The sequence below is a fragment of the Labrus mixtus genome, chromosome 1, assembly GCF_963584025.1.
Source record: "Labrus mixtus chromosome 1, fLabMix1.1, whole genome shotgun sequence".
Lineage (NCBI taxonomy): Eukaryota > Metazoa > Chordata > Actinopteri > Labriformes > Labridae > Labrus > Labrus mixtus.
In genome coordinates, this window is record NC_083612.1 from 7,673,271 (window position 1) to 7,793,270 (window position 120,000).

Sequence of the window (120,000 nt, forward strand, 5' to 3'; positions counted from 1 at the left end):
TTTGTTAATCAGCTGACTGATGTCCTGAAGTGACTCCGTATTAATCAGAGAGGAAGCCGGACCTCCATCATCACCATGTTTGAACCCCGCGGAGACTTCAGGATGGAGCGCAGAGTTCTGTCCTCATGCAGCACCGTTAATGCTGCAGCTGTGCAGGGGGGGGGGGGGGGGGGGTTTTCTTGTGATTTCTGATGAAATACCTGTGTGCAAAGACTTTGCAGAACTAGTATGTTTTTCAAGACGGCATGTAAAGTCCCACTTGGAACAACTCCTCTTTAAAGCCTCTACTGCAACTAGAGTGAGGCGCTGACTAGCTAAAGTGAGGCGTTCTGTGTTATCAGCAAACCTCTGTTCAGCCAGCTTTATGACGGACAACAGAGGTCCCATGCAAAGGAAAAATCAGACTATTTCTAAGAGGATTGAATGCAAGTTTTTTTTCTCCAAGAAAGTGAAGTGTGTAAGCCTCGTCTGTGGTACCACTCATATTTGCCAAGAGAAACAGTAACTTTGAATAGGACTTCCCTTTAGGCAACACAATATGAATACTAAAATAATAACAGACTTGATTTGGCATGGACATCACAGATACATGAACCAGATGCATTGTTTCAGTGTTTTAGCAAGCATGCTAGTTCTCAACACCTGGTCCACAGGAGGCTTTTGAAAGGAAAACAATTAAGATAGGAAGAAAAGTGATAAAACAGAGAAAAACAATAAGCCTAGCTGCTCTCCTCCAGCGGCACACCTCCAACCCCCCAAAGGAGTTTAGTACCAGCGGCGGACAAATGATTCCTTGGCTCGAGCTGCAATTGCCCAGTCGGCATCATGCCGTGACCGTCTGGACAATTAAACAGGCATGGGTTAAGGGTCACAATGTTACCCAACACTGACCAAAACTAAAGTAAAAGCAGAATTAGAGTCAACTTTCTTCTCATTCAGCTGATTCACAACTAAGTTACACAGACATGAAACCTGTCTTCATATCATTCTTGGTGATTTGCTGAAGAAGACATTGTCTCTGTTGTCTATCTGGAGACATCAAGCATAAGGGTGGATGTGGATATCAAAGTTACTCACACGTTCATGAATCAGGAGAGAGCTGAGCCTCACCTGGACTAAGCTCCCTTGATTGGTGGCTGAAAAAGCAGCTTTGGCTCCCTCTGGTGGAGGACTGGTTCACTGCTCTTATATGTGGCGAAAACTGGAAACATGTCAGTTAAACATAAAGAATCATGAGCAGCACAGAAATATTAGACATGCAGTGGACAAATATGAGAACATATGTACTGACACACATTTGAACAAATGGATGAATGTCTTCTTGTGTGAGGGGCGGCTGTGGCTCAGTGGTAGAGTCAGTCACCTGTCAACCGGAATGTCAGGGGTTTGATCCCCAGCTCCTGCAGCCACATGTCCGATGTGTCCTTGGGAAAGACACTTAACCCCAAGTTGCTCCCGCTGTACACAGCCAATAAATTCAACAGAGAAGAGGAATGTGACACAGTAAACAAATATCAATGATTCCTAGGAAGGTCTGCATCTTTGAGGTCGTCCATGGGGCGGAGATACACACTGACAAAAGTCAACAAGTCGCAAAAAAAATAAAATAAATAAAAAAACAGCCTTGAAATGACTCCAAATCCACAGGATATTTAAACATGATGCATTTTGGTGTTTTTCCTTTATTGCCACTGTTGCACAGGACGTGACCATTCTTTCGACCAATCAACGGACTGCGGTGAGTCTAGCTCCAACAACCTTTAGGGTCTGATCTGCTAGGCACTCGGTATGCAGGGTATCAAAAACGTAGGACGATACGGATTAGTTATTTTGGTACCATTTCCAACAGTACCAAGTGGAAAAGCCGATAAATGTGTATTTAAACCGCTCATTGGAAACACGGCTATGGCAACCTCTACCATCAATGTGTGAATGTGAAGGTGTGAGCCGTGGTGTAAGAGCACTTTGAGTAGTCAGAAGAGTAGAAAAAGGCTACACAAGCTGAAGTCTATTTACCATTAACTGATCAATGTGGAGGCATCATTAATGCTGAAGCATACATACCGGGCTTTGGAGCAACATGTGCTGCCTATTGGACGACTTCTCTTTCAGGGACTTGTTTACTTCAGCGAGGCGACGCCAAACCACATTCAGCGTGCACATTACAACAGCATGGCTCTGCAGTAAAAGCGTCTGGGTGATAAAGTGGCCTGCACGCAGTCCCAAATTATCACCCATTGAAAATATTTGGAGCATTATGAAGACCCTGAACTGTTGAGCAGCTGAAATCCTACATTGAGCAAGAACGGAGAATCATTAAATTTACAGGAACTCAAGCGACTCTAATCAGTTTCCAAAATGCTTACAGACGGTTGTTAGAGGACGAGTGCTGCAGCAGAGTAAACATGACCCTGTTCCAACACTTTTTTAAACTTGTTGCCGGTATCAAATTCAAAAAGGGCATTTTGTGGAGGTAGTCTGTTTTTGATGCTTGTCCGCCTGAAAGCCCGAGCAGCACGGCCGTCCATTATCGCTCATGGCTTTGTCTCTTCAGAGATTTCTTCAGATTCTGTGGCTATTTTATGATATAATGAACTTTAAATGATGAATTTATCAGATTCTTTGCAATTATGTTTTCTTGAATTGTTGCACCATTTTCAGCCCAGTTTTTCATGGAGGGACTTCAGAAAGACTCCGCCCAATCTGGGACGATCATTTTTATACCCAATCATGTCTCTAACCCGCTGACAGTTCACCTTATTGACTGAGATGTTCAAGAAGATTTTTTTTTTCTTCTCCAGTCTTTTGTTGCCACTGTCCCAACTACATGTTGTTGGCATTGAATTCAAAATGTGCATCCAACTTTCCATAAACAACGACATTTCTCAGTTTTGACACAACTCAGGCTCAGTGAGCTGGACAAAGAGGGAGACCACACAGTTTGAAATTAATTTAACGATAATTTATTGAAAACATCATAAGAGAGGAATATGCAGTCTGTAAATCAGTGGTGATTGCAAATGAGGATGTGTCAGAAGTTGTGGAGGCAAAAGAAAGAGCACATACCAAAGTTAGTGTTGACAAGAGAGAGAGCGAGAGAAGCCAGTTTAAATAGCATGTCCAGGTGCATGAATTCAAATTAACTGGCTCCGCCCCTTTTAACCCAAGGTCAACCTGAATGAGACACAAGGCAACAGGAGGAATTTTTTTTTTTTTTTTCCTGGGATGTGAACACGTACATTTGGCTTCTTTTCTCGAGATCTCCACTTCCTCATCTCGTTATCTTGTGATAACAACGCTGGACTTTTTCATGATAACGAGGTAATTTTTGAGTTCTTGAGAAATCAATTCAGTTCTTGAGAAATCAATTCATTATGACGGGAAATTACCTCGAGATAGACACATAAATAAGTTGAGATCTCGAGACAACAAACGTAAATAACTCGTAATAATAGATTGAATTCATAGCGCATTTTAATGGACTGAAGGACTTAAGGATGTTTTGTCCCCTTAGCTACAAAACACGTAGACATTGTTTGCCTTTTGATTTTTTTTATCGCCGTTTTAAGAGGAGAAACAGAATTTTCCTGCCTTGCACTTGAGGCCTGCAGCACGATCAATACACTGATGTAAAGGTAACACAAGAGCTCTCTGTCGTACTGAGACATGGCATTGATTATTATCATGTCTTTTATTATTTCTATTTTTAATTTTCTTCTTCTTCTTGTTATTATTCTTCCATCAACCATTAACCACATAAAACACAAGAGAGAGAGAGAAACAGTTGAATAAACTGCAATCCCTCCAATTAGACAAAAAGCTTACAGTTTGATAAAAACCTGATGTTGTAAATCAAACCTCCGAACCAATCCGCTCTCAGATCAGACATGTGATAAACATCAGCTCATCCTATTTCATGCAGCCAGAAATCAGCTGTTTCTCTTTCTGTTCCAGATGTTTTCACCGACGGCAGCAGATCCCAGGTCAGATTACAGCAGGAGAATTGCCCATGATGAACGGGGGGTGGGTGGGTGGGATCCTTTACACATGTCCAACCAATCACATCTTACTCCAGGCAGATATGGACCAATGAGAATACGGCTCTGTTTAAAAAATTAATAAGAAGTCAGCAAAACACCCCACATCTGGAAATCATCTGCATCCTTTTTTCTCTCTTTCTGTCGTTGACATGACGACAGAATTTAAAGCATTGGCACAATAGAGTGTGTGTGTGTGTGTGTGTGTGTGTGTGTGAGTGTGTGAGAGAGAGAGAGAGAGAGAGTGAGTGAAACCAGTGGAGTTTCTACAGTATGTGGAGTGATCTGGACTGGATACCCTCTTCACACGTTGAATCCAAATCCAGGTTCAGCGCGTCTCTGCCGCCCCCTGCTGGTATGAAAAAAACAACCACAACCTCAAAACAAACCTGAAACATGAACGCTCAGTGGCCTGAGGATTATTGAATTACACCTGCATTTAATTTGTTATACTGTTGATAGAAAGGAAATTGAGGTTGTAAACTCTTACAAATACTCTTAATGTCCCTTCATTTCAAACCACATGTACTGTGTCTGGTGAAAAAAGCTTTTTAGAAACAAGTTGTGTTTTTCTGTTAATGTAAAAAAAAGTGTCTTGTCGCTGTCTTAGACTTAGACTTTTTCTACATGCACGCCTCTGCTCAGTCTCCATATGGTGGACACATCCTACCATGCATCCTTGAGGTTTTATTACAAACTGTGAAGATCATGTGACTCATTTTGAGTTGTACTCTCGGGTAGGATGGCGTGCTCTGTCAACCCGTAGGCACACACTCTGTTTCACCTTTATATACTGAATTAGATCATTCTTAAAATTCTGCATCCAACTCTACCTCTGTGTTTTTATCATGCAGAAATGTACCCGAGTGTATTCTTTGCGTTCTCAGGACCTTTTTATAACAGAAAGTTGGAAAAGGGCTTTTTGGGTATCCTGCACCCTCAGCCTGGAATCTGTCGCAGAACGACTTGAAACTCAAGGAGCTGGCGTCCTTCAAGGTTTTTTAAATCTCAAATGAAATACCTGGAAGAAGACTCCACAGGATGTCAATGTTTTTAGCTCGACTGCTTGAACTTCTGACCCCCAGATTTGACTCATATTTGAGTGTTTTGTACATTGCACTTTGTCTCCCTTTGTGTCTCTGTCTGTGACGGCTCGGCCAGGTCTCTCTTGAAAAAGAGGTTCTTAATGTCATTGGGACCAACCTTGTTAAATAAATGTAAAAAAAAAAGACAAAAAAAAATGTAATTCCTCAATAGGTGATGTCTACGGTTCAGCCAAGTTCAGTCACAACTGCAACAACTAAAAACCAGAACCTAAAATTTTTTATATTTACACCCAATCAGCTCGTTAATAAATCTAAACGTTTAAAATCTGCAGCAGTGACGGTTCACACAAAGACAGCAGACATTACGAGTTCTTCAGAGATTTATTCAGGTCTTTTTTTTTTAACAGAAACATGAAGAACAATAAACAGACGTTTGGTTACAGCAAAGATATCAAATAAAAGAAGTGAGTCAAAGTCAGAAGGTATGAATCAAAGAGATCGAACATTCACAGGTAACCTCGTCACCTTCAGTTTTATTCTTCAGTTCATAAACAGAGAAAGATCTGATCTGATCGTTTTATTTCTTCTTCTGTGATCCACATGAATGAAACCCACACACACTGATTATTAGTATTGCACTTATTATTAGTGCTTCATGTTCTTTTCATGGCTTCTTCTTCCAACGTGCGGCAGCGCGGCCTGCAGGCGAACAACGGGGACGGAAACGCCACGACACTCCGCCTCAAAATAAAAACTAAATCAAATAAAAAAAGTCCTCCAGCTGCCATGTTTTAACAAATACATCAGCTGATGTTCAACAGGGTGTCATGATCCTTTAAGAAAACGTAAAAAAATATTTTAAAAAGGGACAAAACTTAAAAGGAGAAGCGACAAGACGGCGTGCAGTCCGCTTCTCCAACTGAGCAGGTTCAGACGAGGAGACTGTATACAAATAAAACAACATGGCCGCTCTCTGAAAGTAAAGCCAAATCATTTGGAGCGCCCCCTACTGACCGGGGGCAAAATACATCATAAGCTCCGCCTCCTCAATGTGCAATATGTCAGCAGCTTGTTGCTGGGGGGATATTTAGGATACATTTTTATCAGGAGGAGGAGAAGATGCGTCGTCCATCTTTATAAACAGTCAAAGGGAGAAACAGAAAGTTGAACTTATCCACTGCTGAGTTTAGTGTGTTTGTCTCTTTCTTTCTTTTTCAGGGTTAAAGGAAGAATGTGCGACTTTAAACTCCAGCATGAAACCAAAACAAACTGCTGTTTGGCCACGCCTCTGCTCTCCTACAGCGACACACCGCTAACCCCTCTCAACTCGTAGCGCAAGCGGTGGACAAAATTTTCCTTGAGCTCGATCACCTGTGTCCTGCATTGTTGTGTTAGCATGCTAATGTTAGAGTATGAGTATGTTCTTCTTCTTCTCTCTAGTCCTTGACTAAAACAGCTTTTATACACCTTCCTGTCCATGTAAACACGGCTCTGACAACAACACAGCCAGCGGGACTCAAGCTTCTCACTCATTGTAGACAGTCATGACTCAGAGAGACATTTACACAGGAGAGACTGGATTTATGATATATTTATGTGGAACATGTCGCACATTCTTCCTTTAAGAAAATGTAAAAAACAAAACTGTTTGAACGTCTGCGTTCTACTGACCTGATCTTACTTCATCATGCCATGTATCCAATCAAAATGAGGCGTCACTTGGCATTCAGGAAGTAAAAAAATCTCAAGTTGTGGTCTGGATGGAGACATTTCTGTTTCCAAAACCTCATCATACCCTCAGATTTAAATATCAGATTGTGTCTGTTAAATGATGAGTCAGCCGTTTGGTCAAAAAGTGAAGAAGTGGTCAATTAAAAAAATAATAATGAAAGAACAGTAATGAGAACAGAGGAAAACAAGGAAAAAGTGACAAAACATAAAGAAAAGTGCAAACAAAGAAATAAAAAAAAAAAGTGCCACTTCCTTTTCACAACATAACCATGGAGACAGCCAGCAGTGTAAACATAGTTATGGCAGCAGCTGTCTGATTAATACATGTGTTTACATTGTTATTATTATTTTCTTTTATAAAGGTGCGGTGTGAGATGATTATAAATCAGCAGTCAGACAGGGAGCGACCTCAGTGCTTGCTGTTCGGCTTCAGGAAGCGTTGCGACTTCTGTCTCGCCATGCGGTGCTGCTGCTGCGCCACCTGAGCCTCCGATATGGTCGCCTGCAGCTTCTGTTGGTAGTCATGGTAACAGAGGAGAGGGAGGGTGAAAAAAAACCAACAAAAAAAAACATGGCAACAGGAAATGTAAAGACACAAACATCCAGACAGAAACATGTGTGTACCTGAGCAGTGATTGTGTCTTTGAGCTGGATGTTCCTCACGGGCTCCTGATTGTCTTTCTTTGGTAACTTTAACTTCTGCTGCTCCTGAAACACAGACAGAATCTCTTTTCACTCAACACCTCTGTTACTACTTCTGAAGATGATACAGAGGGGAATCACTTCGTCCCCCACCCCATTACCAAACATCACCTCTTACAGCTTTAGACTCAAACACATCCTGACATGAGAGGAGGGGGAGGGGCTTATTAAAAGCTGCTCGTAGATTTAGCTTCTTTCTTTTTGGTACCTTGCAGTAGATCTTCAGCTCAGTCCCCATCACAGCTGGAGGACGGTAGAAGTTCTCAAACAGACACTCCCACTCTTTGTTGAAATGACCCACAAAGTTGATCTCCTTCACACACATTACCCTCCTGCACAACAATGACAACAACAACAACAACAACACATGAAAACAATTCAATGAACATACTTAATGATGAATAAATAACACAGTCAAACATAAAAATAACAAAGACCATAATAAAAAATAACTACAAACAGAAGAGAGTAGGAGGGAACTCTTGCAGGTTTTGGTTAACGGTTTTTACCTGTTTGTGACGATGATGTTTGTATTTTTGTTTCCGGGGTACAGACAGTGATCTCTGAACACTTCACCATCCAGCTGTTTGATCTCTGAGCGCTGAAAGCAAAAACACAACATGTTCAAACACACACACGCACTCACACATGGGACATCAAGGAGCTGTGGCTCAGAACAAACCAGATCTGTGACCATGTCTAAAAATCTATTTTTAGATACTATAAGTTTGGGGACTTAAACACATCTATGTATCTAACCACAGTGAAATAGTATGTGCATACACATGTCTGTGCATGCAAATTAGGTGCAATAAGACCAGTACTTCATAAACACGTGCAATACTCCGACACTTTCCCTCCTGTAGCAGTAACTGTTAACCTTTGAACTCTGAAGGTCACTTTATCCCGGTTTGTTCTGAAAAACATGGCACAGCCACTTTTAATGCTTGTATATTTTGATTGCCTGATTGTATTTTATTATTGTGTGGACTAACTAGACACTCTTCATAAAATGGACAATAGAAAAGAAAATGAGATCCATTCTCATCTTCTCCTGAATCACATTGTTCACTCAGCCTGTGCTCCTCCGGGATGTTTTCAAATCTGCTGGCTTCAAGAGCGAGAAGGAAGGATTCCTGTTCTCACCCGAGCGACCAAACACCTCTTAGGAGGTAGGATTCAGCGATTTGAATATATGTCCGTCATTTTGGTTGCAACAAGATATCACTGAACCATTTCTCTTTATAACCAGCAAGTCAATTCTTTCTGATTGTGTTCAAACTGCACGTTGGATTATTTCTATAGATGTAATTCAGCCTCCTCAAAGACAGCGTGAAGCTCTGCTGCCCATGAAGAACTTGACTTGACTTGTCACTACCAAAGAGAAACCTTCTTCTTACTGGTCCTGCCATCTGACATAAATGAAGCGATTCCAGAGTCTGATCATTCCTTCTTATTGATCCAGGAGAACATATCACCCTGAGCACCACATGTTTGCACTAAGCGGTCCAGTTAAGTTCGGTTCGGCTCGGTACCCATTTGTTGGCGTTTCCACCTTCAAAAGTTGGGAATGGAACCAAGATATGGGATCTGTCCCGTCCTACTTTTTCGGTACCCTTCTGTTGGGATGCCATGGGTACCGATCTGACCCTAAAGGGTCCGTTTTGTTTACTTTGTCCCTGTTCTTCTTCTTCTTCTTCGTTGATAATTAATAGCGGGCTACACTGTGATGTCACACTATTACATAGCTGACGCGGCTAAATGTGAATATGTGTGAACCACCAACCTGTCAAGGCACTACATTTCTACATGATCCTGTATTTGATCATGATTATAAACCCCTCTCTTTCAGCCCTGCTCAGAACAGACTGTTTCTGTGTCTGTACCTTTAAATATGTAAATGAGCTGTATCTGACCACGCCCCATCTCTGGAAGGGCTTGGGTGTCTCAGGCTTTCTCGATCCATGTTCTATTGTTTACGGTGAGAAGGCAGACTCAGAGGGCAGAACAAACACCTAGCTGTGGGAGTGTCACCCACCTGGGGGAGGGGCTACTGCCCTTTGTGATGTCACAAAGGGAAAATCTCCAAACGGCCTGTTAGAGCACACTTTTTCTGAAAAGTGGAGCAGGCAAAAGACGGAGAGGATGGACTTTTCTCATCATTGGGGGGTTTGTAGACGGACTAGGGACACATGTTAGGGTTAGAGAAACATGGTGAAGTGTGTTTTACAGAATATGTCCCCTTTAAAAGAGACGAGGCAGGAAATGTAAAGTAAGAGGCAGAAAGTTACAAGACGTCTCTGCTCTGTGTCAGGATCCTGCTCATCACATTACACTTTGGAAGAAAGACGTCTGATGTATAGAAAAGTAGAAAAATGTTTGCAGGGTAAAGAAAGAGAGAGTGAGAATAAGGAGTGTAGTTTTATTAAAGATGTCACACTCGGTTACAGAGCTGCGGGAAACACACACAATGTTACAATTCACTTGGCAGCCGCTTTTATCGAAAGCGACGTACATCAGAGAGTAAGTACAACACTAATCCATTCATACACCGCCACAGAAGCAGCGGGAGCAATGCAGGGTTAAGTGTCTTGCCCAAGGACACATCGGACATGTTGCTCAGCTGGCGACGACTTTACCAACTGAGCCACAGCCACCCACACACACAGTGACACACACGGTTACACACAGCACAACAGTGTGAGAGGTCATGCTGCATCACTGAAGATTATAATCAGTTCACACTTAAATATACAAAGATATCACCACAGAGACAGAATCATTATATCATGTACACGCTGGGAATGAAAAGGAGCGCTACGATCCGTTACAAAAATAGTGCTAAGCTCTATGAGAGAAGATTTACAACGCCTCGTTCATCAAATTATAAATGCTTATAAATAAAAACTAGAATACAAACTATCGTTAAGAAATGGTTAGAAACAGAAATGAATCAGTCAGTTCGGTAAATCAGAAACAAAAAGCTGATTTCTGTGTTTAAAAAAATGTCATCAAACGGAGCTGAGTGTAAAAAATGTTTGAGGTATGAGAGGAAGATATTCGCTTGGCATGCACAGAAATTAAAAGAGGACAGTATTTATAGGTGTATATACAACGATAGTCATTGATTAAGGTAGACTGACAATGTTTATACAATACTGTAGAAATTACAAGTCATTATACATATATATATTTATTCTGTATTATTACACTTCAGATTTGTCTTATAAAGGATAAATATAATTTATGGTCCTTAAAGCACTTGAAGGGTTAAGTTGAGCGAAGCAAACCCTCTTTATTCCTCATCCAGCTGCATGTAAAACAAGAAGAAGAGGAAGTGGAAGAGGAAGAGGAAGTGGAAGAAGAAGTGGAAGAAGGAGAAGAAAGTGGTTAGAGGCAGACATAAGCAGAGTCGAAAAAGGACACCAAAACTGGTTATTATAACACATTGTTGTTCAAAGGAAACATGCTGAAGATGCACTGATACCCGCACTCTTCCTGCCAATTTGTAACCCAATGTAAACTGTACCCCGACTGCTCTACCCTGTGGGCTGTACCTAGCTCAGTCACTCCTTGCTAAGTGCTAATGTTGGCTCTTTAACTCAGTAGAATGCCAAATGGAGCAGCAAGAAATTCAGCCAGTCTCTCAGATGACTGGAGGAGATCCTGAAGTATGTACATATTCAAAATAGACTTTGAATCATGAATCCAGAATCGTTTTGAATGGAAAATAGATTCTGAATCGAATCATGACCCCAAGAATCGAAATCGAATCGTGAGACACCCAAAGATTCCTCGCCCTATCGGGGACGCTTCTGACTCGAGGCTGCTCCAAACCGATTATCTGCCCAGATAATCTTGTAGTGTGAGTCGTATAAAGATCCAATCTTGAAGCCCCCAATCAGCTCGTCGATCGTCGGGGACGCCCCCGATTTAAATAAAAAATGTTAGATATTTAGGATTTAAAATATTGACAATTACGTCATGAAAGAGTAGTGTGTGACTACAATCATCGAGAGAGACGAGGGAGGGCAGTAATAAGTGTAGTAGTCGCGACCGGCGGCAGGAGGCAACCCGCACATGTGAGCTGGTTAACTGTAATGCTCGAAGTTACAATCTGACCTCCAGCTCTTCATGAAGAATAAACCATCCATGTTGTCCACGTCTCTCAGACATTTCTTCACCCTAACTCGTTTTTTTCTCTCTCTGCACAAAGCATTAAAAAACAAAATTAAATCGCCGGCTCCATTGTTTACGTGAGGTCAGGTGGGGTGGTGCGTTCTTATGTCGGGCACGATTATATTAGTCATATCCTGTAGTAAGTGATGTGCTATGATTCTCATATCTTGTAGAGTGAGCATGTTTGAGATTAGGAGAAGATGACCTGTTAAGATTATCCTAAAGTGTGTGATGCTGCATGATTTTAAAACTCCTGCAGTGTGAGCCAGGCTTTAAGTCATTTGATTGTTGTAAAATAGAGCGTCATGGTGATCTTACATGGAAGAGGTCAAAACCCTGCGACTCTGTCAGGTCATACGGTCGGATGATCCCGTCCTCCCTGATCAGACGAACCGGCCTCAGTTTGGTCACTTCCTCTGTCGACTCCGCCACTCTGACATCACAGGAAAAAAAACACACATGAACTTATTTACTTACCTAAGAAGAACCATGGAGAAGGCAATCAGAAAAATGTTTTGTATATTTCTCTAAAATGAACACAGGGGGAGTTCCTCAGGGCTCTGTATGTGTTCTTCTTTACTTTATATCAGTATGTTTCTGATAATCACTAACCCCCTGTTAGGCTGTTTAAAGAGAGCAGTTTAATGTCGAGTGCACACGATGCGGTGAGGTGCTTCACGCTGCTCAATATCTCACCTTTCTTGGCCTCTACAGTGACAGCATGAAACAGTAATTTAAAACAGGTTATCAGGAACTGACTGATGTGTAACATGACAGATGGATGCCCCAAACAAAGGGAAGGGGAAGGGGAGGGGGAGGGGGGGTGATGAAGATCACTGAGGCATTGAGGAAATGTTTCAGGAACAGAAGCAGGTCGTCGCGGAGTTCGGATTTGTGTTTTTTTTTGTTCAGTTTGGGCAGCTCATTAAATAGTCATCAGTACCTTTACCAAAACCTGACATAATGACGACAAATAACAGGTTTAGATTCTAATATGTTTACACATTCACTGTTTCAGGTACTCCCAAAACATACCCGTACTTATACAAACTTAGACGTCTGTGTAGGCTCGATCATATCAACTTATTATTTTTAACATTTGTCACTACAGACACAACTACGGAGCCCCTCAAGTCCCAAAAAGTGACACTTTCTTATTTTACACATTTATTGATCTAATACTCACAAGATAATTATGTTGTCTTTTTAGGTATTGTTTTTGTTAAAATCAAAGGACAAACAGTGATTTAAAATGTGTTTAAAAAGTGTGTGTGTGTGTGTGTGAGGAGGCAGGTACAGCGTGAACACAATGTGTGCCTTACCACTAGTGTACATTTTATTTTTTTAAGATTTATTTTTTTGGGCTTTTTGTACCTTTAATGTAGAGATAGGACAGTGGATAGAGTTGGATATCAGGGAGAGAGAGAGAGTGGGGAATGACATGTGGGAAAGGAGCCACAGGTGGGATTCGAACCTGGGCCCCCGCTTGGAGGACTACAGCCTCTATACATGGGGCGCGCGCCACCAGCGTCCCAAATGATTAACATTTTTAATCAACATTAATCATGTTCATGTTTGAAATTCTATTATTTCACATTAAGAATAAAACTTGTCAGGCTTTTATTTTGAATTGTTGTACTGTCTTGAGCTGAGACTACTTAACTTGCTTTGTGCTTTTATTTTGAAATAAAGTAAGAAGTAGAATTCACCAATTCCACCCAAATGTTAACGGGTTTTACATCACAGAAAGTTTCCGCTAACCGGTCTCATCAGGTGACAGTGGAATCCTTTTTCCACAAAGAGTCATGTAAAGGTTCAACTTTGAACAACCTGTAGAAGCTCAGTGGGGTGTCTCCGTCAGTCAGGAGTTGGATTGATGCCACAACTTGCAGAGTCAAAGTTTTACCAAACACACTGCTGTCCTTAAAAAGCTGTGGTTCACATTCAGCGTAGTGTGTCCGCATGCTGTTTCCATTAGGGTTTGATTTTATTAAATAAATAACGTTTTGTTTGTTTTTGCCATTCATTTAGAGTCAGAGTGGACATATCCCTAAGGGGCGTGGCCTGTACAACTCAAGATGCCGCAGCAAGCTGAGGGGGCGGGGCTACGAGCATTGTTACAATGACGGATGTTGTGAGAATGAGGCGTGAAGATTTTATTTGTGACACGATGCAGCAACTTACCGTCGGGCTGCTGCCAGACATCAATAACATGCAAAGTCACACAAGAGCTGCCGCTGAAGCTCGTCTCCTTCATCTCACTCGTCAGTCTGAGTCGAGTCGACGGGTTAGGGTTAATCATTGCAACAAAAAAAAATTGCCCCTGAGAAGTAACTTGTTTCTGAACCTGATCAGCAGACTTTGAGCAGTGCGATGAAGAAGCCGAGCTTTAACGATCTCAATGAGTGATACTCACACACCAAAATCACAAGGAATAGAAAAAAACAAAACTCCAGGAAACAACAAGACGAGACAGAAAACAAAAGCAGAACATGTGAAAAATTAGTGGGCAGACAAGAAGAGAGACAGAGAAGCACACAGACAACACAGGAAGAATCTCACTGTGCCAAACACTGAAAACGATTTGTACTCTAAACACTGAAGCTATCAGAGAAAATAAATACACACACAGCTTTAACTATTTAAAACAGGAAACACACACATATTGGGAAGGTTTTCATGAAGTGCAGCGTACCTTTGGATGCCCTGGAAGGTGCTGCTGGCCATGTCGATGATGCCGCCCGTGGGCCGCGCGACCACGCCCACCAAGCCTTTCCCAATGCCCTTAAAGAAACCAGCTGCTCCCTCCTTCTTTGCGCCTGCACAAATACACAAATCATCATCAGTTTAATGGTCACACTTTACGCATAGCACACGTCACCATGTTGGTTTTCTCACACTAATATGTGTCCGTATTCTGTCTACAAAGCCCCAATGATGAGAAAAGTCTTTTCAGAAAATGTGTGCTCAAACAGGCCGTTTGGAGATTTTCCCTTCATGACATCACAAAGGGCAGTAACCCCTCCCCCAGGTGGGTGACACTCCCACAGCTAGGTGTTTGTTCTGCCCTCTGAGTCTGCCTTCTCACCGTAAACAATAGGACATGGACCGAGAAAGCACCGAGCACACCCAAGCCCTTCCAGAGAGGGGCGTGGTCAGACACAGCTCATTTACATATTTAAAGGTACAGACACAAAAACAGCCTGTTCTGAGCAGGGCTGAAATAGAGGGGTTTATAGGCAGGATCAAATACAGGATCAGAGTGGAATTAGAACAAGAAACTTCACACACATGTTTTGGGAAGCTCTGAGACTTATTTAAAACTGGTTCAAGAGGAGGAGAATATGTGACCTTTAACACCAGAGTAAGAAGGAACATGACCAAAACAAGCCAAATTTACAGACTTGTATCCCCAACAATTGCTGGTAATTTTTTTCTTTGCATCTTTGTTGTTGTTTTTAAAAGGATGTAAATGATCGTATGAAAACATTTCTTGTCAGTGATGTTGACAGAATTATACTACACTCACCCTCAACAGGTTTGGTGACGATGCCTGTAACTCCGCCCACGACGCCCTGTGGAAACACCAGAGTGTTACAGACCTGCTGACCTCAGATCAGCTGATGACCTGATTTCAGAGTCGCTCTCCGTACCTTCAGCAGTCCTTTCCCTCCTTTAGCCAGACTGCCTCCAAAGTCTTTGGGCGTTCGGTTCATCTCCTCTCGTCGTTTCTGCTGGTACTCTTTGTCCATGGTGATGGCTGCAAGACCTTTACCCACCGACCCCGTGATCCTGGAGACCATACCTGCAGCGCCACCTGCAGGACACGGGTGAGACAACATATCCAGCTGACATCACTGACTCATCCGTCATTCAGACTACCATTCACAACATCATAGTATACAGTATAACAGGAGTTCTGTACTCAGATAAAAGCAGAGAGGTAGCAGAGAGAACTCCCATGATTCCCCGCCAGCCTCAAGGTCATATTTTTGTTACTGTTTTGATTGAGAGCCCCCTGGCAGCTGATTTACAGGTACATACTGTGCGTTTAATTACTCCCACACATGAACAGAAAGTTGATAATAGGTGGATTTCACCTCAAAAGTATAAAGTTTATACAACTCAAAGACGTGTTTTCAAACGGCAATAGATAAGAATATGCTGCTGGTCTTGTTTAGACGCAGTTTCTTACCGACAGTGTGACCCAGCAGGCTGCGGACTCCGATCACAAAACCTTCTGCAAACTCCTCTGGGCCCTGAACAGCTCCCTGATGGACACACAGCAGTCAGTTTAACGTCAGATAAACACTAGTATCAATATGAAAAGGACCTCGATGTATCTGAAGAGGATTTCATGGATGACGTAGTTACTCAATGCTAGGCTAACTGTTAGCTAAGAAGGCCCATCAGCTTCTCTTCACTCTACATTTTGAGATAATAATGGAGGAGTGAGGAGAAGTATGAATCTCAAACTATAGAAGCCTGTGATCTTGATCATGTGTGTTCAAGGACTGTTGTTACTGACAGCACATCAAAACAAAAAACAAAGGTCACACAGGAATGGTTTTCACTTAAAGCTAGGAATATGAGGTGTAAGACATGATGTGTAAACTCTGCTCAGGACAGGTATGATGATATTAAACAGCTAAAGAAAAGAAAAATGCTACAACTGGAAGGTGATTAAACTTGGATATCTGGGCAGAATGCTCAGCAGTGAATCTGGTTGTGACGGACATTAAAGACAATATGTTGGACCCTGCTCTCTAAATCGGCCCTCCTGATCCCCCGAATGTTAGTCACTCTAGTCTGATTAGATTCCAATGTTTAAGGCAGAAGGAGCTCTTTGCTGCTGATATAAGCTGACCTTATTTTTGTACATGTAGTGTTAGCAGTATTTTGTGTTTGTGTGTGTGCATGTCTTATTACCTGAAACGGTTCATAGAAGAAGGCCTCTACTCCCTCAGACAGACCTCGGATCAGTCCAAACGGGTTTCCCAGGACATCCAGACCCAAAACCAGGACGTACATCTGCTTCAGGAACTGCAACCACAAACAACAAACTCTGGTCTTCAATCAGGAATGAACTTATTTAAACTGAAGACACACAGAGATGTAACCCAGTTTGAATGTTGAATTAGGAGACGACAGCTGTGCCAAATTTAATAAGAACAATGTGACTTAAAAAGTATTTTATTTCTCCATGTAAGATTTTATAAATCTCATCCAGTGTGGCTGGAATCGAAGGATTCTCAAAACAGGAAGTACAAAAGGAAAGGCATATTTTTTTAGAAAAGGTGGACGCCAAGAATGGTTTAATCCTTGTTCTCTAGTCCCTCTAAAAAAAAAATTAACAGTGTCTCCAACCCAGAAACATTTTTAATTGTTGGGGTTGGATGCCTTAAGACCTTTAAAGGCACGACTAGATAAAAGGAGAAGACAAATGGAATCTAAAAAAGATGCAAAACGTTACAGAGCTGCAAACATCATCCAGCTCTACACTCCCTCACGCCCACTACGCTCCACCAATGAAAGGCTTCTGATCCAACCTTCACAACAGGGTCCTAAGTCTCTAACTAGACTCTTCTCCTCTGTCGCCCCCTGGTGGTGGAACGAACCACCAAACTTAATTCTCTCCAGTCACTTTGTATCTTTAAGAAAAAGCTAAAGACCCAACTCTTCATTGAACACCGACAACCTTCATGATGATGATGATGATGATGCTGATGATGATATTTAGGATGGCTTTGATGCTGATTAGATCTCTCCAGAGACGCTGTCAATGTTGTTGTTGATGACAATATATTAACTATAAAAAAAGTGCTTCGCCTCTGGTTACTTCCTCTCAGCACCTGCGTGTCTGAGCAGACTTAAGCTGTTTGTTTGCACTTCCTGTTGTTGTTTCCTCCTCTCTAGGTCCTCGCTTGTGTTGTACCTACTCTCTGATTTTTGTCACTTTTGATCAAAAGCATCCGATAAATGAATTGTAGAAACAAGAAACCCACTGAGCCAGAGCCTGGTCCTCCTTAAATTTTCAGAGGCAGGTGGGCATATACACACTCCTTAACTCGAACATGATCAAACACAGGTGGGTCCTGATGTGCGGACAAATAGAAATCTGTAATACCTGCTCGCTGTAGTGTCGGACCACCGCCCACATCAGCTTGTCTCTGCGGTAGAACTGGTACTTCACCTCAAAGAAGGCCAGCCTGACAGAGACGGGCAGACGTCAGAGATTCAGTGTTTTATTTGGGATGTTTCCTTAAACTGACAGCCCAGAATGCATCTCTCCACACAAAAAAACCCCCAAAAAACACTCTGAGCAGCAGGAAGAGTCTCACTTGAAGATGAGGTCGTCAACATCGGTCAGCGTAGCTCCGATACTTTTCAGCAGCAGGTTAAAGGACTTGATGGCTGCCACCTCCTCGGTCGAGTCGTCGTCGCCGCTCGAGCCGAGAGACAGACTGAGGTGGAGCTGAAGTATCAGATATAGAAGAGGCATGCAAAAGCAGAGTTCAGGTCATGATGGATAATTCAGGAGATACTGAGTTAGTATATTCAGTTCAGCTCTGATTAAGTTTAAAGGTGAACTAAAAAGAAGTTAAACCCTGTGTCCGTCTCCTCACCTTGATGGGTGAGATGTGGAAATGTTCAAAGAAGCTGAGTCCCGACGTGTCGTTGAGCGACGCCTCCGTCAGCTCGGCCTGCAGCCCCTGCAGATCTGTCTCTATCAGCTGCGTCTGGAAACCACAACAAACACATTAACCCTCTGTGTGCTGATGATGTGTCGGCGAGTTGAATCTCCAACATTAACTCCGCCTCTACCTTCTGTCTGTCCGTCAGGGGGTCAGCAGCCGGCGTAAACAGAGACAAGATGGCTCCCAGGAAGCCCTGATCGATCTTCACCGCCATCTCCTGCACCAGAGCCATGAAGTACCTGACGTGCACACAAACACAAGTGTCAATAATCCGTTAAACCATTTCATTTGTAGGTGCCAGGATGTTGATACTCATATTTGAATGAGGCTGCGGTCAAAATTAAGAAAGTGTACCTCCTGAGCCTACGTTTCTTAATGGAAACCTGTGTGGTGAAAATGCTGCTTCACAGGACTTTTGGCGCTTACTCACTTGAACTGCATGACGTTGCTGTGCTTATTGAATCTGGTGATGATGGACACGTCGATGAAAGGCTTCGGCTCTGCAGCGGCAGAAAGATGAAGAAACATAAACGGCTTCATCAAACATTCACTGTTAACTCTGCATGTTCTGTCTCTAACAGCTAGATAGCAAGCGTGTTAATGTGACCTCCGCAGGAAGAGAAAGTTCATCATGGAGTGTCTATGTAAGATTTGTATATCTTACATATATGTAATGGTTTCTTTAACATCATTTTACACAAGAAGCATCCAGAAAAGGAGGACTAATGAGCATTCTCACTGAAGTAGAGCTCCGTATGCTCAGTTTGGTTTGTGAGAAAACAGGATTAAAAGATAGAGACTCCACAAGATGGAAAAGCAGGTAACTAAAAAGATCACCTGAGTCCAGGGCGATGGATTTTGGAGGAGGAACTGGATGGAAGACAATGGGGAAGATGGCCCCAGGAAGCTGGTTATCAACCTGCAAATAGAAACATGTCCGTTTATTATTTGTTAGTAAATAGTTCTGAGCATTTTGGGGGTGTAGAATACAATAGAAAATAAGAAATAAGACCTTTGTCGTGACTGTATGATGTACATGAATTATTTAAGAAATGCTTCTCCTTAAGTACAACATTCAGGTGTCACAGCAATGAAGCTGAGTTTATTGCACTAGTAGAGATTTGATTATTACACAGTTATAGTCGAGGGGGATAGGAGGATAATGCACTGAATAAGGGGTGTGTGTGTGTGTGTGTGTGTGTGTCTGCATGTGTGTGTGTTTACCTGCAGCCAGTGCAGCTGGGCCCTCAGGCTGCGCTGGTGAAGTGACTGTTTGAACTCCACCTGGATCCCAGACAGGAAGTTCCTCCTAATCTGGCAGGATATTGGCAGTCGCATCATCATGTTGGCTGCGTTAAAGTTCACCTGTCGACCAGTGACATCACACACTGTCACTCACCTCATTTGGAGAAACAACTGAAATATGATTGAAGGTCAAGAAGGAATGCCGCAGAGTTTAGATGCACCTTTGTTTGTATAATACGGCAGCGTGTCAAAGCTGAAACTAAGAAAACATATCTATAGAAACAAGCCAACAGACTTGCAGGTTGTTGCATGCCCTAACTGAAGTGCCAAGCAAACAGTGTCTCTGTTACAGTGCTGTTTGCATGACTGAAACAAGAGCACAAGCAGACATTTGGTGCAAAATCGGCCTCTTTCTATGCAAATGAGCGTCATTGCAAAATCAGTCCAATTCACAATTGCCAAAGAATCTGAAGAGCAGTAATTATAAGGTGTTTCACTGGAGATGCATTGACTTGACGATATCGGTCCTGTGTGCAGACATCAGTAAATAATGTGGCATGCAGCAATGTCAGGAATCATTATATACTGTATCTGTTGTGTCGCTTCATTTTAAAGCTTGCATGGGAGTATACTTAACTGCTGATTCAGAAAGGAGATTTTTTGTTTTCATGGTCAAACCTGATGGAAACTGTTGGCAGTGTGAGAGTCTCGCACCCTCTCCGGGAAAAATCAGTGACATGCAGTTTGTACACGTATGTTCCGGTGACATTTCAAGAGGAAGGACTACTAGCAACAAGTGAAATATATCAACTCACATTGAATTTGGTCTTGAAAAACGTGGACGAAAAGAATTAGGAAGTAGCCCTGATTTTCTGATTCGATGCATCGCTAGGTTTAACATCCAGAATGTCTATTGCTTAAAGAGACAAATGTCCCCTTTCTGTGTATCCTTAATAGTTAATACAGGTTGTAAGTGAGGTTCGACAGTTCGATTTAAATCAGTGCAAGCTCAGCTACATCAGCAGGGAGTGGAAGAGCTGACAGTCAGACACATAACATATGGAATATCTTCAGCACCATTTCCAGTTGGACCTTAAGACGAGGCAGATAGCTGTTGCAAGTGAAGCTCAATATATTATGTGTTAAGTGTTTAGTTTCCCTCTCATATATGTGAGAATGAGGTTGTCACATGTAGTGATCAGTGTGTTAATGTGCGTCGATCTCTGACCTCCAGGTTGGGCTCCAGTTTGACCCAGCCTCCTTCGGTCTTCCCGTCCAGCTGACTCTGGTACCTTTTCTCCAGCAGGTTGATGTTTTTCTGACTGAAAGGCTTCCAGCGATTCTTTGGCTTCATCTCCCAAACCACACCGGAGCTGTAACGCACAAACACATTGTTCAGAGCCTGTCTACCTGCTGGTGTGTTGACCTGCTGATGTGACGGTGTTTACCTGGTGATGCCGATGTAAGCGATCTCCTGTCGGCTCGTGTTATTGATCAGCGACAGTCCGAGGTTTTGCAGCGACACCTTCACTTCCTGTTGGAACTGTTCGAGCTCCTCTGCCTGTCGAGCCTTTGACACCACGGCGACGTCCTCGGTAAACAGCAGCACCCGCTGGCGTCCATCCAGGAAGGACACCCAGTGGACCTGAGAGAGGCTGTCATAGGCGAACTGACCAACATCGTCCTGAACCAGAGACCAGAAATCGACAGAATGTCAGAGGAAGACTATGTTTGTTTTTGAATCTTTTCACTAAAGGTCCTTTCGGCTCTCATTAAAGAAAACAAAGACAGATATACTGCTTTAGTGTGTGACTATGAGATGCTTTAAAAAAAAGTTTAAACTGGGAGAGAAATGTGTGTTAGTTACATATTTTAAAAGCTGTGCTGGTGGTTAGTAAAACTAGCTTAAAAAAATACAGCATTAGAAATAAAAAAACCTTAAATCAAAAGCTTTCTTGCAAGCTTGTTTCCCTCATTGGATACAGTTTTTAAATTTGGCCAAAGAGGTAAAAATTTTATATTTTGGTCTAAAATTTCCTCCAACCTTCACTTGTTGCCTGTTTTAAAATAATATAGTGACAGAAAAATATTGCTGTATCAGCGGGATTTTTTTATTACTTGATTAATCACTTGTGGAATCCCTCAGGGTACTACACTTGGTCCTTTACATTTTACATTTGGTTGAAACTGCCCAAATTAATTTCATTTGCCACTTTAGGGGTATCAGAACGAGCTAAAAAAAACCTACTTCTCAGTGTGAAAGATATTCCTAAATCAGTAAGAATACTTATATTTTTTTACAGGAAATAAGAGAGGCTCAGAAAAACTGAAAGTATAAGAAAACACAATATTGGAGCTCATTTTCACATATTTATAAAGGACATTTTTAGGTAGTTTTCAATCCAACATTTCTTTGTTATCATGTCTTTTGAAATAAAAGCAACCCCTCAATGTCCGACCTTCAGCAGGTTCAGCTCTCCAGAATGCTCCATGCAGTTCCAGCTGAGGGTTCGGACGCCGGCTGGGTCGTCCCAAACAAACCGCCGAGCCTCGCCAGGTTTCAGCTGGTGAGCCACCGATGAGCCGCTGGAGAAGAAGAAATGAGGAGTGTGTTAGGTGTCATTTATAATGTCAAAAAGGTCAGAAGAAATTTTGCAGAAAGACATTTGACACCAGCGTTACTTATGACTTCAGCAGCATATTTAGTGTTGCATACACCTTGGATGGTCTTGCTTTCCTAAAGTTTCTATTAATGTCAGACATATGTTTGATATTTCTGGCTTTTTTCCCCCCGAAATTAAGTGAAAATGTGATGTTTCTTCTTCACTCCATGTGAGCACAGCACTTAAATGATAGGTTATATTCAGTCTGAGCAGCAAAAATTACAGAGAGAAACATTACTTAATAAATGGGAATTCTTTGAAAACTGAGAGAGTTGCTAAAAATGTGTGTGTGTGTGTTAACATCTGACCTTTGCTTGTAGCTGAGGGTGACCCAGGGTGTGTGGTTGAGCAGCAGGGCCGGAGCAGCGCCTTCATAGTAGTCATTGAAACTTATGAGGGTGGACAGATCAGACATGTTGACGTCCACAATGATCCCACCGCACTAAAAAAAATACACACAAACGCTTCACATCAAAAAGCCACGCAGAGTAATGAAGTCTCTCATGTGATTGGTCCTGCAGAGACTCTCACCATGTCCAGGCTCAGCAGGGTGCCGTTATCCTGCTTGTTAAAGAAGAAGTACTTGGAGGTGGATTCAGATCCCACAACGCGGATGCACAACTTCCCTGAAGTGTTCTCCGGCCACAGAGGGAGGCACTGCGGTAAGCAATAATAAAAAGATTCTTAGAGATCTTATCATGTCAAAGTGTGGTCATGGTAACAGTCAAAATGAAGATTCTGTGACATCAGGAGCAGCATCATAGTTAGATTCAAACTCTGCTCCTGTGTGGATTTAAAGTGATCACATAGCAAGCTTCCTGACAGGACGTTCTCAGAGCAATGCTCCCTGGGAGTTGTAGTTTTTACTCAATCTCTTCTGGTCTATTGGCCAACGTAAGAAGGCGCCGTGCTCACCTCGGTGGACGACATGTAGTGCCACTTGGTAGAGTTGTGGTTGATGACCTCCCCCACCTCCAGCTCATACGACGACTTGTTGACCAGCGTGTAGAAGGGACTCATGGTGACGATCCTGGTCAGGTTGAAGCTGCTCATCTGGATGCTGACTCCCACCTGGACACATAAACAAAAACGGTGACGCACAAAGTGATGAAGCCCACGGAAAGACGCAGATGTCTCGTCAGTCACTTCCTTGTCTTGTCTATAAAAATTAGAAAAAGAGGTCAGACAGGATCATAGAAAAAACAGATTTGTAAAGTTCTTGAGTCGGAGCAGCAGATTTTCAGTTCAGTAACAAAATAAAAGTAAAGTAAAGAACAGGGTAGACATTTACATTTCTAAAGATGAAGAAAAAAGTAGTTTGCATTATTGTTCTGAAAAATAATAAATTGTTTGTCAAAATTATTATCGGACTTTTGACATGTCAATGGACATATTATAGTTAATGATGATCCTGAGGGAAGATTGGAGTTACCAGGAAGTCCATGTTGCTGGCGGGACAGCGAACGCAGCCATAACTCCCCACAGTGTCCAGAGAGAAACCATCAGACCAGGAGCTGGTGGAGACACACAGCTGGAGCTGAAACAACAACACACAAGTCTGCTGTTAGAACAAACAACACAGTTAAAGGTCACATATGCAGAATTCACTTCTACATGATTCTCTATCACTAATATGTGTCTCTAGTCTGTCTACAAACCCCCCAATGATGAGAAAAGTCCATCCTCTCCGTCTTTTGCCTGCTCCACTTTTCAGAAAATGTGTGCTCAAACAGGCCGTTTGGAGATTTTCCCTTCATGACATCACAAAGGACAGTAACCCCTCCCCCAGGTGGGTGACACTCCCACAGCTAGGTGTTTGTTCTGCCCTCTGAGTCTGCCTTCTCACCATAAACAATAGGACATGGAGCGAGAAAGCCCGAGCCACCCAAAGCCTTCCAGAGAGGGGGCGTGGTCAGACACAGCTCATTTACATATTTAAAGGTACAGACACAGAAACAGCCTGTTCTGAGCAGGGCTGAAATAGAGGGGTTTATAGGCATGATCAAATACAGGATCAGAGTGGATTTAGAACAAGAAACTTCGCAGACATGTTTTGGGCAGCTCTGAGACTTATTTACACTGGTTGAAGAGGAGGAGAATATGTGACCTTTAAGCAGTTTAAAGTGTTAAAAATCACAACAGAACCTCTGGTCATGTTAAAGGTAAAACATGTAAACGCTCAAAGTTTGAGAAAAGACACCAATAAGACCAGAATTAAGGAAATCTCAAAATAAAAAAACTACTGAAGAGGTCTAACCTAAAGCACCCAGGCTGAGATTACATAGGTAGAAAACAATAAAGATAAAAGTAGGATAATATCTACTTGAGTATTTCTAGGATCATTAAAATATAAACCACCTGTCCCCCTGAAAGCCGGACGGTTTATGGATAAAAAGCAGTTTTTTAGAGGAGAAGAGGCAGACATCAGCTCACCTTGCTCTTGCTGAACAGGTTCTTCTTCCTGAAGGAGAACAGGATGATGTCTCTGAAGTCGGCCGGGTGTTTCACACTGAGGTCCTCCGATTTGTACTGCAGCACTCGGGACGTCTTGTTGATGATCCAGTACGGGCTGAAGATGGACAGCAGCACGCGGCCGCATGTCCTCGTCACGTGGATGCTCACGTCGATGGTGACGCTGGTGTCCGAGTCGCAGGTGAGGCACACGGCGAAGAACTCGGAAATCCCCTGATCGATGCGGATGTGTCCGTGCCAGTCCCGGCCCTGATACCGCATCAGCACCAGGGACACGATCTCGCCGGCGACACGGGCGTTCAGGAGGTCGGACGTGCTGCCCTCCGGGAGCTCGTAAGAGTCTGCAGAGTTCTGAGAAGACCAAACCTTAAGTTTAGGGCGTTTTTGTGCCTTTTATTGGAGAGATAGGACAGTGGATAGAGTCAGAAATTGGGGAGAGAGAGAAGGGGAATGACATGCGGGAAAGAAGCCACAGGTCGGATTCGAACCTGGGCCGCCCGCTTGGAGGACCGCAGCCTCCATACAAGGGGCGTGCGCTCTAACCACTGCGCAACCAGCGGCCCAAGTTTAGATTTCTTTAGCTCAGAATCATAGGTGATGAAAAATCACCTATGTTTCACTCCTTTCAATCTTTACCTCCATCATGTAGCGCAGGGTGTAAGGCAGCAGGTTTCGCAGCATGGCCACAGGGTGGAGGTGGAGGACGTAGGCCGGGTCCCACTCCTCCTCTCCGTGGTTGGCGATGTGTCTGAGGTCGTCCGGGACAGCCAGCGTGCTGACCGTCAGCGGTATCAGGCTGCTGTCGGTGGCCGGACACTGCAGCATGGACTGCACCTCCGAGCTGCGGTGCACCTGCTCCTTCCACGCCACACAGGTGGAGGACGGGCGATACTGACCTTCGAGGCTTCCTGCTGGACGCACAAACAGCTGACACCTGGTGGGGGAACGGGGGGGGGGGGGGTAAACATTTCAGTGTCTACATTCTCCTGAACACCTGGTGCAGCACCTGCAGCAGGAAACTCTCACAGACAGGCTGCACACACACGCTCCCTCTGTCTCCTGGATCAACCGAGCATAAAGGATGTTATCAGCGAGCTCCAGGGTTCTCAGTTTGACAAGTTAAGCTCTCGTTCAGGAACAACAAAGTCTGAAGCTCAACTAGGAACCCAAAGTCTCTGTTGGTGGATCACCATCTACAGAGCCGTAAAGAATAGTTTAATTAAAATAAAGCCCAAAAGAATGACAGCTTTTGACTCTGAGATTTCAGCTTAAAGGAATAAATGGACAAAAGCAAAACACGCAGAAATGAAAGACATGCAGACACCCACAACAAAAAAATATGAGCATAGAAAGTTGGATTTCTTTACTAATAAAAAATGACCAGTAATACCCAACTGTGAGAGACACAACAGTAGTCTGGATCAAAAGTTACATTTGAATGTTGGCAGAGCTCATGCAGGACACTAAATCAAACTCCCCAGCTGTTACAGGCTGAATTATTTCTTCTTAACACAAACTAACCAATCTCAGCTCATTCTCACATCAAGGCGTTTCATCTCGATTTCCTACTCTCTAATCTCCACAACCCCCAGCCTCCACGTTTCAGGTCTAAAGGCCTTTGGTGCGCCCTCATTAGCGTCGCGCTCCCTGGAAAGCTGTGGTATGTTAACAGAGCCATCAGTGAAAAGTTCAGCTGTATTTTCATTTGACAATAAATGGTCAAAGAATGTTTTAGAACCATGAGATCCTGATCACATATTGCAGCTTTTCTTTAATTATTATACTGTAAAACTTCTCTTCATAGCTCAGGCTTTTATTTCCTTCGGTCTATGAGATTACTCTGCCTTTATCTGGGACAGGCGTCAATACATACGAGCATTATTCTGTCTTTCTTGGACATCTGTCTCTATTTTTTGTCTCGTGCTGATTTTCCTCCTTATTTTTGATCCACTCACTATTTCAGTCAGAGAAGACTCTAACTTAGAGCGGCCTTCATTAGTCCAAACATGTGGCAACGGCAGGCTAGTCAAAGGGACTGGGCCTTACACTGGGATGGGCTTTTATGTGAAGTTTTAGGGTATGTGTAAAAACAACACAAACACTCAGAGCAGCAGAGGGGATGTGATAACCTTCAGAGGGAGTATCTACCAGAATCATAAAACATTGATGGTGCTGCATGCTAACAAATGTGTCTTTGTGCAGCTGACCCAGGAAGTCAGTGTGGAGCTACCTGTATGTTTCTAACGGGATGTGGAACTCTGTCTCAGGTTGGGCCAGCCCGATGCTCTCCAGGCTCCTGGATGTGGGGCAGTACTTGAGGACGGTGAACGGCACCGAGAAGTGATTCTTTATCTGAGAAGAAAAAAAAACAATAAAAAGTTAACACTGACGACATATTCAGACTTTAAGAGGTCTGTGTGGTGAAGTTTCCTGAGTGTGTGTGTGTGGGTTTCAGACCTGCAGCGGTGAGCGGACAGTGATGATCTTGCTACCCTGGTCCGCGTCGATCTGCATCAGCACAGAAACCGCATCCTGCTCCATCGGGCCGCGGATGTTGTAGAGACGGCGACCCGGTTTGTCTACAGCAATGTTTGCGATCTCGCTGAAACCCGAGGGAACTGTTGGATTAAAGACAAATCATTAACGGTCTCTTACCTGTTATAGCATGGCGCCTGCTTCAAAACTGCACGATATGAAGTGAAGGTATCAGCACTTTAATATTAACTAAAGCATTGCAGATGATGAAGTGAAGGAGAGGGCGTTCTGACCGATGCTGAGGTTGAACAGGCAGCTCTCTTGCCGCTGCAGAGCTGACAGTTTTCCCCGTGAGGACAGCCGGATCATGGAGTGCTCCAGGTCCATGCTCTGATCCACCTGCAGCTCGTGCAGCTTTCCCGGCGACGGCGAGGACACGGGCCTCAGGCTGGCGCCGTGCTGCACGATGAGAGGAATCCCCAGAGAGTTTCTGATGGTGAAGGGGGCCTTCTCCTTCAGAGAGAAGTCAAATGTGGAGGCCGTGCCCTCTGAGAAGGCCTGATCGGCAAACACAAACACAGCAGATTTAAATTGAACTCTTTTTGCAACAATACACTCAAACACAAGAGCAAGACAATCAGGAAACAAGGTTCATGTAAATGTTCTTATGAGTTATTTCTGCTGTGCAAACATTCATGTTTTCACTCTCTGAATAAAAGAAGACTTTTTTTTTCCAGAAAAAAAAAAAGCTTGTTTGCTTGTTTGTTAGTTTAAGAAGCATTTATCACTGCATTGCACCTTGGAGAGGTTCTGCAGGACGTTGAGGGTGCACTGGGAGACCGTGATGTTCATGGTGTCTTTGGAGCAGATGCTGATGGCCGTGCGAGGATCAGGCAAAATGACAAAGTCGTCCCCGTGGACTGGACTCTTGTCCTTGACTGGGTTGTTCTTCATCTGCAGGATCAAAGACAATTAACATGGATTCTTATCAATTTAATTTAACATGATAGTCATTTATGCAGATTTAATATCAACACCATCCTAAGTAGTAAACCTGGGGACCACAGCGGTCTGCATTGTCACATCACAGTAAGAAGTCCAGGGCTTAAATTCACCAGCAAGCTTTTTTTTCTCTTTCTAATTCTTTTCTCTTTGTTACATTTTTTTCATTTTCGGTAAGTGCTGTAGCCTCAGACATCCCCGCCCCGAGGAGGTCGGGTTTGCATGTTCTCCCTGAGCATGTGTGGGTTACTCCGGCTTCCTCCCACAGTTCAAACACATGCTCGTCAGGTTAACTTATGACTCTGAAGCCCAAATATGTGAACGCATGACATCAGCCTTGCGTAACCTGCGGTGGTTTGGAGCGTTGGTTGTGCACGTCCATGTTCCATGTGGTGCTCCCTCTAGAGGAATCATCCAGTAACACACGTTGTCCATAGGCCAGTAAGTCAACATTTACGTTCAGGAGGCAGCCAGTTGTCCGTGAGTACGAGTGGTTCAAAAGGAAGTATACTTGAACCTTAAATTGCATGTAGAGTTGGTAGGTATGTTTGTTTGTCTAGCGTGTAATTGACTGGTGACTTGTCCGAGGTTAACCCCGCCTCTTGCTCAATGTGAGCTGGGATTGGCTCCAGCCCCAATCGATAGATAGGGAGATGATGAGAGATGGTTTTCAGTAGCTATCAACAGACAGATAACAGGTTTACCTCCAGCTCCAGGTTCCATCTGCGGCTGCCGCCGTCCACCCGTTCAATCAGAGGCTCCCACACTGCATGGGTCTCATTAAAGTAGTTCACCTGCATCAGCACACACACACACACACACACACAACACATATCAGCACGATGCATCATACATCAGAATAATTTGTCATTTTGTTCATTTTCGTTTTGCATCTGCAGTAATGTGCATCATCAGCACTTTTCAGACGTTTTTTCTTTTCTGCAAAAGTGCTGCAACTAAGCTCACGTCTTTGTACGTTCATATTGATTCTGCGATGGCGTTAAATTCTCGACTCAGTCGCGCTGCCCTCCCCTGCTGGCTCGTCTCTGTTACTACCTCAGAGGATGGTACCGCTGTGACATCATCATGTCGTAATATCACGACTTGAAATGAAAGTGTGAATAGAGGCATTAATACTCAGAATTGAGATGTTCCCTTCATGACATCACAAAGGGCAGTAGCCCCTCCCCCAGGTGGGTGACACTCCCACTATATATTTTGGTAACCTTTCTTAGAATAAATTAACGACAAGTTTTAAATATATTTCAGCTCCTGGTGTTAAGTTTGTCTTTTTTTTAAAGAGTCTCAGTAATCAGCGTCCATGTTAGAAATAAAGGATCAGGATTCACCTCCAGCGTCATGTCGGCGCTCAGCTGCATCAGAGACGACCAGTTTTTGGCCGATCCGCTGAAGGCAGACTCGGCAAGCAGCAGAGGGACGGTCCGGTGACCTAAACCGGACTCCATAGTCACCTGGACCACCTGTAGGGCAACAACAACTCATCAGCAGGACGCAAAAAAAACGACACCCAGAGTGATGAAGATTCAGAAAAAAACTCCATTATTAGAGAAGCCGACGTCTCTCCGACCTTGATCTCCGCTGCGAAGCTCTCGCCCTCGTTCTGTCCGTCCTGCTCTGTGAAGCTCTCGGTGACCTCCATTGCCTGGTCCACGCCCAGGAACCAGTAGTTACAGCCGTAGACGTTCATGACAGACCAGAGGTCCGAGGTGTCCAGCTTGGACTCGGCGCACTGCTCATCTTGCTGCTGCTTCGTCGTCGTCATGGCAGCCGTTATCGTCATCACCGTGTTGAGGATGAACGGAGAGATCTGCAGGAAAAAAGAAGAACAGATGATAGATTCAATGACCCTTTGTTACTGTAAAAAGGAGTGACCTGGATTAGTTTTGGTTTCAATGTGCGTATTGTTTCCACTGCTCCAACTCAGCAAAATTGAACAATTTACATCCCAATTTTTTAACTCTGAGTATCAGAGGAGCACTCGAATGCAGGGTTATTATCGGGTGTGAGCACGATGACATCATCAGAGTCCAGAAAATCGACAACAATATCCAGACAAACCAGATGTTAAGAAGCCAGTTTGACCTCCTGGTTTCTGCAGGAGAAAACACTTTAAATCCATGATCGATCAACGAGCGTACCTTGACAATGACTTCCTCCACCACCACAGAGCCGCTCAGTGGTTGGCTTGGGTGGGTTTTGGTTTCCAAGGCGACGGAGCAGGGTCTCAGCACCTGATGGACAGAGTGGGACTGATCAGTCAAGAGAGCGTTCTTTTAGTTGTCTCCATGTGCGGGAAACAGGGACGATTCTGTTTCTGATGTGACTTAGGCCTGTTGTATTTTTGTTAAGCGATTGAATGAAAAAATACAACTTCTCCTTCAAACTCTTGATCTGCAGGCGCTGCTGCATGCTGCAGTCACAGTGGTGCCTGGTGTCGGTCACGTGATCTTACCGTTGTGACGGCCTTGTCCTCCTCGTTGCATCGGATGAAGGGGCAGGCGAGGACCTTCAGCTCCCTCAGGTTGGCTCTCATGTTCTGGGTGCCGTCCGCCTCGCCCTGCAGGGAGAAGTCGCACTGGAACGAGGCCACGAGGGCCGGGGCGTCGGCCTTCATCAAGCTGGCCACAAACACCACCTCCGGGTCCACCACCACCGCCCGGAGACGAGTCCTGACCGCCGAGGCTGCGGAGAGAACAGAGATGTGTCTGAAACTGCTTCTTGGATTAATTAATAACTCAAGACACTGTGTTTGTTTCTCGTTTTTCTTTGCTTTGTTCTTAATTTTCCTTTCCTATCGATATCCCGGTCTTACCCGTCTTCGGCTCGGCTCGCGGCTCAGCGGTCTGTTTCAGCGGCAGTCTGTCGCTCTGTGCGGTGGCGGCGCTCTGAGTCGGACTCTGCGGCAGAGCCTTCAAGAAGAAATCGGCGACGGCCATGAGAAACTCCACGCTGGCACAGAGGTAGAGTTTCTGCAGAACAGCCACCACCTCCCTCTCTGCGGCGCTCTGTCGATAGGTCAAATCGATCATCGCCTCGGAGCTCTGCTCATCTCTGCGACCGAGCATCCTGCAGCCACAAGGGGCAAAAAAAAACCCACAAAGGTTAGAGTTAACCACACAGGAGCTTACATCATCAAAATAATTAAATACTGATGCTGTGTTTTTACATGCAAGAGGATTTTCCTTCTAGAGAAAAGTGCATGATATGATCAGAACACAGCAACACATAGCTGGAGAACCACAAGGGGGCAGCAGAGGTTTGGAGCTGATTAACTTCTAAACAGAAATCTGAAGAAGAGAAAGTTTGTCTCATGTAGTAGCAGCATCTTCAAGCATGCTGATCATCCTCTCAGTGAGACAGACGGACAGAATCCCAGCGGTCATGTGACTCCTACCGTGATGTCACTCTCTCCATGCCGCTCCTCAGATCGTCCAGCGTGCAGTCGGTGAGGATGGTGGTCACCTCCATGCTGCCGCTGTTCAGGGTCCTCCCTGAAGTCTTCAGCAGGTGCAGAGCGAATTCGCCCAGTCTGAGGTTCTCCTGGTGCCGGAGCTCAGAGGGCTGCAGGGGGAAGAGGACCGACAATCACTCATGAGAGCCGACGACAAAGAAGAGTGCTCACCGCTCACCACAGCTTATCAGTGACCCGCTGCTCCTGGACCAGCTGAACCTGAACCAGAGCCCTTTTCACACATGCACTACTACAAATGTCCTGCCCCTGAAACCTTCCTGAGAGGCTCATTCACAAAGGTCCCACACGGCGTGCAGTTTCCTCTGACGGACAGGAGGGGGCGTATCTCAGGATGTAATGTTCATGCCATGACTATAAAGATTTGTGTTATTAGACGTATTTACAGTATCAACGAATGAGGGGAAAAGAACAAATTGTAGAGCAGAAATGAGTCCTTAATACACCTTCCCATTCGCTTGCAATGATTACCGGCACTCACACGTCCCACCCCGACTTCTCTGGGAATTTTTAACGAGGGGGCTGGCAGGAAAAAGTGGGTGAAAATCGCAGCCGTTTGCGTTCAACATGAGAATTTCAGGACACTTTTAGGAGTTTTAATGCCTGTGTGAAAAGGCTACAGGTGACACTGAACCAGCTGATCCTGACACGACTATTATTAACACTTAACCAGAACCAGCTGAGCCTGAACAAGCTGGATGTGGATCAGCTAGTTCATCCATCAGCTGATTCTAAACCTCGGTCGGATCACGTCACCACCATAGATCTCACATGATTAGCGTCATGACTTTTTTTTTTTTTTTTGGTCCAGCAGCAGCGACAGACTCGAGCTCCTCTCACCTGTTTGGGGTCGCTGCTGTACAGAACCAGACCGAGAGACTCGATGCTGAAGTTGAACTTCATGGTCTCCAGAGGTTCCTCCTCGTCTTCATCGCTGCTCACTGTCTTTTTCCCAACATCGCCTGAACACAGGAAACAGAAATCACATCAACAGAACACTTGAAGGGGATCAAAAAAATCAAGAAAAATAATAAAAAGAAAAATCTATTCTGTTCTCTTGTGAAACAGAATCTTTTAAATGAATATATATGTGTACTGTATGAACAATAAAGAAGATGATGTGTGCGTGCTGGATAGATAGATTCTGTCAGACCTGTGTCGGGGTCTCCTACTGCTCGAGCCTGCAGACTGGCCACCTGTTTGGGGGCAGCGGACTCCAGGCTGCTTGCCTCTCCCAGATTCTCCGTGAGGATCCTCAGCAGCACCTTCAGGTCGTCCTGACTCAGCTTCACCTTTAGGCCGAGCACAGACACGAGCTCTAATTAAACAGCACCTTGCCGATCACACACAGCTGAATCATTTAAGGTCTACGTTCTGATCCTGATGGTGATGTCTAAAGGGACTCGGGTCACTACAGACCAGCTGATCTCAGTTTTCACTACACAGAGGACACTAGTAGTTCTACAGACCAGCACTGGTCTAGTTGTACCTTCGGTGGCGTACAAGTCAACTGATTGCATAAAAAAAAAAAACAGACAGAGTCCGTCACAGTGTGGAAATCTAGTCAACCCCTTTCTACAAAACAATCTAAACAAACACTGACGAGGACAAGCTGCAGGATAAACAAAGACAGTCACAGTCAGGTGTTAAGTTTATTTATGCTTCTTAATGGAGACTATGCAGAAAAGAGGCGATGAAGTGATCCTGCTGCTTGAATTATAATCTTTGCTGACACCATTATGTTAAAAAAATGAATGCTTTGCTTAAATTCTTTCCTCAGGATGAGCTAAACCCCCATCATCATCTCCTCCCCCTCCTCCTCCCCCTCTCTCTCCTCCTCCTCATCTTCCTCCCCCTCTCTCTCCTCCACCTCCTCTCTCTCTCCACCCTCTCCTCCTTCTCCTTCTCCTCATCTTCCTCCTCATCTTCCTCCTCCCCCTCCTCCTCCTCCTCTCTCTTCTCTCTCTCTCTCTCTCTCTCCTCCTTCTCCTCCTCCTCTCTCTCTCTCTCCTCCTTCTCCCCCTCCTCCTCCTCCTCTCTCTTCTCTCTCTCTCTCTCTCTCTCTCTCCTCCTTCTCCTCCTCTTCCTCCTCCTCTCTCTCTCTCTCCTCCTTCTCCTCCTCTTCCTCCTCCTCCTCCTACCTTCATGGGCTTCAGATCTCCATCGATCTCCACGGCAACCATTTTCTTGTACCAGGAAGCTGCCAGGTTTCTCTTGATATTTAGGTTCAGGTTTACGGGTTCAAGCAGCTCGATGCTGGGTTGACTCGTAGCCGGGTCGATGCAGGTCCTAATAAGATCACCAAAGTTTAGATTAGACCGTCAAAAGTGTCAAGAGAAGAACGATTACTCCAAATATGTTGAATTTCTCCTCCTGTTGTTTATAGCCGACTAACACAAAGATATCGACTGATATATCTGTATCTGATTTTTTTTTCTCTTCCTAATATCAATATTGGTATCGTCCCCAAAAACTCCCTATCCGTCAGGCCCTACATGTTCTTGCCTGTGATGTTTCTATCAGATCTGACCTGGACAGTTTCAGGTGCTTCAGCTGGATTTCCATGTTGTCGATGACAGCCGGCAGCGGGCATCCATCGGCGGGCAGCAGACTGAAGCTGTTTCCCACCGTGATCAGACCGAGGTCCATGACGAGTGCATCAAGGGAGGTGGACGACTGGGGGATGATGATGAGCGGGGCCTTCAGATTAATGGCCATGGACAGACGGAAGCTCTTTTGGGCGAAGTCTCGGACACTCGACGCCGCCTTCTCCGCAGCCTGAGCCGTCGCAGCGGTTAGAGCCTCTTTAGCCGTCTGGAAGTTGTTGGAGAAGTTCTGAAGAGAAAGACGTAAACAATAGTACAAAAGGAATATTTACAGAAAGCTTTGGCGAAAAAAAATCCCCTGAATTTAACTCTAATTGCTTTTACTTCCAGTTATTAAAGTTCAGATTCTACTTCATCCTTCCTGACCGCCAGAGTCGGGGCTTTAAGCTAAGTCTATATCTTCAGGTGTCATCAGAGGATCAGAAGCTCTGGTGGTCATCCAGGATTCATAGAACCGTAGTTACACTTTAGTTTCAAAGTGTAAAAACTAATCCAATGCTTCTTTTAGTAAAGTAAGTATTTTGAACCCATTGTAACTTCAATGTGTGGAACTCACCAGCAGAGACATGATGAACTTGTGCAGGTAAACCACCTGGATGCAGCCCACATTCAGCTTCAGTCGGCCGTCAGTTTTGGAGGTGTCGGAGTATCCTGCCCCCTCTGTGGCGTTGGGCGTCAAACTCATTGTGAAGCTGAACACCTCATCGCCCACGATGGAGATGGCCTAGAGGACGGACAGATACATTACTTTACTTTGAATATAAATAGGTGTGAGACATCAAGGTAAAGAAAAGCAAACAAGACCCGCACACCAAGAAGCTCCCGTCTGAAGGATTTATTGATAAGTGACATTTTGAGCCATCATGCTCTTCCTCTTCCTCTTCCTCGGACTAAGCAGCCTGAGGAAGAGGTAGGCACCTGTTGGCACCTGCTCTATCGCAGGGATGGTCAACTTTGGTCCCAGCAAGAGCCGCATTCATTTAATTCTCACTGCCAGGGGGGCCAAATTGTAGGATACAAAAACGATTACAGTCGATTATGTTTTAAATTTAACAAATATTATTATGAACATATTTCTGTTTTTCATGATTTCATGGCAGATTTTGTGAAGTTTTCTTCATGTTTCCAATTCATTGAAATGCAAAATTTTTCCTGAGGGCCACGTTGAAGATTGATGGGGGCCGCATGTGGACCCCAGGCCGCAAGTTGCCCACCCCCTGCTCTATCGAGAAGGCATTCAGCTGAGCAGGACGTACGTATTTTCTGATTAAATGGGATCTATTACTGACCTTCTCGTGAATGCTCTTTGGATCGATGTCCAGGACGAGGAAATCCCTCAGACTGGCTGATATGTGAGTTTGTGGTCCTTGCATCAAAAGAGAGCCATTGATACCTGAAAGATAAGAGTTGGATACAATCAGGGTCAGTGTTGAATATTCACAGCAGACCACTGAGCAGGATGTGCGATGCGGTACCTTGGATCTTAATGTCTGCAATGTTGCAGCTCTGGTCGCACACGAGGACGTTGAAGGCTCCCAGGTTCATCATCACCTTCAGGTCGATGACCTCACTGTCTGCAGTCGACGCCAGGGCAGCTGACGGGAGAAAGTACAACACCATGAAAAACCCAGCTATCATCATTCAAGTGATTTCACTACACTTACACTGGGATGCCATGTGGTCTCATTGTATGTATGCGTGTGATTTTGCTTACTGGACTTTGCTGACACAGTCTTGTCCTCTGTCTTCGGTCGGATCTCTCTTTCTGGAGACGAGACACTAGCAGACGACAGCGCCGCAGAAATAAAATTCATGGATGAGAGCAGAGCCTCAGTGTGGAGCATGAGGTCGAGAGAGGTGAAGGTCACCTACAGACAGAGAGAGAGATGATTAAAGGACTACTTCAGGATGAATCAAATACAAACCCCACTAAGTGTCCTGAAACTGACTGATGGAAACCGGTTTAGAGTTCAATCTGGGAAGTCCGAATTAATCAGTATATTTGGGGAATAAGGCTACGAATGCAACACTTATTTATGGCTCCGTAGTGATACCTAGTGCTAAAGTTCCCCAGCAGATATTAAACCACCATCTGGAAAATTGATCGCCCTCACTAAGCTCCTGCAGTCAAAAACAGCCAAAAAGAACCGTCAATACTTGGCCTGCCGATAACGCCAACACTTCATGGAAACAGCCCCACAGCCCCTCCGTGGGCTTTGTGAGCAAAATAAGTGGGTGTTTTTTCGTAAACAATCTCTGGACATAACCACATCCAATTTAATCAAATATGAGGGAGTCACTCTCACTGACATAAAGGTTTGATCACAGAAATAAACATACGATTAATATCTAATAACCATTAAACCCATGGGTGTGACAGTGCACTTTTTGGGTATTCCAGTTTGGCCAGCAGTTAGCAACAAACTACTGAGGGCTCAAATCGACTTGCTTTTGAACTAGGCGTACTGAAGACAATCAACAGCGTCGTGACCGTAAATGTTAACATACTTGCCCTTGTACAAAGTGTGTTACTGGAGGATTCCTCTTGAGGGGGCTCCACATAAAACATATGGCGTAAAGACACCGAAGGAGAGATGATCTGTCTCCAGCTATTTTGGCAAGCGTGTTTGTTGCTATGCAACAGCAATGACACATCATGCGGGGTAGTTGCGGACTCGATGTATTAACTTTTCTACCAAAACTTTCCACCATTGTTGTAGCAGCTCTCTGGTGTCTCCAATGTTCTCATTTCTGGTCTCATCACCATACATCTCTACACTGCTCCTAGTGGTTATATGCATATTGACTCTAGCGTAAATTTCTGAATAGGAGCACAACCAACTGATGTCATGCATTCGCATACACAAAGTTAAAAGCAAGTTTACTCAGGGCCTTAAAGTTCCTTTTTCATGTGCTGCTTAGTTTACAGTCGAGTTAGCAGCTTGAGAAGCGGCTGTTTTTTGTTTTGTTTCTTTCAGATAAAAAGTGTGACGAAATCCACCCCTCCAGATATTTCTGCAAAATAAACAGCGTCATGTTTTGGTTACATCCCCCAGAGGAGCGCATCATAATGCCGATTTCCTTAAAAAGTAAAAATTCAAATCCTGCTCTCACCAAAGCTGCTGAAATGTGATTGGCCAACACTACTCTGACTAAGAAAGTACTACCAATAGAAACCAGAAAACTTCCCAAACCACAGACTGTACATTTATGTGGAGAATCTGTGAGTGTAGACTGGATGAACTCACATTGATCATCTTCTCTGTGTTCTTGTAGATGGTTGAGAAGTTTGGTCCTGAGCGGTCGGCCTGAAGGAACAAAGAAACACAGAAAGGGTCAGGTAGTTTAAAAAGGTTTGACCTGTAATCCTCTCGTCTCTGCTCTGCTCTGACAGGTGATGGCACATCTGAGTATTTGAACAGGTCGTGGTGTTAAAGGTGAGTTACGGCTGTCATCACCTGGAAATACTGCACTTTGAGAAGTTCAGTTCCTGATTCCACCGACGAGCTGATGAGACACAGTGGCTCGCCATTCCAGTCTGAAACCAATGGAAACAAAACAAATCACACGGTCACATCTATCCTCACTGCACATGGCGATAGGTTTGACCACGTATAACAGAAGACTTCAAACAGAGAGTGGTAGAGAATCCACAGAAAGCACTAAAGTTTCCTCTAATGAAACAGCCTGTAAATCACAGAGGAAAGATGGTTAAAAGTGACCTGCTGCTCGGGTCTTCTGACAGTCTTTACCTTTAAACTCATGGCACTCCAAGGTGATCTTTTTAATGTACGTGGAGGCGCACATGTCGTACTTCCTGACTTTGGTGTCGATGCCAAGCTGAGCCACGTGAAACACCAGGAAAGGGGACTCCTTTTGCTCTTTGGGCTTCTTCAGGGTCAGCAACACCTTGGAAAGGGGGTTCAGAATCAGGGGTATCAGCGGGGGAGGTCAGAACTGCAGAAGCTACATCTACAGAATCATGAACGTTTACAGAAAGTACACGGGCAAAAAAAAAACAACATCACAAAAGGACATTTCAGGATGAGCGAATTACGTAGCATTAGCATTAGCATTCAATTTGGTGTTCATCCCGCAGCACCAATTCTGCTTACCAAAAGTGGCCCAGTAGGGCGGCCAGGCTCCAAGCCAGCGAGCCGGGCTTCTTACCCGTTTAAAGTTTGAGAATAGGTTGAGTTCGTTCCGGCTTTAAGTCCTCTAATCATTCGCTTTACCAAATGAAACTGCGAGACTCGGAGCGCCAGCTATCCTGAGGGAAACTTCAGAGGGAACCAGCTACTAGATGGTTCGATTAGTCTATCGCCCCTATGCCCAGGTCGGACGACCGATTTGAAACGTCAGGACGGCTACGACCTCCACAAGAGTTTCCTCTGGCTTCACCCCGCCCAGGCATAGTCCACCATCTTTCGGGCCCAATTGCATTTGGGGTTTGGTGTCACTAACACAGATCTTTGAATGCAACTCATCCTGCCTTCGATGCTTTTTTGAGTGCATCAACTCCCTCAACAAAAGTTATTTTTAAAGAACTCCAGACTTTAGCGGCTGGACAAGCGGAGGACTGTGACCGTGACAAAGTACGAAACCGTCTTCTTCCGCATCATATCTGACGTCTAAACTAAACTTCTCCCAGCTGTTGTACCTCTTTGAGTTCAAAGTTGAGGAGAACGTTGACGGTGTTTTCAGTCAGATCTCCGTTGGTGGTGACCAGAACTCCGTTAGATTCCGTCTCCAACGGCAACACGTCCACCTGCTGCTCAGCAAGCTCCGCCTTCTCTGAGGGAGTAAACAGTTCAATATATAAATACAATTCTCCGTCTTCAAACCTTGTTTCAGAGCCTCATGAAGGAGAACGAAACCAGAAAAAGCATCGTCGTTACATTTCCCATCATGCACTGAGAGTGAAGTTACCTTGAGCCACCTGTTTTTTAACGTCCATGCTGAGCTCTGCGCTGCCGTCGCCGATGTTCTCCACCATGATCTTCATCAGCACACCGAGGTCTTCCTCGCCCAGACTCATCTGACCAACACACCAAACACATTCTCTAGTTCTTCTTCAGAAAAACAAAACAAGTACACCTCAAACTAAAGAACCGGGGACATGTGCAGCTTACATTGAGGGAGTGGATGACTCCCTGGACCTTGACTCCAGGGATCTTTGTGAACCAGGAAGCGGCCAGGTTCCTGGTGATGAGCAGCTCTAAGTTGATTGGCTTGAGGATCTCGATGTCCGGCTGAGAGGAGCCTTGTTTCAGTGTGGTCCTGAGAACACATTTAATCAAGACTGGCTCAGACTTCTGATTCTGTCTGTGTGGACTTTATCTCGTCTGAATGCATCAGACATCAACAAATGATGATTCTGGTAGTTGTTAAGAAGTATTGAGTCATTTCTTTCATGCTAACATGTCAGCACCGTGACTGACTGGCGACCAGTCCAGGATGTACCCCTCATCTCGCCCAATGACAGCTGGGATCGGCTCCAGTTCCCCGCGACCCCAAATGGGAAAAGCGGTATAAGATAATGTATAGATGGATGGATGATGAATTATGGACTACTCATCAATTATTTCAGTCAATAATACAAATGGAGTGGGAGAACTAACTACCCCTTTGTTTGTTACGTTGGTTGAATGTTATGTTTGTCGTAATTGATGTACATGTTTGTATGTTTGTTGTTTGTGGACCCCATCAAGAGCAGCTGCTGCATTTGTGGCAGCTAATGGTGAACTGAATAAAGAAATAACGACATATAGAAAAGTAGACTTTTTTATTGGTATGACCTTGGTCGTGATAGTTATTATTTTCTGCGTCTGCCTTATATTCTAATCGTATCAATGGATGGCCGCCTGGGAGGGGTCATGTACCGATTGGCCACCAAACCATTCTTTTTAAATGTTAGATAATTGAGATGTTGCTGACCTGGTACCCTTGTTGTTTCACTGTAGGTATCTGTCCATCCCATAAAGTGAATAATTGTCCATTTTTTATTATGCAAAAATGTTTCAGGGATGAGCTTCCAACTAGTGTTCTAGTTTTTCTCTATCCATGTGAGATGTTTAGGTTTGCTACATCTGGTTACAGGGTGGCTGTGGTTCAGTTGATAGAGTTGTTGTCCCTCAACCAAACGGTTGGGGGTTCGATCCCCAGCTCCTGCAGCCACATGTCTGATTTGTCATTGTCAGCAAAAGCAAGAAACTTAACCCCTAATTGCTCCCGCTGCTTCAATAGCGCAAATTAATGTGAATAAATGGGATTAGTTACCTCTGATGGTCACTTTACATATCAGTGTGTGAACGTGTAGGTGTGACCTGCGGTGTAAAAGTGCTTTGAGTAGTCAGAGGACTAGAAATGTGATAAACAAGCTCAAGTCGGCACCTTGTGAAAAGGTGTTGGTATCCTAGATGTGGGTGTAACAGTAAGAGCAGTCTGTGTGTTAAAATGCCTCTGCAGTTAAGAAGTTCATATTCTGGTCGACGACCTTCAATAAACTAGAAGGTGAATTAACCCTCCATCCAATAAGAGCTCAGTTTGTCTGCTTGTTTTGATTTCCTCCAATCAGGGCTCAGGAAGGATTTCTGACATCTGACACATAATGTCCCTGCTCACTCTGAATAATTGTTGATGATTTGTCAGAGTGTGTTCAGAGGTGTTGATACCTGGAGAGCTTCAGATGAGTCAGCTTGACGTCCATCTTCTCCACCACCGCTGGGAGAGAAAAGCCGTCAGCCGGCAGCAGGGAGAAGCTGTTCCCCACCGTGATCAGACCCAGATCCACCACCACGGCGTTCTGGGAGGTGGACGACTGGGGGACGATGATGAGCGGCGCCTTCAGCTTGATGTCCATGGAGAGACGGAAACTCTTCTGAGCGAAGCCCCGAACGCTGGACGCCGCCTTCTCTGCCGCCTGAGCCGTGGCCGCGGTCAGAGCCTCTTTGGCTGTTTGGAAGTTGTCGACGAACATCTGGAGGACGAGAGCAAATCAGGAGTGAGACGGGGAAACGACGCGACGCGACGTCACAGGATGAAGAGAAACACAGTTAAGGGAGTCAGAGGGAGTCAAAGGGAGGCCATTGTGAGGCGTTCACTGCCTGGACAAAGCGTTCGGTCATTTCTGCTGCAAAAAGCTTCAAATGAACGATTGAACCTCAGATTTATAAAATCAGAATCACACATTTGACTCAACTTACCAACAACTGGGTGCCGAATCCTGAACGAGTGTAACTCTAAGGGCAGCGCCTCGTGAAGATATTAAACATCAAATATTTTATTTATGACTCATAAGTCTAGGAAGAACATCTAGCGGAGGTTCAAAGGTTCAACGCTGTTTTTGTAACAGAAATGAAGTTCAAAAAGTTAGAGACCTTTTTTCAGGGAGGGGGAGTGAGGTCACACAGGCAGGGGGGGGGGGTGGGGCAGTGAGGGGGTCGATGATGGCAGCTGAGTGAGTTGCATAGCACTGATGGAGAATAACTGTCGTATGTTGTGCATGAAGAGCATGAGTTCCTGGATCGTGTCAAACAGGCCGTGGAAACTAAATCTCCCTCTGGATGAGAAAAATCGACGTGCGCTGGATTTTTTGTCCCCCGAGTCAAACTGAGTGCAAACTGAATCAAAATGCTCTTAGCAACCAACGAGTACACGGGGACATGTCCTACTGCTGATGACCTTGAACCAGATGATATTTTTAAGGTGGGCTGAAGGTGCGGTGGAGTCTCTTAGTGAAAGCTAAAGCAGCAGGTTTTGAATGCAGGTCAGAGGTCGATGCTGGAAGCTGTACCTCATCGGCAGACGCATACTGAAAGCTAAAAGAATCCTGGAGGAAGAAAAACACATCAAACAGAGCAGAAACATGAGACACACCAAGCTGTAGAGAGAAACATGCAACAGGAAACATGTTCACTCCTCACACTGACACATTACAGTCACAAACACACACATTACTCTTTATAATCTTTAATATTCCTCCTGTTTCTACGTCTTTGAATATTTTCTACTCTGTCTTACAACTTGCTGAGTGTCCTGAAATGAGATGTCTATATCTAAATAAGTAAGCTCATCTCATTTGAAGACACTTTGTCAGATATTTGTACTTATTACAAGCAGTCCAGGCCTTATTTTCTGTCCAGGTGAATTTGTGTTTAAATAAGTCTAATAGAATATTTTTGGGTATACATTAGACGAGGGGTTCCAAAACCCCCATCGTCTCCAGAACTTTTATGGAACGACTTTTTAGAATATATTTTTTACAATAATGAGTAACATATCAGATAGAAATTAATTTAAAAAAAATAATAATGATAATTTTGTATTTTTGGAAGGCATTTGCAACCCCCCCCATATTGTCTCGCGATCCTCCAGGGGGTCCCGACCCCCACTTTGGGAACAACTGCATTAGAAGAATACACTGGCTAAACCAGAACTTCCACCAGATACGTGAGCACTGTGTGTCCGCTCCGGTCTGTTACGGCTCTGTACACTGCTCGTCCCACCCACAGGCTGTGTTCTCAGTTTGCAGCACGGCGAGCACAGCCGGACAGCTGGAGTGCAGAGACAATTGAATTCCTGCGGTAATTTTACAGATTTACTCGAGACAGAGCGAGCTGATTCGATGTATGTGGTATGAAACTGTATTAAAACCATTTAAAACACATCAACAACAAACACACATACGGTCGTTTTTCTGAACCGTCAAAACTGAGTGTTTTATTCTGAAAATAAACCGCATGTTTTAATGTTGCATCGGTGTCTGACTTCCTGTCGCGTTTGTTCTTTTCTGTGTTAAATTGATGCGGCAAAAATAGGAGCCGTGTGTATCTGCTGCGGACTGACGGAGCTGAGACACAGCGCAGTGGAGCCCGTGGAAGCACACACACATTGAATAAAATTGAAAACCTATCAGCTCTGCTGCCATGATGGAGACGGAGCTAACACACATCTGGTGGAATTTAGGCTCATAATGTGACTTTTTGCAGGGTGACCTTTCGGGTTCTTCTGGGTCACTGGTCTCCGGGATCTCCGCCTTTGTGTCGGCTTCTCTGAGGACGTGAACGAGCAGCTAGCTTTTTAGAACAGCCAATAGGAGAGCCCTGCTCTGAAATGAGCTGTGATTGGCCGAAAACAGCGGCACTTATAGTCAATCCCTACAGAATCTTGCTCCAAATGAAATCACAATATGGTGGCATCTTTCACGAGGGGTTTCAGCTTTCACTTTCATACAACAGGAGGCGGTGAAGACTCTCGCTCCACACATTGAGAGAGAAATAGAAACTGAGCTTTAACTTAAGAACCACAGTGAAGTTTTTGAATACTTCCGTCGATGTCTGATTTCAGTCGTTTTCAAGAAACATGCAAATTATTCTGAACTCCTGTTTGTTACTGTGGGACAGAAAGTGTTGATGAAACATGAACTTTAACACACTTGTGAGGACTTTGTGAATGCACCGTGTGTTCAATCAGATCATATATAGAATATGTTTGGATACAAAGAAAGCATGTAAAGTATCTGACCAGGAGGGACATGAGGAACTTGTGCAGGTAGACGATCTGGATGCAGCCCAGACGCATGGTGACCTTCCCGTCCACCTTGGACATGTCGCTGTAGCCCTCGCCCTCAGTCGCCCCCGTGTACAAGGAGAGCTTGAAGCTGAACACCTCCTCACCCACGATGGACACCGCCTGCGGGGGGGGGGGGGGGGGGGGGGGGGAGAGAGAGAGACGGAGGAGGAGTGTTAGTATCATCAGGTTATGTCATCCAGTTATTACCTGCTGAACTCAACATCAGACTCGTCAAGGCAGAAAAGAAGCAATAAGACAAAACAGTTCTTGACCTTTCTGTGGACGGTTTGGGGGTTGACGTCTGTGACCACGATGTCTCGGAGTCGAGCGAACACCTCCGTCTCCTTCGCCTGCACCAACACGGACGCATCGATTCCTGCAGGGCGGCGACAGTGAGGCGTCACCACATGATATTTAACCTACTTCCAACACGCTCAAAAAATCTAAAAACAGATAACTAATGAAGAAAGTGTCAACAGCTGCTCGTATCATGTTTTCTCACCTTGGATTCTGATGTCGGCGATGCTGCAGCGGTCATCGCACACCTCCACGCGGAAGCAGCCCAACATGGCAAACAGCTTGAAGCTGAACACGCCGCCATCTTTGACTGATTTAGACACTGCAGAGAGAGCAGAAGCCTCATGTGTCACTTCCTGTCAGGGGGGAGGTGGGGGGCGGGGACACACAGACACACACCTGTGAGCAGTCTGAACTCACCTGTCCTGCCCTGCTCGATCTTCTCCACTTCTTGTTTTTTGCCGTCCTGGTCGCGGGCGGCGCCGGGTTTCGACGGCATGGCGCTGTTCAGGTAGTTGATGGTCGACAGGAGAGCTTTAGTGTGGAGGAGGAAGTGCAGAGAGGAAAACTCCACCTGGAACAGAAAACAGGTAAGAAAAATCTCAGTGAAACATTTTGGTCATTCTTTAAAATAAGCTGTTTTAACTTGCCACACTCACACTGACCCCAGTTGACTCGTACCGTGCCAACGCTCAACTGTCCCCCCTTCCAAGTCCACCCCCCAGCCTAACCCTAACCAGTAACCCAAAACAGAGTTTACATCCCCGATGTAAGACTTCAGTGATCAGTAAACCTGGTCCACCCACCTTCAGCGTTTGCTCCGTGTTGTTGAACAGAGTCTGGAAGCTGGGACCGTTTTGTTCAGCCTGCGGGACGACACACAGAAAAACACGTCAACAGCAAGAACTCCATCATGTCTGTGGGTTACCTCTGCTTTTAGGGTCGGTTAGCAGAAGAGTTGTTGACGTCAAGAATAACAGAAGCTTCATCATCTTTACAGAGTTCTTCATCTCCATCAATAAACATCTTGTCATCTCCACAGCCTCCACCAAACAGACTGACTCATACATCTTATTTTAGACCCTCTAGTTGTTGTTATGGTTATTGAAATTTTTCAGGGATGTAACGTTCACAAGAGTGGAACGGGAATAATCTCCAGAAAAGTGTTCTATTTTTTCTCCTCATTATTTGGCGTCGCTGTACAGAACAGGTGAGCGTGTTTGTGCTCACCTTGATGAACTCCACCTTCAGCAGGTCGGAGCCCTGCTGCTCTGAGGAGCTGATCAGGTGGAGAGGACGGTTCTTGCCGTCTGAAGAGAAAACACAGAAACAACAGGTTTTAACAATAGGTTACAAAGAAAACAGCACCTGAACAGGTAAAGGTCTCAGTCAGTTCAGTTTATCTTTTTATTCTTCTACAGGCTTCAAAAAGTTTGTGAACAAATCTTTTACTTGTAGGGTAAAGTCTTTCTGGATCTTGTTTATTGGTTTTTATTAAAGGAGCAATATGTAACTCTGACCCCTAGTGTTTAAAATGGGTACTGCAGTCCAAATTGAAAACATTGTAGAGAGCTGTCTCCCCCCGCCCCCTCCTCTCTAGAATCGATGAGCACGCAGGTTGCCATGTGGTGGACACTGAAGCTTCAGTGTTTATCCAGCTCTGCATCGGTCTGTAAACCTTTCTGCGGCCTGTTGAGTAACTTTTTCCAGCCAATCCGGGATGAGCAGATCTTTTTTTTTTTTTTTTTCATTAAATCAGGGTGTGAAGTTGTTACCTGGAACGTCGCAGTAGTCCAGAGTGATCCTGCGCAGGTATGAGGTGACGGTCATGTCATACATCCGTTTCTTCCCCTCAGCTCCGAGCTGACAGACGCTGAAGTAGAGGACCGTCTTCTCCTGGTCCACCTGCCGGGTCAGCTCCAACAGCACCTGAACGCAGCACACACTCAACTGTTTAGCATGGACTCTATGTTTTTTTTTTTTTTTTTTGCACTTTTAAAAAGGCTGAGGTCACATGATGACCTCATCTAAGACAGAAACACACAAACCTGTTTGACTTCAAACTTGAATTGGAGGTCGGTGAGCTCCTCCAGAGCCAAGCGCTGCTGATCTTCATCGGTCGACTTCTCACTGGACTCTTCATCTGAATCTGAAACATGGAAGCACAAATACTTAAATCTAGAGCTGTCAGCATTAACGAGGGAAACGCCATTGATCATTTCTTACCCTGTAACTTGACATTAATCCCCTCATTTTAAAAAGTCATTAGCATCTTTACAAAAAACGTTTTTAGTTCTTTATGTTTTTTGTGTCAATAAAGAGCCAATCAGGCGTGAGCAGCACCAACCTGAATCCATGGCATTAAGGAGGGAGGGGTGGAGGCTGAGCGGTTGTGCTCTGGCCCCGACCAATGGCAGCATCTACGACAGGAAACAAAGCCAAATACGGTCACATGGTTACATCAGTCCAGAGCTGCTCACTCCACTGAACACTTCCCATCACTCTCTTAAACTGCTCTGACACGTCTCTGAATGCTCAACTTCTCCAACACTCCTACAAACTATTCAATGACCCCTTGAACTCCTCCATCACCCCCTCTGCTGCTAAATTACTTTATAAGCTCCTCCCTTCATCAACTACATCACATAAGAGAGTTTAAAAAGATGGACGACATGACAGCTCCCCCTGCTGACTGGCTGCAGAACAGGTAATAGAGCCCGCCTCCTCCATGTTAACAGATGATCCGATTCCATAACTGTGAGCGTCTGCTTCAAACCGACACAAAAATCTGACTGAACCCAACTGAGGTTTTATCTGTAAGGTAAATTTGTGTTCTGGTTAGCAGGAGGAGCAAGACATCAATACCAAGACTACACCATCTGATCTCTAATGCACTCTAGAGTCAGTCTCCAAATGAGCTAAATGTCAGCGTCCATCATGGGGTATCTTTTAAGGTGGAGGCACAGTTTCTACCTTTTCACAAGTCAATGCCCTAAATTCCTGAATAACAACTCAAATCTCCTCCCTAAACTCGTTAACTCACTGTCCTTTAATCCTCCCCAGCTCACCTGAACACTGAACTTCTCCATCTGTCCTCCAAACTTCTTCATCAATCCCCTTAAGTCCTTCATCCCTCCCTAAACTTTTAAGTAACCTTTCAAACTCCTGCGTCGCTTCCTCAACTCGTAAATCACTTCCCCAACTTCTCAATTACTTCCTGAACTCCAAACTAACTTCCTGCACGCTTATGTATCTTCATTTACTCCTCCATCCCTCCCAACACCTCCTTCACAACTTCCTAAATTCCTGAATCCCTCCTTAGACTCCTTCTTCTCAAGCCTTACATCCTCCTTCACTGCCCTAAACTTTTTTCCCTGAGCGTGGCTCCACCAGTCTCTATCAGTGTTTGACCGACCTTGGTACATAACCCTCTTCTGTCTCTGAATGGTGTGTTTATTTCAGTGGGTATGGCTGAATTAACACCGGACTGTGCCATGTGTACCTTCTCAGTGGGGGTGGACGGGGGGGAGCTCTTGGTGGGTAGAGGGATACTATCGATCAGCTCCAGCACGTTGTGGATCTTCTGGTCCGAGATCTTGACGTGCAGCAGCGGCAGCTCCCCCGACACCTTCAACCTGAAGCACAATAACATGACTCGATCATTGGCATAGTGTACGGATGAGTCCACAGTTGAGGCTGCTCAGTGATTGGACATGTTACCTGGGCATCCTGGCGTCCTTCTCCACCATACACTTGGCCAGCTGGACGGTTAAATCCATCGGTTTGAGAATGTGTTGGACTGAAGAGTCCTGCAGCCGAGCCGACTTCCACGCCTCGCCTGTGAGTCAAGTAGAGCTGATTTACTAAAACACAAACTTCCCCGCTGAAGAATCGTCATATCTAAGTGTGTTTGATAGCTGTGTACCTGACTTGCTGTAGAGCACCTGGACTCTTCTGAGCTCCACGTTGTATCTCTCATAGGCTCGATCCATGATTTCCTCCAGGGAGGAGAAGGACGATGAAGACGAATTCACACCGCTCTGCTCCACGCTGTTGAACTGCCATGTAAAATGTAATGTCAAATATCCGGCGCTGTACTCGCATCACCTTGAAATAAAACTTCAGAACTGACCTTTAAACTACCGAAGTCTACAATGATGAGGTCCGACGTGCTGCTGTACAGGCCCGACTTGGGTACCAGCAGGTAGGACGGCTTCAGGTCGATCCTCAGATCCAAGACCTTCCTGGTTTCTATCATGTGAGACAAACCTGCAGGGAGCATAACCAATCAGCAAAACTTCACACTGTGAAGTGACAGATCTAAAGCCGTGTTGATGTTACTGACCTGTGGCGGTTTTCGCTTTGAACTCCTCCAGTTTGGAGAGCGTGGCTGAGGTCAGGACCTCCAGATCGACACCTTTCCCCGTTTTGAAGAACTCGGCCAAACTGTTCACCGTCAGCTGGAGGAGGGAAAGCAGAAAACACGTTTCACATGAAGGAAAAGGAGGACAGAAGGACAGATGAAAGAGAAGAAAACCAGAGACCAGAGAGGATCAAATCTTTGTTTGACTCCATTTTTGGACCAGACTTCTGGTGGAAGAATCCGATTTGTGCGTTCATTATTCCCAATCAGAGGTCCAAATTTAGTGTTTTTAGAGCATTTCTGCTTAAGGGAGTGTGAAGCAGACAATGTCCTTTTTTAACATCTTGTCCATCAGTCAAGCCTTAGAGGTGTTCAATCTCAGAGACCTTAGAAAAACTCCCAAGGTCTCAATTAAATGTCCTCAAATAAAAAAGGAATGAATGAATTATACATTTTATTTTCAGAGTGGAGAAAAATGCTTTTACTCTCCAGCTTCAAAAGTTAAAGGACACTGAAAACTTGGAAAAATGTGATTACTGGGATGATAAAGACTCTTTTTCTATTTTGCTCACCGCATCGTAGATGATCTCGACAGGCTGAGAGTGGACGCGGAGCAGCTGGTCAGCCGTGCTCTCCTCTGGGTTCGTCTCAAACAAGACGCTGAGCAGAGACGAGGACGAGTCTCCCACTGTGGCAATGAGCGACGGTACCACCCCCTGCTGCTGTAAACCTGTAACGTACCAGTGCTGCAGCCCCGCCTCCACCCTGCAGGGGGACACAGAGAGCTTCCATTTGTAAACACACACTGAGAAAAGCCCTGGGGGGGAGCTCCAACAAACTGATGATGGAGGAGGGGGGGGGGGCTCACCTGAAGGCCTGAGCTCCAGGTCTCTGAGATATTTTGGTGGTGAGGTCAATCATCTGGACTTTGAGGATTTCTGGGATGTCCGGGAGCTCTCTGACCGTCACCGAGGTCCTGAACAGCTGGAAGGTGACGACCACCGCCACATACTGCATGCAAAAAGCAAAAGGATTTATTGCAACACAAAATCTTTGACAGAATAAACAGAAGCCTGAAGATATATGTACTGTTAGGAGAGCAGTAGAGATATACAGGTTAAAATTGTGATAAAGATGGCAAGAGGGAAAAAGTTATGGGGCCTTTCACAAACTTTCACTCCAAGCTGCTCGGTCCCTCCGCATATAACACTCATTGTGTCATAAACACAACAATGACTCTACCAACTGAGCCACATCCACTGCCCCAATCCTCCCTTTTAGACTGCACTCAATGTGGCAGAGTAGTTTTAGATGAAAATACATATGACTTTCCGTCACATTTAAGTCCAGTTTACCCTTCGTAGTTTTAGACAACGACAACTCAAAGTCCAGCTTTAGTAAACAAAGTTATGACATTTAGTCATTACTGTTAGTCAAAACATTTTGCGCAAAGAGTTTTAATATGTGGCAGTTAATATCTGTGCATGTGGAACAATACATTTGCTCGTGAAAAGTAAATGTAAGGTTTCGAGAAAGGCCTGTGGACAATGGGCTATGAAGGGGTAAATTGTCTGGAGAGCAGGAAGGAGATCTGTGTCTGGTATCAGTCCGTGAGATTCTAACATGTCTTGTCCTGATGGTGTCAAAGGAGGACAAAGCACAGATTTTCAGCCTGTGGAGAACATGAATACAACACGAAAGGTGAGCTCACCTCTTTGGGTAACAATGCCAGGTTGTGAGAGCTGCCGCTGTAGCCGATGGCAGTGTAGAGTTTGTTCTTCTCCTCTGATGTCATGATCTCGTCCAACCCCGAAGCTGAAATAAAATACCAGTACAAATATCCTCAATAAAGAGACTCAACAAATCAACTTTAATCCAATCATTCAAGATCAGTAAGTATTCCAATAATAATTTTTGTTGTACATCAACAATGACAATAAAGGCTTCCTGTTCTATTCTATTTAATTATATCAAAAAAGGAAGAATAACCCCCCCTTTAATTCCACTTATAGTAACTTAGGTCACAGTAACAGCTGCACTTTCACCACCAAAATCTTATAAATGTATTATTGAGCAACCTGGAGTACCCTAAGGCTCAATCCTCGGGCCTCTTTTTTTTTTAACATCTACTTTCGCCCACCAGTTTGCAAATACCCAAAATTATTCAGACAATGGGTGTCTGTTCTTTGATGTCACTTACTCTCCGACTCTTTGCTCTCCTCTGGCTCCTGCTTCTTAGCCTTTCGACCGAACCAGCCGCTGAAGAAACCTCCTCCTCCCTGCTTCTGCCCCCCCGCCGCCTTCTTTGCCAACTCCTTCTGCCCGGACCTGATCACCTGGACCAAGAAGAGGTCTGGTTAAAACACTCTCTAACTGGAGTGGACGCAGGTCTGTTGCCGATTGGTCATATTTACCTCCATCTGTGCCTGCTGCCGGGCTAAAGTGATGTTGAAGACATCCAGAACGTTCTCCAGATCCTGATGGAAACAAACACCAGGAAAACTGACTTTAATCAGCCGGTTAAACTGAGACACAAACCATCTGCAAGTCTGTTGATTGTATAGAGAAAAATGTGGATTATTTATAACCTGGAGCCTGCTTTTATTTACAATTATTCAGAATCAGGGCTGTATCTCACATTATTTTCATTTCAAATTCTGATAAATCCTTTGGCTGGAAAATCTGAAAGGAAATCAGTCTCACAAAGTCGACAGTGACACCAGAGGGTGAAATTGGGGTTGTGCACAGGGACCCCGGATCCAGATTCTGACTGAAAACAATGTCTGTCAAAATTCCTTAGAGTGGGGCACCAGTGGACAAGTGGTTAGTTAGCACGCCCCATGTATAGATGCTGTGTTTCTGGAAGCGGGTGACGCAGGTTTGAAACCGACCTGTGGTACCCGCATGTCATACCCCACTCTCTCTCGTCCTAATTTCCAACTCTATCCACTATCCTGTCTCTCCAAGAGGCAAAAAAAGCCCAAAAATGAACCTTGAGCCCAGCCCTGGGCGACGCTGATTTGGAGGCTGGTCTGTGCGTTTTGTGTACAAGAAACACTCAAGTTGATTTCTTAGTGGAGAAAAGTTGGCAGACGAGTCATCATCAGAAGATGTTGCCAGCTACTGGGATAGATTCTAGCTGTCATAAGTAAGTCATGCTTTTGAGAAATGATCCAGAGTTTTGTTTCTATGTGTTCATGTTTTACGGTCTTGTTTTGATTAAGACAAGGAACAATTTAAGTTATGCTTCCTCCGAGTTCTGCCTTGCCCACACCGACCACAGGAGTGCATTTCACCCAGCGAAATTCAAGCCCATTTCAACCACTAGGGGGACACCTTAAGCTATCTAGTTTTATTACAAATCATGAGCTACTGGAGTGATCTAGGCTTCCTCTGACTGCTGAAGAAATCCATCTATTTAGACAGACTCTGGCTTTTACTGATCAGTGTTGTGTTCTACATCTCGATGCACGTGTTTGCACCTGAATCTGTTGCTCGATGTCTGGGTTCGGCTTGTTTGATGACTGACTCAGCAGTTTGTTCTTGTAGGCGGTTTTGTAGGCCTTCAGGTTCTTTCTGTGCTCCATGATGTTGGACCAGCACCACATGCGACTGAAGCGTCGGATGTGGACCTCCAGGATGCTGTTGAAGCCGTACCTCCACCTGGCAGTCAAAGAAAGAAACAACACAGACTTCATGTGACTGTCTCACTTTGTTAGTCAAGCTCTAGCTGTCCTCTCAGGACAAATAGAGGAGGAAATAGAGGAAAATATCATTCTGACAAGATGTAATTTTAAAACTCCAATATGATATTTACTGAATTAAAAGATAAAGTGAGCTTACTATATCATCAGACATTAAGGAAAGGATGCTATGTATTCCGAGAAAAGACAGAGACCTTCAAAAAGTGGTCAAGACTGATTTTCAGTCCTACAACACAACCTCCTGTACAGGGGTAACTCGGGATCTGATTTAAGTGAAACTGACCAGAGTCTGGTATTGTTGTGGACTGAAACATCAGGTCTGAACTTCCTGTAGGGGGCGTTCTTGAACATGCAGTCGACGGACTCCAGCACCTCCACCATGGACAGGTACTGCAGAGGACCACAACAACACAGGATACCAAAACACATGAATAAAGTAATCAGGATAAAACGTCAGCAGAATTATATTGTACAATCAGAAGGTGGGACTTCCAGGCGAGTTCAACACACCCTGGTGTAAGGATATCTACACATATGCATACCTGTGGTTTGGTCATCTCTATGGCGATGTTCTGAACCTCAAGGTGCAGGTTAGCCTTTGGAGTTTTCAGCTCCAGCTCAGCGTTCGGGTTGATGCACATTTTAGCCGAAGCAAAGATCGGCTTGAACACTAGAAACAAACACAACAGCCAATCAGTGAAGAGGATGTGTATATGATAAAACAGGAACAGGGATAGGGGACAATCATGCTTAAAGCACGGTACAGGACAACTTTGCCTAGTGTGAGTGCGCCCTAAGTACTTTATAATATAAACTATAAAAACTTACTGTACTGATAATGGGGAAGCTCCTGATCCTTACTGCTGATCCCGAGCTTCAACTGATCCTGCAGGACGAGATAGGAAGAGTAAAACTCTGAGACTTTAGACGACAGTGAAGCAGTCTGAGTGTCACACATTCATTCATACTAATGTCTAATGTGTGCTGGGTTGTTTGTCGTGTGGTTGTAAAGGACGACTTTATCTTTGTTTAAAAAGACACAGAGCGTTGGTCTTACCACGATGTCTTCAAACGATCCTTTGTAGAAGATGGGACTGTCTACGTTCCAGTAAGCACAGAGACTCTCCAGACGCCCCAGCTGACATGATAAAAACACAGATAATCAAGTCAAAACCCTGAACAGTGAAGTCATCAAGCCCTGTTGTGTTGACTGGCTGTTATATGAACCATCAGTTATTTGTGAAGGAACAGAAACAGGAGCAATAACACCGAGAACTTTCAGAGAACTCAGGTTACACTTGAAACCAGACATCTAACTTCTGGTTAACTGGTCACGTTTATGGAGCTTTCTAGTCATGACATTTATTTCCCGTTGGTTTCAAAAACATCGCTCACTGATTTTAACTGTACCGCTCACATCAAGGTTTCTCCAATCCCCGTATCAGCGATTCTATCTGCATGTCAATGACGTCAAAGTCATGCTGAAAAGCCAAATAAACCCATATTATAGGGTTTAAGAGCAAGTACGATCTCTCACCTTATAGATGATCTTTGCTGCTTCATTCAGGATACAAGCCTTCCAGTTTTCATCCGTGGTCTGAAAGAAACAAAAACATAAAAATTAGTCGATGTCAAACGCCAGGAGCGTGGTTATTTGTGTTTCTTTGTGTGAGTGTGTGTGTGTGTTACCAGCAGGCTGAGCTCGGCAAGCGTTACTCCCACAGACAGAGGGTGCTGTGGGTCCGACACCTGAAACAAGCAGAAAGTCTCATTACAGGGATATTTTCAGGTAACATTAACTCCTGGACAATTGTAATTTCTTGTATGTTGATACAGGTGCAATGACATCATACTGAAATGGTGTTTTCACACGATACAATCTCCGTCACTTTAATGACCTGTAGTATCAAAAAGTACCAAAGCTTTCAAAGACGACAGTTTTCAGAAATATTAAATCAAAAGCTGCCTCGAGCAAAAGAGAGAGAGCAGGAGTGATCCATTCAAATTCACAGCTTGGTTCAACGGGATTCTGAGAGATAACATTGTGTCCAAATTTCACAACCACGTTGGCACTGTTTGACTCGTTGTCAATGTCAATTTGTGCAATTTAGACAGTGCTGGAGTATTGAAACAGATATCGATATTGTTACATTTTTACTTGTATCATATCAAAGGTTAAAGGAGCAATATGTAACTCTGACACCTAGTGTTTAAAATGAATACTGCAGTCAAATTTTAAAAACATTGTAGAGAGCTGTCTCCCCCCCTCCTGTCTAGAGTCGATGCTCACACAGGTCACCATGTGGTGGACACTGAAGCTTCAGTGTTTATCCAGCTCTGCATCGGTCTGTAAACCTTTCTGCGTTCTAACCTCTCTCCATTTTTCAAAACCATCTCCAATATTGATCCTAGTTTGAGCACGTTTCTGCTCGTGGAGCTTATTAGAAACATGCAGAGGCTTTTTAGGTCGGGTACAATCACTTCTATCTGAACCAGTTCTCTTGTCCACTTCCACCTGTTGGTTTGACCTGATAACTGGTCTCACATCTGGCAAACCGAGGGCGTCCAAAACGGCCGTGTGGGGGTGCCTTAAAACCGCCTACCTTCTCTGGTCCAAACAAATCCAGAGCATTCAGGACCAGAGTCTAAAGTTAGAAGGAGGACATACTGACTGCTGCATTGTTGTTAGAGAAGCCAGCACTTCAACATAGCATGTTTCCTTAATGTCTGATCATATAGTAAGTTCATTTTATCATTTCAGTCACTAGATATCTTACAGATTGCTCCTTTAACATTCTGGTATCGAGAGCTTCACACAAACAAAGAACCTGAACCTGACACCATTACTCACATCGTCCTCGTAGCGCAGGTGGATGTTGCTGATCTTGACCTGCAGGTTTTTGATCACCTGCGCTGCCAGTTTCTCAAAAAATGAGTCCTTCTTGTCCTCTTGAGGTTTCTCTGAAATCAAGAGTAAACTATGAAGACAGAGCAGAGAAGAGATCCAAGAACCAGGACAGTCAGACCTGACATGCCGATCCACAGCCAAAAGATCAGGCCAGGGTCAAAACCAACGGCATCCAAGAATCACATTTAAATATATACAAATATATATATATATTCTCTCACAACCAAATAAGCAGAGTAAATTTGTAGTGTAGGAAAATTCAGAAGTCGACATAACATTAAAGGCTAAATAAAAGTCTTGATTTGATGCAAATACACTGTGAAACAGGAGCAACAGATTGAGATGATACAACAAAATATGGGACAGTAGGTTGAATGTTTGACATTATTTGATATCAGGTGTCAAAAGTATTTGTAATTTCCATGTTGCATGTTTTTTTACATCTTTTATTTATTGCAGGAAAATGTTCCTAAACTAAAATCATTCTCTTAAACAGTTTATGTGAAGACTGCTGGGAAGTTTACTTAATCTTTTGTTCACAGCAGACGACAATTCAACTTCATAATCTTATATCTGCATGTCAACATCAGATTTTTTCTCTCCCTAATGTCGATATCGGTATCAGCCCTAAAAATCCCATATCAGTAGGGCCCTGATAAAAACCGTAATAATAAATAAATACAAATAAATAAACTATGTTTTGAGGTAGTGGTGATGAACTCTTGTGACCAAACTTTAAACAATAAACACTTTGAAACATTTATCACACGAGACAAAACCTGTGGACAAAACGAGTGAAACACGGTGTGCAGTGCCGGTAATCACTTAATCCTGATTGTCATGTTTTCATGATCTTGGGAAGAAACAATTTAAATGAAAACTTGATTATGTGCCCAGCCCTATTTTAGTCTATTTATGGATCTAGTCCATGCACTTGCTGACGGATCCTGCAGGATTTCAAACTGAAACTAAACTCGTTAACGTCTGGACTGTGTGAACGACAAGGGGATGAACATCTGCATCGAGTTCGATCATTATGGTCTGATTTGATTCTGACTGAAAACATGACATCATCACTTTTAAGATGTCCTCATCACAAACTGGACTCCAGCAGGTGAAACTCAGTGAAATACAATACAAACGTACCTGCTTTGTTGTCGTGTCGCTTCAGCTTCTTCAAGCCTTTTTTTGCTTTTTTATGTTTTTTAAATCCTTTGCGGACTTTGGCAGCGTTAAAGAGAGAGACAGCTGTTAGTGACAGAAAAGCCCGAAAACACACAGAGGAAGAAGCAAGAAGCAGAAAGATTGTTCATCTCCTGGAGGTTAAATAAGCGTGATCGGTGTCACAGAGCGGCAGATTCAAACACATCAGGCGGACTGAGTTTAGGAGTCCTAAAGGAGGCAGGTGAAGAGCCAATCACAGCGCTGAGACAAACTGTTGATGCTCAATGTGCTGCTCAACAAATCAGTGGTTTAATGATCAACACTGACATGTTTTGAGTTGTCTAACTGTCTAATGTTGAATCAAATGAGATGTAGGAAGCAGTTTTTTTATACCAACCTTTTTATGTGTGAACACAAGAAAGGAAGTGTTGTCTAAGTCTAAACCTGTAAAGTAGTTTAGAAGAAGTTGCCCATGCTGGCACTATCTGTAGGTTGTTTAATGTGGGTGACTCTGAGCATTTCTTAACTGACTTCATCGAGTACCCTCCGTCCTGTGTGATGTAGGAACAGCCAGCCAATGAAACGTGAGGTAGAATCTTGAGCAACAAATCCTTTAAGGGGTCATAATCTACGAGCTGTAGGGATGGACGATACGATACAAGACGATACGATGACACGATGAGATGTGATGCAATACGATGATATATGATTGGAAGGGATAGGATACGATACAAGAAGATACTATAGTCGACGCTGATCATAATAATATCACAAAAGAATGATTCTGTCAAAACTTGTAAGGACAATCACATAATGTTATATTGGAAAGGAAATCTGTTTCCAATATTTTTTCCCACCCCTAACCCACAGTCCTGTGTCGCATGATGTATGCATTGGCCAACAGTCAGGTGTGATGCTGACGTGTGTGTGTGTGTTAACAGTGTGGATTAGTTACCGTTCTGAGGCTCCTTGTAAACAACACTCTCCAGGCTGAACAGCAGGTCTCCAGTTTGAGACGCTGACAGCAAACGCAGCATGAATAGTACAGAGGGACATGTTAATACATCCAATTCCTCCAGCATCTGTCCATCGTTCGTCCATCAGTCTGTCCATCGTTCATCCAACAGTCTGTCCATCGTTCATCCAACAGTCTGTCCATCGTTCATCCAACAGTCTGTCCATCGTTCATCCATCAGTCTGTCCATCGTTCATCCATCAGTCTGTCCATCGTTCATCCAACAGTCTGTCCATCGTTCGTCCATCAGTTTGTCCATCGTTCATCCCGCAGTCTGTCCATCGTTCATCCATCAGTCTGTCCATCGTTCATCCATCAGTCTGTCCATCGTTCATCCATCAGTCTGTCCATCGTTCATCCCGCAGTCTGTCCATCGTTCATCCATCAGTCTGTCCATCGTTCATCCATCAGTCTGTCCATCGTTCACCCATCAGTCTGTTCATCGTTCATCCATCAGTCTGTCCATCATTCATCCATCAGTCTGTCCATCGTTCATCCATCAGTCTGTCCATCATTCACCCATCAGTCTGTCCATCGTTCATCCATCAGTCTGTCGTTCATCCAACAGTCTGTCCATCGTTCATCCATCAGTCTGTCCATCGTTCACCCATCAGTCTGTTCATCGTTCATCCAACAGTCTGTCCATCGTTCATCCATCAGTCTGTCCATCGTTCATCCATCAGTCTGTCCATCGTTCGTCCATCAGTCTGTCCATCGTTCATCCATCAGTCTGTCCATCGTTCATCCAACAGTCTGTCCATCGTTCATCCATCAGTCTGTCCATCGTTCATCCATCAGTCTGTCCATCGTTCATCCAACAGTCTGTCCATCGTTCATCCATCAGTCTGTCCATCGTTCATCCAGCAGTCTGTCCATCGTTCATCCATCAGTCTGTCCATCATTCATCCATCAGTCTGTCCGTCTTTCATCCAACAGTCTGTCCATCGTTCATCCATCAGGCATGACTCAGAGAGACATTACTAGAGGTTATATACTTGATTTCTGATATATTTTGGTGTAAAATGTTGCACATTCTTCCTTTAAGTCATCACTGGTTAGATTAAAAGAATTAAAAACATATTGCTGGTTAGACTAAACTACAACACTGATCTATATCTTAACTTCAGTGAAGTTCAGTATCTGCAGTGATGTACCTCAGCTCTCTGCGAGTTAGTGTGACTGTAGGAAAAGGAAGTTAAAATCACCAGAAAGCTTCACATCAGCTGTTTAAAAACAGCCACTGAGAGCAGAAAGGAAACAGAGAGCAGCAGCACAGCACACGCCAGGTGAGTCCTCAGGTGTTAAAAGGTCGGTCAGTGCTCAGAGGCCAGCCTGTCTCACCTCTGCGTGCAGCCATCTGTAGCGCCTCCTCGATGCGTTGCAGGTCTCTCTGCTTCGTTTCCAGCTGGTAACGCTCCTCCTTCGCAGCATCATACTTCATGGCTATGAAATAATTCAAAATCAGAGTCAAACAGATGAAAAGATTACATTTTTACTGACCTGTTTTACTAACTAAAGTTATACACAATATTTCCCACTAAAACTCAGTCAAGACCAGTCAAGACCACCACTGATAGCCTATTTTTCCTCATCATTAATGCGATTAGAAGGAAAACACCTCTTTCGGCCGCAACCTTCCCGGTGTTACGCTCTAAGTGAGTGACATGCCAACTGCACATAAAATGATGATTTCTCAGTGACATTTATGGTCTTGGTCTCAACCCGGTTTCGACTTGGTCTCAATCCCTAAACATTTTGGTCTTGCCCTGCCTTGGTCTTGGTCTTGTCTTGGTCTTGATCCCTAAATGTCTTGGTCTTGTCTTGGACTCGGACCACTCTGGTCTCTGGTATGTCTTGGTCTCAGTTAGTCTGGTCTTGATTCAACACTCCTGGTACTTTTTCACATACCGTGATACTATCCTAAAACTAAGTGCTCAAATACTTTGTACCCTGTTACCTATTGAGTGCCTTTGTACCTTAAACCCTGATACAAAGTACTCTGCATTGAGTACCCATGTACCCAATGCCTCGCTACTAATGGTGCGTTCCATTTACCTAGGAACTTGTAACTCTCTGAGCTGGGAATGACATCACACCCGAGTTAACCGCGTTCCAGTTGCAAGTCGGATAAGCAACATGGACGCCTAACAACAGGGCGATAACAACATACTACTTGATCGTTTGCAAGCGAAAATGACATTACAACATGTCTACAGAGAGAACTTGCATGATACTTCCGGTGTAATAGATTTAACTTCACATAAAGAGGACTATGCTGCTAATGAATACTTTAAAGATTAAACTGCACTGTTGATGCACAAAGCAGCCATGTTGGATTTTAACACAGTTTACTGAAGTTGCTTTGAGTTTCCGAGTCGGAATTTAGACTTCAGGGGGGCCTTCATGATGACGTCAGACCGCCAACTCGGAATTTCTGACTTCCAAGGTCAAATGGAACGCACCATTAGTACCCTGATATTTTGCACTATGATACATAGTACAAATCTAGGACTATGTCTTACGGCTCTGTTGTTTGTACGCCACCACCCATCTAAAGTTTGACATGTTAGCTCACAGTGTTTTTTCACAGAATTCAAATTTTGAGTCCAAAGATTACCAGACACCAAAAAATCCCCTCAAGGTCTCCAAAAAAAGTCACAGGATCAGACTGTAGTAACTGGTGACGTTCAGATTTAGGAAGGAAATCCCAGATTAGAAAGCAGCTAAATCTACATGAAACCATCACAGCTCTGACATAAAAACTTGGTTAAAAGAATCAGAGGTAGACACAGACACAGGGCTGCATGATGTGGTCTAAGAGGGTTCCTCTCCAACAGTGAAAAATGTCAAAAGTCGGACCAAAACCTAGTTGTGCTGTTAGCATGTGTTGTTAACGCCTTATAGACGTAGCTCCCATCCCTTCTGAGTAAAGGCTCTCCCTCTTCAGGTGTATGATAAAGAAAGCTTTTACTGGGAAGGAGAGAAGTACTTTAACATTGGATCATAAAAGATTTTTTTATTATTAATTTGGTATCATGCAGCCCTAACAGAAATAAGGAACAAAAACCAGATCGGACCTGGACCTGAACCTCCACCCATGAACCTCAACGTCTTCAACGTCTTACCGTTAAATGGACACATATCCAGCTTAGATCCAACTGGAACACATATACAGCAACTGAGAACTCCTCTTTCAGAATGTATGACTTTATCACTCAACAAGCTCCGCCTCCAGACCAAACCAGCCAATCAGAAAATGTGTTAATTTGAAGGTTTATAAAACTAGGGACAATTCAGGGAATGTGTTAACGAACTATTATAAGAGGTAATATGCAGATTTTAATTTGATGTTTGGCATGTTATAACACTCATAAGGACTTTTAAAAGCAGTGGAGATTCTAGAGTCTGTGGGGCCCTCGGCAAAAATCAGTTCGGGGGCAGTCCAACCATCGTTCATGACCATCATGTCTGCCAGTGTCCTGACACTTCTTCCCTGTTCTTTGTTGACTTTTATTGACAAACTTTGGTTTTCACAGCAACGCTTAGCAGGGAGTGATGTGCTGTTAGATGGTGCCCCTTTAGGGAGGTTTTCCTACTGTCGTTTCAAATTTGCACATTTCTTTGGTTTGAGTTTGTGAGCCCTCATCGCTCATACTGGTCTGGGGCCTAACTCTGACACATTCTGTTTAACTGAGACACGATGGAGGTAGAGAGACCATCACTTACTGGCTCCAGGAACAACCAGCAGGTACAGCCCTTCCAACGTGGCGACCACAGCGTCATTGTAGAGATTCTTCCAGGGAATCTTCAACGTCAGCTTACCTGAAAACCCAAAGACAGACAGATATGTGCACGGATGCTGTGTGTGGTTTGTTTATCAGGTGAGATGGTAAGTTGGGTTGAAGATACAGACATTGTTTTTGTATAATCAGAGAATTAAACTTTGGGTCATTTATCTATTTGTTGTTATTTCTTCAAGGGAGATATTTGGCTAAGATTGAAGCATTGATATCATCGTTTAGATATTCGAGTGTCTTGGAAGGCGTACCTTTTAAAAGATGGAAACATAAAGATCTACGAGGATGCCATCCCTCTTTGTTTGCCTCAAATACAGTAATAGTCAGCAACCGTTACACTCACACAGGAAGTGGATTTTTTCTTTTTTGATTGTGCCTTCCCATGTGCCTGAGATGACTTTAAGCTTGTTTGATTTTTTTAAGTCCCCACTGCACAAGTTTTAGAGATTTCAAGCAGTAAAGACAGAAAGTTTCCTGGTGTTCTTCGTTTGTCTATTTTGTGTGTTTTCTTCTTTTTTACTCAGATTTTATCATCACTGTCTTTCCTTTTGTTTAATGGTTATTATTAACATCTTAACAGTTATCTTTGAAATGTAATTGATATTTCTCACATTAAGTGTTTGTGGACTGATCTTTAAGAAGGGCTACTAAACTTCTTTTTTTTTTTTAATCACAATTAATCTAAATTTTATATGCATGTTTGAAATTCCCCCATTTTGCATTTCAAACACGTTTTGATCCGTTTTTAATCTGGATTTTTACTTTCTTGAAATAAGGTAGCTTTTACTTCCTGTCTGGGTAGTGACCTGCTTTTATTTTGAAAGAATTAAGGGTTTTCAGAGAGATTTTTTTAAATGAAATGAGACATTTAAAGATGCAGCAGTATCCATTATTTCCATCACTCTGGCTGCGGGAAAACGCTAAGGGGGCTTTACTACGGCATGCCAAAATTATTGATGCATTCATTTTGGACCTTAATCACGTCACGATTAAACGCTTACAGCCCGAGTTTGAAGTCATCTATTGTTTATCTATTGTTGCTAAATTCATGATTATTTTTCACCCTCTGTCATTCCTGTCTTGGGTTTTATCTCATCGTTAACTAGCATGTGTATGATTTATGTTTTATTTCTGTTATTGCTGTTTTATCCATTGTTTTATTTATCCATTTAAAATGGATTTTGTTGTTGTGATTTCAGGAAGAACTCACCAATCTGTCCGGCCTTCACTTTGAACGGAACATTAAACTCGCTCTGAAACACACAAACGCTCGTTATAAAAACTGACACAATGAGTTTATTAAAGCATGTTTCAGTCCCCGTCATGCACATTCAGCTTTCAGACACACAGCACATGTATCAGAATCACAGCCTGAGACTTACCAAAGCGTTCTCCTTCACCTTCAGGTTCTCAAGCACGACATTTCCTGCAGAGACACAGAAGAGAAAGACATCATCAGGGGGCGTGGCCAGACTTTTTGGACTGGGGTGGCCCAACTGGGGCTTGAAGTTTGTGCACACATGAAGGAAGAGCGTTTATTTAACCCCTTCTGTCTGCATGAATCCAAACAACTTTTAAGTAACACAAGATACCAGCAGCATCTAAGCTTCATTCTTCAGGGACTCTAAACAAACAAACATCTGCACACTGAAAACTATGAGCTGCCTGTTGCATCAGTTCCTGCAGGGGGCCCTGGAGTCTCAATCAGCAGCCGCCAGCACCACCAGTGTGTGCCTTATCAGACCTATTTAGTTTTTTGTACCAGGCTGTGAACATGTTAATTTATGCTGTAAAAGCTGTTTTTTTTGCCTGTTGTGTGTATGTGACTTCCGGTGTTCCTGGTGCAAGTGGACACTCGATGAACTGCAGGATTTTGCACTTCTGCATCGGCTTCATTCTTCAAGACCGGAGGTTTCCGCTTGGTTGCAACACAGCCTGAAATGTCCTTCCTCTGGCAAGGCAAACAGCAAATAATGCTCGAGGGTTTTTTCACATAACTCTATATCTGTATTTATGTTTCTATACCTTGTATGCTATAATTAGACCAGGCCAAGTGTGCCCAAACACACTTCATTCTCTGACAAGTGGAGAATGCTGCCGATCCAGCTCGACACTCAGAGAAATCTCCTGTTGCTTGAGGCCCTCCAGGTGAGGGGAAAGCAGATGAGCTTGTTGTTTTTGTGCTGTTTGCTTTGTGTGCGACCCCGAAGGATGATGATGATGTCATTCCCCCTGCAGCGTGGGTTGTTCTTCTCTCAGGAGACAGCACAGTAAGCTGCATCACTTACCAGCAGGCACAGGGTTACTGGATCCTCGGGGACATGACCTCGGCAGTGCTCGAATAGAGAGCAAAGGATCGCATTGATGTAAAGACCTCTTCTCACTTGATATCTGATGTCATGTTAGTTTAGCAGGAGTAGCATGTGTGAATTTCCTCAAAGTTCTCGGTGACTTCTACAGTTAATATTTGCATCACAGTTTAAACAAACAATGAGCGAGTACGTTTAACAGCTCATAAAGTCATCAGCACAGAGTGGACGAGTCAGATCCATTACAGTGATGCATGCGTCTTCTCAATGCCTCAAAGTCTTTACTTTATACCATCAGAATGCGTCTTGAAATGAAGACAAGGAGTTTCAGATACGCTGCTGCTGCAGCCTGGAATCTCCTGCAGGAGGATCTGCGTCTGGGGGAGCGGGTCTCTTCTTCAAATCTTTTTAAAAGTAGATTAAAGGCCTTGGGGTCGATGCATTGGGTTGTAGATGCTCTAAATATGACTTATCTGCTCTGTGACTTCAGGATTTGTTGATCTATGTTCTGTGTTTAAATGTGCTGCTGCTGCTTGTCTTGGCCAGGACAGTCCTGTAAATGAGATTATTTAAACTGCATGAGGTTTTCCTGGTTGATCCAACCATCCATCCATTTATTATGTTCTCCTTATCCGAGGCTGGGTCACGGTGGCAGCAGGCTAAGAAAGTTGCCCAAGAGGTCCTTCTCCTGAGCAACAATTTCCAGCTCCTCTTGGGGGATCCCGAAGGCGTTCCCAGACCAGAAGGGATATATAATCCCTCCAGTGAGATCTGGATCTACCCTGGGGTCTCCTCCCAGTTGGATGATCCCAGAAGATCTCCCAAAAGAGGAATCCTAACATCCTAATCGGATGGCTGAACCACCTCAACTGGCTCCTTTTGATGCAAAGGAGTAGCGGCTCTAATCCGAGTTTCCCATGAAAGTCTGAGCTCGCTCCTCACCCCATCCCTAAGGCTGAGCCCAGACCCCCTCCAGAGGACACTCCTGGATTTCCTTGTTAAAAAATATATACTATTTCCCTAATTTATTGTTAAATGTTTATTATGATGACCCTTTCCAATGTATTTCATGCGGGTCAATCGTGTTTCTATAGATCCCTCAGGACCGGGTTGTTCCATCTTCAGGTTATTTTTACAACCACAGTTTCAACATCTCAGTTAGTGGAACCTGTTTGTTTGGATTCCCTCACTTATGACTGTCTGAGTATGAGGAGGCTGCGGTGATTTCAACAGGTGCAGGTCAAACTACTCTCGTCACAATGAACCCTGAATCAATATGCAACAACGCTGACTTGACTTTTAATCATTCAAGTCCTTTTTTTTTTCTTCGACATAAATCTTTTAAAGCCACTGGTTCAGCTTCTCGATCTTTTATATTACATTTAGTTTGTGTTTCTAACGTCATAAACTGGAACGTTTTGATATTTTCACAGGTTTTCTTGTTTCTTTCCGCACATTTTACGTCAGACATTTAAAAAAAGCACCAGCAGCTTCGTCCTGCTCCACTTCTACCTAAGACAAGTCAGGCAGAATGTGCAACATTTTACACATAAATATATCAGAGAACAAGTCTCTCCTGTGTAAATGTGTCTCTGAGTCATGACTGTCTACAATCAGTAAGAAGCTCGAGTCCCGCTGGCTGTGTTGTTGTCAGAGCTGTGTTTACATGGACGGGACGCCCGGCTCCTCTCCTTGTGTATAAAAGCTGTTTTAGTCAAGAACTAGAGAGAAGAAGAAGAACATACTCACTGATTATTTGGATGTTAGTAAGAGTTTTTAGATCACGCTCATTCTGTGTCAATTTATGTGCAATATGAAGCTACAGGCTAGCTAAAGAGCGCTAACATTAGCATGCTAACACAACAATGCAGGCCAAAGGCAACTGCAGCTCCAGCCTAGAACAATTATGACCGCTGCTTGTTCTTAATGGTGCATTCTAATTCATAACTCCTTCCTGTGAACGTGAGGTGTGACCAAACATCAATTTGTTTTGGTTTCATGCGGGCGCTCAAGGACGACATCTACTGGATCAAAAAGTCACACGTTCTTGCTTCAAAGGAAGAGTATGCGACTTTTTGATCCAGCAGATGTCGCCCTTGAGCACCCGCATGAAACCATAACAACTCGAGCTGCATTGCTGTGTTAGCATGCTAATGCTAGCGCCCTTTAGTTAGCTCGTAGCTTCACACTCCATAGTCAACACGCTGTAGGTACGGCTCGGAAAACATCACAGCCAGCGGGACTCGAGTGTCACCCTCATTGTAGACAATTTACTTTAAGATGGGTGCTATAAATAAAGGTTTTTTTTTTCTGATTCATCATGCCGTCCTTTAGTGCGATGTGTTTGAAGTTTGCTTTTAGTTTTTTGTAGTTTAAAAAGTGTTTTTAATGTTTTTTTCTTCTTATCTGCAATGAAAAAACAATACAAGAACAAAAACAGGTATTATGTAAATTATGAAAAAAGCAGTTAGACTGTGAGATAGAGTCGATGTGCACTCTGTAATATTTGTTTATTTATGGCGCTGTTGAACTGTTTAACCACACTTTGCATATTTGTCTCTGATAACGGCGACCTATGAGAGCCACCATGCAAAGGTTTCAGCTTTGACAGGAAGTTGATAGAAGGCGACTGTAGATCTGTTTATGTACACTTTGTTTTATGTGCACAGTGTTTGTTATTTGTTGATTTTTCATCATGTAAAAAGTTTCAGAGACTTTGTAGGTCAGGGTCCAAAAGGAGATGTAACCAGTTTGACTCCAGAGCAGCTCAACACAAAACCACAATCCTTCCTAAAACTCTCTGAATTCTGCCTTTCACAAAAAATCCTAACACACGGGGAACTCTGTGAATTGAGTTTGCAGACGGGTTAACTTTAGAATACGATGGTGGTTTGTAATAAATATATCAACACTGGTTTTTGGTTTCACACGAGAGAGAGAGAGAGAGAGCAGTCCAATGTGTGAGACCTTTCACAAATCTAGTGTTACCACTTTTTTTTCTAACTTCCTGTTTTCATTTATCTGTGTCAAAGCAGCTTCTGTAGGATTCCCCTAACGACACGTTGTTAACCATCTCCAGCGCCGATCATAATCTGGCAGTTAATCTGGCAGTTTCAGACTTCCAGGAAGTGGCCCCCGTATCCTTCACAATAAACCTGTATCTAGGATCTATCACACAGAAATGAAATGAGTGTGAACCAAACTGTTTCATCTCTTATCAAGTGCGTCTGTATCACTTTCTGTGTTGTTGTCTTCATAGTCTTACTCCTGTTTTGTCTCAGTGTCTCTTGTTTTGTTTGTCATGTTGTTGCATCATCTGATTAAAAACTAAAAAAGGAAGCAGTTCAAATGCATTTCTTTTAAAATGATTTGTATGCATTTTTATTTATTCATATTTTCTGCTCTTTCAATGAGCGTTCTGACTGATTTGTGTAGCCTTACACATAATACCAACAACAACAATAACACTATTAATTATGATTCAAATATAGGAATCAGTATCCGTTCACATGTATCTGAATGGAATGAAAGCCGGAGTTTTGTGATGTCAAAGTGAGCCGAGGTCACGAGCCAAACAAGGGTCGCGAACCACTGATTTCATCCCTAAAGGTTTTTGTTACTTTCATCATCTAACACGGAGCTCCCACAACCTTCAGCGAGGTGATCTTGCACTTCTACCACCCGACGTCCCTGACGCCCCGAGACACCGGCATCGGACTGTGTCGTCCCAACAACCACCGCCGTCCTCATTCATGCACGGCCTGCTCCGACCTCCACCTCAGGAACGAGAGGAATACAAAGGAGAAATCCTTCCTGCATATCATCCCATATTATGCTCTTTTTGTAAAGTGTCTTGAGATAACACTGATGCAGACTCTGATTCTGATATTATGTGATTGCTCAGTTTTCCTAGAGGCAGCAGGTCGACGGCCACGAGTGAAAAACAACAAGACAATAGTCAAAACACAATGTGGGATAAATCCTAATCAGCAGTGTAATTGATCAGTCGATATGAAATCATCTGCGGATGTTTAGTCTGCCTCGTAGCGATAACAGCGATCAGGTTATTATTCCTCAGCAGCAGCTCGGAGCTGTCGCACGATTGGCTGAACCTGTTTTTTTGGATTCCTCTCTCTCTCTCTCTCTCTCTCTCTCAGGTATGACGATCTGACACCGACATGCGCGACTGACACATGCAGGTATGAGGAATCAGCAGGTGCAGGTTAAACTACCGTGGTTATCTAAAAGGCTGCATCAAAAGTGTTTATGAAATTAATCTGATACCAGATGGAGTGATTGAAGTCATATTCTTACAATATTCAGCCTTTAAAGAGGATGTTTACTAGTCTCTGTTTTCTATCATAATAAACTGAATCATCGCTGTATTTCGACTGTTTTCTTGCTTCTTTTTTTTTCAAAGCTTTTCAGAGTTAATCCAGAGCGTTATTATCAGATGACTATAAAGAACAATAGCTGGAAGCAGAGCTGCAGGAACAAGAGGAAGGGGAACGCATGTGACTCTCTGGTTCACGATCAGAAACACCGCTTTTTTTTTTTTTTTACTGCCTTCTGACTGCAGGCCGAGAGGAGTGGTGGACTTTGCCGTTAACTTGATGTCGTAGTAACGTACACATCAGAGCGCAGTCGCAGCAGAAGAAGTCCTGTGAATGTGTGACAGAGAGCAAAATGTTTTCTCGTTAACCTCGTTTCATGTTTTAACCCTCTTTTCAGTTCAGGACCATCACGTGCTTCCTTTCTGAACTCTCATAATAAAGTCCAGCCAAATAACAAGTCTCCATTCACACAGAGGATAACTGTGTTAACTCTACGGGACAGACAGTGTGTGTGTGTGTGTTTTGTGTGTGTGTGTGTGTGTATATGTGTTATTGTGTGTCTCTGTGTGTTTTGAGCTGATAAGCAGCATGTTTGGACTTTCAGCTAACTGAATTAAGCCTATTTGCCAGTCAGTCAGATTTGCAGCAGAGTTGCAGTGGGACAGTACACACGCACACGCACACACACACACACGCACACACACACACACACACACACACACACACACACACACACACACAGAACTGGGATCAGATTATTCACCTGGACAGAGCGCAGAAAGGTGCAGACACCTGCCAGTCTACCATGAATTAACCGTGAGAATAAAACAACAACACACAACAATGGCTTGTGTATTATCAGCCGATTTTCACTTCGGCTAACATGTTAAGCCTCAGCAACAGTTCTGGCTCACAAAACCTCAGATTCATGACCACAACAAAGGCGCTCTCTTCCGCTAACGCCTCGCAATGTTTTGACGGAGATGTTGAATTGACAGCTGACGAGGCGTTAATTAAAGACAAACTGGAATCGTGGCATCAACGATTAGGTTGTGTATTTACAGCCGACTTGTAGGGTTGACCCAACTCTTAAAGATGTCGTCTTAAAACATTTGAAACTGCGTGATTAAATGTGTTTAAAACGCAGATTCTTCTAAACTGGTATATTTCTTTACGGAGTTTGGAACGTCTCCGTACGTCATCGCGTTAGCTGCTAGCCAGCTAGCTGCTGAGCTTACCTCCCCAGATCCCGATCTTGAGCTGGGACTTGTCCAGATTCTCCACGTAGTCTCCGATGAACCTATTGAGCAGGTCGCTGACCAGAGACTCGAAGACCATGATTGAAAGCGTCCGGGTCGGACCCTGTGTGAGGGTCTCCGAGAGAGCCTGCTGCACCTGAGTCCCCCCGATCAGTTGATGTGATACAGTATACACGAGCGATCGACTCTCTCTGGAATCATGTAGTAGACGGGTATCGATTGGTGATGTCTGTGTGATGACAGTGGGGAAAGTGAAGTGTGAGAAAGAGAGAGAGAGAGCATCGATTCTGTAAGTCAGGTGACGGTGAGTCATTGAGGGAGGGGCTGTATTTGCATTTATTATCTTTGATCCGTATATAAATATGAGAATTAACAGATATTATGTGTGCAGATATTATGTTACAGACTTGTTCTTGAATGTCCATGTCCTCTTTTTCCTCTATTAGGAATCTCAAACAGGAAATCTTTATACACAGGTTTCAACAAATGAAGTTTCAGAACCCAGAAACAACAAATATTAGACAGAATTTATAAAAAAAAAAATCTGTGTTTCTATACCAGGAGAGTGGAGGGATTTTTTTTTTTTTACCAGAATCCCACTGTGACATCACAAGGAGAGCACATTTAAAACAGAGCATTTTTCTCTGTGTTGTAAGACTTATGCAGACCACAAACAAAGGACTGGATGGGTTTATTTCACATTTTGTGGGTCAGTAGACACTCAGGTTACCCAAATATATGTTCAAAAACAGTCTACTAGTGGATTTTTCCAAAATATGTCCCCTTTAAAATTCAATTTAAGTGCATCAAAAGGTAAAAGGTTTCTAATATAATGCAGAGCAGATTATATTAAATGTTTTATTTCATCACAATAGTTGACGCTGTAGTGTCTTTTTTATTTCTATCAAACATTGCTGTGCAGCAGTGTGTCGATGCGACCACTAGAGGGCGCCAGAGCTACAAGGTCACGTTCAGAGTTTATAGAAGCTCCGCAATGATGCAGAACATGATGTGTGTGTGTGTGATCTGTAGGACTGTGTGTGCAACAGAAATTGTCCCTGATAATTTAGATTTATCCATGCAGGGATCACTCAACTGTCTCCCTATAGGGGAACATTTGTTTGAACTCTCTCCATGAAGTTTTATATTTCAAACCTTTCAAACTTAGACAACATCACTTATAAAGCTTTCCTGAAGATCTGCATAAAACCTTCCTCTATAGGAGACTGACCCACTGAGTCTGCAATAATCCATCCATCATTTTTTATTTGTATAGCGCCAGGTCTACACCGTGCTCTCTGTTATATTGGATAAAATGTGTTTTAATATTGTGTCACTGCGGTTCTTTATATTTCTGCATCATGCTGTTGTTGGACAACAACTCTACACATATTAAAGGAAGAATACGCTGCTCATGTATTGCAGGTATGTGTCCCCATTAACCATCTGAGACTTGCTGACAGTTTCCTGACGCCTGCCTGAGGCCCAGACCCAGGCTGTATCCGAATTGTCAAGTACATACTCAATCTGTCAGTAGGCAGTAGGCAATGCGTACTATCCGTGCTGCATACTGTTAGTACCTACTATTCAGTATGCACATACAGTAGGCAGATATTTGTGCCTACTTCGTCTGATTCAGTCAGTATGGAAGTGACGTCATTTACCCGTTTTTTTGCCCGTTTTTTTTTGTTTAGCTTTATTCAAGAGGAGTAATGCACATATACAGTCAGGTAAACAAAAAACAATATCACAATGTAAATCAAGTAAAAGACAGATTAAATAACTAAATCACATACAGTACATAAAGGAAAGTACAAATGAAAGACAGTAATATACGGAATATAAAGTAAAATAAACCAATAAAGACACATTTAAATAGTGAAATCATTATTTAAATAGAGGTGGAAAGGTTTTATAATAATGCAGATATTTGTTATATTTTCTGTTGTTAATTTAAAGTAGTGATTTCAGTCGGGACTTTAACTCAAGATTAAAAATTGATTCAATTAATCCACGCTTGTTTGTTTTGATTTGGAGGCGCATGTGACGTGCCGATTTACGTTTAATTTCGCACAGCATTGTGGGTGGTAAAATACAATTCATTTCCTGAAAGCATGCATCCGATCCATACTGCATGAAACCCGAAAGTTAGTATCCATACTGAAATGTTCAGTATACTGAGGTGGACCCAAAAAATGCATACTGAATGACCACGAAAGTTCAGTATACTGAAACTCCATACTGAATAGTACGTACTGCCTACTGAACTGTGACAATTCGGAAAGGGCCCCGGTCTTGTCTCTGGATGATGCAGTCAACATGGGACTGAACTACATCCTGAATCACCTCGACTCCCCGGGGAACTATACGCCAGGATCCTGTTTGTGGACTTCAGCTTTGCGTTCAACACCCACATCCCAGAAAAAATCACAAGATCCCAGTTAATGTCTCAGTTAATGTGGTCTTGATTACAAACCTAGGACACACCCAGAGTCAAATCCTTTAGCCATCTTCAAAATGTGTAAGACCGTTTTGAAATAGTTTACAGTTTTCTCTAACAGTGACATGTTAGAGAAATGTTTGAAATGTCTGTGTGGTTCAGGGGTGAAACATTGAAGATCATATACTGTGTTAAAGATCTCGGTAAACACAGTCTGTATAACAAAGAGTCGACAAAGTGTTGATAGATCAAGAATGAATTCAGTGTAGTGCTTGTAGTGTTCAAAATGCATCATTACATTTTTTCAGACCTCTTCTTGTTTGTCTGTGTCAAACAGCACCCTCCAGTGTTGAAAACTGAAATCACTGCAGAAGTGCAAAAGCTGCAGTTCCTTGAGTGTCCACCTGAGGGCGGCTACACACACTAGTGAATCCCCATTAGGTCCCATATTACAGTTTCTCTCATTTAGTTAGGCTCAATTCTCAAATGAGACTTATTTGGTTCAAAACATTAAGTTCAAATCTCTGAACAGTTACTTTGTGTTTCACAACAGAGTAGCATTTTTCATTCATTCAGGCCAGTTGTTGTTTTGGTACATGAGTGAAAAAGATAAATTACAATCGTCTACAAATGTGCAGAATGACCTCTTCTACCTTCCCACAGATCCAAACCGATCAGCTGATTCTCAGATCAAACTCTTCACAACTTGTTAACTTTCTTTCATCATTCGAGACGTCACAGACAAAATGGGTCCATTCAGTTATCAGAGCGGATCAGACATACATAAATACATATCTATTACAGGGTATGTTTGTTTGAGGTGTCTGCTAAATGAGCTGTTCAATAATGAACGAGGAAACTCATGGGTGTCCCTTTTTGGTAGATTTTCTGTATATGACTTAATGTGAAAGACCAAAGATGAATATTCTGAGACTGGGACGTACAGGGCATTACACCTGGTTACACCTGGGTGCATGGATACTAGAGGAAATGTTATTTATTTAGATGTATTTATTTTAAGTTGCAGAGCAGCAGATACCTGCACACCAATTTACCTTTTTTTACTGCTTTTAAGTCCAGTTGAATTAGTCTGCAGGTACAATATCACCTCTGCATTTTTACAGTACATTTACCACAGTGTTAAGCTCCCTGACACACCAAGGAAATCGTCGGCCGTCTGTCCTAGTTGGACCGTCGGTGAGCAGTCGTCCAGCTCCATCGCTACCCGTCGGCCCCCGTCTGCCTTTTATTTGGCCGATTCGACATGCTGAATCTGCGTCGGCAGTCAGTGAGATGAATCACTCTGATTGGCTGTTCTGAGGTTTCATTTATCTCCAGCTCTCCTCACAGGTTCAGGAAAGCCCCTTGAGCATGCCGCTGTAGTATCCATGCTTTCACCCATTAGTGCGGTTTCTCCTTATTTGTCTCCTCCGCCTCTTCTTTTCTTTTTCCACTAAAAGATCAAGGGCTGACAACGCCAGCACCATTTTCTACTTTTTATCAGACATTATTCTCCATTAGTAGACTACCTATAATACAAGTGTTACGCGACAGCGGTGTGAAAATGGTCTTCTCGTATCATAACAACGGACTACCGCCGCCTGCTGGCATGGAGAGTTATTTCCTCTCAGAACGTACGTGGTGGTTGGCCTTCGGCTGTAGTCTTTGTGGTGTGTTCAAGTGCAACTTTTTGGCCAAGATGTGAGGCGACGCCACAGTCGGCCCACAAACTGCTTCATCGGTGGTGTATGAATTTGTATGAATTGATGGACACGTTACACAGCAGCCTCTACCATCAGTGTGTGAATGTGTAGGTGTGACCTGCAGTGTAAAAACACTTTGAGTAGTCAGAGGACTAGAAAAGAAATATACAATCCAATCCATTGGTTTGGACAAGTCAAGTCCAAACCAATCTTTTCTGAAAAAGAGCAGCATTTGTCTTTGTGCTTGAGGAGTTGATGAATCTCCACTCTGACTTCCACATCTCACCGGTAACATCCCACAGTGTTGCCTCAGTAACGGCTCGAGCTGAAGTGCACGACAGTTGTTGTTGAAGAAGAGGTCTAACATGTTTTTATTAAGAACATTTCCTGCCGATGGACTGTAATCAGCGTACACCTGCTGAGTGCAGCTCTGATGTCATCAGCGGGTCACGGTTCAGAGAATCACTTTGAGTGGGACGACAAGAAGAATGAAGAGATTAATGAGGTCTTAATACTGATCAAATGTTCTCCAATCAAACACGCAGAGAAGATCATTTCTCGACAACACACAGATGATGAAAAGGCCCCTCTATGGGCGAGCACTGCTTAGGCTATAAATGCTGTTAGTGTGTGGCAGCAGTTCGCCTGCTTGTTCCTAGACACAGAAACATGAAGTGGACGGTCTCTTCAGTTCATCAGCCCGTTAAAGAACATTTCCATTATCTGGAAACAATAAACGGATATTCAATCAAACACACAGAGAGCTGGATCATCAGTGAGACGACATGTCTAAAAACATTGTTTATTTACGGTGGAAAAACAATTTCAATGAAATCCCTCCTTCTGAAATATCCTGACACAAACAAAACACATGTAAACAAACACAACTGGACACTAATGTCAAAGTTTTTATAATTTTCTTTGGCTCTATTTTTTTTTTATAAATAAATACAATAGATGTATGGATGGATGGATAAATGGAGGGATGGATGGATGGATGGATGGATAGATGGATGGATAATGGAGGGAGGGATGGATGGATAGATGGAAGGATGGATGGAGGGATGGATGGATACTGTAAATGGAGGGATGGATGGATGGATAAATGGAGGGATGGATGGATGGATGGATGGATGGAGGGATGGATGGATAAATGGAGGGATGGATGGATGATGGACAGATGGATGGATGGATGGATGGATGGATGGATAAATGGATGGATGGAGGGATGGATGGATGATGGACAGATGGATGGATGGATGGATGGATAGATGGATAGATGGATGGATGGATGGATGGATGGATACTGTAAATGGAGGGATGGGTGGATAAATGGTTCCTAGACCTCAGTATACACATTCAGGCACACAGGCACTTAGAAATAAAATTGATTATTATTATTTATTATTATTAGTTTATAAATCTGTGCTCACAGTTTTCAAATAGTTGCCAACATAACAAATGCCAGATAGTGAAACTGTGACTGCAGATTACCAATAAGTTCCCACAGTTTACAAATCCATGCCCACTCTCTGTGTAGAGTCTACATGTTCTCCCCGAGCATTTGAGTTTGGCTTGTTGTCTGTCTCTAAATGTCAGCCCTTTGATTGACTGATGAACAGCCCAGTGACAGCTGGGATCAGCTCCAGCATCCTTGCTACCCCAAACTGGAAAAGCGGTAAAGATAGTGGATGGATGGAGTTTACAATTTCATACCCACAGTTTACAAATTAATTCCCACAGTTTACAAATTCATGTCCACAGTTTACAAATCCAAGCCCACAGTTTACAAATTCATGCCCACAGTTTACAAATCCAAGCCCACAGTTTACAAATTCATGCCCACAGTTTACTAATTAATGACCAACATTTAAAAGTGAATACCCAAATTCATACCCACAGCTTAAAAATCCATGCCCTGTATATAAATGCATACCCACAGTTTGTGTGAATTTGTGCCGATAGTGTAGGAAACAGTTACAAAAGTGCGAAGATATGCCCACAATTTGGTAAAAAAAAACATTTCCACAGGTTGCAAATCAATCATTCAGCACAAATTTTGAATCTGTGGGCACGGATTCTAAACATACACACTCATTTGTAAACCAAGACAACATGTTTTTTCAGCTGACACCAAGGTGCTCACTGACGCAAAGTGAAAACTATCTACGCTTTTGTCCAAATATGGTCACTTCTGGCTCCAGAAATGAAAATGCAAACACCAAAATGCTGAACCCAACGTTCACAAACAAACAGGTGACATCACAGTGACCATATGTCCACTTCATTTATGCAATCTATGATGCATACAACCACACACACACACATGCACACTTATGCATGCAGTTTAGATACACAACAGGCTCCATCTAATGGTCTCCACAAGGTCAGAACCCCCTCCTCCCCTCCCAAGTCATTACCCCCTGCTGGTCATGTGACCTCCCTCCTCTCCAGGGGCCTTTAAATCGCCCGTCTGTCCCCTGAGATAGAGAGAGACAGCAAGGAGTCACAGCGACAGGTGAGTAACCCATCTCTCTCTCTCTCTTTTGTGTGTGTGTGTGTGTTTCAGGGTCTCTCATCCACTCTCTCTCTGATGGAGCTTCATTGACTGGCATTTGACTTCTTACATAAATGTATATAGTAATATAAAATGAAATAATATTTTAAAATGAAATAATGCTTTTTGTTATTGTGTTATATATTTCAATATAAAAGGATAGAATTTGACTTTTATTGTAATGCTGCTTTACTCACTTACACTGTGTTAGATCATCTAAAAATAAAGTTTTATTCATGTATGAATACAGTCATTCGTTCATTTAATCATATTTTTGTGTTTTGCCGTTGAATCCTTTTAAACTAAAGTTTTATACAAATGTCTTCTGTCTGAATTTAAACTGATGTCATTTATAATATTTGGCTGATGTTGCTGACAGGTGTTTAGCTAATGTTTGAAAAGTGAGAAGTGTGACCTTGCAGTGTACAAAGTGCTTTGAGTCAGTCCATTTAGCATTTTCCATTGGATGCTGAGCTTGCACATTTGTCTACGTATGCATGTATTTCATTGCCTATTTGTGTGTAGCATGTTCAATAACAAAGTGAAAAAAAAACTTTCCGCAGGGATTAATAAAACATTTCTTCTTTTTCTTCTGTCATGATTTGTTCTTGTTTGGTTTTGTACTCTTTTTACGTCAGTGTTTTGATATTATTTCCTGTTTGATAACATGGATATCCTTGTGTTTCTCCCTCCCTGTGGGTCTGTTCTTATTAGAATATTCCCAAGTTTAGTTTTTAGAGTTTCCCATTTTCCTTGTGTCTATCTTCATGATAAAGTATGAGTTGAACCTGCACAATTTATGCACTTCTGCACTTTTACCCATGTGCCATTGTACCATGCATTTCCACATTGTATGTTTTATGTATTGTCTGTGTTTAAAATGCGACTCTCTCCTCAACCAAATTTACCTCAACCTGAACATGAAAGAAATCTAGTAAACCTACTTTGATTGTGCACATTTTGAAGTTGCAGCAATTACAGCCAATTTTAAGAATGCACGTTGAAGCAATCCAATAGAGCAATATCCAAAGAAATTGTGTGCTTTATCTACACCAAATCTGAAATAATTATTCTATAGTTGTAGAAATTGTATTTATTGAAATCAGAATTTTTCAAAGACACTAACCTTGACCTTTTTTTCCATACAGAGGCTCTTCTTTGAGAAGCTGAGTATTGTGGGAGTTGTAGTTCATCTCTCTGACAGCAGGATGTTTGGCTCTGTGTTACTCTGCTGTTGCTCCTTCAGTCTGCTGCATCTATCTTCCTCTCTGGTTCATGGAAACATCCCCCTGGATGACGGTCCGGCAGCTGGGCGCCGAGCTGACACCTCCTACCTGTCTGACATCGGTAGATAACATTAACACCAACTCAACCGTCACCCTGGTGTAGCGATCACTTCCTCAGGAGATCAGGTGGAATTATTAAAGTGGAAACAGGTAACTTTTCAGCTCTGTTTTTCTGTCTGATGTCCAGTAGAGAGAGGCCACGCCCAAGACCCTGTGCATGACCCCATCCTGCTACCTGTCGACTCGGTGGAGGACCACTTCCTGATGGACACAGGCTCCTACGACGAGGTGGGTGTGGCTTATTTAAAGATACATGTTTATGGTTTATGCAGCCTATGTGGTTCTATGAGATTTAGAATGCTTCCTTTGATATAAAGGACCACTAAACTCTTTGAGACATTGGTTACTCTGTGGGGAGTGTTTTAATTTGCTTTTTTTGGAAAGTTTTATACAGGATGGGAGAACATTTTGGTGTTCCGCAGGGTAGCTGCCTCGGCCCTCTTCTTTTTTTTATGTTACATTCTTCTAAATATGGCTGCTGTTAGAACATTTAAGTTATTACCTCAGCTATGCAGCTATGCTGATAGCACTCTTCCGTATATATTTTCTTTGACCCCAATGATTACTAGACCCTCGGTCATGTTGCAACTGGTTTGCAGAAAAAACAAGGCACCAATAGTTTGGCAGTCTATTAGAGAAAAAACATAGAGGTACAAACTAGTCATTTTTAAGCCACAGTTGAAAACATTGGTCTTTGCAGCTCTCTCAATTCTTCAGTATTTTGCTATAAAGCTCTGTGAATATTTGGAGTCAACCAGACAGATATGAATACAACATTTAAATAAAGATTTTGTTTTTACAAATTTCCCAAGTGAGCAGTCTGACAGTATTCCTGCCTTGTTTTCCAGGACTCGTCTGCAGGTTTGCAGCTGCAGGGTCGGGCCATGCGTTCTCCTCGTCGTTGCATCCCACACCAGCAGTCCTGTCTGGGTTACCCGCTGCCTTGCTGTGACCACTGCGACACCTGCTACTGCCGATTCTTCAATGCCATTTGCTACTGCCGCCGGGTGGGACATGCCTGCCCACCAAGACGCACCTGACGACGCACCTGACGACAAACCTGACGACGCACCTGACGACGCATCTGACAACACGCCTGATGTCACACCCGTTTGGAACCTGGTCTGCTGACAGGAACCATGTTGATGCTCTTTCTATAACACATTTAAAATGTGCTCTTTGTGAATAAACAACTGTGGGTAAAACGTATTTCCCGAAGACAAAGTGAGATGTTTTATCAATCAATCATTATTATTTGTATAGCACCAATTCATAACAAGTGTTATCTGGAGGAGCTTTACAAAAGAGCATATGGGATCTGTGAGTTATCTGTTAGTCCAGCATCTGAATAATTTGAACAACATCAGGTCCCCTCTGTCTCTGCCCTGCTTACACAATTGGTTTTGAGCCTGATTTTAATGAAGGTCCCGTTTTCATGTAATCAAGATTGTTTTCTAAAAGCCCAACCCCCAAAAGCTTGTATAAGGACCCCCAAAACCGCCAGTGTATATGTATTATAAAAGCCAGTTAAGTGACGAGTGATGAGTCACTACTATATATTATAATTTGCAGTTGAGCACATAGCTCAATCCCCCCTTTTCTTTATAGAATCAATCTTTTTGACCTTTTATAAAGCCAAGACATTTTAATTTAGTTTTTGGTTGTAATTCGGGAAAAACACATGGAGAAGGGTTTACTGCACAGACTCCATATAAACATGGACGAAGTCTCACTGACGTCACCAATTGGTTTCTGAAGGGCTGTTTGGGAAGCCGTTCATGGCGGTTGCCATATTGGAAATGCTAACTCTATCAGACTTTCGGTAAACCTAACGACAGAGAAAGAGTTGGAGCTAGGGCCTTAAGCCTCCCGACAAACAGCTACAATGCGGCCGCTTGCAGTCAGATCAGTCACACCTCTGCATGCATAGAGGTGTGACTGATCTGACTGCACCTCTGGTATCCTTCATAGAATCCAAATGTTTGAGTTAAAAAAAATAACCCCCATAAAGTATAAACTGATAAAGAAATAAACTATTCATAACAAAATTGTTTTATGTACCAGGCTGGGTACATACATATTTTAAAATGGGGTATGTGTGGGACTTCTGGTTCTTCTGCAGCCAGCCTCAAGTGGACACTCAAGGAACTGCACTTACACTTCAATTTTCAACACCGAGGCAGCCGCTTGATTTACCACCTCAACTCAGGCAGTCGACATGCAGCTAAGACAATGACACTGCAAGCTGGAGCCGTCGAGCGGCCAACACCCCGGCTATACGTTAGCCTATATGAATCTTTGAGTGAAGCAAGCTGTTTACTGCTGCTTATAGCTACTATTGTAAGACAATACAAGAGAAGGCTGAAAAGAGAGCCATCATTTTTTTATATCGTTTTTTATAGGACATAAACAAAAACTAAATTTTATCAATCAAATTAAAGTTATAATAAAATTACTTTAATAAACTTAAAGTAATTAAAGAAGATTACAAAAACTTGCACATAGCAAACACTACTGTTAGCTAGAAGTTTGTATCATGATGAGGCTCAATGCTAACATCAGTATGAGAGAGGCTAAAATGTTGTTACCCTGAAAAAAGGTCTCATGTCACATCCAAAATCCAGCTCTAGACTTCACAGGGTGTCAAAGCGGGCATCGTATGAACCAGCATCAGAGTTCAATGTGAACAAACGACAGATACAGATCAATTTAAGAGTTTTGTTTGTTTATGTTTTATTGATGATGATTTAAACATTAAAGCTGTCCTTTGTGACAAGCTTAGTTGGCAGCGATGGTCTGGTCCATCCAGGAGCGGAGCTCGGTGACACGGGCGTACACGCCGGGCATGGTGGGAGTGCAGGTTCCACTGCCCCAGGACACAATACCGACCAGGGTCCAGGCATTGGCCTTCTCGCAGACCAGGGGACCACCAGAGTCACCCTGAAGAAAAAAAGAAAGAAGATAAATAATTAAGAACACGGTATGAAAAACACAAGCTCATGAGTAGGTATCTGGCTGCATCACCCACCATGCAGGAAGAGGCGCCGGAGGCTCCAGCACAGATCATCAGGTTGCTGATTTTGCTTCCCCAGTACTGCTTGCACTGAGTGTTGGTCAGGAGGGGGAGGGCGGCCTGCTGCAGCAGGGCGGGGGTGTTGGCAGCTGCAAGACAAACAATTGAATCATTTATACTGACACACAGTGAGAGGTGCAGGTCTACACGTCAGGAGTCGATATTAATTGACACAGTATCAGTCTAATTATTCACTACGGTAGTCCTGATCTAAAATAAGACCCCTGAGCTGGGTCTGTGTTAACAGACTGGTTAATACTCTGACTCTCAAAAAAGAAAGAAATGTAAAAAGAGCGCAGGTTCCTCTTCATGCATTTAGAGTTGTTCTTTAAAGCTCCTTTGAGGAGTTTTCTACTAGTTACCAGCCCCGCCCCTGCTCTCCTCTGATTGGTCAGTTGATGTAGGTGCTCTCACCGTTGTGGCGGGTCAGGCCCCATCCGCTGGTCACACATCTCATGCCTCCGGCGAAGTTGTCTCCGGTCTCAGCAACGCACACGGGGGACACACGCAGGTTGAGCTGGGCGGGGCTGGACAGCTTGATCAGGGTGATGTCGTTGTTGATGGTGTAGCCGTTGTACTTGGGGTGCTTGAACACCTGACAGGAAATGACATCATTTGAGTGACTGATGGGGTAAATAATGATGATGGGGTGAAAGGTGACGTTTTTTTAGTCACTCACTTTGCCGATCTTCATGACCTGGATGTTCTCAGCGCTGGAAGAGCGGTCGTGCTCGCCGAGGATCACCCTGTGGGAAGTCCTGCAGGAGAGAAACAAGAAGGATTAGGCGTCCATTTTGTGTCAAAACATCAGAGAACTTGCCGACAGTGACAGGAGGATGAGGGTGTTTACCTGATATTGCAGTGACCAGCTGTCACCACCCAGTTCTCACTGATGAGAGAGCCACCACAGAAGTGGAAGCCGGTGTAGTCCTGAAAAAACAAAAACAAAGAGTGAGACGACTGTTGTTGTGTTGTGAATGTGTGTGTTAGTGTTTCTGTGGATTGTGTGTGTGGTTTTTACCTGCAGGGACACCTGCCAGGGCCAGGAGTGGGGCACTGCCTCCTCACCGTTCACAATACGGGAGTACCCGGTGATGACGGGGGGGATGGCGGGAGAGCCGCAACCTGATGACATCATTATGACATCGTTAGCGACATAAACACTAATAATCTGTTTATTGTCGACCTTTTGGAACAGTGTGTGTCACAATAATCCTTCTACAACGAGCAGGCTCCACATAAAAAGCAAGTAAGTGCGCTATTTTCACGACCCGTCACTGAATCTCTTAAACTAAGCAAAAGATCATCAGCTCAGTTTTCTTTTACCAAAGGAGGACACATACAGATAGTAATGTTAGACTCCTGATATTGAGATCTTCACTGAACCTTTCATGAGTTTTGGCTTCATTTTAACTTGTTTTTCCGACCATATTTTTGAGTTATTGGCCAAACTTTTATATATTTTGTACTCGTGTTCAGTTGACTGTTTTTCCTTTCTGAAGATTAGCTGGAAGCAACAACGTTTTTTTTTTACAAGTTTTCACGGGCTAAGTAATGAAAAATGGAAGAAATCTATGAAAAGGTGTAAAAAGAAACAAAATGGACGACCTGCCTGCAGCAACAAAGCCCTGTCAAAAATCTTCTAAGGAGTAATTTACGTGAGCAAGCGTCCTGCAGCTGAAGCTCTGTTCAGAACATCAGCTGCATGAAAGAAGTGGACATCTCCACTGTGTCGTCACTCATTGGTTTGAAGCCAAAAGTTTTGGATCTTGGACGCCATTGGGGTTATGGGTTGCTGCATCTCTATTCTACTTTATGTTGCAAACAGATGTGCATCATAGCTGATTTTTCCCTTTTGAAACAAGTTCAAAAACCTAAACTGGGAGGTGGCCCCGGCCTGAGATCCCCTCTTAAACCAGTGCAATAAAAATACACACATACTGTATTAGTAATGTGAATGCTGAATGCTGAATGCTATGGACTCTTGTGGTCACATGATGACTTCACTGATCCATTACAGTATTGAAAATATTGACACATAAATATTTTGATCATCTGATTCCAAATGCAGCTGGACTTCTTTTTGCAACAAGTCGCCCCCTGCAGGACATTAGAAACAATGCAGGCTTAAGGCACTTTCACATTTTCATACAAAAAAAGCTTAATAATCTCTTATATATACAGTCTTAAGTAAGACCCAACTATCCTTTCTCTACCCAGCATGCTTTGCAGTCATGCCTCACTCTAAGCTCTAGTCTCAAAGTCTCACCGTAGGCGGCGCCGACGAAGGCGAGGCAGGAGAGGATCCACAGGAAGGCCATTGTTTGATCGTGTCGGGTCTGTCTCAGCGAGCCGCTTTTATACAGCCAGAGGTGCGACGGGATTGGCCGAAACGAGACGGGGCAGAACAGGACAGGAGGCAGCAAGGGTACATGTTATCAGAGGTGATGGGAGTTTGGACAGGTGGAGCTGACGGAGACTTTTCCAATCTGAGGAAGGTTCATGAGGAATGAATCCCAAATGCTCAAAATGTAAGGCTTGTAAGGAAGATTTCCACATGTTATTCATCATCATCGTCAACATCATGATTATTTATTTAACTCCTCAGAAATAACATTGAGGGAGAATCCTCGTTACAAAGGTGCAAAGATGCAGATCAGATTCGAGCAGGTATGGGAGGTAGCAACAAAGACAGAAAGAATGGATAAACAAAAGGAAGTCATAATATTCAAATGTCACTTGAAAAGAAAAAATCCTGCACCCTGCACTATTTTATTTTTTGAGTTATTGAGAGACATGCTTTACACACACTTAGGCCTGAAACACACACATGCTCAAACAGGAGCTGTGGACATGCATTAGTGGAGAGATGTCAGAGTGGGGCTGCTACACAGTGAGCGCAGCTGAGCGGTTGGGGGTTTGGTGACTTGCTAAAGGGCGCCTCGGCAGTACTCAGGAAGGTGACCTGGCACCTCTCCAGCTACCAGACCAACTTCCATGTTTTGGTCCGCATCAGGACTTGAACCAGCGACCCTTTCGGTTCCCAACCCAAGTCCCTATGGACTGAGCTACTGTCGCCCTCTTGCTTAGCATCACACATTCATTAGAAAAAATCACAACGTGTCGGTAACATTAAACCTTTGTCAAGTGTGTTAAAGTTCAGAGGGGCTGAAATGTTGTGACTTCTTCTAATAATTTGGTGATGCTTAGCAAGATTAGTGTGCAAGATTTTTCTCTTTTCAAGTGAAGTCCAACACACCTTCTTCATGAGACAGCTGGATAGCGGACACATCCTTAAAAATTATATTTAAAGGGAAAAGTGCAAAACCTTTAAGCTCAACACGTGGAATTATTAAATATAAATATTCATATTAAGTTATTATAATGAAACCAAAATCAATAAGAACATCTAAAAGTTTATTTTTGTCTTTTAATTGAGAGACAGGAGAGATAAAGAGAGTGGGGAATGACATGTGAGAAAGGAGCCACAGGTGGGATTTGAACCTGGTCCCTGCTTGGAGGACCATAGCCTCTGTACATGGTGCGAGTGCACTAACCACTACGCTACAGACACCCTGTAAATCTGAAAAAAACTCAATCATTAAATATAAATATTAATATGTGATGTTAAACGCAAAATCAATCAGAACATCTAAACCTTGGAGCAATTATTGTGATTGTTTTGTGTTGTAAAGTTTTGTAATGTTTTGATATGTGCTGCATAAAAGTCATTATTATGATAAATATGATAATATATAACAGAAAGCAGATCTTCCTGAGTCTGTGTGACGGATGAACATGTGGAAGCAAAGCGTTTCAGTTTAGCATTTGAGCTTTGGCTGTGCTGACTTTAGACAGTGAAGAGTTTAGAAAATGTATAGACGTGTGACTAAGGGTCAGTATCTCTGCCACCCTGCTGTGGATCAGCGTGTTCATGTTCTGTCATCTGGTTTGTTTCCCAGCAGAGTTTTTATCAGCAGCTCCACGTAAGCGTTACAGCATGACCTCGACCTGCACAGAAACATATATCACTCTGAAATTAAAAATGAAACTCGACACACAAGGAGCAGAAGGTCAGCCCAGATTTGCACAATTTTATGCAAAAACACAAGACACAGTTCTTTGACAGTGACAGCCTGTGTGGGATATGTTGCAAACTATACTGCCTGTCCATAAAAAAAGTCGCCACCTGGATTTAACTAAGCAAATAGGTAAGAGCCTCCCATTGGATAATAACTGCATGGGCGAAGTTATTTAACCCCAACTGATGCAATGAGTAGCTTCTCATTTCTTAAACTTCTATGTTGAAAGACCCATCCTGTGGTCGTGGAAAAGTCTGTTTGAGAAGGGTCAAATCATTGGCATGCATCAAGCAGAGAAAACATCTAAGGAGATTGCAGAAACTACTAAAATTGGGTTAAGAACTGTCCAACACATTATTAAAAACTAGAAGGAAGATTTCCCCTGTTCCAGAGTGATCAGGGTAAGAAGAGAGGCAGATGAAGTGATGCACCCATCATGCCTACTGTACAAGCCTGTGGGGGCAGTGCTATGATCTGGGGTTGCTGCAGTTGGTCAGGTCTAGGTTCAGCAACATTATGTGCCCAAAGAATGAGGTCAGCTGACTACCTGAATATACTGAATGACAAGGTTATTCCATCAATGGATTTTTTCTTCGCTGATGGCACGGGCATATTCCAAGATGGCAATGCCAAGATTCATCGGGCTCAAATTGTGAAAGAGTGGTTCAGGGTGCATGAGACATCATTTTCACACATGGATTGGCCACCGCAGAGTCCAGACCTTAACACCATTGAGAATCTTTGGGATGTCCTGGAGAAGACTTTGCGCAGTGGACCGACTCTCCCTTCATCAATACAACTTATTGGTGAAAAATTAATGCAACACTGGACGGAAATCAATCTTCTGACATTGCAGAAGCTTATCGAAACAATGCCACAGCGAATGCATGGCGTAATCAAAGCTAAAGGCAGTCCAACGAAATATTGGAGTGTGTGATCTTTTTTTTAGGTGGCAACTTTTTTTTTGGCCAGGCAGTGTATTTTGGAGATGCATACACAAATCTGTAAATGCTCACTCTCACTCAGATCCACAAATGTGTGCACAGATCTGCAAATATGTAGACTAATTTTGAATTTTTGACTTGTTTAATAATGGCAGGAAAGTGAGCTTTTTATGCTGTGAGTCCTGAAAATACACACAAATCATCGGTAACAACTGATGCAGACCTCCTCATTGGCTGTCATTTTATGTGACTTTTGCAACACTGCTGCTGTGTAAGATCCACAAATGCGTACACATATCCTTAAATGTGTGAGTGTGTGGCTGCAGCCTGAGCCCTCTCGTCTCATGCCCTCTTGTCTTGTCTGAGCTTCTGAAACGAGAGGATTAAAACCAGGGACCTTCTCGCTGTGAGGCAACAGCGCTAACCACTGCATCTCCGTGCAGCCCGATTTATGATTCCATTGTTTGTATTTTATGTTTTTAAAGAAGTTTGAATCCTTTGACGTTCCTGAAAATATTGAATTTTTACACACAGTTTGCTTTATGGTCTTTTTCTGAATACAGCGATAAGCTTGTATTCTCTGTTTCAAGCTGTAGCTCTCCAAGGAAACACAAACATCAGACTGATGATGTCATCAGCCAGAGGTCAAGGCTTTAACTGCTGCAGCATCCCACTTCTGAATGGTTATTTGTTGACATTTCAAATGTAACCCGAGCCAAATGAGTCGGTGAGATGACTCCTAGCTGTCTGATACTGAGGAACAGACACACGACTGTTTGAGAATGATGTGTAAAAACATCTGTACGTCTTTTGATCCTGCACCCTGGGTCCAGTTGTTCAAAAAATACACAATGAAAACTTTCAGATGGGATTACATCCCAAAATCAGGATGTTCAACCCTAACCCCCCCCCCAAAATTTTTTTTTATACTTTCACGGTGCCATTTGTCCATAAAAATTAGCATCAAGCTGTGAAGAAAACTTGAAGCTAAAGATTGAGACCATAAACTCATTCAGAAAATGTTTACAAGGTTATCGATTTAGTATGAAGTTGTCTGATTCTTCTCATAGACTTCTATGGCGGAGTATCAGGGCCACGTTAAAGGGAAAACAATTGATGTGCCAAGAGATGCTTAGTAAAAGTATTTCCTTTTCTGTGAAACCTTATCTAAAGAACAACTTCAAGAGATGCTCCACATTCCTCATTTTCAAACAGACAGCTGTTCTGTTATAAGTAGACTGAAATAACGACTTTGATCTCGTAAATTTCCGACTTTCATCTCTTAAGAATGTATTCTTGTAAATAGATGACTGAAATATGTAAATATCTGATTTCCTCCCCTTAATGTGGCCCTAATACTCATTTGTAGACTTCTATTTAATTCACCATTTTTTTGTTGTAAGTGTTACTATCGTTTGTTGGGTTTCAATGGAATTGCAATGGATTGTGGGATGTGTAGTCCCTTCACTCCCAGAAAAGAATTACAGTACACAGTTTTGTACCTTTGCCATTTTCTCGGTTTTCTGACCGTTTTTTTGGCCAGATTAAACGTTTTACAGTCAGTTCAAGTATTCAGGTAGCTGGTTGGTTTGGTTCCAGGATTAGAATTATTGATATAAGGATATTGTGAAATGTCAATGGAGGATTTATGGGCGCCCCCTGCTGACTGTGAGGGGTAACATTTAGAGGATTCTCTTCAGAGCACACAACACAAACCACAAACACATGAATACATTTAAATGTTTTTTTATTGTCATTCATTGTCCACACACTCCAAAGTGGGACTGCCCGGTCAGGTGGGGTCTGTGATAACGGCGTTGCCTCTGAGGATTTAGTTGGCAGCGAGGATCTGGTCAACCCAGCCACGGAGCTCGGTGACACGGGCGTAGACGGCGGGAGTGGAGGTGGAGCAACGGCTGCTTCCCCAGGACACGATACCGACCAGAGTCCAGACGTTGTCCTTCTGGCAGACCAGGGGACCGCCAGAGTCTCCCTGAAAAAAAAAGAGCAAATTATTAGAAATACTGCAAAGAGCAAAGGGAAAAGAGAGACCAAAAAGTGGGCGGGGCCTCACCATGCAGGAGGTGGCTCCAGCTCCACCAGCGCAGATCATCACGTCGGAGATGTTGCTACCCCAGTGGGACTTGCACTGAGTGTTGGAGAGCAGGGGAAGAGCGGCCTGCTGCAGCTCGTTGGGAGTGTTGGCAGCTGTGGGAGGAGAACAAAACACTCAAACACATCCTCCACTTTCAGAAGAAAAGTCTGACTCAAAACCTTAAGAATCAAGAACACAATCAGAGAGGTTGTTCAGCCTCACCGTTGTAACGCATCAGACCCCATCCAGAGGTGACGCAGGTCATGCCAGCGGGGAAGTTATCAGAGGACTCGGCGAGGCAGACGGGAGACACGTTGGATCCCAGGCGGGCGGGGCTGGACAGCTTGATCAGGCTGATGTCGTTGTTGATGGTTGATGGGTTCCAGCGGGGGTGGGTGAACACCTGAAGAGAGCGGAGGAAGGGTGAGTGGTGGGGGAATAGTCAGGGGCGGATCCAGACTTTTCTGACTGGCACAGCTGGCACAGCTGGGGCAATGACTTGTGCAGGGGTGGCCTGAAGTATGTAACATTTATTTACCTTTCTGTCTCCAATAATCATATCTACTTTAACCACTAACATTTCAGAATCAAAGTGTTATGTTCCTGAATAGCTTAATTAGTAGCTGAATTCTTTGCCACCCCTGGATCAACTGCTAAAGCAATATGTCCTGGAAGCTGATTTGCCGATTGGTTGATTGGCTGAGTGACCGATTGACTGATTAGCGGTTCTCACCTTGGCGGGCTTCAGTTTCTGAATAGCCTCATTGGAGCCGTATCCCTTGTTGTGCTCTCCAAGGACCACGTTGTGGTAGGTCCTGACAGGAACAACAGAAAGCAGCGATTTAAAGGGCCAGTACACACATCTTCTATATGTATGCAATTTGCTCTCGTCTCTTTTACTGCTTTAATTTTCTGATTCAAACACACCACTGAGCTTGTACCTACAGACCATGACCATTAACAAACATACTATCTTTTCATCCGATTCAATCTAACATGAGTTGCAGCTAGCTGGCTTTTTAAGCATGTTATAAATATCTGTGAGGTGAAGGAACCATTAGGACTGAAGCTGACAGCCACAGGTGGAGTAGTGAGGTGATGAACTGACCTGACGTTGCAGTGAGCGGCGGTAACAACCCAGTTCTCGTTGATCAGAGATCCTCCACAGAAGTGGAAGCCGCTGGATTGCTGAGAGTAGAAAAAGCTGAAGTCAGTCACAGGAAGAGAAAACAGTAACAGAGCAGTTTGTGTTGGTGGTGTTCAGCTGACTCACCTGCAGGGACACCTGCCAGGGCCAGGAGTGAGGCACGGCCTCCTCACCGTTGACGATGCGGGCGTAGCCAGACACCTGGGGAGGGACGGCGGGGGTGCCGCAGCCTGACAGGACGACAGAAGACAGAAGTTAAAGGGATATTCTGCCTGAGTGAAGGTCTTTGACTCAACGTGATGAAACATAGAGAATTCCTCACTTCTTAAAAAACGTAGCAAATACGGTATCAGATGGGTGGCACATCAGTGGGTAGCAAATTAGTTAGATAACAGGAAACAGTTTGTTCAGATAAATAATATAAGATCAGATCTGTACAATATTAATATTGGGGTACCTCAGGGGTCAGTCCTAGGACCAAAACTGTTTATTTTGTGCATGAATGATTTTGTTAATATTTCCAAACTGCTCAAGTGTATTCTATTTGCAGATGATACCATCTTATTTTATTCTGGGAATAACACATCACAGATGTTGGATGTAGTCAGAAATTAAATTGAAGAAAATAAAATAATGGTTTATTATAAATAAATTATCACTGAATCTTGAAAAAACAAATGTCATGATATTTAGTAGGGGAAAGCATTGATGCTTCAATTAATGTAGAAGGTATGGAAATTCAGAGCAAAGGAAACTAAGTTTTTAGGTGTTATGATTGATTCAAATCTGAACTGGAAATAACATGTAAATTATATAAAAATGAAAATTTCAAAAGCACTTGCTCTGCTACACAAAGTTAAAGATTCATTAGATAATAAAGCATTTTACACTTTATATAACTCACTGATTCTTCCATATCTCACATACTGTGTTGAAGTATGGGGAAGTGCTTGTAAAACATTCACCAATTCAATTTACATTTTGAAAAAAAGAGCCATGAGAATTATCAGTAGAAGTCGGTATTGAGATCCATCAAACCCGCTATTTATTCAGTTAAAGTTGTTGAAATTTCATGAATTAGTTGATTACAGTATTCTGCAAATGATGTATAAAGCTCATCAGAAAACGTTGCCAAAAAAACATCAAAAACAGATTAGAAAAAAATGGAAAGCCGTTATAATTTAAAAGGAACAGAGACCTACAACTCAATGTTCTCCATGTGTGTGAGTGTAAAGAGTTGTGGGAGTGTATCTCACCGTAGGCGGCGCTGACGAAGGCGAGGCAGGAAACGATCCAGAGGAAGGCCATGGTGTCGATGACAATGATGATTTGTTGGAGGAGCGAGCCGCTCTTATATATCTGAACCTGCCCGGCCCTCAACCAATCAGAGCAGCCGCTGATTTGTCCAGCTGCTTATCAGTGACGAGGCGATGCAAACTTCTCACGAGTTACACGCCCTGACCTGTTCAAACACCCCCCAAAAAATGAATACTTAGATGGTCGCATGTGTTTTTAAAAATGAGCATCAAGCTGTGAAGAAGACTTGAAGCTAAAGATTGAGACCATAAGCTAATTCAGAAAATGTTTACAAGGTTATCAATTTAGCATGAAGTTGGCTGATTTTTCTCATAGACTTTTATGGCGGCGTATTAGTGCCACGTTAAAGGGAAAACTAATTATCTGCCAAAAGATGTTTCGTGTTTTTTTTCACAGCTATCTTAAGAGTCAGCCCTAGTTGGACACTTAAATGCCTATTGGATAATCATTTTATCTGCACCTTTAATGTTTGCACTGACTGTTGTTTAAAATCTTTTTTCATACATTTTGCACTACCTTCATTTAAGACACTGCTGTGCATACAGTGCATGAACAACACGAACTTCAGAAGGTCTACACTTTTTATTTTCATGTACAGGTCTAATTTTACCAATGTTCCTTAAACTGTTCATAGGTTCCACTTGCATGTATATTTTTTATTCCTGTACGGGATTATGTACAATTTTCTTTGTATTAGTCTATTTTTACTTGCACAGCTTTAATTTTAATTCATGTACGGGCTTACTTAAATCTTTGTTTTGGGTTAATATATATATGTATGAGAGGGGGGGACAGCGGTTGCTTGTTTTATTTGTAACAAATGTTTCATGTTGTGCATGTCTTTGTAAACTGCTACTGGATGCTTTGAAAATCCCTCAGGATCAATAAACTATCTACCTATCTATATATCTATATATCTGTCTATCTAGTAAATGTATTTCCTGATCTGTGAAGCCTTTACTAAAGTATAACTTCATGAGATGGTCCATGTTCCTCATTTTCAAACAGGCGGCTGCTGCTCTGCTGATATAAGTAGACTAAAATAATGACTTTAATTTCGTAAATGTACGACTTTCTTCTCTTACAAATTTATTCTTGTAAATGGATGAGCTAATATCAAAATCTGAGCCCCCCTCCCCCCCGCTTTAAGGTGGCCCTAATACTCCATCATAGACTTCTATATAATTCAATATTTTGTTGTTGTAAGTGAAGTCACACTTAGTGGCTGTGGCTCAGTTAGTAGAGTCGGTTGTCTCTTAACGGGAAGATTGAGGGTTCGATCCCCAGCTCCTGCAGCAACATGTCCCATGTGTCCTTAGGCAAGACACTTAACCCAGAATTGCTCCCACTGCTTCATTGGCAGCGTATGAATGTGTATGAATGGGATTAGTTACGTCTGATGGATACTTTACACAGCAGTCTCTACTATCAGTGTGTGAATGTGTAGGTGTGACCTGCGGTGTAAAAGCACTTTGAGTAGTCAGAAGACTAGGAAAGAAATACAAGCTCATGTCATTTTACCATTTTCCCCTAGTGGCTGTAAGAAAGAATGCAAGTTGAAAGCCCTTCTTTGTTTGCTTAGAACCCACACCCCAAAACAACATCATTGTTACAAATGATCTATAATTGGGACACAATAGAGCGCCCCCTTGGGTTAAGATTTATCATAATCAGCCTTGATATTTCACTCAAGCTAACCTTTCCATATTTCTCACAAAATCCAACCAGTAAAAAATAGTTTCAGTTAAAAGTTAAATGAAACAATAGAGCTCAACAGAAGTAAAACTCCCCTTCATTTTCTCCAGGTGGATTTGATAATCAGCCATGACGTCATAACCATCCAAGGGAGACTGACCACGAGCTACGTGAGTGTGAGACGATGGTGTGCTCCTGTAGAAGACACAAGTTTGTATGATATCAACCTCGTTTTAAGAAAAACTAGTGCAGTGCCCATTCAGAATGTGCTTGTTTGTAATGTCTTTGGTGAGAACGTGGCTGCATGGTCAGGATTGCGCTTGGGGCAACGTGTAGTTCTGTGGTCAGCCAAGGTGCCCAAATTAGCTTTGAAGCGAGGGATTTCATCCGACTTTTGTAAATGACGGTTAGCTAACGAGTGACTAAACAACATTGCCTCGGGCGAGTGTCCTTCTGCCCGTGCGCCGTGGTGTGTTGTTTCCGCTCTTCTCATATTTCCAGTAGGTTTTGATTCCATCGCATTGCGCGGCACAGCAAAATCATTTAAAATGTTTTAGCAACAATATGAGCTCATTTTAAGTTCACAATCAGCACTGCTCTTCCTTGGGTCCAGAGCAATACACCCGCCAAGTCTGATGTCTATCAGACGAATGGTTGTGTAAAACCTAAACCAACAAACACACAGACACACACACACACACACACACACACACACACACACACACACACACACACACACATACACACACACACAGATTCCTGGATTTAGAGATAGATATGGTTTATTTACGATCTATGGGGACAGAACTACACTACCCACAATCCTTGAGTGTCACAGCAATGTCACCGATTGGTTGAGCCTGCTGTTACCATGGAAACGTTTACCGCCCCGCGAACCTTTGGCTGTTGGCTGCTACCACTGAAGTTCAACACACTATATAAACACAAACTATAAAATATGACGACATGATTATTAACAATATAAACTCTACGATGAAGACAAATGTAGAAAGACGGTCTGTGTACAATCAGATAGAAGAGTGCTAAACTACTGTTTGTTGGGTTTCAATGGAATCGGAATGGATTGTAGGATGTGTAGTTCCTTCACTCCCAGAAAACAAATGAAGAACACAGTCTTCATTTGCCTTTTTTTTCTTAGTTTTCCAACTGTTCATTTGGCAAAACAAATGTTTTATAGTCATGAGTATTCAGGAAGCCGGTTGGTTTGGTTCCAGGATTTGAAATATTGATATTTTAGGACTTTTTGAAATGTCAATGGAGGATTTAAATGGGGAAATTTACTCTGAAGCAGAGCCGCCAAAAAAAAGTGGGCGGTCACTGTTGAGTTGTATTTCAGCCACTTATCTTTAAGTAGAGGCTGTGATTGAGGGCGCCCCCTGCTGACTGTGAGGGGTAACATTTAGAGGATTCTCTTCAGAGCACACAACACAAACCACAAACACATGAATACATTTAAATGTTTTTTTATTGTCATTCATTGTCCGCACACTCCAAAGTGTGACTGCCCGGTCAGGTGGGGTCGGTGATAACGGCGTTGCCTCTGAGGATTTAGTTGGCAGCGAGGATCTGGTCAACCCAGCCACGGAGCTCGGTGACACGGGCGTAGACGGCGGGAGTGGAGGTGGAGCAACGGCTGCTTCCCCAGGACACGATACCGACCAGAGTCCAGACGTTGTCCTTCTGGCAGACCAGGGGACCGCCAGAGTCTCCCTGAAAAAAAGAGCAAATTATTAGAAATACTGCAAAGAGCAAAGGGAAAAGAGAGACCAAAAAGTGGGCGGGGCCTCACCATGCAGGAGGTGGCTCCAGCTCCACCAGCGCAGATCATCACGTCGGAGATGTTGCTACCCCAGTGGGACTTGCACTGAGTGTTGGAGAGCAGGGGAAGAGCGGCCTGCTGCAGCTCGTTGGGAGTGTTGGCAGCTGTGGGAGGAGAACAAAACACTCAAACACATCCTCCACTTTCAGAAGAAAAGTCTGACTCAAAACTTTAAGAATCAAGAACACAATCAGAGAGGTTGTTCAGCCTCACCGTTGTAACGCATCAGACCCCATCCAGAGGTGACGCAGGTCATGCCAGCGGGGAAGTTGTCAGAGGACTCGGCGAGGCAGACGGGAGACACGTTGGATCCCAGGCGGGCGGGGCTGGACAGCTTGATCAGGCTGATGTCGTTGTTGATGGTTGATGGGTTCCAGCGGGGGTGGGTGAACACCTGAAGGAGAGCGGAGGAAGGGTGAGTGGTGGGGGAATAGTCAGGGACTTTTCTGACTGGCACAGCTGGCACAGCTGGGGCAATGACTTGTGCAGGGGTGGCCTGAAGTATGTAACATTTATTTACCTTTCTGTCTCCAATAATCATATCTACTTTAACCACTAACATTTCAGAATCAAAGTGTTATGTTCCTGAATAGCTTAATTAGTAGCTGAATTCTTTACCACCCCTGGATCAACTGCTAAAGCACTATGTCCTGGAAGCTGATTTGCCGATTGGTTGATTGGCTGAGTGACCGATTGACTGATTGGCGGTTCTCACCTTGGCGGGCTTCAGTTTCTGAATAGCCTCATTAGAGCCGTATCCCCTGTCGTGCTCTCCAAGGACCACGTTGTGGTAGGTCCTGACAGGAACAACAGAAAGCAGCGATTTAAAGGGCCAGTACACACATCTTCTATATGTTTGCAATTTGCTCTCGTCTCTTTCATTGCTTTAATTTTTTGATTCAAACACACCACTGAGCTTGTACCTACAGACCATGACCATTAACAAACATACTATCTTTTCATCCGATTCAATCTAACATGAGTTGCAGCTAGCTGGCTTTTTAAGCATGTTATAAATATCTGTGAGGTGAAGGAACCATTAGGACTGAAGCTGACAGCCACAGGTGGAGTAGTGAGGTGATGAACAGGGGCGATTCTAGGGTCTGTTGGGGCCCTAGGCAAAAATTCATTGGGGGCCCATTCAACCAGCGCTCATTATTATTTTCCTCTGTCTTTTTTCAGATGGATAGCTCTTAATTTTCCTTCATTTGCAAACTTTGGTTTTTCACTGGAAAAATGCTGCAATGCTTAGCAGGGCATTGATACTGAGTGATGTCAGATGGGGCCCCCTTATGCAGGTTTCCTATTGTCGTTGCAAAATTTGCGCATTCTGAGGCAATGCTATGGTTTAAAGTTTGTTAGCCCTTTGGGGCCCCCTTCTGGCCTGGGGCCCCAAGCAGTTGCCTGCCTTGCCTGTTGACAAGCAGCGCCTCTGGTGATAACTGACCTGACGTTGCAGTGAGCGGCGGTAACAACCCAGTTCTCGTTGATCAGAGATCCTCCACAGAAGTGGAAGCCGCTGGATTGCTGAGATTAGAAAAAGCTGAAGTCAGTCACAGGAAGAGAAAACAGTAAGAGAGCAGTTTGTGTTGGTGGTGTTCAGCTGACTCACCTGCAGGGACACCTGCCAGGGCCAGGAGTGAGGCACGGCCTCCTCACCGTTGACGATGCGGGCGTAGCCAGACACCTGGGGAGGGACGGCGGGGGTGCCGCAGCCTGACAGGACGACAGAAGACAGAAGTTAAAGGGATATTCTGCCTGAGTGAAGGTCTTTGACTCAACTTGATGAAGCCGAACTTCCTCTTTTGAAAGCTGACTCAGAAACAATGAACTTCACTCCTTAAATTTTGTCTGATAAAGATCTACGACTTGATGTTCTTAATGTGTGTGAGTGTAAAGAGTTGTGGGAGTGTATCTCACCGTAGGCGGCGCTGACGAAGGCGAGGCAGGAAACGATCCAGAGGAAGGCCATGGTGTCGATGACGATGATGATGTGTTGGAGGAGCGAGCCGCTCTTATATATCGGAACTTGCCCGGCCATCAACCAATCAGTGCAGCCGTTGGTTCGTCCAGCTGCTTATCAGAGACGAGGCGACGCCAACTTCTCACGAGTTACACGCCCTGACCGCCAGCTCTCTGATTGGCTGGAAAAATCAAACCAGTCAGCAAATGTTTTGATGCAAACTGTAAATCCAGCTGAAAATGTCAAATTGATCCCGCAGATTCTTCAGAGTGAATCTTCAATATTCTTATGAATACAATGTTGATGAAAGCACTTCCTGTACACCGGAAGAGGATATTAAAAGAAGTCAGAACTGTTGTGTAGCTGCAGTTTGATGTGAATACATTCATTCATTCTCAAAGGTTGTGTGGTTTCTTCAACATTTTTAAGTTCTCAGAATGATGATTCATTTCATTCAGTCGCTTATGAGAGCAGAAACAAAGAGAACAGTTCAGATAACCTGAAAGATTTACTCCACATCTGTACTCTGTGTTTCAAAATGAAACGATTGAATCAATAAATAAGTGTACTTGGTACCAAAACAGCTCTGATGTTATTTAAACTAAGGCGGTGAAAATGTTGAATGAATAGTTCTCAGACTTCAGGAGTTTGTTCAGTCGTATCCTTCTTGTTTTCAGTGACGCACCTTATTCCACTTCTTAAAGCCGCAGAGAACATCTTTTCAAACTTCTCTGAGGACAAACTATTTCATTTTTCTTTCTTTGGAGGCACCCGAGCCGGTAGAAAAAACATGTCCTCCATCATCGATGTATTAAACACTGTATGACCTTCTTTCTGCTCCGATTTATACACTCGTAAACTAAAGCGACAAAGAAGTTAAAGGGCTGTGACATCTTTCCCGTCTGTTTGACAACACATGACAATGAGTTTATGTGTTTCACTAAATTACAGCCGCTCCATGCCGATGCCTAACGCTGACTTTTGGCCGCCTGCTGCTGCTGCAAACGCTCTCTGGTCATTAAAACAATCGAGAAAAGACGCTGAGCCTCGGACTCTTAGACGGGCTCCTCTTCTTCTGCATGGGATGACTCACACTGTTTTTAACAAGTCTAACTTTTCACCGGACAAAAAAAATAAACTAAATCTTATTTCATCACAAAATAGAAAAAGCATTTATTGTTGACATTTTGAACAGTTGTTCTCCGTAAAGTTATAAATTGAAGAATTGAGACAAAGCAACAAAGACAAATTTTAATATGGGTAACATCTGGTCTACCTTTAGTGTGAAAGGGACGTACAGAAGACCTGTCTAGTGTTGTAGTCAAGGCCACACTGACTGAGACCAAGACTTACCCGAGACCAGAGTGCTCTGAGACAAGACCGAGACTTTTAGGGATCGAGACCCGGTCAAGACCAAGACCACGACCAAGACATACCAGAGACCAGAGTGCTCCGAGACCCAGTCAAGACCAAGACATTTAGGGATTGAGACCGAGTCAAGACCAAGACATTTAGGGATCGAGACTGAGTCAAGACCAAGACATTTAGGGATCGAGACCGAGTCAAGACCAAGACATTTAGGGTTCGAGACCGAGTCAAGACCAAGACATATAGTGATCTGTCCACCATCCTGTCTCTACAGTGGAGGCATAGAAAGCCCCCAAAAAAGATCTTTATAAAACAGCTGAAATGTACTTCTTATTGTTGGGTGAAATAAAATGTATAGTTGTATTTCTGCTTATGGCTGTCTTATACTTAAAAAGTATAAAAAGTTCATAATAAAGCAAAACAGAAAAAGTCATATCTTTGTACTTTTCCACTCTCTCACTGAATGAGTAATTTATTTGCACCATGAATGAAACATATCTAAATATAGACGCAGAACATCCAGTCAGCAGCTGTGAGAGCATGAGGGTGTTTTTTTTGTTAATGTGTGACACACTGATAACACCTATATACACACACACACACACACACACACAGTACAGTCAGCAGAGTGTTTAATGAAACATGACGACGGATATAACTCATGAGGAACTTCTGCTGGATTCATTCAGTTTGGGCTAAAGAGGTCAATTTAACTGAAACATCATCAGACAGATGTTACTGTCTCCCACACACACACACACACACACACACACACACACACACACAAACACACACACACACACACACACACACACACACACACACACACACACACACAAACACACACACACACACACACACACACACTCAAACTGAAAACACTGAATTCAAGGACCTGCATGGTCGACTTTCAAACCATCAAAATCATGCACAAAGTTAAAAAATGATCAGTTATGGAACAGCATCCAAAGGCAGAGGGAAAGTAAGCTCGACCTCAGAGGAATATATATGTTCCAAAAACCAGCAGTAAGGACCAACATGAAACTACACTGCATCATAACAGAGGGGGTTCATTTATGGAACAGCTGCAGTGCCGAAATGAAAACATGTAGAACGTGTATTCTTTTACTTTCTAAGACATATTTTGTCTTCTTTGACACGCCTCCAAAAGAGGCTTTTTGTTGATAAATAAGGAATGTCTTTGTCCATTTCAAATTTTTTCCGTTTCCACAAAAATATTCCAGACAAGGTGGAAAAAGTTTGAATACGACGTCCCGGGTTTATAGGGCGGAACAAGAAATTTGCGGAAAGAGTCCCAAAGTCCTCATAGGCGTCAACCACAGCGTCTACTGAAGACAAATTGGCACCACATTCAGAGGTTTAGTACATAAACACATTTTCAAGAATACCGTATTTAACAGATATAATTGAAGAGTCAGTGTTTGTAATGTTGGTGAGGTCTCCCCCTCAGACTCCCCACCCCCATCTGTGCTAGAATCCCAGTAGGCCGTGGCAGCAGAAGCTGGGCTCTCGAGTAGACAGAGCTCCCCCAACCTTCAGCGAGGTGATCTGGCTCTACTACCACCCGACGTCCCTGATGCCCAGCCTCCACCATCGGACTGTGTCGTCCCCACAACCACCTCCGTCCTCATTGATGCGCGGCCTGCTCCGACCTCCACCTCTATTGCGAAGCGCCAATTCATAAATGTTCAATTCATAACAAGTGTTATCTCGAGACACTTCACAAAAGAGCATATTGGATAATATGCAGGAAGGATTTCTCCTTTGTCTTCCTCTCGTTCCTGTTGTCCACACTTCCTCGCTGCTGAGGTGAAGGTCGGAGCAGGCCGTGCATGAATGAGGACGGCGGTGGTTGTGTGGGCGACACAGTCTTCGTCTGTCTAATATCATAGCAGGCTGTTCTCATTCTGTACATTTTCGTTCGTATAATCTGTGATGCTCGGCGTACAGATGTTGACATTTTGACCATTTTCTTTCTTTCTTTGTAACCGACTCGGCCCTCGGGATGTCTTATGTATCCCTTCTTCATGCAATGTTGTGAATAAGTCGAGTTAATGAGATGCACTCTGTGTCATACAGGAGCAAAACGTGTCCACCTGCTTTATATTGAATTTAAAACACATCATGTTAAACACTAAAGTGTGAGATCAGTCTGACACACATCACACAGAAAAACAGATATTAATGAAGGTTTTTTAAGGTTTTAATCGTCATGGTGACGACGTCTGGGAAATTTGGATTTATCAGCAGCTGAGGCGCTCCATGTTCCCCTGCAGCTGGTTAATGATTGGTCAGAGAGGGGGGGGGGGGGGGGTGTCAGGTGAAGGAGCTCTGTGATTGGCCCGTTGGTCTCAATTATAAAAAGGTTTTCTGGGGATTCAAGCTCATGTTTGTCCTCTGGATCCATTCAGAGAAATCAAGAAACGGAGAAACCACTTCTTCTACTGACAGATTAGTTCAATTTAAAGATATGTTTTATGATTAGAATCCTACAATCCATAAATCTCTCAATGGTTCAGCTCCAAAGTAAAGTTCTGACCTGCTCACAAACTACAACCCGACCCAGCTCCTCAGCTCATCAGGAGGTCTTTGAGCCATAACCAGCATCAAATCAAAGTCTGGAGAGGGGGTCTTTAGTTACTCCTTCTCTCTGGAACTCAATGTAAAGCACATGGAGCTTATGTTGTAGTACTCCAGACCGGTCTGAAGCCCACTTTTCAAAGGTGTCCGTCTAGTTTTAGGATCGAGAGCATTTTTACTCGGTCTTGTCTCGATCTCAGACTGGGCAGACTCCGGATCTTAAATCAAGACTGGTGGAGACCACCACTGACTCTGATTAGAAGGAAAACGCCCCTTTTCCAAAGCAACAAGAACATTTCATTTATACTTTGATTTCTATCCCCTGGTTACGTCCATCCTGGTGTTACCGTTAAGTGAGTGACATGCCCGCTGCACATCTGATTTTTCATTGATATATGGTTTTGTCTTAGTCTCGCCCTGCCTTGGTCTTAACTTGGTCTGGATCAGACAGAACATGAAGCATAAAATCCACAACACTCAAACATCTACTGGGCTCTTTGAGAGTTTCTTTTAGGAAACCTTTCCAATCAGTAAAACGGTTCACTTTCAATAACTCTTTCAAACTTCTTTATTGTTGATTAGGGAAAAGAAGGATACATGAAAGTGTGAATCTTAAGTAGTTTAAGGGTTAAATCCTGCAGAGAAACATCACAGACTAACTACATTTAAAGCTCAACTTCTTTATAAAACAGTTTCTGAGGCAGAGTATGTGCATCTATTTGTGTTTTTAAGATGAAAGAGTCATAATGCAGACATTGAAAAACCCCAAATGTCAATATTTGTTTAACTTTTGCTGGTTTTCTCCCACTGGAAAGAGGAATTTAAAAAAAAACTCAGAAAACTTTCCAACTGGTGCGTCTGAGTTTGTTTCCAGCTGCTCGTTTAAACATCCTCGTTAGTTTTTTTATTAATTACATTTTCTCCGTTTCAGGAAGTGTGGAAATTAACATAAGGGAGAAGAAGGGGAGGAATAAACGACACAGAGAGCTCATTAGTGTTGGAAAGAAGTGATGAGAGTTTCACTTCTCTGACACGTTTCTTCGTCTTGTTTGAAGACAAATCGGATTAAAGGAGTCGACGTCTTTTTAACAGGATGAAAACGCCTTACAACAGAGCGGAAAGTTCACATTTAACAAGTCGCTTTATATCCGTTAGTAAGTTATCTGCACGAGGAAACTTTAATGCATCAATTATATAGACATCTATGAGTTTTTATTGCAAAAAAGAAAAACCAGAACAACTTTAAATCCACATTTTAAACCCTCAGATTTCACACACAGATTCAGGAGGGTGTTCACTGGATGACGGTCACTGTAACCGGCTTTAAATAAACTTCATTGATTACTCATCATGCAGTTTTTGTACGAAAACAAGCAATATGACCTTGAGTCAGTCTCACACAAAACTAGCATGTCGTCACCCTGATCCGTCTCCATGGTAACCAGTATGTCTCTAGCTACTGATGCAGACATGAATCAGATGCCTTTGAGATAACAGATCACACCTGTTCATCACTTCTTCTTCTTCTGCTCTGAGATAGTCAATCTGTCTGTCTGACTGTCTGACTGTCTGTCTGTCTGTTTCTCTGTCTGTTTCTCTGTCTGTCTGTCTGTCTGACTGTCTGACTGTCTGTCTGTCTGTTTCTCTGTCTGTCTGTCTCTCTGTCTGTCTGTCTGTCTGTCTGTCTGTCTGTCTTCTCTGTCTGTCTGTTTCTCTGTCTGTCTGTCTGACTGTCTGTCTGACTGTCTGTCTGTCTGTTTCTCTGTCTGTTTCTCTGTCTGTCTGTCTGACTGTCTCTCTGTCTGTCTGTTTCTCTGTCTGTCTGTCTGTCTGACTGTCTGACTGTCTCTCTGTCTGTCTGTCTGTCTGTTTCTCTGTCTGTTTCTCTGTCTGTCTGTCTGTCTGACTGTCTGACTGTCTGACTGTCTGTCTGTCTGTCTATCTGTCTGTCTGTCTGTCTGTCTTCTCTGGTCAACCTGTCAATCACAGCCCTCTTCAGGTGTGATGCGTTCAGCTTCACTTCAGGACTTATCAAGCATCATGTCCACTACAGTTTTTCTCAGCCGCTTTGGTACATTTCTCGAATCATCCTCGACATTTGCAAAACAGTAAGTGCATTTCTCAAAACAATTCGTACAAATAGCAAAACACCATGGATTACCTGCAAAAGCCAGTCTCAAAATCGATTGCAAGAGACTGGACAAGATTCACATTTACGCTTTTACTGTTTGTACTGTAATTTGTTGACAGACCATGTCATTGCGATACAGAAAGGAAAAGACAGCACTGCATAGCACAAAGAAAAAAACAAAGTAGAAATGTGAACATAGGACAATCTCCTTAGGGAAAACTGTACATGCAGTGCTGTAGGAATTACAGTGCAGTCTTCCTACACCTCCTGACGTTCCTGTCTGTTGGGTCACAAATTCTCATCCACATCACAACGAATATCTTCTCTTGCGATGCAGCGTGGAAAGAATCTTTTGGAGTGTCTTATCCAGCCTCTGCAGGCATCTGCTGTGATGTCATCACGTATCCACTGATACGCTGTATCCATGGCAGCCAGAAGGGTCATCTTTGTATGTGGCTGGCGATCATATACTTTCCAGTATTTCCAGTTGTTCTCCCAACATTTGGCTGCACCCTTCGACCAGCCTCGGCCATTGTAAGCCCATGACTGAGAACGTGGTCTACAAGTGTGGCTCTTATCTCATCAGGAACGCGCATATGTCCTCGGCCTCTTCTGCCTCTTCCTCTGTTTTGCCTCCCAGCTCCTCCGCCACGCAGCCTCACTCCTCTTCCTCTTCTTCTTCTCTCTGGCTGTTGACCCCGTCCAATTCCTTGTCCTTCCATTGTCAGACATTGTAACATTGTGTTGTGCTCCGGCTATATATATACTTGCCAGTTGATGGTTCATGAGATGCAACCAGAGAACTGGTTGATCATTGGTTGATCTAATGCTTCACACATTTCCCTTCGTTAGAGAAAGTCAAGATTCACCTGGGAGCAATTTACCAATTCAGGACAGATTTAGAAAAAAAGTCTAATAGAAATGTATAGAAATATGCTTGACATATTATGACAACTTGTTCAACCATTTTGCATGTAAAGACTTGTGCGATGAACTAATGCCTAAATGTTGAGGGGGGTCAGACTATTCAACAGAGACCCATTATAATACATTTTGATCAACATGACATAAGCAATTGATAATGTAGGAAACTGCAGAGAATTGTACATAATCATTTGCATGGATGTACCAAAGCATTTGCAAAGAAATGAGAAACTGCTTTTTTGATGTGCACAAGTGACACAATGATGTGAAGATTGAACAAGTAGTTTTGAGAATTTCAATTCTGATCTGAGAAATGTACCAAAGCGACTGAGAAAAACTGTAATGGTCCACAACATGGTTCAAATCTTTAATATGAACAGTTGCAATTACAACATACACACACACACACACACACACGCACACACACACACACACACGCACGCACACACACACACACACACACACACACACACACACACACACACACACACACACACACACACACACACACAGTCATAAAAACGTTATTATATCCCGGATATAATAAATGATGAGAGAGGAAATGAACTCTGTGGTCTGTCAACATGTCGTCTGATCACCTCCTCCTCTATCACACACCTACTGTGCAAAATCTGTTTAATGTCATCATAAAACAGGCTGTAAGTCTGAAATCTCATTTTGTTAAATCATCTTACACAACTAATGATCACAAACCCAAGCAATAAATACCAGGATGCATTGCGGGTCAAAGCTTTTAACGAGCGGAAAGTATCTTCTGACTGCTCTCAGACGCACGACAGAAGAGCGACCGGCATGAACACACGACGCAGAAACACAAAAAGTTCATATCTGGAGACATTTTTACTGAAATGAAGAATCTGATTTTCAAAAGAGGGACGTCAGTGTTTCCTAATGACGATGACAGGCATGAAACCAGAGTCTGTTAGCACACAAAAAATGTGTATTGGATCACAAATGTCTTTAAATATATGTCAAAAATGCAGACCTTTAGTTATCACTGGAATGCATGCCGTTATCAACCGTTATTTTTGATCCTGGGCCGGTGCTCAGCTGCACGTTTCTGCCGTGCAACAGCAATGATGTCATTGTTGGCAACTGGCGAGAGAGCAAATATTTTTAAAAAATGTGTTTTGTTTTATTGAATAAGTTGATTAGATAGTCGACTACAGAGAGCTCCCTATGTAGGGATTAGGGAATGAGTGTGTGATTTAGGACAGGACCGAGCTGCAGCCTCCGGCGCTGAAAAAAGTCTACGCTGAAGTGAAAAAGCTGCAGTTCCTCGAGCGTCCACTTGACTTAGGTCCAAAAGACCCAGAAGTCCCATACACCCCCATAGTAACACGTCTGTTTTGATAGCAGAAATGAACATGTTTACAGCCAAAAAAAAAAACAACTCAGGTGAATTTTATTTTTGATTTATGCAGGATATGAGTTATGCAGGATTAGGATCGTGACAGATCTAAATGCAAATGGCCGCCGCGTTGCAGCTGTTCGTCAGGAGACTTAAAGGCTGCACACCTACAACCGAACAACAGCAGTGTTGATGTTTAGCAAACAACATCACTCCCTCTTGTGCAATAGGCCCATTCTTTAATGGTGGAACTTTTCTGAGTTGTTAAAATGCTCTAATATCAAACAGGATGTTTAATATTTGCACAGGACAGTACAGGTGGGGGTTTGTGTGTGTTGCTCCCAGAGTCAGCTTTAAAAGAGAAAAGAGCAGCAAAATAAAATAAAAATCCTAAATGTGCTACACACGGTACAAAAACGACACACTCTGTGAAATATTAAGGAGACGCTGAAGAAGAAAAAAACATTCAAAGACTTTAAGTTGACCATGAAGAATAAACATGCTTTTTGAAAGCTCAGAATATATTGAACTTGTTTTTTCTCAGCTCGTCTTTTGACGTATAAATAAAGTTATTTTAAAATGAATATAAGAAGCTCAGTGTTCACATCTTCAAAGGTCTGATGTTCAATCAACAGGGACATGACCCAGATTCTATGAAAACGTTGAGGTCATTATGGTCGTTGCAGTCATTAATGGGGTTTTATTTTGAAAGCACCTGACAGGAAACAGTACTGCATGTGTCCAATAACTCTCCTGAGTCTCCAGCAGTCTGTAAAGTCCGGACTCTGAGACTGGACGTGTCTGATCCGGATCATGGGCTCATTCTGTCGCGGGTACCTCCACCTTCTGCTCTAACCTCCAGCTCCAGCCGCGGAGCTCCAACATGCTGCCGCCGGGAAACGACTCCTCCGGCTGGGCTGAACTTTCAGAGTTGAACCGGTCCAAGGTCGCGGGCAGCGCGGCGGAGAGCGGCGGGGCCGGGCCGGAGGCGGTGATCGTGCCGGTGGTTTTCGGGCTGATCTTCGTGGTTGGGGTTGTGGGGAACTCTCTGGTGATGCTGGTGATCGGGAAGGTGAGGTACACGGGCGGCGGGGGAGGAGGAGGGTTGAAGCCCTCCAGCAGCCCCACCAACATCTTCATCCTGAACCTGAGTGTAGCGGACCTCAGCTTCCTCCTCTTCTGCGTCCCCTTCCAGGCCACCATCTACTCCCTGCCGGAGTGGGTGTTCGGAGCCTTCATCTGTAAGTTCGGGCACTACTTCTTCACCGTCAGCATGCTGGTGAGCATCTTCACTCTGGTGGCCATGTCCGTGGACCGTTACATCGCCGTGGTGCTCTCCAACAAGTCTACGTGCGTCAGGAGCCGCAGAAACGCGCTGGCAGGAGTGTGCGTAATTTGGACACTGTCTCTGGTGTGCTCGGTGCCTGTGGCGCAGCACCAGGTCCTCACGAACCACCCCAAAGCCCCCAACAGCACCTTCTGCTGGGAGAGGTGGTCCGGAGCCTCCAAGCCCGCCTACAAGGTGACCATCCTGGTGATCGGGTACCTGCTGCCGCTGCTGCTCATTAGCTGCTGCTACGCCAAGGTGAGTTGATAAAGTGCTGAATTAACAGGATAATGTTTGACTCCCTGCTGCAGTAAAATGCAGACTAATAACAGGGGACCAAAGGGCGCACTCAAAGTCCTGCTGGTCATAAAATCTGTGCGTAAAAAACAAGCGCGTGGAGACAGACAAATAGGACTACCGGTGAGAAGTTTCAAAATAAGAGGTAAAGGTTGACAATAAAACGTAAAATAAACTTGGTAAAAAAAAAAAAAACATTAAACATGAAATAACAATACAGTGACTCTTAAGTTGAAGTTAAATGGTCATGTAAAAGATGTATTTTTTTTTTCATTTACCTCTTGGGTTTGAGTGAAAACAGTCAAACCTTATATCCAAATAGTGGACAGTATGTCCTCCCCTCATCAGCAGCACAGAAGCACCTGTCACTTTAAAGACAAAAGACTTTAACGCCGCTTTCGTTTTCACTAAGTTAAGCAGCAGCAAGCGTGAGTTAATGTCAGGAGCTGTCTGTTACTGTCACTTTAACGTCACTGTTGCTGTCAGTCATGTTCATAGTCCTGTAACTTTTAAATGATTGTCATTGACCTTTCATTAATTCACAGTGTGATATTTGTTCTTTTCAGGTTTTGTTTCATCTTCATAAAAAGATGAAGAACATGTCCAAGAAGTCTGAACGCTCCAAAAGAAAGGTATCTGTTATCGGTTTATCGATCGTTTATCGGTTTCTGCTCTGGCTACTTATGTTGGGCGAGGTTGCTAGAGCGGGGTAAGGATACTTTTTTCAGTTGAAGTTGCAGTTGCTTGAGGAAGGTTAAGTTGCTTAGCACAGGTGACCCCGAGGTAGATAAGGTTAGTGGAGCAGGGTGGGGTTACCGAGGTCAGGTGAGAGGTAGGCTGGTGTAAGGTTGATGTACCTGTGAGGTGGCTGAGTTGGTTATGAGCTTGAGTCTGGTGAGGTTGCTGGAGTCAGGTGGAGTTTTTGGAGACAGGTAGCTCTGGGCAGGTGAGCTAGAGAAGATGCTGAAGGCTGAGGGTTTGGTTTGGCTGTCTCGGCTGAAACGGCCACTTTGCTGCTTCTTACAGGTCGGGTCAGCGCCTGTGCAGGGTGGAATAGTCAGTCCCTCCAGGACTTTTCAAGAAAATTGCAATGCAGGTTGCAGTGTTTTTAGACGTTTTTTTGCAATGAAATTGCGGCAGCAAGCGAAAATTGCGACACTTGTTGCGATTTTTTTAATGTTAAAAAAATCTAGACTTTTTATTATTAAACAATTTTCTTACACACACTTCGATGTGATTGAGTGATGCCTATAGTTTTAACCTGAGCAGAGCCATTAGATTTGGGAAGTTATATATTCCTCTGCCTCACTCAGTGATGTCTCTCTCTCTCTCGCTCTCTCACTCACACACACACACACACACACAAACACACTCACACTCACACTCACACTCTTCATCTGATTTCATTACGCATCCAAATTAATATTTTCCATTAAGCTTTTAAACCACTTTAAACATTTTACGACTTTGTATTCCTAACTTCTTTCATGAATACACGAACACACACACGCGCACGAGCACGCACACACACACTGTTTGTTTCGCAATCATACAAGCTCTATCCATACTTATTTATTTAACTGGCCTTGTTTCTTTCAGCACTTGCAATCGATCCGGATGCAACAGCCTCTGTCACTGTGATTTGTCTTGTATGTTGTTTCGTTTGTGATCCACTACAACGTTGCACGGGGTGCAAAATTTTTCCTTAGGTCCTTAGCTGTAGTTTTTGTAGGTAAATGTGTGATGTTTGTGTCGGACATGTCTGCATCTGCATATGTAAACAAGGAAGTGAGTTTAGTCAAATTGGTCACCAAACTTTGGTGACGTATGGCTCGCTGTTTTCGAGGGGGACTGCTATGATTGGTGAAACTCGCGGGGGAAACTTTTTTGATTCGTCAAATTTGCAGAAAAGTTGCGGTGATTGGACAAAATTGCAAGGTCGCCCAGAATTCGCCGGGATTGGTTGAATTTGCGTTAATTGTTGCGATTGCAACATTGCAACTTCCTGGAGGGACTGAATAGTGGCTCCTAAAGTGTACCAGATGGTATTCTTCAATTATCCAAAGACAGCCCTCAAATTAATCTAATTATAGATCCAGCCTGCGGTCTTCTGTCCGAGTCTCTGGTCATCCAATGATGAAAGAGATAATGATGAAAAAGATGATGGAAGCGTGGAGTCACATTGACTGCCAGTGGGTTTTTATCATTTAATCATCCTGCTGATCTGTGACTCTGTTACATGCTGGATGTAATCTGCCAACCCAATCACAAGTCGGAAACCATACCAGCGATCTGGAAATGAAGTTCTCAATTTTCCAATCAGGACAGGGAAACAGGAAGAAGACGCTGTGTTAAAATGCAAAGAAGAGGCATTGAGGTCTACTTAAAGTCATAAAAAGTAATGGAATATATTAAATCAATGTGTAAATAACAACTGGAGTTTGGGATTTTGGTCATGGCCATGTTGGACCAAATTTGAACAAGAGGTTGGTACTGAAAGGAGCAAGTGGTGATCAAAAAAAGACAAGTTATCAAAGCCTTACAGTCTGCAGCTGTGGCTCATTCATTAGCTGACTTTAACCATCATTTGGAACGCAGCAGACTCGTCCACATCTCAAGTGAGAGAGAGTGAGTGAATCCAGCTTGTCATCACTACAGTCGTCTTCTCTGTGGAGGGGTAAAAAAAAAACGACAACAATTCTGACTCCAGGGCCTCAACAAACACAAATTGAGCCAACGAACCAGGTATGGTGAGCACAGACAACGGACTGTATATAAAGATGGATGAAGAATGGGCCGCCTTGGAGTGAAGTCAAAAGATTTAGAGCTCCCTCTGCTGACTGGCTGCAGTAGAAGTCATAAGCCCCGCCTCCTCTTTGTTAGCACTTCAGATCGATTTTTCTCAAACCCAGTGTTAATATTCAACAATTTTGTGTTCAAGTCATCTTTTTCCTGAGACGTTTCTTTTTAATTTAGTTGTATGTGCTATAAAATGGGATAAAATTGACAAATGAGGCCCCCCTGTGCAGCGCTCTGTGTGCACCGGATTAGAAGAGTATAGCAAAAAAGACGAGTCATTGATCCTCGATAACTGTGAATGTCTGCTTCAAGCCTCCACTGAGGACTGTACCCACTTAAGGGATTTTATCGGTTTTATCTGTTGGTTAAATGCATGCTTTCATTAGCGGATGCGGTGTGACGTCAATACCTTGGCTCTTCCAGCCGATCCATTCCGAATTTTCAACATGTCGGCTCGTTCCCGTCACAGCCGGCGGGGCGAAATCAGCAGGCCGAGCCTCGGACTGAGAGCATGGCGTTGGAGAGGCCACCCTTGTTGACGGGCGACAGTGTGCAGACGTCCTGTTACGGCAGATCAGATCAGTTAGCAGGAGACAGTTTACAGCAGGTATCTGCCACTCCTCAGGTCAGTGGAGCAGGAACAAAGGCTGCTGGGTAAATATTTAGACAGCGGGACTAAGAATAAAGGAGATTCCCCTCGCAGTCTGACTCTGAGATACAGCGACTGAAGTTCAGTCAGCAGAAACAGTCCGAGCTCTCCGTGGAGACAATCAGACATTTTCACTGTATGACACTGGTGTTTTGTTTCAGTGTTTACACTTCCCCCTCCTCGCAGTAAATCATGTCCAAGGTGTTTAATGGTTGTGTTAAGACAGTGCAATCCTTTTTTTAGCAGTGAAATAAAATAAAACATGAAAAAATTAAGAAGGTGAGCCAAAGGTACAACATCCTCCGCCAGGCGTATTAAATAACTGAGCCTGGCTGAGGATGTGGATTCATCATCAGAGACTTTGACTAATGACCGTCGTCAGCATCTTTATATCAAACCTTTATTTAAAGCCATGAGCATTACGCTGCTAGGAGGTCAGATATTTCCCTTTATTACTGTTTTAATACTGAATACAAGTGTGACATATCGACTTCAAACATGATGATGACTTAATGAATTAAATGAATGAATGAATACCTTTAAGGGGACTGAGAGCATGAAAACATAACACCTTTTACTGCAGCACATACAGCAACAGGAGCAGTTTCATTCTATTATCATATAGACTTGTAGCGATGTTCATCACATGGCAGGAACACGTTCTTTCTGAACTTAAACATCAGTTCTAAAAACCTAAAGGGGGTTGTCAGTGAACACGTCTCCATCAGCTCGACGTTTGCTCATCTGAAGTGGACAGACTCTTGTCCACCTCCTGTCCCCTTCTCTCTGTTTGGTTTATGAAGCTCTCACTTCATCCATCAGTCCACACATCCACCTGCACTTAAACCTTGAGCACATGTAATGTATGTGGAGTGTTATGGCTTTTTTTACAATCTCATTTTTGTAGAGCGTCTGTGGAGTGTCATGACACTATTTTTGTACATCAGGGGGTTGTTGGAGGGGGGGAGCTGCATCTGGATCTTGTTTATGGGCTTCTGCAGACAGGAAGAAACGTTTCTTTTGGCAGGTCGTTTTATTCCTGAGGGACAACAGGAGGCGGATGACAAAGTTTATTGGGCTGTTAGGACCTTTTGGAGCAAAATAATCAAACCAAGGCTCAAAACATGGAGACCGAAAACATGCAAGGAAGCCACACAGATTTAAAGTTCCACCCCAAGATTTATTCAATGTAAATACTGCCACAAAGTAATCAAAGATTTAAAAAAAAAAAAAAAGAGGGGATGGAGACCCGGCCAAAAAGAACAAAGATGGGAAGGTTCCATCGCTTTCGACACCTACCTATAACTACCTAAGAAGAAAAGAAACCAAAAGACCAAAACTAAGACCACCAGTGATCTCCAGACGAAACTGAATTAACAAAAACCAGCCATCTTGACATGCGTGGCGGAAAACAGTAAAAATTGGGAACAAAAGCTCCTCACCACATCGCTGCCCAGAGTGTGTGTGTGCCAGAGAGCTGCCATACCTGGCTCCTTTAAATACCCCTCCTCCTCCCTGAGCACAGATTGAACTCGGGTGTGCAGCAGGGGAAAGAGGAGGGAGAATCAAGGAGAGAGAGAGAGAGAGAACAGGGCTGCACAAACACAATCTCTTCTACTTTCCTGGGAGTGTGGATTCTAGACCATTTATGAGCCATTGGTGGAATATTTATGAGGCTGTTTATAGAGTGTTTGGTGAGCGAATCTTGCAAATATTTGGATTTGGCTTTCTGAGGCGGGTATTGTAAGAGCGAACTAATCAGTATCTGTGCTTACACAGTGTTTGGAGAGAACCTGTACAGTACTCAGGAGAACCTGGTCAGTATGAGGAGCGTCTTTACAGTGTTTTTAATTAGTACTTGCATTTGGGGTTAAACAAAATCACCAGTTAACATAGCCATTCTTAATGTGAACGTTAAAGGTCTCCTTTCCAACAAGTTTAAATAAGTCTCAGAGCTCCCCAAAACCTGTGTGTGAAGTTTCTTGTTCTAAATCCACTCTGATCCTGTATTTTATCATGTCTATAAACCCCTCTATTTCAGCCCTGCTCAGAACAGGCTGTTTCTGTGTCTGTACCTTTAAATATGTACATGAGCTGTGTCTGACCACGCCCCCTCTCTGGAAGGGCTTGGGTGTCTCGGTGCTTTCTCGCTCCATGTCCTATTGTTTACGGTGAGAAGGCAGACTCAGAGGGCAGAACAAACACCTAGCTGTGGGAGTGTCACCCACCTGGGGGAGGGGCTACTGCCCTTTGTGATGTCATGAAGGGAAAATCTCCAAACGGCCTGTTTGAGCACACATTTTCTGAAAAGTGGAGCAGGTGAAAGACGGAGAGGATGGACTTTTATCATCATTGGGGGGTTTGTAGACAGACTAGAGACACATATTAGTGTTAGAAAAACATGGTGAAGTGGATTTTGCATAATATGTAAAGGTTTCAATAATCGTTTTTCAAATTGAGGCCCGCATTAAAAATGGTTAAAAAAATGAACCCTTGTAATAACTAACAATTGGATTATCAGACTTGTGCACAGCTCTGAACCTGTGCAATATTTGGTTGAGAATCAGGACATTTTTGGGGAATATCTTATCAGTATTTGTGGGATATTTCGGCAGCATTTGAGGTTTTTTTTTCAGTTGAAATATTTATCAAAAACAACACTCAGGTCTCATCAGATTCAGTCTGATATTTCCTCTGGTTTTTCTTTCAGACGGCTCAGACGGTTCTCCTGGTCGTCACCGCCTTCACCATCTGCTGGATGCCCCATCACATCATTGCCATGTGGGTGGAGTTTGGCCTCTTTCCCCTGAATGACGCCTCCTTCGCCTTTCGCATCGTCTCCCACTGCCTGTCTTATGGAAACTCCTGCGTCAACCCCGTCCTCTACGCCTTCCTGTCCGAGAACTTCCGCAAGGCCTGCCGTCAAGTTTTCACCTGCCGCTTTCTGTACTCGACGCCCCCCAACAGCAAGGTGGTGCGCTTCCGCACGGAGAACTTCTCGACAACACACTCCACCACACACTCCACCTCCAACATTTGAAGGATTTATGACGAGAGCACGATTGTTTCTTTCTGGTGAAAACGAGCAGGAGAGCTGTGTTTGACGTGATCATTGGCTGACTGTACTTACTGATATCTGTGGGCACAGGACGGGTGTTAGTATCAGAACACTTCTGGTTTCTGTCTGTAGTGTGAGCAGTGTGAGCAGTGTCATGTTTCAGTGAGCTTTGACTGTGAAGAAAAACAGTCACCAACAACAAAAAGGGACAGAACGCATCTGGCATAAAGCAATCCTGGAACCCATCGGCAGCTTTAACGAACCAAACAGATATCTGCACACAACCGTAGCCAAAAATTCACTCTGAAGTCTCCTCTAAACACCAATAAAAAAAATCTTAAGCCTTTTCTTATAGTCAGACTGTAAACAAGGGCAGCGAACTGACAAGGACTTCTTGGCCAATACAGAAGTGCCAAAAACTGCAGTTCCCCGAGTGTCCACTTGAGGCTGCAAAAAGCCAAAGAGTTCCCTTCTAAAACCCATGTCAAAATGTCGTTTTTTACAGCAGAAATAACTATTTCTTTCCATGACTCATCTGATTTGATTAAGTCTAAGAGTTATTCAAACATTTTGGAGCACTGTTGGGTTGACTGAAAGCAGGTTCCGCCTCTTTGTCTGTCACTACATCAACAGAAATCTCAAATGTTTTTGAAAATGTTAGAGTCCGCACATGACGACAAATCATGACAGATTTAACGGTTCAGTTTTTATAGTGTGTGGAGAGCAAAGAGATGACCAACTCAGCACACCACACACTCGCAGACTCATTCACCAACAACCAGTCTCCACTCTCAAAACATGTAATCTTGCGCGGTCGCTTAAGCGTAAACAAACATGATGGTCAAGCTAAAGCTGTTAGCTACTTGGTATATTATACAAACTTTGTATAAACACTCATATTGTTGCCACAAATCAACCAGTTGGACCATTTCTGACTTCCACCTAACTTTATGCTTTGCGATTGCTTTCGTTGCCATGGTTACGTTTGTTGTGCTTCCTGCTTTAGTCAGCTTGCTTCCTGATTGGCTATTGTTCCGTTCCATGTGACAATTAATAAGTAACAAGTAAATTAATATTCACGATTTCAAATCAGGACAGCCCCGATCGTCTTCTGAGCAGATTAGAGAGGGTAAAATCACTCTTAACGCACGTCACACCACATGAGAACCTGACGAGGAAACATTTGGAACCATCAGATAATCTGGCCTTTGCAGACTTTTTGTAGGAAGAAGGAATCAGGCCAGAAATCTGCTCAATTATCTTGTAGTGTGTACCCCGCGTCAGGTGGAGTATGATTTCTAAAATGGCCACCGTCCTTGTTAGGCTTCAAAACGCCTCTTCAGAAACCAAAGGATGACATCACTGAGACTACGTCCATCTATAGTCTTGGCCAAGAAGTCCCTCCAGTCCACCTGGAGACACTGTAAGACGATAGCCGATGGGTTCCAAGATTGAAGGTTTTATGGCATGATGTGGATCACTTGACATCAGGACATTTATGTAGCTGCTTACTGTATCTGTGAAAAGTCTGTGCTTCTAACTAAACAGACAACTGAAGGATTCATTAAAACGTGATGAGCTCAAAGACATCAGCCATGTTTCCAGAGTACTTTAAGTTAAATAAGTTTTATTTACATTCCTCTTCAACGCACTCATCAGAGACACAAAGAAGTCAGATGTCTTGACTTGTGAGTGCATAGTTTTTTCTGTTTATATAAAATGTATAGATTGTTTTAAAGCCGTCTGGATGAACCAGCCTGAGTTTATATATTTAAGTGACTATTTAGAAATGTAACAGACTGATTACTAAAGATAAATGAATGAATTGTACATATTTACGCTTCTGTGAGGAGTTTTAAGCTGCTAATTAAACAGACTGAACTTAACACAGATGTCTCTTCAGTCCACCAGTGAGAAGATGCATTATTTCTATATAAAGGTATTTTCACCCCTAGGTGTCAGATGATGCGTTCAACAGCAAACTGCAAACACAGCCTTCATTTATCCATTCAAAGATTTGGATGTCTAAAGGCTTGCCTTGCTCGGGGGCACCAGGAATGATGATCTTTTGTGTTGCTGTCTGAAACATTACTTAAACGGTTACAGGACAGGATCAACAAAGAGACAAATGTTTTTATTAATTTATTTAAAATAGAGGCAGTGCACTTTATGAACATAAACATGTAAACATGGCAGATTGAAGCCTTAGACTCATTTCTATCTGTAGTCCCTCGGCAGGTTGGTGGTTCACACATATACACATTTACATAAATTCACAATGAGCAAAAGGAGCTTTTTTTAAAAATGTGAATGTTGGACCTTCAAAAACTACATGAAGTCTTGTTTGTCGACTGATTTATTCCCATGACATCACTTAGGGCCGTCCACATAAATGCCTGGGCCCCTGAGAAGCCCGCTGAATGGGCCCACCCAGGATATGATTTAACTCAACGTATGCACATTAGATCAGTACTGTTAGCGCTATAGCCTCCTGGCTAACATAAGCTCCCTCTGCCTGGCTCCCATCAGCCTTCGGAGCCGACTGAAATACGTTTGTTAACAAGCTCTCGTTGGGGTCAAACGCCCGAGCCAGCTGCCTCCTTTTCTTCTTCTTACTTGTGTCTGGTATCCTAACTCCTCAAATGGCTATACTGGCCTACATAACTGGTATAACAGTAAAGTTCACTGGGCTAGCTTAAGTCGGTAACATTACAAATAAAAGGTTCATATCATTTTAAGGCGAGGGTGTTTATATTTTAAAACAGGGCACATTTTACTGCAGCAACAATCAATAAAAAGTGTGTTTTATTTCATTAAAGGCATATAAATATATCAGAGAACAAGTCTATCCTGTGTAAATGTGTCTCTGAGTCATGACTGTCTACAATGAGGGAGAAGTTCGAGTCCCGCTGGCTGTGTTGTTGTCAGAGTCGTGTTTACATGGACAGGACGGTTGGCTCCTCCCCTTGTTTATAAAAGCTGTTTTAGTCAAGGACTAGAGAGAAGAAGAAGAACATACTCACTGATTATTTGGATGTTAGTAAGAGTTTTTAGATCACACTCATTCTATGTCAGTTTACATGAAATGTGAAGCTACGAGCTAACTAAAGAGCGCTAACATTAGCATGCTAACACAGCAATGCAGGACACAGGTGATTGACCCTTGAGCAATTTTGTCTGCCTCTTCCGCTTAATGGTGCTTAATTATGGTGCTTTCTGATTCATAACTCCTTCGTGTGAACGTGAGTGGAGGGGGGTTGGAGGTGTGTCTCTGCAGGAGAGCGGAGGCTTCAGGATGGAGGAGGTGTGGCCAAACATCAGTTTGTTTTGGTTTAATGCTGGTGCTCAAGGGCGACATCTACTGGATCAAAAAGTCACACTTTCTTCCTTTAAGAGGTCATGGTGAGTATTTAGGTGTCAAATAAAATGTGTTCATTGTTGCTTAATATTAGGATGGACTATGTTTTTTTTTTTTTGCTAACCTCCATGGACCCTCCCCATGTGACTGGGCCCCAGATAGCTTTCCCCTAATCCTTAAAGAATGTAACTTGGCATATTTTATAAGTATCCCTGATGTGGAGTGTGTGTATCTGCCTGTTTTCATCCATCTATCCATAAAATCTGACAAAACGACCTTTTGAGATTTTAAAACAAACACTTAATCAAATAAAAACATGTGAAGCACGCATGGGAACATATCTTCAAATGAACAGAGCTGCAGCTGCCAAACAAGAGAAGTCAAAAGCAGATAGCGCCCTCAGCTGGTTAAAAAATGAGCACTACAATATTTATTTTTTGTCAAATTGATGTAGATTGTCTCTATTTGCATGGATTTTTAAATTAAACTTTAACAAAAAGCATGTTGCAAAAATCAAACAAGAAGGGAAACAAGACAAAGTCAAATAACAATTCAAAACAATTAAAAATAAAATCACATTATTAACAGTTATGATCATTTCACCTTTACTCTCCAATCACATGAGTGGATGGGACGAGGTGGGCTGGGCTGAGAGGTCGGCCGTTGAGGAGGGGGCCTCAGGCAGGTGTGCTAACAGACGTGTTTGTTGTCGGATGAGTTTCCGGTTGTTTCCAGTTTACATCCAGTTCTCCTGAAAAGTTGCAGCAGCAGAAAGAGGCGTCCATGTGGAGCTGAATATCATCAGGTGAGTCCATTTACCTGTTCCTCTCTCAGTCTGTTGAAGTTAAAGTATCCATGTTTGTTAAATTCTTTGTAACCTGTGAACTTTCAAACCTCTGGGTTTGAGTGTTTGTGTTAGATATTTTTAAAACTGCTTTTTTTGTTGACGATGCTTCAGAGATGAGCTGTGAACGTTTCTAGACTCTTCTCCCGGGGAGTCATACAGACGTTCCTCTGTCCTCTACTGGAGGCTGGCGGGAGCGTCGGCAGCCTCCAGGAGGAATACCTGCAGCCCATAGACTCTATAAACATGGATGTCTTCTAAATGATGTCACCCATTAGTTTGTAAAGCTGACTTCTGAAGCCCAGCGATGGCAGTCACCATATTGGAAATGCTACTTCAAACTAGGCAAAGACCTGGAGCTGAGGCTGGTCTTAAGCCTCACGGCCACAACGCCACCTGTCAGTCAGATCAGCCACACCTCTTATTATCAATAACTCTTCTCCTGCATTAAAACAAAACTGATGATTATAAGAAAATTCACCCTACAGTGTGACTGATCAGTTATCTGTTTCTGTCTCAGAACGATGGACGGTAAGGGAGGCCAGGCTGCTGATTGGAGGAAACCCCAAGCCCATCCCACCTTCCCCTCCAGCCAATCAGAGGCAGAGAAAGGGTCAAGGTAAGCGCGGGGCCGTTTCATGCACTCTCAGTGATGATGGTCTTTATGTTCAGATTGTGTGTTTGGAAAATGGAAAATGCCGAAAATTAGCGTTAAAACCTCTCGGATAGACAAACCAACCCCATTGTCCTCTGTTATTGTCAATTCAGTTTACACATCTCATCTTAAAGGTCCAATCAGTAAGATATCTACATAATGAAATGATAAAGTGACCTTACTATATGATCAGACATTAAGGAAACATGCTGTGTTGAAGTGCTGGCTTCTCTGACAACAATGCAGCAGTCAGTATTTCCTCCTTCTAACTTTAGATTCTGGTCCTGAATGCTCTGGATTTGTTTGGACCAGAGAAGGTAGGCGCTTTTAAGGCTCCCCCCACACTACCGTTTTGGACGCCCCTCGGTTTGCCAGATATGAGACCAGTTATCAGGTCAAACCAACAGGTGTTGCAGCGATGGAAGCGGGCAAGAGAACTAGTTCAGATAGAAGTGATTGTACCCGACCTAAAAAGCCTCTGCATGTTTCTAATAAGCTCCACGAGCAGAAACGTGCTCAAACTAGGATCAATATTGGAGATGCTTTTTGAAAAATGGAGAGAGGTTAGAACGCAGAAAGCTTTACAGATCGATGCAGAGCTGGCTAAACACTGAAGCTTCAGTGTCCACCACATGGCGACCTGTGTGAGCATCGACTCTAGAGAGGAGGGGGTGGGGGGAGACAGCTCTCGACAATGTTTAGAATTTGAACTGCAGTACCCTTTTTAAACACTAGGGGTCAGAGTTAAAGGTTGCTCCTTTAATTTTTTTCAAATTAGATGTTTAGAAAATAGATTTCAGAAAGTGGTAGACACTCAAATATCCATTTTTAAAGATAGGACTTCTTTTCACAGAATGACATAATTTTTTATCAGGATTTCAAGGTCCCATTTTGTAGATTAAATAGTTCTTGTTGACCTTTGATTCAGCACTTTGATTAATTATACTGGTCTGAGATGGTTCGAGCTTTAGATAGTCTGTGTCAGATCTCGGGATTGTGTGAGTTTTTGAACCATCTGCTGGTTGTTCAATGTTAAGATGGAGCACTCTGGACGAAGCAGGCCTCCTGTCCCTCAGCACCATGTCTTGGATGACTCCTGTGATGTGGTCCATGTCCAGGAAACAGCTGGACTTCGGCTCGCTCAGTCTGTCTCCTCTGGACGGAGCAGACGCCAACGGAGACAGGCGAGACCCTGCTAGATAACAATACACATTAAAGTTTATTTTTATAGAAAACATACTTCAGAAAGTAATTCTTAAAGCCTTTGATTAGTTTTTTTGTTTTTATGTTTTGTTTGTGTGTGTGTGCAGGTTGAGGACGCTGTGGGAAGAGGAAGTGTGTGCCGTCGGTCTGCAGAAAGCGTCTCTGACTCGAGTGCTCCTTCGCTTTCAGAGAGACAGACTTCTGCTGGTCCTCTGCATCAACATCCTCTTCATGTTGTCTCTGTTCGTCGGCTCAGTGAGTCTCATTTTGAGTGCATACAGTCGACAACACAGACCATAAACTATAATAGACGTAGGACTTCTGTGTTGTCCGGTCCTCATAATATGTGTCCTCTCATGTCTTATTAATGTCTGTAAGCGTCTTCTCCAGTCCTTCTTATTACTCAGAGTCAGGTCCTCATTATGTTTCTGTATCTATCAGGGCGTCCTGGTCTTCGGGATCCTCAGCCACATCCTCCACCTGGAGTCATCTTCATACTGGGATGGCATGGCTCTGTGTTTTGGTCTGGTCTCTGTGGAGCTCTTCAGGGTTTGTTGCCTCACTCTGAGCTGGGCCATTAACCTGAGAACAGGAATCAGACTGAAGGCAGGTTTCTGCATGCTGGGCTTCAGCAAGATCATCTCTCTGAGGACACACAGCAGAGTCTCTGTGGGGCAGGTGAGGATTAATACATCCAGGAAAGGTTCTCTTCTCCTCCAGGGTTCAGGTGTAAGCTTTGGTTTCATCTCTGTGTGTGTTGTTACCACCTGGCTTTTCAACTGGACGAGCTAAAACTCTTCATCTTCTGTTGTTAAAAACATCCCTTTCTTCAATTCTCATTGAAGCATTATATTTGTATTTTCTGTGTTTGAAATAAATACATAAATAACTCCTACCTGTTAGCTGAGAACAGCCCAAACACTGGAAGCAAAGCTAAAACTGTAAGGCTAGCTTGGCTCAAGGAAGAATAAGGAAATTGTTTGACTAGCTTAGCACAAAGACTGGAAGCAGGGGGAAACTTCTGGTCGTCTAAGCTGCATACTGGAGGCAGCGGGAAACTTTTTGTTAAGTGTAGGTGTGAAAGTGTTAGCATGGATAAAACTGTTACCCAAGCTTATCACAAAAACAAGCAGCTGTTGGAAAATGTTTGGCTAGCTTAGCCCAAGTTTTGGGGTCCGGGAATAAATAATGTTACCTTACCTTACCTTAAGGCTGAACGTACTGTAGGGGATAAGCTTAACTTAACTAAACTCTTGGTTTAGCTAACGATCTGGCAGCAGTGAGCAACTGTCAGCCTAGCTTACCTCAAACACTAGCAGCATATGAAAAAAGTAAACCAAGCTAATCTTAAACTCTGCTTGAAGAGGGAAAACTCTGAGCGTAACACAAAACCCTGGAAGCTGCCTGCGGAAACTGTTAGCGTAGCTTAACACAGAGAACTGCAGTCATGAGGAACTGCTAGCCTTCTTCAGGTAATATAAACTGTCTTACTAAGTTTACTATCTATGTTGGATCTGCACTTATTCAATACATCCCATTTAACTTTAAAAGCAGAGATAATTACTCTGATATATGTGACGACAGCCTGCCTGTGTTTTTCTGCCTGTCTGTGGATCAGATGGTGAATGTTTTAACCAGCGACAGTAATAAGGTGTTTGGTGCGGTCCTGTTGGGCCCTCTGGTGCTGCCCTTCCCCCTCCTGCTCGTCATCTGCTCCATGTACACCTGCTACATCCTCGACTACACCGCTCTCATCGGCTTCTTCATTTTCCTCATCTTCATCGTTCTGCAGGTCTGTTCCAACACTTACACACGCAGATAACGCTGCGATAACGCAGATAAGAGTGCAGAAACGAGAGATAGGACATGGTTAGGTTAGCTTAGCACAAAAACTGTAGACAAGGGAAATCACTAGTCTTGGGTTTTCTCCTCCAAGAACCTCTAAAGAAGGGGGGCATCATGCAGTCCCCCATCCTTACTCTCTCCGGCCTGTGAGTCAATGTCAAACATCAATTGACCCTTTGTTAAGCCCCGCCCTCTCCCGCTGGGCTCCTTCCCATTTTTAAACAATTGAAAATGCCCAAGGATTTGACAGACTTTTATTTTCATTTAATTTATTCAATTATTTTCTTAACTTGGCCTC

At 43.4% G+C, this 120,000-nt stretch overlaps 7 protein-coding genes across 10 annotated transcripts in view; 3 read left to right on the plus strand and 4 right to left on the minus strand.

Moving 5' to 3' along the window:
- Nucleotides 1-6,654: 6,654 nt before the first annotated feature.
- Nucleotides 6,655-69,254, minus strand: vps13c (vacuolar protein sorting 13 homolog C). 3 transcript variants are annotated; one of them, XM_061044407.1, is made up of 85 exons: nt 69,049-69,250; nt 62,550-62,593; nt 62,378-62,420; nt 61,097-61,192; nt 60,496-60,528; nt 58,712-58,813; nt 55,135-55,244; nt 53,973-54,032; nt 53,821-53,880; nt 53,341-53,421; nt 53,112-53,169; nt 52,826-52,953; nt 52,567-52,673; nt 52,062-52,242; nt 50,994-51,056; nt 50,780-50,915; nt 50,291-50,394; nt 49,448-49,590; nt 49,152-49,344; nt 48,562-48,676; nt 48,349-48,485; nt 48,142-48,274; nt 47,937-48,054; nt 47,719-47,851; nt 46,564-46,636; nt 46,265-46,365; nt 45,992-46,145; nt 45,447-45,526; nt 45,023-45,082; nt 44,637-44,790; nt 44,422-44,538; nt 44,192-44,295; nt 43,872-44,039; nt 41,021-41,325; nt 39,479-39,626; nt 39,276-39,384; nt 39,007-39,140; nt 38,099-38,255; nt 37,805-37,884; nt 37,595-37,654; nt 36,061-36,214; nt 35,822-35,941; nt 35,636-35,739; nt 34,903-35,070; nt 34,271-34,575; nt 33,882-34,029; nt 32,894-33,032; nt 32,581-32,702; nt 31,666-31,832; nt 31,084-31,337; nt 30,724-30,953; nt 30,410-30,502; nt 29,839-30,078; nt 29,600-29,731; nt 28,955-29,044; nt 28,047-28,202; nt 27,542-27,806; nt 27,231-27,391; nt 27,004-27,125; nt 25,410-25,707; nt 24,735-25,124; nt 23,734-23,838; nt 23,217-23,372; nt 22,833-22,958; nt 22,610-22,743; nt 22,098-22,224; nt 21,087-21,322; nt 20,867-21,011; nt 19,618-19,758; nt 19,231-19,312; nt 18,824-18,893; nt 18,521-18,632; nt 18,322-18,435; nt 18,037-18,170; nt 17,823-17,904; nt 16,625-16,738; nt 15,891-15,966; nt 15,349-15,512; nt 15,225-15,270; nt 14,391-14,514; nt 12,014-12,128; nt 8,026-8,117; nt 7,725-7,848; nt 7,439-7,522; nt 6,655-7,325 (listed from the first exon to the last, which is right to left on the minus strand). In XM_061044407.1, exons 1-85 carry the CDS (start codon nt 69,146-69,148, stop codon nt 7,224-7,226), a joined length of 11,145 nt encoding a protein of 3,714 aa, XP_060900390.1. In that variant the 5' UTR covers nt 69,149-69,250; the 3' UTR covers nt 6,655-7,223. The 3 variants fall into 3 exon arrangements, with proteins under 3 accessions (XP_060900390.1, XP_060900471.1, XP_060900556.1); XM_061044488.1 differs by lacking the exon at nt 60,496-60,528; XM_061044573.1 differs by lacking the exons at nt 6,655-7,325; nt 7,439-7,522; nt 7,725-7,848; nt 8,026-8,117 and adding an exon at nt 9,925-10,826 and having other exon boundaries at nt 69,049-69,254.
- A 6,412-nt stretch (nt 69,255-75,666) lies between these two features.
- Nucleotides 75,667-78,324, plus strand: agrp (agouti related neuropeptide). Of its 2 annotated transcripts, none has more exons than XM_061046180.1 (4): nt 75,667-75,730; nt 76,918-77,116; nt 77,243-77,343; nt 77,964-78,324. In XM_061046180.1, the coding sequence occupies exons 2-4, from the start codon at nt 76,978-76,980 to the stop codon at nt 78,153-78,155; spliced, it is 432 nt and encodes a 143-aa protein (XP_060902163.1). In that variant the 5' UTR covers nt 75,667-75,730; nt 76,918-76,977; the 3' UTR covers nt 78,156-78,324. The 2 variants fall into 2 exon arrangements, with proteins under 2 accessions (XP_060902163.1, XP_060902170.1); XM_061046187.1 differs by having other exon boundaries at nt 77,246-77,343.
- A 1,507-nt stretch (nt 78,325-79,831) lies between these two features.
- Nucleotides 79,832-82,602, minus strand: LOC132982799 (chymotrypsin A-like). Its single transcript, XM_061049168.1, has 7 exons — nt 82,458-82,602; nt 81,210-81,313; nt 81,039-81,118; nt 80,868-80,946; nt 80,603-80,783; nt 80,144-80,277; nt 79,832-80,055 (listed from the first exon to the last, which is right to left on the minus strand). The coding sequence occupies exons 1-7, from the start codon at nt 82,507-82,509 to the stop codon at nt 79,894-79,896; spliced, it is 792 nt and encodes a 263-aa protein (XP_060905151.1). The 5' UTR covers nt 82,510-82,602; the 3' UTR covers nt 79,832-79,893.
- A 4,342-nt stretch (nt 82,603-86,944) lies between these two features.
- Nucleotides 86,945-89,864, minus strand: LOC132982959 (chymotrypsin B-like). Its single transcript, XM_061049187.1, has 7 exons — nt 89,713-89,864; nt 88,583-88,686; nt 88,418-88,497; nt 88,043-88,124; nt 87,532-87,712; nt 87,289-87,422; nt 86,945-87,207 (listed from the first exon to the last, which is right to left on the minus strand). Exons 1-7 carry the CDS (start codon nt 89,762-89,764, stop codon nt 87,046-87,048), a joined length of 795 nt encoding a protein of 264 aa, XP_060905170.1. The 5' UTR covers nt 89,765-89,864; the 3' UTR covers nt 86,945-87,045.
- A 3,072-nt stretch (nt 89,865-92,936) lies between these two features.
- LOC132983051 (chymotrypsin B-like) lies at nt 92,937-95,378 on the minus strand. The gene is made up of 7 exons (XM_061049318.1): nt 95,229-95,378; nt 94,921-95,024; nt 94,756-94,835; nt 94,024-94,105; nt 93,522-93,702; nt 93,279-93,412; nt 92,937-93,199 (listed from the first exon to the last, which is right to left on the minus strand). Exons 1-7 carry the CDS (start codon nt 95,347-95,349, stop codon nt 93,038-93,040), a joined length of 864 nt encoding a protein of 287 aa, XP_060905301.1. The 5' UTR covers nt 95,350-95,378; the 3' UTR covers nt 92,937-93,037.
- Nucleotides 95,379-104,169: 8,791 nt separating this feature from the next.
- Nucleotides 104,170-112,054, plus strand: galr1b (galanin receptor 1b). The gene is made up of 3 exons (XM_061050215.1): nt 104,170-105,252; nt 105,858-105,923; nt 111,450-112,054. Exons 1-3 carry the CDS (start codon nt 104,551-104,553, stop codon nt 111,777-111,779), a joined length of 1,098 nt encoding a protein of 365 aa, XP_060906198.1. The 5' UTR covers nt 104,170-104,550; the 3' UTR covers nt 111,780-112,054.
- Nucleotides 112,055-117,967: 5,913 nt separating this feature from the next.
- LOC132983577 (ATP-binding cassette sub-family C member 12-like) overlaps nt 117,968-120,000 on the plus strand; it is an 18,975-nt gene continuing 16,942 nt past the window's right edge. Inside the window, exons 1-3 of the mRNA XM_061049984.1 lie at nt 117,968-118,112; nt 118,299-118,535; nt 119,476-119,649. Coding sequence (XP_060905967.1) covers nt 118,089-118,112; nt 118,299-118,535; nt 119,476-119,649 — 435 coding nt within the window. The 5' untranslated portion in view covers nt 117,968-118,088. The remainder of the gene's footprint in view (nt 118,113-118,298; nt 118,536-119,475; nt 119,650-120,000) is intronic.

Excerpts from the sequence above, each read along its gene's own strand:
- vps13c (XM_061044407.1), bottom strand. The coding sequence starts at position 69,148 with ATGGTCTTCGAGTCTCTGGTCAGCGACCTGCTCAATAGGTTCATCGGA. Across the intron at positions 52,674-52,825 it reads TAGAGATGACCAAACCACAG|TACCTGTCCATGGTGGAGGT; the intron begins GTATGCATATGT and ends GGTCCTCTGCAG. Across the intron at positions 8,118-12,013 it reads AGGGTTTTGACCTCTTCCAT|CGCTCAGAGATCAAACAGCT; the intron begins GTAAGATCACCA and ends TTTTGCTTTCAG.
- agrp (XM_061046180.1), top strand. The coding sequence starts at position 76,978 with ATGTTTGGCTCTGTGTTACTCTGCTGTTGCTCCTTCAGTCTGCTGCAT. Across the intron at positions 77,117-77,242 it reads CTCCTACCTGTCTGACATCG|TAGAGAGAGGCCACGCCCAA; the intron begins GTAGATAACATT and ends TCTGATGTCCAG. Across the intron at positions 77,344-77,963 it reads ACACAGGCTCCTACGACGAG|GACTCGTCTGCAGGTTTGCA; the intron begins GTGGGTGTGGCT and ends CTTGTTTTCCAG.
- LOC132982799 (XM_061049168.1), bottom strand. The coding sequence starts at position 82,509 with ATGGCCTTCCTGTGGATCCTCTCCTGCCTCGCCTTCGTCGGCGCCGCC. Across the intron at positions 81,119-81,209 it reads CCTGGCAGGTGTCCCTGCAG|GACTACACCGGCTTCCACTT; the intron begins GTAAAAACCACA and ends TTGTTTTTTCAG. Across the intron at positions 80,784-80,867 it reads AGGTCATGAAGATCGGCAAA|GTGTTCAAGCACCCCAAGTA; the intron begins GTGAGTGACTAA and ends ATTTCCTGTCAG.
- LOC132982959 (XM_061049187.1), bottom strand. The coding sequence starts at position 89,764 with ATGGCCTTCCTCTGGATCGTTTCCTGCCTCGCCTTCGTCAGCGCCGCC. Across the intron at positions 88,687-89,712 it reads CTTCGTCAGCGCCGCCTACG|GCTGCGGCACCCCCGCCGTC; the intron begins GTGAGATACACT and ends TCGTCCTGTCAG. Across the intron at positions 87,713-88,042 it reads AGAAACTGAAGCCCGCCAAG|GTGTTCACCCACCCCCGCTG; the intron begins GTGAGAACCGCT and ends CGCTCTCTTCAG.
- LOC132983051 (XM_061049318.1), bottom strand. The coding sequence starts at position 95,349 with ATGGCCGGGCAAGTTCCGATATATAAGAGCGGCTCGCTCCTCCAACAC. Across the intron at positions 94,836-94,920 it reads CCTGGCAGGTGTCCCTGCAG|CAATCCAGCGGCTTCCACTT; the intron begins GTGAGTCAGCTG and ends TTCTAATCTCAG. Across the intron at positions 93,703-94,023 it reads AGAAACTGAAGCCCGCCAAG|GTGTTCACCCACCCCCGCTG; the intron begins GTGAGAACCGCC and ends GCTCTCCTTCAG.
- galr1b (XM_061050215.1), top strand. The coding sequence starts at position 104,551 with ATGCTGCCGCCGGGAAACGACTCCTCCGGCTGGGCTGAACTTTCAGAG. Across the intron at positions 105,253-105,857 it reads TTAGCTGCTGCTACGCCAAG|GTTTTGTTTCATCTTCATAA; the intron begins GTGAGTTGATAA and ends TGTTCTTTTCAG. Across the intron at positions 105,924-111,449 it reads CTGAACGCTCCAAAAGAAAG|ACGGCTCAGACGGTTCTCCT; the intron begins GTATCTGTTATC and ends TTTTTCTTTCAG.